The 139413-nt window shown below is 45.9% G+C and overlaps 11 protein-coding genes across 26 annotated transcripts in view; 8 read left to right on the top strand and 3 right to left on the bottom strand.

Moving 5' to 3' along the window:
• Window positions 1-4066, top strand: part of LOC137600262 (zinc finger protein 862-like) — a 7426-nt gene extending 3360 nt beyond the window's left edge. For 3 of the 4 annotated variants that reach the window (XM_068321793.1, XM_068321796.1, XM_068321795.1), the window contains exons 4-11: window positions 1-197; window positions 362-567; window positions 696-890; window positions 1041-1271; window positions 1820-2057; window positions 2264-2446; window positions 2602-2809; window positions 3003-4066. The exon at window positions 1-197 is cut by the window's left edge and continues 103 nt beyond it. In XM_068321793.1, the coding sequence (XP_068177894.1) occupies window positions 1-197; window positions 362-567; window positions 696-890; window positions 1041-1271; window positions 1820-2057; window positions 2264-2446; window positions 2602-2809; window positions 3003-3229 (1685 nt within the window). In that variant the 3' untranslated portion in view covers window positions 3230-4066. The remainder of the gene's footprint in view (window positions 198-361; window positions 568-695; window positions 891-1040; window positions 1272-1819; window positions 2058-2263; window positions 2447-2601; window positions 2810-3002) is intronic. The other variant, XM_068321794.1, reaches the window with a different exon arrangement.
• Window positions 4067-4322: 256 nt separating this feature from the next.
• LOC137600278 (dnaJ homolog subfamily A member 3, mitochondrial-like) lies at window positions 4323-8507 on the top strand. 2 transcript variants are annotated; one of them, XR_011036916.1, is made up of 12 exons: window positions 4323-4546; window positions 4652-4776; window positions 4860-4943; window positions 5042-5236; window positions 5320-5472; window positions 5579-5720; window positions 5831-5895; window positions 6020-6151; window positions 6232-6341; window positions 6446-6625; window positions 7499-7607; window positions 7729-8507. XR_011036916.1 is itself a non-coding variant. In XM_068321834.1 (12 exons), exons 1-11 carry the CDS (start codon window positions 4336-4338, stop codon window positions 7591-7593), a joined length of 1407 nt encoding a protein of 468 aa, XP_068177935.1. In that variant the 5' UTR covers window positions 4323-4335; the 3' UTR covers window positions 7594-7607; window positions 7729-8474. The 2 variants fall into 2 exon arrangements, 1 of the variants encoding a protein (XP_068177935.1); XM_068321834.1 differs by having other exon boundaries at window positions 6446-6540; window positions 7729-8474.
• Window positions 8508-32233: 23726 nt separating this feature from the next.
• LOC137600268 (vasorin-like) lies at window positions 32234-49922 on the bottom strand. 5 transcript variants are annotated; one of them, XM_068321809.1, is made up of 4 exons: window positions 49713-49922; window positions 40540-40684; window positions 38424-40506; window positions 32234-36565 (listed from the first exon to the last, which is right to left on the bottom strand). In XM_068321809.1, exon 4 carries the CDS (start codon window positions 36542-36544, stop codon window positions 34415-34417), a length of 2130 nt encoding a protein of 709 aa, XP_068177910.1. In that variant the 5' UTR covers window positions 36545-36565; window positions 38424-40506; window positions 40540-40684; window positions 49713-49922; the 3' UTR covers window positions 32234-34414. The 5 variants fall into 5 exon arrangements, with proteins under 5 accessions (XP_068177910.1, XP_068177908.1, XP_068177912.1 ...); XM_068321807.1 differs by lacking the exons at window positions 38424-40506; window positions 40540-40684; XM_068321811.1 differs by lacking the exons at window positions 38424-40506; window positions 40540-40684; window positions 49713-49922 and adding an exon at window positions 49321-49638.
• Window positions 49923-59415: 9493 nt separating this feature from the next.
• LOC137600292 (beta-1,3-galactosyltransferase 5-like) lies at window positions 59416-60810 on the bottom strand (the record flags this gene model as incomplete). Its single annotated transcript, XM_068321851.1, has 1 exon — window positions 59416-60810. A coding segment is annotated over one exon (1185 nt), but the record flags the coding sequence as incomplete, so codon positions are not given.
• A 1140-nt stretch (window positions 60811-61950) lies between these two features.
• LOC137600280 (beta-1,3-galactosyltransferase 1-like) lies at window positions 61951-68703 on the bottom strand. Of its 2 annotated transcripts, none has more exons than XM_068321836.1 (2): window positions 68569-68703; window positions 61951-63156 (listed from the first exon to the last, which is right to left on the bottom strand). In XM_068321836.1, exons 1-2 carry the CDS (start codon window positions 68610-68612, stop codon window positions 62031-62033), a joined length of 1170 nt encoding a protein of 389 aa, XP_068177937.1. In that variant the 5' UTR covers window positions 68613-68703; the 3' UTR covers window positions 61951-62030. The 2 variants fall into 2 exon arrangements, with proteins under 2 accessions (XP_068177937.1, XP_068177936.1); XM_068321835.1 differs by lacking the exon at window positions 61951-63156 and adding an exon at window positions 65402-67045.
• Window positions 68704-70779: 2076 nt separating this feature from the next.
• LOC137600277 (zinc finger protein GLIS2-like) lies at window positions 70780-86663 on the top strand. Of its 2 annotated transcripts, XM_068321833.1 has the most exons (9): window positions 70780-70911; window positions 71175-71709; window positions 75692-75805; window positions 80433-80624; window positions 81398-81591; window positions 81671-81856; window positions 82504-82637; window positions 82953-83071; window positions 84717-86663. In XM_068321833.1, exons 4-9 carry the CDS (start codon window positions 80459-80461, stop codon window positions 85352-85354), a joined length of 1437 nt encoding a protein of 478 aa, XP_068177934.1. In that variant the 5' UTR covers window positions 70780-70911; window positions 71175-71709; window positions 75692-75805; window positions 80433-80458; the 3' UTR covers window positions 85355-86663. The 2 variants fall into 2 exon arrangements, with proteins under 2 accessions (XP_068177934.1, XP_068177933.1); XM_068321832.1 differs by lacking the exon at window positions 75692-75805 and having other exon boundaries at window positions 70782-70911.
• A 2138-nt stretch (window positions 86664-88801) lies between these two features.
• On the top strand, window positions 88802-93902 carry LOC137600521 (beta-1,3-galactosyltransferase 5-like). Of its 2 annotated transcripts, none has more exons than XM_068322193.1 (2): window positions 88802-89069; window positions 92187-93902. In XM_068322193.1, exons 1-2 carry the CDS (start codon window positions 88987-88989, stop codon window positions 93295-93297), a joined length of 1194 nt encoding a protein of 397 aa, XP_068178294.1. In that variant the 5' UTR covers window positions 88802-88986; the 3' UTR covers window positions 93298-93902. The 2 variants fall into 2 exon arrangements, with proteins under 2 accessions (XP_068178294.1, XP_068178292.1); XM_068322191.1 differs by lacking the exon at window positions 88802-89069 and adding an exon at window positions 89774-89934.
• Window positions 93903-96472: 2570 nt separating this feature from the next.
• Window positions 96473-97486, top strand: LOC137600723 (beta-1,3-galactosyltransferase 2-like). Its single transcript, XM_068322494.1, has one exon. The coding sequence runs from the start codon at window positions 96518-96520 to the stop codon at window positions 97484-97486; it is 969 nt and encodes a 322-aa protein (XP_068178595.1). The 5' UTR covers window positions 96473-96517.
• A 1265-nt stretch (window positions 97487-98751) lies between these two features.
• Window positions 98752-106436, top strand: akap8l (A kinase (PRKA) anchor protein 8-like). Its single transcript, XM_068322276.1, has 14 exons — window positions 98752-98878; window positions 99653-99685; window positions 100633-100849; window positions 101960-102551; window positions 102973-103108; window positions 103181-103230; window positions 103321-103351; window positions 103440-103545; window positions 103657-103798; window positions 104147-104252; window positions 104331-104461; window positions 104582-104677; window positions 104810-104977; window positions 105149-106436. Exons 1-14 carry the CDS (start codon window positions 98854-98856, stop codon window positions 105407-105409), a joined length of 2094 nt encoding a protein of 697 aa, XP_068178377.1. The 5' UTR covers window positions 98752-98853; the 3' UTR covers window positions 105410-106436.
• Window positions 106437-107035: 599 nt separating this feature from the next.
• LOC137599833 (bromodomain-containing protein 4-like) lies at window positions 107036-121784 on the top strand. 3 transcript variants are annotated; one of them, XM_068321019.1, is made up of 23 exons: window positions 107036-107116; window positions 108845-108978; window positions 109566-109622; window positions 110619-110856; window positions 110968-111060; window positions 111146-111283; window positions 111378-111510; window positions 111606-111916; window positions 112878-113288; window positions 114301-114429; window positions 114513-114737; window positions 114924-115153; window positions 115775-115875; window positions 115975-116232; window positions 117339-117434; window positions 117514-117900; window positions 117979-118563; window positions 118824-118924; window positions 119012-119132; window positions 119212-119351; window positions 119442-119617; window positions 119704-119950; window positions 120048-121784. In XM_068321019.1, exons 4-23 carry the CDS (start codon window positions 110728-110730, stop codon window positions 120114-120116), a joined length of 4080 nt encoding a protein of 1359 aa, XP_068177120.1. In that variant the 5' UTR covers window positions 107036-107116; window positions 108845-108978; window positions 109566-109622; window positions 110619-110727; the 3' UTR covers window positions 120117-121784. The 3 variants fall into 3 exon arrangements, with proteins under 3 accessions (XP_068177120.1, XP_068177118.1, XP_068177119.1); XM_068321017.1 differs by having other exon boundaries at window positions 112875-113288; XM_068321018.1 differs by lacking the exon at window positions 109566-109622 and having other exon boundaries at window positions 112875-113288.
• Window positions 121785-124546: 2762 nt separating this feature from the next.
• LOC137600788 (lysophosphatidic acid receptor 2-like) lies at window positions 124547-135506 on the top strand. Of its 3 annotated transcripts, none has more exons than XM_068322595.1 (5): window positions 124547-124661; window positions 128742-129196; window positions 129354-129848; window positions 131576-131835; window positions 133732-135506. In XM_068322595.1, exons 2-5 carry the CDS (start codon window positions 128941-128943, stop codon window positions 133822-133824), a joined length of 1104 nt encoding a protein of 367 aa, XP_068178696.1. In that variant the 5' UTR covers window positions 124547-124661; window positions 128742-128940; the 3' UTR covers window positions 133825-135506. The 3 variants fall into 3 exon arrangements, with proteins under 3 accessions (XP_068178696.1, XP_068178697.1, XP_068178698.1); XM_068322596.1 differs by having other exon boundaries at window positions 124572-124961; XM_068322597.1 differs by lacking the exon at window positions 124547-124661 and adding an exon at window positions 126238-128477.
• The last annotated feature ends 3907 nt before the right edge of the window (window positions 135507-139413 follow it).

Below are 139413 nucleotides of genomic sequence, written 5' to 3'. Positions count from 1 at the left end.
CCATGAGAGCTGACCATAAAATGGCAGCTGGTGCAAAGCAGGGCAGCAGACAGATGTCGAAGGCCAGAGCAAAGGCAGATGACCGGGCAAGGGAGAGTATGACAGCTGCGTTTGAGACGGTTCAATGGATGGAAGACATGCCAAATGTAACATTCAGCGGCCCTGTTGATCTCCAGTTAGAGGATGTAAGTTTCATGGTAAATTTCAATACATTTATTATACTGCTATGTTAGTAACTTACTCATTGGCTGTGGATGCAAGTATACAAGTACCGGTAATATTTAAAAATAATCTAAATTTAGTTAAGAATATTGAATATATGATAAATGAAATGATTTTTATTTGCGTTATGTATTTGCAGGGTGCCCAGAGTCTCCGTGTCCTTGGGAAGGACGATGGTTCCATTCACGACAGCCACCAGACATCAGTGAATGACTTGAGAGAGTGTGTGGCCACTGAAGAGGAGGAAGAGATCCTGAAGGAGGTTGATGAGGCACGATACTTCTCTCTAGAAGCAGATGAGGCCACCGACGGCTCCAACAAGACCGTTTTGAGGGTGTACATCAGGTTTGCATGTTTTCTTTCAGATAAAGGAACAATTTAGTGTCATTTTAGAACTACTGAAGACAAGTAACATTAATAAACATTTAAATTGTCTATTTTTTTAATCAAATGTCGTTGTTTTTTTGTTCCAGGTACGTTGGCCCTGATGCCCGTCCCAGAGTAAGGTTCTTAGGAGTCAGGGAAATGAGGGCGACAACTTCTGATGCCATCACAGCCGCCCTGCAACAGTTTCTAGAGGCCAAGGGCTTAAACAAAGACAACATGGTGGGCTTGGCCACAGATGGGGCCTCCGTCATGACGGGAGTGAAAGTTGACCTCACTACACAGTGAGTGCATTATTCAACATCAACAAAGTGTGATTCATTGGAAAGTCCATCTGTTAAGTTATTTCCAAAATTAATATCCATGTTTGTACAACAGTATTTCAATTTATTTTGAAGCACAGCTAATATTTTGACATCACACTTTCATTGCAGGTTCAAGAAAGAAGTCCCATTTCTAGTTGCAAACCACTGTATGGCCCACAGGTTACAACAGGCAGCAGAGAAGGCAGCTACCAGGGTACCCTTGATCTCTAAATATATTGGGACCCTGAATTGTTTCGCAAGAGTCGTTCAATTCTCTGCGAAATTCACCAGAACTCTGGAGGTCAGCCGGAGGATCCATAGTGGGCAAACAAAGAAGATCAAGGAGGCTTTCCTCACAAGGTATGTTTTCATGTTTAACAACTGAAATAATTAACCCAATATTACTCAAAATGTGCATGATAATACACTTGAAAAACTTTTGTGTGAATCTATAAAAAAAAAAAAAAAAAAAATTACGTATAAGAATTAGCAACAAGAAGGCATTCTCAGTGAAACTTTGTTTAGTAAAATTTTTAATTTAATAAAATTTGTAATTTAAATTATTTTTTTAATTGAATTGAATTTTTTAATTTGTTTTAGATGATTTCCAAATTTTGTTTCTTTTTTTTTTTTTGTGGTTAAAATCTGCCACAACTGTTGCCAATTCTTGGTAGGTGCTTTACATGTGGAAACCTGGCGGTGGGACTTACATAGGTTACGTGGGGACCTGTTTGTGACATCAGCATGCGACACACCAAAGTTTGTAGCTGCACGGAAAATAAAATTCAAATAATAAAATTTGTGTAATTCTGCTACAAAGAAGAAAAAAAAACAAGGCAAGGAAAAAGGCTAATCTGATAGCTAAATAACACTCTTTGATATCTTTGCGTGGAATTCTATTGTTTCAGGGTGCTGAGCTTATGTGATGGTACTCAGGCCATGGCCGGCTGCGTCCCTGCAGTGCTGAGCGCCCTTGAGCAGGCAGCCACAGAAAAGAGCACAGCAGAGGGCAAAGCCCAACTGAAAGGACTGGCGGCTGATATGGGTTCATATAAATTTATTTATTTGACCCATTTCCTGGCGGATACTGTTGGGCTTCTGGGCATTTTGTCCAAGTTGATGCAGGTCACAACACCCACATACCAGGTATGTAAAGGTTCATAAACTTCATTCTTATCTGCAACGGAGAAAAAAAAAGCAAAACCATGAAACTTATTGTGAAAACAAATATAAATTCATGATTAAATAATTGTTAAACAAAAAAAATGTCTCTTAAAGTAAAAATCTGGTTGTGCAAACTATTTTGGGGCCCCGCATATTTTTAACTGTTTTAATTATTTTTCCTTCTGTAGGACCTGAAAGATGCCATTGACAACACCGTGTGCTCCCTGTTGGCCCTGGTACAAGTGAAAGGCACTGGTGGCTTTCTAGAGAAACTGGAAGGAGCCTTTCCTGCCACCCCCCCAGCCGGTGGCAAGACTCTGTGGGAAGACCACAATGTGAAGGACACCCAAAAGCAGCGGGATGAAGTTAAGGTACAAATAAAACGGTGCTAAACTTTATCACATGGAGACACAGACTTTTCATTATCTGTATTTTTGATGGTAAACTTTTTATTTGGTGATATAACATTTGATAAGAATTTTAGGCTGAATGGAGACTTTTTATTTTTATTTTTTTGTACTTTCAGAAAGCAGTTGACTTGTTCATGGATAACATCGTCACACAGCTGCAGTGCACCTTCCCGGATCATGATACCATGTCTGCCTTTGACATTTTCTGCCCCTCTGCCAAGCTGACGAGAGACGACTCCAGCGACAAACTGGACAAGCTTCTGGAGCTGTATGGCGCCGACAAGGAGAAGAAAGGTGTGACCCACACTAAAGTTGTGGATCCAGGTAAGTCTGTACATTTATGAATTAATAATCTGGTTAGATATCACTTTCCGGTCTCCATGAATTATCTCCAAAAATTCATTGAATACAGAAACAAATACTGTCTTCCTATATTAAAAGGTTTTTACATATTTTTATTTTATTGCAAAATACCTATACTTTCTGTGACTTAACAAAACTCTTTTTATATTTGCAGATGCAGCCAAAACGGAGTGGAAGATCCTGGGCCCAATGGTACCCAAATACAGCAGTATGGAGGACCTGTACTGTAGATACGTATCAAAGAACAAGGATGCCTACCCAAATATGGAAAGGCTAGTCAAGATTGGCGTCACGATCACAGTGACTTCTGTCAACTGTGAACGTGGCGTCAGTAGGTCCAACGCCATCAAGACGTCCAGCAGAAATGGCCCCCCCCTTTAAGGAGTTACAGGCGGATGTTGAAGAGTGCAGAAGATCTCATCAAAGCGGATGAAAACAACAATAACATGAGGAGGTGAGCTGACACCTCCCCACGTCAGCTCACACGCTGAAGTGACAGGGCGGGAGCGGGAATCGAACCCCCGATGTTGAGAAGTTGGACGACTCGCTCTACCGCTGAGCCACTGCCGCCGCAATCAGATAAATCGTTTGTCGCTGTATCGCGGAATTGGTGATTGGCGTAATGGAACACATTAACCATAAAGAACGGGGGCGCGCTGTGTATATGCATATATAAGTGCCTTAAAGTATTGCCCCCCTCCCAAGAACTTTTTGACATTTTGCCACATTTCAGGTTTCAAACTTAAAGATAATAAGCTGAAAATATTTTTAAGAACAACATGTGAGACAATCGTGAAGAGGAACTGAATTTATTCAACATTTCATATTGAGTTTAAAAATAAAACACTGAAAAGTAGGACGTGCAAAATTATTTGCCCCCTTTGAGTTAATAATTTGTACAACCGCCTTTTGCTTTTTGGGTATGTCTATAGGTTCAGTTGTGCAAATAACAGGTCCTGCTATTCATTTTTATTTAAGCTTTTGTTTCATTCTATGAAATATTTCATTTCCAAGGTGACAACTTCCTGTGCTTTGATCTACTGACCTTATGCTTTGATTCTTTCATTTGTTCGAATGTATATGTCGTTTCTCATTTCAACGGAAAAGCTTCTGCCTTCACTGAACTCCACTGGCTGCAAGGCATTCTGAATATGTAATATGTATGACAGATAAATAGACAGGTAGATAGATGGATACTTTATTAAATTGCACCTAAATAGTAACCTAAATATTTTTATTTTATTTTTAATAAAATAGTAACCTTTATATTTATTTATTTTATTTATTTTCATAAATTTAAAAAATAGTAACTTTTATATTTATATTCAGTAGAGAAGCCCAGAGGAATTTACTGTATTACTTACTTTTATCTGTTGTTCCACTTCCGTTTTTTGTCTTTATCAACCAATAAGAGGCAGAGTAGGGCGGGGATATGGGCGGGCTCAAGATCTAAATTAGCCTATCGCTAGCGAGTGATACCGGAAGTGATGTTAAACATGCTGACCTCCGCTAGCCGCCTGGCTCCACGCTGCTTGTCTACAAACGCTTCTTCCAGATATGACGGCGCTCGTTTTGTGAACTTCTCGCTGAGACATGCGGCAGGTTGTCGGTCGAAAACTCCGCAGACGGCCCGGTGGAGGAAAGCGGACATCCGGAGCTCCGGGACAAACCGAAATGTGACATTGGGCGGGTTAGCAGGTGAGCTAGCTAGCCGGCGGCTAACGTAACAACCTTAAGGTTTCTTTTTCTCTCCAGTTGAGTGTTTGTAGGTGAATCGTCCCTTTTGGATGCTTTTCCCTGCAGGCTTCGGACATCCCAGCCAGTCTTTTCACACCAGCAGCAGGTTTGCGAAGAAGAAGGACTTGTATGAAGTCCTGGAGGTGTCCAGTAAAGCCTCCCAGAAGGACATCAAGAAGGCCTACTACAGGGTCAGACACGTTCACCTGTGAAAATACAGGCAGGTGTTATGAACGTTTGCCTTCTCATGCTGTGTGACCGTCCGTCTCCGCAGCTGGCCAAGCTATTCCACCCAGACGTCAATCCAAACGACCCAGTAGCCAAAGAGAAGTTTTCCCAGGTCGCTGAAGCCTATGAGGTGAGGAGATGGTTTCGTTCCCCTTGAAACCTGCAGGAGGTTGGAGGTTCCTCTGAATCTCTTCCGTCCCAAACATTCTCCGCTCCGTTTCGTTCCAGGTGCTGAGCGATGACGTGAAGAAGAATGAATATGACCTCTATGGATTCTGCGGCTCCGACTCGAACCACGGCCGGCCGAACGAGCAGCGGTACTACAAGGAGGAAGACGTGGATCCAGAATACCTCTTCAGGAAGATCTTTGAAGAGTTTTCTGCAGGGAGGGGTGTTGGAGACATGTTCGAGCAAAGGCTGGAGGTCAGCGTGGCGTCGGTGTGGTTTTGCGTCCGACATGAAAACCGTCAGCGCTCCCCGTGCGTCAACATCTCCTCTGGTTTCAGTTTGTGATGGAGGTGTCGTTTACCGAGGCAGCCAAGGGGGCAAAGAAGTTGCTGAGGGTGAAAATCGACGACACCTGCCCCCGGTGTAACGGAGGGGGCTCCGAGCCGGGTACCAAGGTGTCTCGCTGTCAGTATTGCAACGGAACGGGCGTGGTGAGTCTCAGGAGGAACGTTGGGGATATCTATCATCCAGCCCCCGCCCCCAACCAGATACAAGTGTTTCATGTTACTGCCCCCCCCCCCCACCACTTACCTGCAGGAGGCAGTCGGCTCGGATCACTTCAAGACCTCCTGCCGGCGCTGCAGTGGGAAGGGCTTCATCGTCATCACGTCCTGCGCGCTGTGTCGTGGTTCAGGCCAGAACGAGACGAAGAAGACCATCACCGTACCGGTTCCCGCTGGTAGGTGCTGTCCCCCCGAGGTCCGGGTCACACGGGGGTCGCCTCCCCCTTCGCCCCACATGAGCTGAGGGGAATCAAAGGAGGAAGAAACAAAAAAATTTCCCTTGCAGGAGTTGAAAGTGGCCAGACGGTGGGCGTGGTGGTGGGGAAGACGACGGTTCTCATCACATTCAGGGTGAGAAGTCATTCATTCATTCATTCATTTTCCTGCACCGCTTATTCTGCTTTCATGGGTCACGGGGGTTGCTGGAGCCGATCCCAGCGGGTTGGTCGTGTGTAACGCCTCAATGTTTGCTCAGGTCCAGGACAGCCCCTTGTTCCGGCGGGACGGAGTCCACATCCACTCAGACTTGTACATCTCTGTAGCGCAGGCCATCCTGGGGGGCACCGCCTCCACACAGGGCCTCCATGAGAAGAGCATCAGCATACCGGTGGGTGTCAGACGTTTTCTTTTCTAGAGATGAGGTAAAAAGAGTCGTGTTTCCTCTGTCTGAGTGGCGTCTGTGTTCAGATCCCTCGGGGCTGCCAGGCCGATCAGGTGCTCCGGCTGCAGGGGAAAGGCATCCGGAGCCGGAACACCTACGGGGATCACTACCTCCACGTCAAGATCAAAGTGCCAACGTAATTCTGTCACGACTTCATGAACGAACCAAAAACCAACACCAGGATTCATTCAAAATGATTTGCTTGAGTCAGTTTCGTTTCCTGTTCTTTCGCTCCTGCAGGAAGTTGACTTCTAGCCAGCACTCTCTGATGCTGAAGCTCGCCCTAGAGGAGACGGACGTCAAGGGCACTGTTAACGGCGTCACCCGCCCCGAAGGTCAGAAATAAGAGTTGAGGGGTCGCTGTTCAGTTAGAACAGGGGTCGGCAACCTCGACCAGTCAGTTGGACCCGTTTCCCCACGGTAAAGAAAACGCTGGAGCCACACACCATTAAAGTAACCACACGAAATGGTTTATATTTTCTTTACCTGTTAGAATAGAATAGCCTTTAGGTAGTATTTGATATATTATCAATATCGATTTACAAAAAATAAAGACATAATTACACATGAATAGACTCCAAAGAAAACAGTAGCGACGAAACAACAGCCAGCCAACAGCCAGTGAATGCGCAAAATGTACAACATCCATTCATTTTCCGCACTGTGTATTCCGCGTTCGTGGGTCGCGGGGGTTCCAGAAGGAAGCGTCCACGCTATAGAGTGTTGCTGGTGCAAACGGAACCCGTTTTTTATGTTAGTTTAGTTGTTGGACATCAGGTTTGTATTTGCAGTTACTGTACATGAGATAAATGTAGCATTTTTTTCACATGCTTGATATTGCTGCCATATTTTTGATATATTTTACAGTATTTTCCGCACTATTAAGGCGCATCTAAAAGCTTTTAATTTCTCAAACTGACAGTGTACCTTATAATCCAGTGCGCCTTATGTACGAAAAAGATTTGAAATGGGACATTCATTGAAGGTGTGCCTTATAGTACAGTCTAATTGTTCTCTTCTGTGCTTTTTTATTTTGCTTTGGGGAAGAAAATCCCTAAATCTGGTGGTCGCCAATAATCTTCAAATTTAGAATGACATTAAAATAGTCACCAAATCGAATGAGATCCATTTTAATTAGCAGTTAATTATTTTCAAAAGCCACAGGGAGCCACGCTGCAGGGGTTAAAGAGCCACGGGTTGCCGACCCCAGAGTTAGAACGTCGCTCCACCTTGTTGTGTAGAGAGATGTTGTGTGGTAAACACACTGCTAATGCAATGTGTGCTCATGTCCAGGAGGGGGCAGCAAATCAAGTAACACAGAGGACAATCGGGAGAAAGGAGAGCAAGAAGACGACTTCTTCTCCAAACTGAAGAAGTTCTTCACCTGAGAGTCGGGCAGCAGGTGGGAGTCACTGAATTTATGTTTCTCTGGCATTTTAAGCTTGGATCAAATGTTTTTTTGGGTGTCATTCCATTTATTCAGCACATCTAGAGCGTGATATTCTGCCCTCTTCCCTGTGCAGGTAGAAGAAGTCCACTGACCCGGTTCTCCTGCGAGGACGTGGCGAGGAGGACAGCCGAAGCGTAGAGGTGGGATTTTTACTCTGCGTTGTTGAAGCTCAGCTTGCCAACGACGTCCTTTACCCGTTACCGCGGACGACTGGTGATGCGAGAAACCGCTGGATTAAGGACGAAATGGAGACGACTGGATTGGATGCTGCGAGGACCAACGCAGCACTTCTAGTGTTCAATCACAAAAAGTGACGCGTTTGACTTGTACATTTAAACCTGGGTTGCTCGGATCTATTTGTCATGTTTGGGACCAAAAACCGAACGAGACAAAAGGTTTTTATGGTTATTTCAGATGCATTTTTATTTGTTGCAACGCTACAAGCTAGCAGCAGGGGGCGATGTGAGTTCACAGCTCAGTCGCTCAGGCTGATTCCCCCGAGAACCGGTTTTTGAACGGCATTTCCAGTTTTAACCTTTCCAAAGCCAGTGGATGCATCGTCACACAATTAAAAAATGTCTTCATATGATAATTTATTCGGACTGTGTTTTTCTCAGATGTGTAGGAACAAGTTCACCAAAATGATCCAACAAAAAGCATCCAGGAGGGAAACTTTTTCCTACCTCATCATGTCCTTGTCTTGATATTTTTTGTCCTATTTCTGTATAAAAAATATCCATAAAGAAAAATTGTAAACCAGAAATGAGTTTGATGTGTTGTTATCAAGAGTTCCCGTCTTCTCCGCTCCGGCGAACTCAACTTGGCAGACGCCATCCTGAGAAACCTTTTGATTGCTCAAACCCACAACTCATCTAAATTCATCAGGTGCCCCCAGACTTTATTACACAGTTCTACTAATTGAAACAAAAACTAGCTGTTTTCGACGGAAACTCTGTCAAATGCGACCCTGGCTAGCAGGTGACACTCGTCCGCTGAATGGACTCTAAAGCTATACATCGCAATGAAGGATGAATGGGAACAGACAGACGACAAAAACCTTTACAAGACGATGAAGTGACATTTTGACCCAGGCAGCCAGACTTCAACCAGTCAATAAAAGGCAATTAAACGTTGGTCGGTTCGGCCAGACAAGGTCAAAATAAAGGCGGAAACCCCTTTGGACCCTCGGATATACAAACGGATAAAAGCTCCCAGCTGCCAATCACAGGTGACTGACAGGGTGTTGCTGGGAGTAACTGGGAAAAGTATGGAAGCATTATGAGCAGTCATAATAGAGGTTTCCCTCTATAAAGAGGGAGACCTCTATTAGAGAGGCATTGGAGTCCAAGCAGCCTTACATGTTCTCACGGGGGGGCAGCACAAAAAGGTCAGTGGTAATTGGCCTGGGGTGGGTGGTTGGATGCTACAAATACAGGCTGATGGGTAATTACATTTTGATCTAAAGAAAATTGACTGACAGAAACCCTAAAAGAACACCAAAGTGGAATGAAAGCATGGAGGTCTGGTGAGGGTTAGTACCCCTCCACTCCATCCCCCATGCCTGGAAGGAACCCACCCTAGTTTACCAGGACTTCACATGTGCTGCTGGTCCGTCCATCGGGAACACAGGAGTGTTTGCTATGGAGAGGATTTATCCTCTGTGGTCTCCACGAGGATCCCTGAAGTCCATGGCTGCCTGATGCTCCATGTTCATCCAGAGACCCAGGTCCACCCAGAGACCCGGGTCCATCCAGAGAACTGGGTCTATCTAGAGACCTGGGTCCATCTAGAGACCCGGGTCCATCCAGAGACCTGTTTAGGAAACATCCAAGACCTCCAAGCCTCGATTGGCAGTTGGTGAAGACTTCTGAAGTAGCTTCTTAGCTAATCTCAAGTCAAAGTGTGAGACGTTCCACATTTTTACAAATGTTTTGGTCAAACACACACAAATCTAGCTGTAGTTTAGATTTGACATCATTGGTCAAATGATCATCCAGCTTCCCTTTGTGCTTAAAGTACATCTATAATGTGAAATATATGGATGTTCTTTAGAGATCTTGTTGGTCTGATCGCTACATCTTTATCAAATATAAAGTGTCAAGAATCTGATTTAGACGATCTGGAGACGAAAAGGCAGGAGTGACTAATCAAAGTCAGATTATTCCGTGATTCATTCACAGCCTCAAACGGATCTGGACCAACGGACAGATCGACACACACACACACACACTCACACACACACTCACACTGTGAGTGTGTGTGTGCAGTTGAAGGCTAACATCAGTTCCTGCCTGTTTCCCATTTCCCCTCAATCAGAGGAACCCCTCGTCCAATTTCACCCCCTCTTTCCCCCCACCTCCATGCTAAACCTAATTAGGGTTCCAGATCACTGCCACATGCTTGCGGCCCAACAGCGGTGTGATTGAGTGCATGTATTTATGTCCATCTCCAGGGGTCAAGGAGATGTTTCTTGGCTGGCGACTATTAAAAGGCTGACCCCAGATTTGGGATCAGATTGCGTGATGTTTTCCATATGGGCTTTCAGGATCAATCCGGAGCTCATTGGCAGAGGTTCTGGCCTCGCCCCAGTCATCCCGCTCACGTCCAACTGCAGAAACACAACCACGTAAAGGACACCAGTGGATGACATCATCCCCTCTAATGCTTTTCAGGCCCGTTTCCTCTGATTTGCAGCGCTGCCTGAGCAGCCGATCAGAACCCGGCGTTAATGAGAGCTGAGGTGTCGGTCCGCCTCGACCAGCATCCAAAATAATCCCAGCTTAATGTTTATTCCTGCTGCCAGACTTTGCAATCACAGGTTTCTGTGTCTGCCAAAACAAAAGGGAAGACCATCAAGAAACGTTAAAGCGCCTGCGAGGGAGGGGAGCGTTTGATTTATCACCTCTGGAATACGCCAGAACTGTTCTGCCGGGGTCAGGAACGCAAACCAAGCCCTTTCTGATTTCTCCCATGCTGCAGAAATGGCTCTGGACACATTTTTATTTTATTAGACCTGTTTAACGTCCATTCAACAAAGATATTCTTTTAAAAATGAGCTATTGGTTCCCAGACAAACTGGGCTTTAATGCCTACAGTGAGTCTATCGACCGATGAAGGAGTCGGTCGATAGACTCACTGTTTCTGGGCACAGTTTGGATTTCTTACTTTATTTGAAGGATGAAACTAAACTCCTTAACAGAAATGGGATGTCGATCACGCATGATTTTCCTGACAAAAATACGTTTTTCAGGAAAATCCCACATTTTAGAGGAACAATGGTTAAAAAGATAAACATGTTTTTCAGAGAAAGAGTTGTTTCTAGTCTAGTCTGGTAACCAACCTTCTACTTTAGGCCTCCCTCCACTTTCTAGTGATAATTACTGGACTGGCCCGGTCTAACCAATGCCTCACATTTGGAGCAGATGGAAGTCTTATTCGTTTTGGCCATTTTGCCTTTAATTAAAGGAGAGGCGCGAGGCTCTATAATTACTCAGAATGGAAATAGAGTGACTTTGTCTTTAAAATAATCCACTTAGAAAAACAGAACCAGGTCAGAATGCCAAATAAAAATACCCCTCTGTCATTGTGGAGCTGAACTGGCTGCGGTCAGGCTTGTGTAAATGTTGAAGTTGCTGACGGGGTTGAAAGGGAAGTACCGTCTTGTTTGTTTGGGTCTTAAATCAGATCCAGATTTTTTTTCTTCCTAGAGGTCATCTTTAGTTTAACGTGGTCTAGACCTCAGATAAAGTCCAAAGCTTGTGTCGCGTGAAGAACCGTCATCGTCCTGGAGAAGGTTGTGTTGATGTGTTCGATTTATTGGCCGTGTTTTTGGGTCATTCGGACTAAACACACACTCCTCTAGATGCGTGGGAACAACCTTGTAACCCTCAAACGACCTTTTGCCCCTGACTTTCTGTGTTGTCGTACGTCAACGGGGTAAAACTGACTGGGAAAAGTGAAAGTTACCAACAAACATGAGGCATCGCCACCTCTCAAGGACATTCAAATTAATTAAATTAATGCCTAAAACTGACGGGTTGGGTTCGCGTCTCATTAACAAGGTATACTCTGAGTTGTTTTGAAGCTTGCATCTTTTGAATCTACCACCTTCTCCTCTTCTTCTTTATCTAGTTGAGACTGTGTTACGAGTTGTCGAACTCATCCAGGAAAATTCCGGGAAATGGGACGCCGCCCGCGACGCCATCAGCGGATCGGTTCGGTTCCGGTTCAGATAAATATCACAGAACGTTCTACAGCTGGTTTCTTTTCTTGCTGGAAAAGGGATGAGACTCGTGGTCTGCTCAGGCGTCCCTTGAAAACATGGATGTATTGTGGTTGTTCTATTTAAACCGGCTGCTACCGGTAGTTATTGATTAGCTGTTACTAACGAATGGCAAATCTGACCTCATTGACAGGATAGAACAAAAGGAGGGGATAAAATAAGTCAAACTGAAGGTAACAGTAGGGTCAAGACTTCTTGACTTCTTGACTTTCCAAGAACATCGCCGACGGTGACATCAAGGGATTTCAGTAACGGGAAAAACTCCAACAATGACTTCCTCCAAAGTTAAATTCCCGTCTATAGACATTTCTCTTCTTCCATCCGTCCGTAACATTTGTCTTTAATCATCTTTCATGTTCCTCTTCCATAGTGTCTGATTATAATCTCATGCGTTTCTGTCTTTTTCTATAAGGCTCTTGGGTTAAATGTTTGCCTTCGGGGAAACACACACACACACACACACACACACACACACACACACACACACACACACACACACACACACACACACACACACACACACACACACACACACACACACACACACACACACACACACACACACACACACACACACAGCCGCGAATGTTTGTACAACATCCAGCAGTCAGTGGGTCCCTCATTGAGACCAGGCCCTGCTATTCCACTCAGTTTCACGGTGATCCATCAAGGGGTCTAAGTAGAACCGACAGGAACGATCCACAGAATCTTATCCTGTAATGTTCAAAAGTGTAAAAAAGAAAAAAAAAAATCCTGAATCCGCCCCAGAAAATGTTCCGGGCTTTTCCAACTGGTTGTCATGGTTCTGGCTCGCCGTCGGTCGGACACACCTGTTCCCCGTTAGGAGGGATATGACTGACGTCTGTGCGCCCGTTGACCTCCAGCTTTTGTTTGGCGTCTGATTGTGTAACTGCTCCTGTTGCTGCGTGGAGAAAAAAAAAAAAATCTGATCTCATTCTCAATAAACTGGAAAAGATTCTGTTTCATTTCGTGCTCAATCGCCGCATCGGGATCCGAGCGCGGAAAACGGATTTCTTTACATCTGTTTTGATCGTAACCATGCACGGTGACGCCCCCTTCCCCGTCCTGTACGCAGTGCCTTAATGAAGTCGCCGATGACGACGAACAACCATTCAGAAGAGATTCCGATCTGGCGTTTCTGAATATCGGCATCTGATTTTGGGGCGATACGTAGGCGTGGTCTCTCCCTGGGCTTTGGTTGGTCTGTCGTTATTTCATCCTTTATTGTCTAGTGCACCATATATACATGACATACAGCACGGATGAAATTACAGTCCTCTCTGACCCACGGTAAACAGGCAGTACAACAGGCAGTACAACACAGACAGTACAACAGGCAGTACAACACAGGCAGTACAACACAGACAGTACAACAGGCAGTACAACACAGGCAGTACAACACAGACAGTAGAAACAGGCAGGACAACAGGCAGTACAACAGGCAGTACAACACAGGCAGTACAACTGGCAGTACAACAGGCAGTACAACAGGCAGTACAACAGGCAGTACAACAGGCAGTACAACACAGACAGTACAACACAGGCAGTACAATAGGCAGTACAACAGGCAGTACAACAGGCAGTACAACAGGCAGTACAACACAGGCAGTACAACACAGACAGTACAAGTCAGGTGCTGGGGGGGGGCAGGGCAGGGTGAGGGTAGAGTTCAAAGGGGTAGAAATTTGTCGACGTGTGGAATCACAAACGTGATGGCCGTCACGCCGTTACGACCCCGTTAGCTGCGGCGTTGGCGTGATGCCTTTAAATGACTTGGGATCTGGCTGCAAACGCTGCTGTTGGCAGGAAAGATGGAGGCCTGGGGGAGGAAGGCGGCGCCCCAGGAATGAGCGCCGACGCCCGGTCCAACATGTCGATATTTCTCGCCCGGCTTCAGCTTCTCTGCGACGACGACGGGACAGAAGTCTCACTGAGGAAACCTGACCTCCTCTGGTGGAGGAAATGAGTGTGTGTGAAAACGCTGCGCAGGTGAGTGTGTGTGTGTGTGTGTGTTCCGAGGCGATACACACACACTCGCATGGCAGTAAATAACGTGGCGATGAAAAGATGAACGGGACGAGAGACGAGGAAAGTGTTGTAACAGCTGTGGGTGAGCAGAGAGATGTCATCCTGTACGAATCGCCAGAACGGAGCCTTTATGGGATAGAGGCGTTGATTATCCTGACACACACACACACACACACACGTTGTGTAACCACATATTTATATAATACACATTCCACCACTTCCCAGCGGTGGGTGATTTGGTTCTGTAAACATTTGCAAAGAGAACGAATTAATTATTCACCAGGATCCTAAAAAAAACATGTCAGGAAGTGAAGAAAGACATTCCAACAGATTCTGTTCCCTTGGATCCGAAATGGGGTTTGAGTTTGACTTCTTTATCACGTCTCGGGCCGTGTTAAAGGTATTTCCAGAATATTTAACCAAAGTTCACCTTTACCTCACAATCAGGCCGTCAACAGGAAATGAACGGAACGGGTTTGACTCATTGGCTGCCAGCGTTTGGCAGCCATTGATCTCCTTCGGTGGACTTTCTCCGACGCTCTGGACGTTTTCGTTCTCTTCTTGACCGATGTCGAGATGCTTCGCTCGGAGGAGAGCGCTGACATGCGATAACGTACGTCTGTTCTAGATCACTAGATCAAGTCATCATGACGCTAAATTCTGTGATTAGAAGCCTGATTTTCACTGATAAACTCCGCCCAGACCTTCCCGTCGAAAAAAGCAACTGACGTCAAAAACGTTGGGTTATATTTCTGGTTCTTATTCCCTAAAAACGAAGGAGCAGCCGCTGACAGGTGAAGGCAGACAACAGGTGTACAGACGGAATTCTTTTACCTGTGATGGAAAAACACCTGCGACAAAGCTATCGGGAATAAAAGGCGTTCCGACGTGGCTGAAGGTTTGGTGAAGAGACGCCAGGCGTGAGCGTTCGATGGACTTCGGTTCAGAACACGGATGTTTGGCCAGAAAGCGTGTTTCCACTTTGGGAAACCAGCGGGAGACTTGAAGAAGAACTCGACTGAATTCAAGCCGATGCTAACCTCCTGCTGCATCATGCATCATTCTGCTGCCGAGACCGGGTTCGTCCCTAACCACAAACATTTGTGTGTCCTAGAGGTGAAGAAACAGTCCCCGTTTGAACAAAACCCATAATTCTACTTGGACAGAACCGCCACTGAGGTTCTGGACTCTTTTTAAAATACGTTTTTGTGGCATCAGAACGAATCCCGGAGCGACCGGACCGAAGTCCAACTCCGCTCCCCAACCGAAGCTGCAAACGATTCAGCCTTTCACAACTGAAAAGTTGAATAATTGTTGGGGTCCTAAATGTGTGCATCTCATAATCGGTTTCTTCAAGGTAGTTCATTCTACAATCTGTTAGGTGTTTTCTGAACGTAAAAGTTTTTTTGATGTCGTTCTTTTGTTATTCTGCTATGATGAAGGGATGATAGGTGAGTGAAAGCCTTACCAAGGAGCAAGTTGTGGTTCATGGGTAGGAAGATCTGCCCGGTTCAACGTCCTGGAGGTGAGAATATTACAGCCGGCTTTCGGAATTAGTTCTGGAGTCTGGAAGTTTTCATGGTTTCATACAAATTGACTTGGCTTTATGATAAGACAAGTGTGTGTGTGTGTGTGTGTGTGTGTGTGTGTGTGTGTGTGGGACCTCCTGTCGATCCATTCCCTTCTCCAACACTAACCCTGACCAGATGTGACCCCTGACCTTCACCGCTGTTCGTCTCCGTCTTCCTTTCTCTCCGTCTTTCTTCCCTTCTTTGGATAAACCGTCTCCGACCGTCGCTCTCGCCACCTTCAAACACACTCACACACACACACACACACACACACACACACACACACACACACACACACTGTTCAGTGAGTCATAATGAATGTTGTGTGCCTGTGATTGTGTGTGTGTGTGTGTGTGTGTGTGTGTTTACTGGACGTTAGCGTAGCAACAGTTGCTACCACTAATCCAGCTCATTTCCTCTAGAAAGACTCATCAACTGGTGGGCGGAGCCTATGTGGGCTTATCCTGTGCATCTACTGTAAACATGTGGTTTGTGCGTCCATGTCTACACACACACACACACACACACACACACACACACACACACACACACACACACACACACACACACACACACACACACACACACACACACATGTGACTGTGGAGCCATGTCATGACTGCCCACATCAACGCCCATTTCCCATGATGCTCTCTGGTTTAAATTCATGGCGCCCCAGTGACTTGTTGATCGTCCTGCTCGCGGTGCGACTGGTCTGGTCTGGATCTGGAATGACCGGAGGAGCGGGGCATAAATAATTCCTCCAGGGATTTTGGTGCAGCTCCCAGGAGTGTAACCGTAGCAACCGCGTATGAACCGCTGGGAAAGTTTGTGCTGCCTCAGCACCATACACACAAAGAAACCCCGCCCCCCCATACACACACATCTACGTGATGAATTCAGGTTCCGTGCGTCACGTGACCGAATGACGGTGCATCGTCACGCGTCCAGTGACTCAGCAGGATGAGGCCGGTTGTCATGCCAACGGCTGAAAGGCAACACCGGTGAGAAAGCAGCTCTGGCAACGGCCGCCGTATCGCCAGAGAAGACCACCCCCCCTCCTGGGACGTCCCGCTCCCACACCAACAGGTATTTGTAGCAGCTTGGGAGGAAACGATTGCTCGATTGCTCCGAGACGCCCCCCCCCCCACCTTCCACAGATATTTACCTTTGAACTTCTTACCACCTCAAATAATAATAATGACAATAATGAGTTAGTGGTGGGGGGCCGCTGATCTTGGGGTAACAGGGGACAGTGGAGGTTGGAATGGAAGCAGGATTAAGATACTTTTTGGGCGATCTCAGGATAATCTGCCTTGACTGTAATCCAGATCGCTGGGGCAGTTGTGGGCGCTTCATTTAGGGGTAAAACAAACGTAATGTCAGTTATTTATTCTTCCCTTGCGGCCGGTTGGGTACCGACTTGTTTCGGTCGGTTTCTAGCTAGTTGCTGGGCTAAACTAGCCAACGACTTGGGACTTTTCTTTTCCGACAATCCCCCCCCCCCTTCATTTCATCAACACCGTCCTGGTTTTGTGATGGATCTCCTCTCTTCTCTCCTCCCACGTCTTCCCTCCACCCTCTCCGTTATTCATCCCCTCGCAGGACGTCCAGTTGGGCTACAGCTATAAATAATACCAACAGATGTGTCCGTCCTCAAAGAGCACATCGGTGATGAAGTGTCTCGCTCCACCGACGCCACACAACGACCATGATAATACAAACACTTGGTTTTAATTCCCAGTTTGGACGAGAGAGCGATCGGCGTCAGTCTTTGGCAGGAATAAGTCGGGTTTAGTGACTTTTGGATCAAACTGAACTACTAAGTATTGGTCGTTAACTTTATCGTCCATTCCTGAAGCAGAACGTCGTGGGAAACGTGGAGTCAGTTCTCATCCCGTTCCTCGTCAGCTAGCGGACGGCGAGAAGATTCTCACCGGTCCTCCTCAGAGTAATCAGAGTATTTCCTCTGTGGAATCCAGCCCAAAAAACAGGAAGCTGAAAATCATGATGTACGCGTAAAGGCAACACACTTCACCTGGACGCCAGGAGACGGACGGTGTCAGAGACACATGGCTTTATCAGGAAATCACACATTAAAGTGGATTACATGTTATCAATTATTAACGTTAATCTAATCTGGCCTAATTTAATAAATCTAACCTTATCTAACCTAATTTGAACTAAACTAATCTGATCTAAATTAATCAAAACTAATCTAGTCTGAACTAACCTAATTTAGTTTAATCCAACTAATCTCATCTAATCTAAACGAATCTGAACTAATCTAATTGAAACTAATCTAATCTGAACTAATCAAATTTAATCTGATTTAATTATTAATCATCATTGATTTGGTTTTAAAGCGGATTCAAACTATTTTACTGTTAAAACATCAGAACTGAAGCCTTACTGTCAGCGTCGGATTTTACAAGTGTTTCAGTGTGTGTGTGTGTGTGTGTGTGTGTGTGTGTGTGTGTGTGTGTGGGGTCAGAGGTGAAGGCCGACACTCGTACTGCGTCTCGTTTTCCCTCTAACAGATGTCGGGATCGTGGGAAGACGGGCTGACCTGACCTCACCGACCCCAACGCCGCCTCACAACAAAAACAAACAGATAAACAAAAAAACGGACTCTAATCTGAGCGGGAGAATCCCTCCAATCAGGACGGACTTTAAATTTAGCTGCTGATGCTACAGGAAATGCTAACCCTCTAAACGCACTCAGCGTCGGTGAGGATCCTTGAATACGAACGGCGTTCCACGAGTCCGGTGTCCGATGTCGACTCGAGCGTCTCAGGGCGAACCGTTGTCACCCGAGTCGCCCGAGTCAGAGTTATGTGTGGAACGGAGAGCGGAGACGCTGAATCCGCTGCCGTGGCGATCGGGCGTGGAGCTGAGCGTCCTGAATTTCACGTCGGTATGAGTCGACTTCTAACGCGCGATCATGACACCCCCGCTGGGAATACTGTCCAGCTGGACGCGCCGCAGGAGGGGCAATAAATCATATTTATATACAGTAATCCCTCGCTTATTCGCGCCTCGGTTTCCGATCACAATTCGTTCCTGAAGGCTGTTCCAATAGCGATTTGTTCGAATTCCAAATACATTTTTCCCGTTACAAATAATGTAAATGGTCTGAATCCGTTCCAAGACGCTAGAAAACTACCTTTTTAAACGTAATGTTATTTCATGATGTCATTTATATATCAAATTGTATAGTAATGAAACTATCAAAGACAGAAGCAAACACCAGAAAGAATGAAAGAAAAACAAACAACGTAATCGGGTTAGCCTAAGGTACGAGTTAGCGTCGTCTTTAGGACAGAAGTTTACGGTACCGTAACTCGTACTGTAGGCAATGGGACGCAGATTAAGTGAAAAATTATTGATTAAAATAAAATAAAAAGCACATTACCGTCACGTTTTCTCTCAACTTTTCTCGTGTTTTTCTCGCCGCCAAGCACGAGAAAAAGGCGTTTGTTTCGCGTTTGACTTCCGATTTTTATTCGACTTCTAAGACAAAAAAAAAATCCGATTTTTTTTGGTCTGATTTGTTCGATGTCCAAAGCGTTCGGAAACCAAGGTTTGTTTGTATAAGATGCACTGGATTATAAATTGTATCTGATTATGAGGCGCAACTCCAATGAATGTCCCATCTTTAAAAAAAAAAGTTTTATATAAGACGCACTTTTCGCATCTTCCCATTTTTGAGAAAATTACTTTTTTTTAGGTGAGCTCACAATTTGGCAGTGAAGATAGATGGAATTTGTGTGGATTTGAAAGATGTGCATGAACGTCCAGCTCCACCCCCACTCACAGGGAGGAAGAGGAGGAGGAGGAGGAGGAGGAAGAGGAGGAGGAGGAAGAGGAGGAGGAAATGCTCCAACTGGAGACAAACGGCGTGGACACGTTTCCGTGTGAACGCGCCGTGGGGAAAGTGTGGGCGTCGCATCTCCAGGGCGGCTTTCCACGGAGGAACAGGAGGATGTGGTGAGGGTTGGGTAGTGGGGGGGGGGGGTGAGGAAGAGGACTGGATCAACGAGACGAAGAGGAGTGGGTGTGGGGGGGGGGGCGACGAGGAAGAGGAGAGGAGGGAGGGAAGGCAGGAAGCTGAAAAGGAAAGTCAGGAAAGTTTGTTACGCAAACACACCTCACTCACTTTTCAGTTCAAACACACACACACACACACACACACACACACACACACACACACACACACACACACACACACACACCACATGCCGGGATTGAGATACACAAACACACAAAATAAAACACTCGCACACACCTCAGCCACGAAAAAGCAGCACCTAAATACACACACTGGCAGCCAAGCTCAACACACACACACACACACACACACACACACACACACACACACACACACACACACACACACACACACACACACACACACACACACACACACACGCTGAGGCCCCGGGGCCGAGGCTGAGGGGATTTCCAGCCTGATGCTCCACAGCTGTGGGACGTCACCCAGCGCACCGCCAACCTGATGCGGTGCGATGACCTCATCAAGTGGGAGGGGCTATGAAAACAAACCACACACGATCAGAAGCAGGGCCTCGCTCTTTATTCTAGGAAGAAGCCGTCCAACGCCACGTTCGCCCCCGCGGCGTCCCGTTTCTTCAGGGGGCCCCTCAGGGGTCGAGATTTCACAAGCAGACGCCAAAATCCCAGAATGCTTTGCAAGCAGGAGCAGCGGCTGTCGTGTGTGTGTGTGTGTGTGTTCATTTTTCCCCTGACGACAATGACTCTAAATTTCAGGGCGGGGCTAACATCTCACTGGACCCCGCCCACAACACGCCTCCCCAACCGGTTTGGGTTTTAGCATCAACGGCCGTCGAAGGTCGAAGCTGAACTCTGAACTCTGAACTCTGAACTCGTCTGTTCTAACCCCCCCTTTTCATCCCTCATCTTTCACAACCCGGTGCTCTTTGGGCTGACTCAGCACTTCTCCGCTCGCCGGCTTCGCCGTTGTGTTTTCAGTCGGAGCACCGCCAGAACCAATCACTCCCCGGCGTCCGGTTCTGGCTGCACGGCTCCACCTTCATGGCTGCACGACTGCAGCCTGAGGTCCGTCTGCGCCGCTTCAGCTGGACGTATCCAACCCCCCCCCGATGAACGGTCTCCGGTCAGCTGGACGTATCCAACCCCCCCCCGATGAACGAGTCTCTGGTCAGCTGGACGTATCCAACCCCCCCCCGATGAACGAGTCTGTCTCTGGTCAGCTGGATGTATCCAACCCCCCCCCGATGAACGGTCTCCGGTCAGCTGGACGTATCCAAACCCCCCCCCACCGATGAACGAGTCTCTGGTCAGCTGGACGTATCCAACCCCCCCCCCCGATGAACGGTCTCCGGTCAGCTGGACGTATCCAACCCCCCCCCCGATGAACGGTCTCCGGTCAGCTGGACGTATCCAACCCCCCCCCGATGAACGAGTCTCTGGTTAGCTGGATGTATCCAACCCCCCCCCGATGAACGGTCTCCGGTCAGCTGGACGTATCCAACCCCCCCCGATGAACGAGTCTCTGGTCAGCTGGATGTATCCAAACCCCCCCCTGATGAACGAGTCTCCGGTCAGCTGGAGGTAGACAAATAAAAAACAGATTATTTCTCATTGATAGCACAACATGTTGGCTATTTTTAAAAGCCTCACCGATAGGGTTAGGGGTCAGGGTTAGGGTTAGGGGGTTAAGGTTAGGGGTTAGGGTTAGGGGTCAGGGTTAGGGGTTAGGGGTTAGAGGTTTAGGGTTAGGGGTCAGGGTTAGGGGGTTAGGGTTAGGGGTCAGGGTTAGGGGGTTAAGGTTAGGGGGTTAGGGTCAGAGGTTTAGGGTTTGGGGTTAGGGTTAGGGGGTTAGGGGGTTAAGGTTAGTGGGTTAGGGTTAGGGGGTTAAGGTTAGGGGATTAGGGTTAGGGGGTTAGGGTCAGGGGGTTAGGGTTAAGGCGGTTAGGGTTAGGGGGTCAGGGTTAGGGGGTTAGGGTTAGGGGTCAGGGTTAAGGTCTTTAGTTTCACCAAAAAAAAGACAGCCACAAGAGATTTAACTTGAGATGTTGGTCGATCTGTGAGTCCAACAAGTTCTCATCTGGAAGACGGAGGAAATCACCACTGTTGGAGAAAAGATGACGCATTTTGGACAAAGGCCGAATCAGAAAGGTTAATTACGTCAAGTTTTCCAAATATTTTCCCCCAAAGCAGCCATTAGGATTAATGATATATGATGCCGACTGAGTTCACTGGTGAAGTGAACTTCCTGTTACTCAAGAGTTTCTCCAGAAACTCGTAAGTGTTACTGAAGGGCTAAAATAAGCCCTTTGACTGAAGTAGCGTCGCGATACGGACAGATTGATCCTCCTCGTCAGCAAAGATAAACCTGGTGCCAAACTTTTCCACATTCGGACCAGATGATCGGATTTAGAATCTGGGACGCTTTGGGGTCCGTTGTTGACTTTGACCGGCGGTCACACCACACATTGAGAGAGAAGCTCAGTCTGCAGAAACCATTAGCAGTCAGCACCTAGAACCTGAGGACGAAACGAATGATAGTGGAAGGTTTACTGATCGAGGCGAATGTGAAGTTAAAGAAGAAAACAGGAAAAAGACTAAAACAGTAAGAACACTAGGCTAGTCTCTTTAGTATAAAGTGGTTTAAACCAGGTGAGACTGACGTCACGCGTGTTCTTCAGGTGTTTTATGTACCTGGTAACTGGATTCATGCAGTTTGAGGTTCACTATTTGAATAATTATACACAATTATACACAATCTAGTTCAACGTGTTCTTGACACAAACTGTTCAGACCGATCTGGAAACCACATCAAGAGATGTTTCCCAGAGAAAAATGTCTTTTGAGCAACGGTTGACGTCTGGCTGTCAGTGTGAGGAGAGAAACCATTTATTTACTCCCCAAACCCAACCCCCCCTGGGGCCGAAGGGCACGAAGGTGACAAAGGATTCATCGCGGAAGAGCATCCTGTTCTTTATTCTCATCTGAATCTCAGGCCATTTTTTTAGCCTCTGATGCTCAAAGCTTTCCAGCGGTGAGGAAAAAGAGTGAACAACGTTGAAAAACGTGCCAATAAAATATTTAAAATGATTACTTTCATTATAATTGTTATTATCATTATAATTATAATTATAATTATTATTATTATTATTATTATTATTATTATTATTATTAGTATCTAATATTATTATTTTTACTACTATTTAATATTATTTAGTATTATTATCATTACTATTTAATATTATTATTGTTATAATTACTATTTATTATAATTATTATAATTATTATAAGATATTTTTTATTATTGTTTTTATTATTTATTATTATTATTATTACTATTATTTTTTTACATTATTTTTATTATTACTATTATTATTATTATTATTATTATTATTTATTTATTTAAATGATTATTATGCCATTTAGTAAAACATTTAAAAATGAACCTGGGGCTCACAAAAACAAGATGTCAAAGCAAAGCTGTTTAAACACCGACGGCTTGTCGGTTGTTGTTGGTGTAATTTTATCCCTGACTTTTCCACAAATTGTCCAAGTTTTGCTGTCGGTAACGTCGCCAAATTTAGGGGCCGTGTTGTTTTATTTTTTGCACCAGTGAGATCAGACGGAGGTCAGGGAGCAGGGAGGATAACGGGATCCTTACAGGGACCAATCAGCTTTCAGCAGCGGTCGCCCCCGGATCCGCCCCCTCTATTGCTCTCTTGCTTGTTTTGGGTCGTCCATGGAGTCTAGTGTGTGTGTGTGGCTGACCTTTGACCTCTGGGTGTGTGACGGCCCCGCTGCAGACGAGGCGTGACCGAACTGACAGCAGCGACCCCCCAGGATTAACAGGAGCCAATAAAATTAGTCAGAGTCGATGTTTCTGTCGTCGCGCCGACAGGGCGTTTGTTTCCAGCCCCGCCCCTCGCATTAAAGACGGATCGCTTCCAAATCGTAGGACAAACACAAAGTGGGGGGGTTGACAGATGATTCCATTTCCACATGATTTATCTGCCTAGCAAAGCCTAGCTAATAGATGCCATCCCATAATCTGGGGTTAGCTGCAGCTAGCATCTTCAGAGCTCCGCCCACATGGCCCACGGCGCGCGTGGGTTCAGTCTTTTATAGTGTGTGACCCCCCCTGTGTCAGAAATAGCACGGAGGTGCTGCTGGAGGTGATTCAGGATTGTCTGGGTCGTGTGATGGCTCCGCCCCCCCCTGGCTGATGACTGACACTTGACTCCGCCTCCAGCTTGAAATCAATCCACAATGCCGCAATCAGTGCCACACACACACACACACACACACACACTCACACTCACACACACACACACACACACACAGACACACACACACACACACACACACACACACACACACACAGACACACACACACACACACACACACACACAGACACACAGACACACACACACACACACACACACACACACACACACACACACACACACACACACACACACACACACACACACACACACACACACACACACACTCACACTCACACACACACACACACACACAGACACACACACACACACACACACACACACACACACACACACAGACACACACACACACACACACACACACACAGACACACAGACACACACACACACACACACACACACACACACACACACACACACACACACACACACACACACACACACACACACACACACACACACACACACACACACACACACACACACACACACACCGTCACTCAGTTTCTATCAGGCTGTTTTAGGATAACTCAAACCTGAATTATGGGAACGTGAACGTTTGCTTCAGGATACTGGAGGGAAAAATATGGCAAAAATCCCACAGGGAAAAGTTTCCAACCCTGTAAAGCAGCTTATGGGTATGAACTTGAGCCTGGACCGTGTGTGTGTGTGTGTGTGTGTGTGTGTGTGTGTGTGTGTGTGTGTGTCTGCCCCGGTTTGGGTCGATTCTGTTCTCAAGTCGGGTTTTCCGGTTTCTGATTTTTTGCTGACGGTCTCAGGACCCCGGTTTGGATCCAACGGGACTCGTCCCACAAACGTGACCCTGATGTCGTCGTTAGAGGGATTACTCCACTGTTAAGGACCTTAATCTAAAGGCTGCTGTTGTTTTCCTCTACCTGACCTTTGACCTCCCAGGAGGAGGAGGAATCTTAGCGACGTTGTGACGTTCAATGTTCTGTATTACGAGCAGAATATTAGCTAGAATATTACCTGTTCCACCTTTATTTGGCCGTTGTTGTTACACACTTCTCTAATGCCCCCCCCCCAGCCCCTCCCCTCACTGTTACCCCCCCCCCCCCGTGTTAATTAAGACCTGCATTAACGTCTGACGCCCACAGAATGACGACTGATCCTTTCCTGGAGGTTTGGAAAGCTGGACTGATTTGACGGAGCTCAGAGGAGATGGGGGGGGGGCTTATAATGTAATTTTCAAAGAGGGGGGGGGTTGATTTCATCTTGCAGGTATTTATAAAGGCGGGACAGAGAGAGAGAGACGGGGATAAAGGCTCTGTTTTATGTAAACTTTCCACTGTATGAAAAAACGGCAGCGAGGGAGGGGTCGTTGGAGGGGTTGGGGGGGGGGGTCAGAGGAGGTGCTGAGCCTGGTTCTGATTAGGCGTGATGAGGTACTGCAGGGAGGGCTTCTGGGACGTTTGCACATTCTTACTTCTGCCGATGAGGAAACCAGACGAACAGGAAGTCAGGCTGTCGGCTCAAACTGGGAAATTTTCTCAAAAGACCAAAAGTGTGCCTTAAAGTACAGAAAATACTGCATTTGTTGTTTACCTTTGGATCAAAATGTCTTATTTTATCCTTCATCATTACAAAAACATCATCAGAAATGAATCAAACCCGGTTTGCATCGTTTAAACCAGGGGGGTCAAACTCATTTTCACAGCATAAAGCTGTCCTCAAAGGGCCAGATGTAACTAATAAATGTAACTAAATGTAACTCAATATTATGTAAAATAAATTTAACTACTCCTTCATGTTAAATAACTCTGAATTTATTGCTTATTCAAGTTACAAACATTACCGTTTGTAACTTGAATAAGTACAAACTGTAATGTTTGTTTGTGTTTCTGTTCTAACATAAATCCTTTTAATTTGTCAGGTTATTAAACCCACAGAACTCCATCAATCAAGGATCAAACTATCAATCAATAAAGAAAAATAGTAGTTAGGATATTAATTTTGTTCAAAATGTGTTTGTAAATGTTAAAATGGTCTGAATTACCCCCGTCTCATTTTAAATCTCTTCTTTTCTGTCGCGTTTGACACCCTTTGGCGTGTTTTGTACATCATTTTCGCATTATTTCAATTGTTTTTATCTGATTTTATTTCCGCTTTTAACCCATTTTAAATTATTTTATTGGATTTTTTAATTGATATTTAATTTAACTGCATCGTGTTCATAATTTTATGGCGCGTCTGTTGTGTTTTTTTCTAATCACCGTGCAACACGTTGGAAATTATTTAAATTGTGCTATATAAATAAAGTGGATTGGATTGTGGGAAATGTAGTTTCTGGTCAAAGCACACTTTTGACCTATTTATTTTTAGGCATTCTGACCTTTTATGCTCTCGTGGGCCACATAAAATGATGTGGAGGGCCACATTTGGCCCCCGGGCCTTGAGTTTCACACGTGTGGTTTACAACCGTGGAACCGATGCGTCGAAATGATTAAAGTGAACTCTTTGTAAACGTAAAGGACCCTCAGATCGGGTTTGTTGGTGCCGCTCCGGTTCACTCCTCCGTCTTTCTGCTCGTCTGGTTTGACGGCTTCGGTTTGTTCCCGTCTGTCAGAGCTGGATTACGTTCATCTAATCCCTCCAAACAGGAGATTGTGTGTTTTTATTCGGTGCTTTGTTTGATTACACAAAACCACTTGATGGATTTGGATGAAACTTCACGGGAGGTCCCGGGGAAACGCTATCGAGCGTGTTCCATCGCCGGATCTCGCCGCTGGTTCGCCCAGAAGCTCCCAACTCATCTCCCCAGTGAGGATGGAGGAACAGAACATTAAGAGTTGCCCAGAATTATCATTTTGAAGAAAAACAAATCCTCTATCCACCCTGAAATGAGTCCAACTTCAACAAGAACATTCCTGAAGCGCTCCACCCTCGGCGGCGTTTAAATATATGGGACATTTTCCACAAACGACTGAAAACAAGACGTGTAAATTCCTTCCAAATGCAAGTTTCATCGTTGAAATGGGACTAAAATAACTTCTTTCATTCCATATACTTTTAATAAACCTTTAAGCCTGGAAACTAGTAATAGCACTTTAGCCTGGGTGGAAACCCAACTACTGTACTCTTTGTTTGCGTTTCAACACAGTCACAAAGACGAACACGAGTGCATCCGTGTGCATTCATTGTGTCCACATTCTCGTCTTTATTCGGTGTGTTTTCTCTCACAATGGGAGCATAGTTGCTGTTGTCCGTCCGGTCTCCGAGGTGAAACCGGCGCGACGGCCGCAGCTTGCACCTGCTGGCGGGGGTCGCCCCAGATTGAACATGTCATCGCTTCCACTAGAGACGGACACGGCCTCCTTTGTGAGGAGCAAAAAAAAAAAACCTCATAACCTCCTGGAGAATCATCTGCCTGGAAGATAATGAGATGCTTTGTCGCTAGGAGCTCAAAGCGGACCAATATGACTCGAGTCTAAATTTAAAAAAAAACGATGAATATCGGGACGAATCAGACATCCTGAATTTAGCGGATTTTTCAACGTGCATTTCGACGTTACATGGAGGAAAACGTCTTCTTCTCAGCAAAGAAATTAAAATCTATTTTTAAATTTAATGTGGAAGACTACAAGAGCGCGCTATACCCATAAAAGACCCCGGAATAATATGGATGACATGATTCAAAAGTCACTGGAAAAATCCAAAGTACATTAAAAAAACAACCCTGAGTTCAACGAGTTACTGATCTCCTCGTCTTCCCCTCTTCTCTAACTACATCAGTGTGTTCAATCAAAGCAAAACTTAATACGTTTACTTAAGTTTTCTTTTTAAAAAAAATCTCTTTGGCTCGCTTTTGTCCGAGCGGAGGAACGTCCAAAAGTCGCTGGTGTCTGGCAACGTCAAGGGGAAAAGTTTCTGCACCCACCCAAGAAAAAAGTTGGGAATAAAAAGGAATTTTAAAAGCCTGATGGGTTTGGATTTAGTTTCGGATTCAAATAAGAGAATTGAGGGCAGTTGTTAGTAAGGCACTGGTTTGGGGACCAGTTAGAAATGATTTTATTTTTAATCAATCAATCAATCAATCAAGTTTTATTTATATAGCGCTTAATCAGACAAAAAAACCCAACTGAACCCTCCATAGGCGACAGTGGTGAGGAAAAACTCCCTCGTTGAGGAAGAAACTCCGCACAGGACCCAGACTCTTTTGGGCGGCCGTCAACCTTGATCAGTTGGGTGGAAAAGAAATAAAAGAAGATAAGGACAGGGTAAGAGAAAGAGACAGAGAGAGAGTGGCAGATAGACCAGATGGAGTCAGTGTCAATAAGGTTAATGCACTTAGAAATGTAGGTAAGAATCTAAAACTCAAATTTTTAATTGAAAAAACTAAAAGTTTTACCCTCCGTTACCCCAGAAAGACCATAAACGTGTCTCAACTCTGTTTGGAAACGTGAACCTCAAATGCTTTACATTTTAGAACCAGTATGTTTAGATAGACCGTCTCCTTATAGGCGATAACTACCGACTAAACTCATCTGTTATAAATATAAGAACATGCCAAATGAAAAACGAACATATCCGATCCTCGTCCTACCAGGTCGTGTCAGAACTTGTTTGCGCCAATAAAACCAATAATCCTGTGTTGGGATTAGCGCCTCCATTACTGAATTGACCTGAGCTTGACGGGGGGAGCCAGAGGCTTACCAGACATTTACAGAGGCAGGAAGTGACCGAGGAAGGGAGGGGGGTAAATCAAAGGTAGGAACTCTGGAAGTCTTGATCTATAGAACGGCTCAAACAACGAGTTTGGAATTTTAAAAAATGCAGACACCAGACGGAAAGAAAAGCAGGTAATTAAAGTAAAACACTCCAAACACACCCTTATTGTTTCTATAAGTGGACATAAAGAGGTTCGCCATTGCATTTTCCATGCCAAGGGTCAAAGGTCAACTCCAGGGAGGTGAAAGGTCAAGGGGAACAAGCCCTGCAGCTTTGTGTCAGAAAGACGACGTGAACTTACTGGGATGTCTCCAGAACATCAAAAGAAGTTCTGAGTGCAGAAGTTTGACACCGAGTTCAAAAATAAAAGGAAGCAAAGAATAAGTCAGTTTGGCTCCGCCCACCTCCAACCACAGGACGCCATTAGATTTTCAGTGGTTTAAATCAGTCACAGGGTTTATTTTAAATGTTAGGGATGCATTAGATAAAGTTTACATACCCTGTCAGCACTCAGATAGATCTGCACACATGAATGTACCCCCCCCTCGCACCCCCTCCACATTACTCATGCATGATTTAAGCCTCCTGCACATTCTATGCACGTTTGCAGCACAGTCATTCGCTGCAGTACGAGTCTGTTCTGTTATGCTTTGCGGTGAAGGCCTAAAATAAAAAGGGGGTGAGGGGGTGTGTGTGTGTGTGTGTGTGTGGGGGGGGGGGGGCGAGTCCCTCGTAATCCCTCGCTCTGCTCTTTGCAATCACAACATGACCCCACCCGGCCCCCGAGCGTCCATGGTTGTTCCACAAAAATACCGGAGCTCCAAAATTTTCTCCGCTGCTGCTTCAAGGCCAAAGCAAAAGTTAGCTCTGATGCTAACAGGATTGGTCTCATGGGTGTCATTCTAGTGTATTCTAATAGTTTTATTTATTATTTATTATTATTATTTAATATATTATATATCAAATATAATATATAGTGTGATATATACGTATATATATATACATACATACATATATATATATGATATTTTATATATTTTATATTATTATTTATTTTATCATTTTTTTATCTTTTTATTTATTATTATTTCATCATTGGACAAGAAAAGGACAAAACACTGAAATAATTAAATTTGTGTTTTTTTGTTTTTTTGGAAAATGATCAACGTTTCTAATCAGTAGTAAATTCAGGTGGTTCTTTGTTGTTGTTTTTTAGTAGTAGGGTAAGAAGACACGTCCACGGAGCAAATGAATAGCAATTAAAGCTAATTCAATCAAACCATGTATTGCATTTCAAAGAGGAAAAGAGTCTGCAGCGTTTTCCAGCCAGATTCTCTTATGAGAATCAGGAACATGAGCTCCCGACCCAGACGGGGTGGGAAGAGAACAAAGTCCGGCTGCATTGTGTCTCCATCCCATCGCCTCTTTCGGGGATTAATTCTGTGTAGGAGCAGTGATGTAAACACTTTGGTGACATACGCGTTCAGCCTGTTCCTGTTCAGACATTAAAGCTTTACATCAGTCGGAAATGGATCAGGCTTTAGCCCGTTTCCCATTTCTCACTCATTCTCAGCAGGGAAACAAACAACATCTGGTGGTGGCGGAGGTGGATGGATTGTTTTTAATTTTTCCGACAACATCGCACGTCGTGAAGCTGAAACAGTGATTTCTGTGGTGAGGATGCTTCCTGCTGATGGTGACGTCATTCCGGACGGTGTGGACTAATAATACAGTTTATTTGCTTTGGATGTCTTTGTACAGAGACATGAGTCACATAAACTTAAAGAGTCTCTGCCAAAAAAGTAGAAGTGCCTTTCAGAAAAGGATGCATGTTTTGAATTAGCTCTAAAATGTGATTCTGCATTATTTTAAACTCTGTCAAGCGTCTGTTTAAACTATTTGTGCCAGGATTTACCCTTTAAAACGCGTCTTCATGCTTTTAGCGTGCAGCAGCTCTGGTCTCTATCTTGTATACAACACAGATGTGTCCCCATTGATAGTAAGACAAATGGGTTGCATGTGGAATTTATGGATGTAATATGATGAGTTAGGTACAGCACACACAGAACGCAGAATGCATGCACACACACACACACACACACACACACACACACACTGATCTGGGCCGGTAAGTGTATTGCAGAGTCCGTTTAAGCCATTATGGAGTCCAACAATCTGTCTGCAGCTGGATTCATTCTTTCCTTCCTCCTCTTTTCTGCTCTCACTTCATCCATCCACCTCCAGCGTGTCCTGGATGCGTTCATTACAACCAGATTGGAGAAATAAATCAAACTCCTCGCCCGGGTCGTCTTTTTCCTTCCTCCAACTCTTTTCTCTCGGCACCCGAGCAGCAGCAGTCGCTGGAGAAAGATCTCCGAATGAGAAGCACATTTCTGGGCTAATGAGGGCGATGGGCTGTGAAACCGGGGTTAGATTCTGGGTTAGTTTCATGCATTGGTTGATTGGGTTTGTTGGATTAATCCAGTATAAAACATAAATTGAAGAAGATTAAAGCAGCTTTCAAATGGTTCTACTGGACGACCCAAACGATTGGTAGATCAGGAACCGTGAATGTCCTGCATCTGGAAGGACTTCATGAAGCTAATGTTGCACAATAAAAATAGAACGCAATAAAAACAGCTGATGTAAGAAGTTTTGCGCTTAAACTACATGAAATGTTTACTTTAGTACTTTAATGAAATAAAGAAATGGGATGGAAAGATCTCATTTGGAGCAGAATGCATGTTTCTCCTGATTCAGAACTGTTCATCAAATGGAATGGATGGTAAAAACCAGATCAAATGAGTGTACAGAAAAAGATCGATCAAATATTTTTAAAAAAAGCACAAGTGCAGGCAGTCCTCAACCTACGAACGTTTAATCTACGAGTATTCAGTGATATGAACAAACGCGCTATTGTCCTGCAGTTCCGCTTTCTGCCACAACCTCCGTCAGCGCCGGAGGGCGAAGGCAGGTATTTGGAGTGGAGGCTGATCAGGTGAGTGGCTGCAGGTGAGTGGGGAAAGGCAGGTGAAGGGAATGAAGTGATGACATGCAGGAGAGGGTCTGAAACGACAGGAGATGTTGGACGGTGGCGAGAAAGAAGAAGAAACGGACGGAATAACTGAATCGTCAGATATAAAACAAAGTGTCATCGGCGTATCGTTCACGTCAGTGTGGTGGAACACCTCTGTGGATTAAAGCTGGGCTTCACCTGTACACCCCCCCCCAGGAGAAAATTCATTCATTCAGAGGTAGAGATGTTTAAGTTACATTACGGTACTACAAGATTTTATTAATTCTGTGTTTTTTTAATGTCCTGGACACTTAAAAACGCATTTAAAGCTGAGTCTTAACTTGAATCGTTTTGCTTTGTTTTCATTGCGCTTTACGTGGGTAAAACTCACGTCATCTGCCCAGGAAACAGTACGCTCCCTAACATTTTCCAACGGCGTCTTTAGTTGGCGATTAGCAGAAAATGCAGAAAATTACCTCCATCCACAAAACCACCATAACGTCACAGTCATCATGCTGTGGTTGGGTTTAGATGAGGGTGATGAGGTTTGCAGACTCTTTGCAATCAGGTTCTGTTGTTGTTGGAAATCCTTTGATTTGACTCAGAAATGACATAACGGCATCAAATTCCTCAGATCCACAGAAAAAGTGAGCAGGGTAAACTCCACACCGAGCGTCATGAGACATGAAATCAGACATTTTTAACATTTAGTCCTTTTTAATACTAGTCTTTTTTGCCTCGGCATTGCTTTTCAGGGTAAAAACATACACAGAAACATCACCGATGAAACAAAAAGCAACAAGAAAAAGAAAAGTTCCACAACTGAAGAGGGGAGGGGCTCCTCGACGAGCGTGTTCGAAGTATTTCAAACATTTCCTGCCTCACTTTCGTCTTCAGACATACGAGCATCTGTCTCTGTGTTTGTACTGGAACGTGGAGACAGCAGAGAAGCCAAAGAATGATGAGTTGATTTTGGATGGCGGATGGATTGTAGCGCATGGGTTCAGTTGTAAAGCAGACACGAGCGCCGACGAACGGGAAGGGAAAGGCACACACGGACACCTGAACAAACACGCGGTTATATAACCAGGACCCGACTACATTGAATACATCACATTTCATCTTTCTTCATCTTTTTTCACTTTGCAATGGAATATAGAGTGCATGTCATGACTGATATTATTGTATTAAGGCTCTAATGCTGCTAAGGCACGTCTGTAAACCTATTCATACGTGACAAGTTAAGGTTCTTTCTAATGAAAGGAAAAGACAAAAAAAACACACAAAAGGCATAAAAGGTGGACAAGAAAAAAGACTCAAACTAGATCTGAATGTGCATCACCTTGTACATTTTCCATCTAGCTAGAACTTATAAACGAATACCCTTGCTGACCTAAAAACACCAGAGTGGCGTCACATGGAGTTAGAATGAGAAGACATTGTCTAGACCGTATCTCAGAGACGATGCGCTCTGAGAGGCCAACCGGAGACTCGTGTCTAAAAGTCTGACTCAAGGCAAATTGTCTTCAAGTTATTTGAATGTTCTCTTCTCAGCATGTGTTTGTTGTTTCGTGTGGCAAAAGACCTTTAAAAGTAGATTTTTGAGAATTACTATTAGTCAGATTGGCTGAAATGACACCAAGAATCACACGCTACAGTTCAGATATATTTTTAGTAACCCTTGTACAGACAGATTTCATTTTTTAAATTTAATCTTCTTCTTTTTTTTTATTGGACATTTGATTACTGTTGTTTGCTTTTAGAGCTGAGAATTCCGGCCGAGCTTATAAATAGGAAATAAACCGTGATGACTTAAACAGACCGTCTTAAGGGAGCACGATTAATGTTTCGTCTACCAACAAGAACAGCAATATTAAACGGACATAAACATCAAAAAGCACAATAAAAAAATACCCAAAAACACATGACAAAAACATTATAACAAAGGCTTAACATAACAGTCTTCCTGTCACAGCAAAGAACAATGCAAGCAAAGTCCATTCTAAATGGCTCTTCACTCAGTCCATTTATCTTTTCACAGCAAATTTATCTCCCACAGAGTCAAAAGCTCCGGGATGTGTGGAGAGAATTATGGTTGATCTGTTGACTTAAGAACCCAAATCTGCACGACAAGAAAGTTGAAGTTGAGGTTCCACAGAAACATCTAAAATTTAGGCAGGTTTTATGATCATCAACCCATTCTAATCATCTCATAATGTCTTTTCAAAGTCATCTGTTATTGCATGTCCTTATATGACCCTTAGTCTTGGGGCAGTTTGTGACGGGGACAAAATCAAGACAAAGAAATATTTCCTTTCAGTGCAAGTTCTGTTTAAAATTCCCATGGAGCGGTTGGAGTTGGTCAGGACTCCACTTTCTATCACACATCTCCATGACTGTTGACACCGTTTGAGGCAATGTCTCTTCCTCCAGCTCTGCAGCCCAAATGTTGGGACACCTTTGTCCAAACTCTACCTCCCAAATCCAGCAACAGGATTACAGCTCATTCACATAGTTTCTTTGATATAAACAAAGATACTTTAAAAAAAAAGTCATCGGTTACAGTCGTGTCAATGCAAAAAGGCACTTCCGTTTTCAGTCTGAGACCCTTCTAGTTAATTGCACTTAGTTTAAGCAGTTAAGTTTCACCGTTGTCAGCATCAGCTGGATGACTTTATGCCACAGTCTTTGTCGTTGCCCCACAGTGGTGCAAAACATTCCCTACATTCTCATCATTTGGGCAGAAACATACGTTTTTTGCCAGGTTGTTATGTGAAATTGGAATGAAAATGATATTTTGAGCTGTAGCAGGACCTCTCAAGTCCAAGCTGGCAAACCTTTCTACAAACCTTTCAAAGTTTTTGTGAGTTACTGCATCTCAGAAATATGACGGCTTTAGGGAGGATAAATTGTTATTTGATGGGTAATGTCCTTGCATTAAGGAGACTTCATAGTCCAACCCCCCATTTTGATGCAAGGATGCAGGTGGATGAGGATTGTGGCAGCGGTCAATCTCAGGCTGTTTGTCAGGCAATGCACCGTTTTCCCCGTTATCCAGGCAGACCTTTATCCCGTCCAGTTCCATAGGATCGGGATCAGCTGGGCCAAGCTCAAGCTCCATTCCTGCATTGGCCTGTCTCCTTTTACGGATACAGATGACGGCCCCAGCTACAACTGCCAGCCCGAGCACCAGTGCCAGGGCAGCCAGGGTTGGAATTAGGGTGTACGTCATTGTGCTTTGGGTCTCCACCCTGGACTCTGAGGACGTCAATGAAAGCCCTTCAGTGCGAGCCTCTGTACACGACCCAGGTTCTACGGTGCCGTTGGCCCTAGAGTTGATTTTCTCACCCAGGGGGCTGGCACAGACTGAGTAGGTACAGTTGGGTCTTAAACCACGCAAAGTGTACTCTGGGTATGATGCCGGTACGCTCAGGATAATGGGGCGGCGGTCAGGCCCTGAGAGGTTACGGTAGGTCAACCTGATGCCACGGATGTGTGGTCGTGTCTCAATGAAGCGATGCAAGTCGAGAAGGATAGATGTGGATGTTACCTCTCGTGAGCTGATTGCATTGAGGTCAGTGGGTATTAAAGGGGCAACTACTGAAACTTCTGTCGCTGAGTGTTTCGGTGTCTCAGCGACCTCTTCCACATTTTCACAGTAGAGGCCAGAGGTTCCAGAAGGACAAACACAGCTGAGTTGACCCAGTGGGTCAAAATTACAAGTACCACCATTTAGGCAGATGTTTGGCGGGCATATGTGTGGCTCAAATCGCTCACTGGTGGAGCTGGGGGTTACTGGAGGTTCTGCAGGGAGAGGGTAAGATGTTTTTGGGTAGATGGTTTCTTCACTTGGTTGAGGATGAAGAGGAGGAGGAATAGCATTGGTATAGGGGGTGTCTGGAGATGTCGTGGGAATCTGGGGAACAAGAGTACTTCCAATGGGTGAGCCAATCAGCAGTGTTGTGGTATAAGGACACCCAAAGTCTTTGTGATCCAAAGCTGAAAGTTTCTTGCCAGCGTTAACTAAAGGAAAGTGACATCTGGTTTCCTCAGGTCTCCCAAGAGTCACGTCCTTCTCTTTAAGCCAGGTGGGGAACCAGGCTAACGGACACAAGCAGTTGAAAGGATTCTCAGCTGCTGTCAGGTGCACCAACCGAGGGAACGTCTGGAAGAAGTTCTGGGGAAAGCCCTGGAGATTAAGTCCACTGAGATCCAGTTCTTGAAGTCCAGTCAGTTTCTGGAAGTCCTCAACTTTGAGCTCAGCCAATGGGTTGGCAGCTAAGCTTAGTTTGATCAGCCCCTTAAGGGAGTCCTGCTTTAGAGCTAGAGGTACTTCAGTTAACTGGTTTGTTGAGATGTCAAGCTCATGGAGGTTCCCCAAGGAGGCTATGAGATCCTCATCTATAGATGTCAGCCCCAGAGATGCCACCTTAAGGGCCTCCAGGTGGGGAGTCTGGAGGTCTAAGGTTTTCAGGATGGGGATGTTGTTGAAACTAAGGTCTAAAAGCAGAAGGCTAGGGAAATGAAGTGGAGGCAAAGAGGTGAGCTGGTTCCCTTGGAGTTTGAGTTCCAGTAGCATCTCTAGACCTTCAAAAGCTTCTGAATGGATGCTCTGGATGCGGTTTGAATGGAGATACAGCCTCTCTAGCTGGACCAACCCAGAAAAGCTGTCTCTAGTAATATGGGTAATATGGTTTGAGGACAGGTCTAAGTTCTTCAGCTTCGACAGCATCTCAAACACACCATCTGGAATCTCTGACAGGTCGTTCTGGCTCAGATCTAACAACTCCAGATCTCCCAAGCCTTTAAAATCCTCCTGGGACAAGGTGTTGATACCATTCTGGAAGATGTAGAGATTTTGCGTTGTGATGGGGACATGGGGAACGGTGCTGGAGAGTCGATGGATGCAAAATATGGAATCCTGGACCGTGCAGGTACAGTCAGCCGGGCAGTCAGAGGATAAGGCCAGACCAAGGGACAGGAAGAGGAGCAGGATGTAGAGCATCATGGTTTGGTCAGGACCAGAACTCTGAAAAACAGGAAGAAGTTTGAGTTAATTACCACTGAAGATTCAGGAGACGAAGTGAAGACTGTCTAGTAGGTTTATGAAGCATGTAAGACGTCATGTTCTCAATCTAATTTCTGAAGCACTGGCGGCTGCATCAAAGGCGATTTACTGGTTTTTGTCTTTCACATCCAGACACCCCAGGGACCAGGACCCACAGGCCGAGGCGACAGGTTCACACAGCCCACCCAGGCTGACCCTTCTGGGGTAAGTGAGAAACCCACTCAGCCTCTTCCAAGTGTTTATGACACGGTCCTTCGCCCGTGAAACCCCATCTGCAGTAATTCAGCTGCAGAACACAGCTACCACATATAAACACACGTTTATTTTTGAAAAGACACAGGCATCACATGTGTATGTTATATATATTACTCAGTCAGCCCAACAGCCTCCTTCAATTCAATCCAAAATCAGATTCACCCTCTATCGGTTTCCACGGTGCAAACAACACACTAAGAAAAATAAAGTTCCATCTGGTGGGTCTGGATTTTTATTTGTTTTGGAACATGAAGACCAATTCTGAAAACATTTCCGATATTTCATGAATGATTCCCTTAGAAATTAAAGAAAAGGTAAAAATGTCTGGATCTGCCCAGGATTCCTTTAATTTCCTTTATCATCCTGTTCAACAGTTTTCTCATAACGGAGGTGAGGTCGGTGTTTCCCTCCATCATGTTGTAGAAATAGAACACTATCCCATTCCTGTCCAGCGGACTGGAAGCGTCACACTGAATGGAACACACCCCAAAACGATATAGAGATGAGTGCAGCTGTGCGGTCCACAAAAATGATTCCAAAGTATCACAGGATTGAGTCTGGAGAACGAGACCTTTAACTCTGGACCAGATGGAGTCCCATGACCCATGATGGAGTGGCCATGACAACAGTCAAACAATAACAAGTGAAGCACAAACTCTGAAGGAATAAATTAATGACATAATAAAAGGTGGATCACATTGGTTTGTTGAACATCTCTACCATGGGATGGGATGTCCATACATGTTTCTAGTTTATGCTCAATGTTCAGGCTCAATCTTCGTCACCAGTGTTGGTCTTACTCACCATCTCCTCTTCCTTCTGATCTGTTTTGTGTTGGTTAACTTTTACTCTCTTGCCCTTTTCAAAACTCCGTTTAGGAGAAAGCCAAGTTATTAAAGTCAGGAGCTCGCCTTCTTTCCCTTTCTGCCCTCCGTCTCCTCATAACATATGCGGTCAGAGCTTGTCGGCTCGGGAGGAATTTGCAATATTCCCTCAAAGTCTCTCTTTATTTAGTACGAAGGGAGGTGAGGGAAAGGAATGAAAGCAGGGACAGAAAGAGAGCTGACATTCTGATGGCAAACAGAAGATTTAACCATGTTTGGTCTTTAAACACCAGCTAATGTAAAACAGATACTATCAAAACAGGCAATCCTACTCCCTCAATCAAATGACAGACCAGACAATAAGCTGAAAGACCGCAGTTTAATTAACGGGTTTGTTTTCAGCATGTTTCCGATGCTTTCCTTTGTCATTTTGAACGCAACTACAAATGGGAACAAATAGGTTGTAAAAAAGAGGCAAAACAATGACGGGAAGCACGCCGATTGTTTGTTTCTGGTTGGTTTTTTAAGTTTCCAGAGAGACTCTGGAACACAACATGGAACAAGAACTTAGAAAACCAAACCCTAAAACACTAATCGCTGTGACGAAGGAGGTTCATGCGTCAGTCGGAGTCTCCTGCATCATTTAGTTCCCGTTTATAGAACAACACAGTTTAAATAAGCGTTGCCCTTTATTGCTTTAAAGGTGTTTAAATGACAGATAGCGTCGACCCAAAGCTAACCTGTTTAAATTGATTTCTCCACGCTCCAGGGCCGCCGCTCCGCACCTGACCTCCGACCTCCTCCCATAAAAGATGCTCATTTCACAGCGGTTTAGTTTTGTGTTGCTCATAAGACTGTCAGTGAAGCATTTCTCAACCTGAAACGCGTCTCCTTCTTCAGATGCTGTTAACCCTTTGCTCCCCAAAAAGTTCTCATCAATTACAAGTGCAGCAGAAATGCATGTAATTCCATTGCTAATTTTCTAATTAACCAATGACCCGTTTTGCTGTTTTGTGGTTAACTATATATAGATATCAGTTTCATTTGATGGTTGATGTTTTTGTATGAAATGAGTATTGACAATCATCGTTCCGAGAAATAAGAGCAGACACGTATACAGCAGATTTTTGGACTTCACACGTTCGCCGTTGGCGTCCTGCATTGAATTTTGACTTCCTGTCAAAACAGTTGAGTTAAAGGAAAACACTTGGATGAAAAGTCAAAACACAAGCGAGAGAAGTAACTTTAAGTTCAATCTGCTTGAGCTTCCTTTGCGTCCTGGCCTCTCTTTGAACGTTTTTGCCCTCATCTGGAGTTCCGTACGAACGTATCAGGAAGCCAAGAATCTGCCACGCACCATGTTAACCTCAGCAGTCAAAACACGAGCAGATTCACATTAGTGGGATTACAAAACCAGCTGTCTTTACCGTTTTAGAATTTCACCATCAAATGGGACGACGTGACGGCGCTCTGCCGGCGAGTCTTCGCTGTACATCCTCAGCTTCGAGCGCCGATACGTTGTCAAAATGACGCGAAACAGGCCAACAGGAACCCGAGACCTGCAGACCGACCCGACACACACATTCCTGCACATGTTCACACCAGCAGACACGCACACATAGACGCTACGTTGACGAAACAGCTGGATTAGGTTACCCACAACATGCTGCAGCCATCCTTCACAGTGAGGCCAAATAAAAGACTCACGTAAACCTCTGTCCTCCCTCTGACAAGACGAAGGTAGAGAAAGGGGGAGAGATGGACTGACTGGACGGTAGGAGAGGTAAACTGAGAGGGACGAACAGAAATTTGGTGGTTTAACAGGTGGTAGCCCAAGATTGAATCCATTTATGCACAATTTGACTTGTGACCAGAGATACGAAGAGATTCGTACTCCAGTAATATCCATCTATGCCACTTTTGGCACCTCACTTAGTATCGTATGCAGATCCGGATAGGATGCACCTCCAAATGAAAGACCTTGAAATGAAATTGGGTTCAAATGAGCAAGATCTCGAACAAACTGGGCGATCTTGTCCTAAACTTGACGCCCCACCCCCCTCGTGGGTCGTCCTCTTCGACCGAATGTGACAAAGTTAGAGGAATCACCACATAATGGAGCCTTGATCTCCGCAAACCAACCAGTACAGATTTCCAGGATTACTACTTTAGGGAAAAAGGGGGTGAGGGAGGATTTGGAGGGCTTGTGTGGGGGAGGTGGAGGAGCAAGGAGGGACAGTAAAGAAGGAGGAGAGAGTAGGCTCGTAAATCGAGTTAGAGAGTCGGTCTATGGGGGGATGACTTCATTCTCATGTAGGAAAAAGAAAAGCAAAATGAGTTTGGGGTAAAAACTTTACCTCAACGTCCACACCCCCAGATCTCCCTGAAGTGGGATATCTTGGTTACCTTCCCAATAGGAGCAGCTAAACAACTCTCTAAAGCAGTGTGTATGTGTGTGTGTGTGTGTGAGTGAGTGTGTTTGTGTGCACAAGAATGTACAAGAAAGTCCGTTAATCCTAAGCGCACAAAAATGTCTTTACTTTACAACTCCCGTCAAACTTGGACAACTTTCCCATCCACCGGTTCATTCCTGAACAAACTCTAGCCTGAAGCCGGACGTCCTGCAGCTTCGCCCAACTCCCCAGCAGTTAACACCTGGGTGGTGACAACTGTTGTCTAGACTGGGAGGTGACAACTGTGTCCAAAGTCTATATGAGGATGAGGAGGCTGGATGGTCGGGTTCTCCATCTCAGTTGTCCCTGTGATTCCTTGTATTCCTTGTCTAATGAGAGTCGGTCATTGTTTCCAGCTGATTGGCTCCTCCTCCATGTTCCACTTGTCTCTGATTGGCTCCGCCTCCATGTTCCACCTGTCTCTGATTGTCTCGTACTCCACCCTTGCGTCGTCTCGTCTCTCTCTGGATCTCCACTTTTGGGTCCGCGTTGGTCTTTCTCTTTGCTTTGACTCTGATCCGTTTCTTCTGTTGCATCATCAAGAATACCTTTGCCCAAATGGAAGCCAGAGGTCAGAGGTCACAGCACATGCAGATCCAGTGTCGGTGTGGAGATCATTAAAAACAATACCGTGTGCTCTTCTGCCTTCAACACCAAACATTGCAAAGGCTTTCTTCGCGGCATACAGGAAGTGATTCTTGGACTTCCTGTCTGCATCATCGGCATTTGTTTCTTAGATTGTCTGCATCATGTGACCAATACAATCAAACAAAAACTTCAAATCTACCATTTTCCACTCATATTTATTGAACCGTGAGTTCCAGGCGTCGAGCCGTTGGCCAGTCTGGGCTGGTAGGCGCTCACATGTGGTTTCACGAGTTTTGGTGACACCGGTTGATCCAGCCGTCTCCTTAAAAAGACGTGAAGGGTGCGTGAGTTTGAACCATTCCTTTGACGCTGAGCTCATCCCGTCTGTCAACAGTTGGGAATAAGGCTGTCACCTGAACGCCGCTCCACACAGGTGTGCCAGCGGGCAGCAGAAACACGCCACGTTTCCCCATCCTTCCCCGTCAGAGCGCTTGAGTAAATATGTGTAATCCTCCCTGTGAAGTTCCGTGTCCTCCAGTGGTTCTAACGTCTTTTCTGCGTGGATCTTTAAGGCTTAGACGTCGTTTGACTACCAGGATTAAGCGTGAAAAAAAAGGAGGACTTGTTTTCGTTTGTCATTTTCATAAAAGCTTTTAAAAAGAAAGCCTGAGTTGAAGTTAAAATTACTCCAACTTTCCACTTTGAAGCGTCTGACTTCATTGTTGGTTTCCCCCCCTCCCTCTGGGATCTGCTTCCACTTCTTAATTTACCTGAAACACCTGAAGCTGACGGGCCCCAGAGGCAGAATGTTCCAGGCTTTAACTGGCTTTGTTCGCCCTAAACTTCAATCTGCTGGTCTTCCTGCCATCAGCGTTATCTCTCCAGTCAAGCACACTTCACTTGTCACTGCTTGTCATCCCTTATCTCTGCCCCCCCCCCGGGGGCCTGATTACTGACTGATGATCACCTGCGGGATCCCGAGCCCCACCGGGGGCCTCCTGGCGCTCATTAAGCACAGCTGTCAGTTAGCAAAGCGTGGCCCCCGGCCGGACGGCAGTGAATTCCCCCGTCGGTTCGTGCAAGTCCAGACAGACAGACAACGGGTTCAGCTCATCTGGACGTAAACAGACGTCACATCCAGTTCTGGTTCTGGTTCTGACTGATATCTAACAATCCTACGTCGTACCCCCAAAGCAGCAACGCCATTTTTAACAAATTCCCTTTTGTTTTGAAAGAACTTGTTTTTCTACAAGACGCACTGGACTACAAGACGCACTGGACTACAAGACGCACTGGACTACAAGACGCACTGGACTACAAGACGCACCGGAGTACAAGACGCACCGGAGTACAAGACGCACTGGACTACAAGACGCACTGGACTACAAGAAACACTGGACTACAAGACGCACTGGACTACAAGACGCACTGGACTACAAGACGCACTGGACTACAAGACGCACCGGAGTACAAGACGCACTGTTGGTTTTTCAGAAAATGAAAGGCTTTTAGGTGTGCCTTATAGTGCGGAAAATACAGTATGGGGAGGGTTCATAAACGTTTAAATTACCATAAATAATAAAATAGTTTGTCGTTATTGCGGAATTTGATATTTGCGGGTGCTCCTGGGATGCATTAACCACGAGTAACGACGGCGCACCGTACTGCACTTTGGCTTCGTACTGCAGTCCAGTGCGAACATACTAAGCTGATATGTAGGCGACAACACGCTTCTTCCGTGACGAGTGTCATCATGAGACTTTACCAAAACCAATTAAATCATTAGTGTTGGAAATTTACAGGGAAGTCCGCCCATAAAATCAGCAACAACCTGTGTCCTTCTTTACTTCAAGATGTTTATCTGGAGCGCAAACGCATCATCACACCGTGAAAATGCCTCTGCAACGACACACACACACACACACACACACACACACACACACACACACACACACACACACACACACACACACACACACACAACCAGGACCTAAGACCTCCTCCTACCATCCCCTGCTGCTGGATCACCTCATTAACCGAGTGTTAGGGGGGACGGATTTGTGTGTGTGTGTGTGTGTGTGTGTGTGTGTGTGTGTGTGTGTGTGTGTGTGTGTGTGTGTGTGGAATGCGTGTTTACTTTGTCACTTTTGTATTTACTTAAACTCCTAACAGATCGTTTAAAGTAAACACACACACACACACACACACACACACACACACACACACACACACACACTCGTCTCTGCTGAAAGAGGAATCAATTAGTGCGAACTGAAACGTGTGTGTGTGTGTGTGTGTGTGTGTGTGTGTGTGTGTGTGTGTGTTGCGGTTAAAGCCGCTGACCTCGACTCCTTCGTGACCCAGAAACAAAGGCTTCGTTTTTACGCGGCGGCACAGAATCCGATCTTTTAACTCTTTGCGGTGTCGTTCGGAGCCGAAGCCTCGCCGTCGGATTTACAAGACCAGACCTGATGCGTGTCGTTATTTCCAGCGTGAGCTACTGACACACACACACATACACACACACACACACACACACACACACACACACACACACACACACACACACACACACTGTTTATCTCCTCAACGCTCCATTACTCCAGACACAAGCCAGGCTCTGCTTCAACAGCAAACTGGTGAACATTCATCTCCAACTCATTCAGACGGACCTGCAGGAAGAAGACGCTCAAATTACTCCACCGGTGATTTAGGGGGAAACAGAGGTCAAAGGTCGTGTTAACGCCGTCTCACGCCTTACGTTTGTTTTCTTTTTCGATCTTTACGCCTGGATTTCCTCCTCCTCTGGTTTCAACGCTTTTTTTGTTTTATTTCGTTTGAAACTGAAGTTTGGATTTCTATACAGAACAAAACAAACTAACAAAAGTGTGTGTGTGTGTGTGTGTGTGTGTGTGTGTGTGTGTGTGTGTGTGTGTGTGTGTGTAGGTCTGCATGCCAACAATTTGTTGTGAAAGCCACGTTGCGACAGCCTGCAACATGTTTGGAACGCTGCCCCCCAGAAGAATCCAGGAAGCAGCTTCCAGATCGTCTGCTGACAGTAAAACGCATCCGAGCCTCACGTTCTTCACGTTCTCCACGTTCTTCACGTTCTCCACGTTCTTCACGTTCTCCACGTTCTTCATGTTCTCCACGTTCTTCATGTTCTTCACGTTCTTCATGTTCTTCATGTTCTCCATGTTCTTCATGTTCTACACGTCCTTCACGTCCTTCACGTTCTACATGCTCTTCACGTTCTACACGTTCTTCATGTCCTTCATGTTCTTCATGTGCTCCACGTTCTTGATGTTCCGACACTGTTTTCCGGACGTAAACGGCGACGGCGTTCTGCAGCGTAAGCGGCCTCTGAGGGGGACGAACGAGACAGGATGGAGACGACACGCTCCGGCGCAAACCGGGTCGCTGACACACAACCCCGGGGTAAAAGGCTCGAGGCCCGCGGGGGGGGTTTGAAGAGAGCCTTGAAAGCACACGTACGTACGTACGTATAAGAACCCCCATATATATACAGTATATACCCCATGCCCTCCCCAGTTAAATATTGACACGTTTGTGTAAAACCCATCCTGTCGCTTCACGTCTTCTTCATCTGCGCGTCGTCTCGGGGGAATAGCTGAGTCAGCAATTTTTGCAAACTATTTCGGGCCTCCTTCCGAGGGGGGGTGGCGGGGGCGGGGTTCAGCCCCAACCCGACAAGATGGATCGGCTTCATTTTCTCCTGCCAGGTTCCGTAACGGCTCCATCAATCTTTGCAGTTTGTTTAATGCGCCCCCGTCCCTAATGCACTGCTAGGTTGCAGACAACAGGCACCAATGAAACCTTAACAGAAACCAGCAGCAACCAGAACCAGAACCAGAACCAGAACCATCACGTGTTCCTCCATCATTACGGCTTCAATCTACAATCACAAACTCATGTGCTAAATGCTAATGCTAACTGACCAGACCACCAACAAGCAGAGCGTTTCGTCCTGAAGGCGCAAAACGATCCGAAACGTCACCACACCCCTGGCTGGGCACGCGTGTTGACTTGTGTGTCTTTGTCCGTGCTTAACTACTTTATTAAATGAAACACACACACACACACACACACACACACACACACACACACACACACACACACACACCACTTTTGATCCACTTGCCAATCTCTCTGAAGTGGTTTTCTCGTCTCATCTGTGAACAAGATGTGAGCATTAAAAACACCACACGACCGCCCACCGTCACGGCTCGCCGCGATGCGTTCAATGACCAGAAGACGTGTTGTGTTTGAGACTTCAGACCGACTCTTCCTCCTCTCTGCTTTTCACAGAAACATGAGAAAAAAAAAGTCAGACTCTGATTCGCTGGCTTGGCGTTTATATCTCGATTCTTCATCCCTTTTATTAACTTTTAATCATCGTTGGCTTGTTTTAACGACAGAATCTGATTCTGGGACACAATCACATCAGTTACCTTTGGTTTTCCTTTCTTTACGGTTGTGAAAGAAACACAATATCATGTGACGAAAGGAAATATTTACTCGGGGAGGTTTTTCCAAATGCCACAAGCCTGAAAAGACGGATGACCTGAGCCTGCCCTGGCGGTGAAACGCGGCGCCGCTCGAACACAAGCCTCGACGTGCCGTTTTGACGTGTTTGTCTTCCCGTGGCGTCTCCGGCGTCATCAGACGGTCGCACGGGCGCCAAAAAGGAGTACGATGGAGTTACCGTGGAACCGCGCTCGCGTGTGTGGCGCGTTTCTTCCTGATGAGTGATTCGGTTTGTAAATCTGAGAGAGAATCTCTCTCTCCCTATTGGTCCCCCCTAACACCCCTCAACTCCTGACCCCTTAATCCTCTACCAGCTGCACCGAGGCCTCCAAGGAGGACTGTGTGTGTGTGTGTGTGTGTGTGTGTGTGTGTCTGCATTCTGTGCTTAAAGCAATGGCTAACAGCTTTTAGCTGAATGTGTGCTTTACTTTGCAGGAAAACGATGCCCCGCTGACTTCGGGTCAGATTTATTACCCTTCAATCTACAATAACACACACTTATTGCCCTCATGGGGAAATTCTGTCTCTGCGGCGTCCAACAAACCAACCAGCGCCCGTCATTCTGGACCACAAGGGGCTCGAACCCTCACCTGTCCAGTGGGTCCGCAGGTGGATTCAAGTAAATAGTTCTGCTGAGGTTCCAGAGTTGGGAGATTTTCTCTGCAGCCTCGGGGTCCTGAGAAACGAAGCCTGACCGAGACGAGGCCAGGTTTCCTGCCTCATTAATTCTCCTTGGAATAAACAAACTTTTTCAAAGATTGAAAACCAAAACGAGTCGTCCAAGCCAGGATATTGAGGAAATGGAAATCAATTCTCTGACATTCTGGAAGTCTGCAACGTTTCTGCAAAATGAGGAATCTAAAAAAGAAAAAACACAAAGAAGCAGGAGGACCAGGTTTCGAGGCACGTCCCTCGTCCTCCTCAGATTTCTTCTTCTTCACTAAGTTCATTCGGGGCCATGATCCGATCATCTCGCTCCAACGTGCTCAGACCAGTTGAGTTTTCCTAAAAATCCAAATCAAACTTCTGGATTTTCTGTGATTGTTTGACAAAAATGACCGATGGGCAAACACAAACTTGTCGCAGGAGAACCGACACCGGGACAGGAAACGGAATACGTGTGCACCTTAATCCCCTCGCGTGTCCCGACACATACCTGCGTCGTGTTGCACACGAGCGCAGACGCCGGTGGTAAAAACGTCGGTTAACTTAACTGTCAAACGGTGTTGAGAACAACTTCGATCCAGACCCCCGTCCTTTGAAGTGCTCTAGGAGGCCCTGCAGCCCCCCAGGCTACTGTCTACACAGTGTGTGTGTGTGTGTGTGTGTGTGTGTGTGTGTGTGTGTGTGTGTGTGTGTGTGTGTGTGTGTGTGTGTGTGTGTGTGTGTGTGTGTGTGTGTGTGTGTATAGAACCACACTATGTGGCCTCAGGAAATGGAGGGCCTCAGAAAAAGGGAGCTGTGAGGTTAGCCTTCATCTAGCGTACAACACTTCCACACACACCTCCGCCCTCGGGTCGTGGCGTGGCTTCTGTCGGGGGGTGGTGCTATCCTAGGGGGGTTCACAAGGCAACCATTTCACCTTAAAAATAGTAAACTTTTATTGGCCTCGTTGACACGGCGATGTCGTTTTCAGGGCTAATCGTTTGAAGACGCCACCGGAGCGCAGTGCTGTAAAGTATTAATGACCTGGATAAAGTTCTCCAGCTAAACTGCTTCCCTATTGGCTTAAAAGTTCATTCTTTGTGACAAAAACTGGAATTTTAAAGTTAAGTTCGGGTAGGGTTAGGGTTATGGTTGGGTGTAGGGTTCGGTCAAGGTTAGGATTGAGTTAGGATCAGGCTAGTGTTGGGTTTAGGGTTAGGATTAGGGATGGACTTGCGTAGGGGGTGGTTATGGGTAGGGTTAGAGTTCAGTTTGGGTTAGGGTTGGGGTTAGGGTTGGGTTGGGGTTTAGGGTTAAAGTTGGGGTGGGGGTTGGGTTAGGGTTAGGGTTAAAGTTAGGGTTGGGTTGGGTTTAGGATTGGAGTTAGGGTTAAAGTTGGGGTTGGGTTTTGGTTGGGTTGGGTTAGGTTAGGTTAGGTTAGGGTTAAAGTTGGGGATAGGTTTGGGTTGGATTGGGGTTAGGGTTAGGGTTACAGTTGGGGCTCATGAGGTAAAGGGACCATAGCCCCACTGGAGGCTTCTTTCCGTCCCGGTGCCTCCTGGCACCACGGAGGAATGTCTGACAGAATCTACACGTGTCACGCTCTTTACCTTCCTGCTAAACCACCATGTTTATACAACACACCATGAGGATGGATGGGGGGGGGGTGTTTAGAGACATGCATCATAGGTTATTAAGGGAGTGAGCTCCCTCTAAACCCTCCCTGGGGGGTTCCCCTTTGGAGAGCATGTTCAGTCTCATCCCGTTGGAATGACGTGACAACCGGCAAACGACGCATCGACGGTGGCGAACGTCCAAACGGCGTTTCGTCGGGAGTGTTCTGGGAACGTCAGCAGGGCTCGGGTTACGCCTGATCGCCGGGAGGAAGTCAGAATGACTGAACTGGAACCGGTGATTTATCAGCAGGCGGGGGCTCGACGCCGAACGTCCGCTCCATCTGTGTGGGCCTCGCTTCGCTAAACGTTCCCAAATGGGGCGACGAGACGTTCGGTCCAAACCATCTATACGTCGTTTCCGATGCGTGGAGGTGTCCCGAGCGTTTCAACATCATGAATACGGATGAAGGTGGAGCAACGCCGGCAGGAAACGGGTGGAGGTAGCGCGGCGAGACAAACGAGGCAAAGAAGGAAACACGAAGTAGAAAACGGCAACGAAAACGAGATGGAAACCAGATGAACGGGACGGGAGGAGGGCGAGGCCGGACCCGAGACTCTACAGCGGTGAAGCCGTCACATGTCGAACATGATGGAGGCGGAGTCCGGCGGTGGAGACAGAAAAGCGCCATCAGGCCGTTTCAGGATTTAAAATAGCTGCAGAGTTTCAGGAAACGAGGTTTGACTCACCGCAGGAACATTTTTACATCAGCCAGTCGACTCACGGATTTTATTTCCCTGTAAAAATCCAACCCGGGCTGCGACACAGTGACCGAAGTCTGACCCCGGAGGGTGTGTGTGTGTGTGTGTGTGTGTGTGTTTGTGTGTGTGTGTGTGTGTGTGTGTGTGTGTTATCAGATCACCTCAGGGCTCACTTAAACCCCTTTAGGAGGAGGGCCTTTAAGTCGGTGTGGCTGATAACTGTCTCCACACACACACACACACACACACACACACACACACACACACACACACACACACACACACACACACACACACACACACACACACACACACACTCCATCTTCTTCACCTTGTTCCTCTTAACTTCCTTCACGGGGTTATTACCTCCTGATTGGGGGGGCTTTCCTTCCTTCGGGTTAGTTGTCATGGTGGCATGACCCCCCAACACTTATTGGCTGACCTTTGGGATTAGTCCAAGCTGGAAACAAGGGGGTGTGGGGGTGGGGTGGGGGGGTACGCCTCCACCTCGCAGCATCTCACACAAACCTTAATTAAATTGCTGAGACACGGCGTCAGGAATGTTTGCCCGACTCCGGCTTCTCCCGTCCGGACTCCGGTCCATCCCCTCCTACGGGAGCTTTCTTTGCTTTTCCCATACTTACACCCCCCCTTACCCCCGCTGGGCTCGCGTCCCACCAAACCGGGTGTCCATCTGCACCCTAACCCCTTCAAGGAGCCCACAAAATACCACGGCCGGCCCGGCGGCACGCGATCCCATGTCACAGTCCGGATTTAGATTTCTCCAAGTGGCTCAGGCATGAATTAAGAAACATATTGACCCCCCCTGGAAGGTTTGATTTCCCCACCAGAACAGCGTGAGCACAAGCAAGACAGGAATCAAACCGGCAACCCGTTCCCCTCTGAAAGGGTTTGTTTAATTAACGATGGATCGATTTGATAGTCCCTGAATTAAATTGATCACCTGTAATAAAAGTATAATAAACCCCAATTAAAATTCCCAGTGTGTGTGTGTGTGGGGGGGTCACCTCTGATCCGACACATCGGATTCAAACAGTTTTGACGGTAGAAACGCGACAGGAGTTGATCCGGTTCCCCTCCGGGTCTCCGCTCCGAGCGCGTCTGGCCGCCAGGTCCTGACCCGGGACTGACCCGTGCGCCCCGGGGAGGAACGCGAGGATCTCCCGGCAGAGTCACCGGTCCGGACGGGAGTTTTCACGCGTGGAGTCGGATCGATTATCAGAGCCAGAAAGCTTTAAAAAAAATGTTTTTAAACCCGTGGATTTAACGGATTCCTCTCTGAAAACGGGATTAATCTCAATCTGAGAGCCACGCTGGGGGTTTTTATTCCATTCATTCGTGCGTGGGGTGAAAACACGAGTTCCACGGTCGTGATTTAAATCACCACGGAGACTCTTACCTGGTGTAGTAATCCAACCTCCGCGGCTCCTTCCTCACCAACTTTCTTATCCACTCCTGTCGGCGCGTAAACCTCCCGACCGTCCCAAACGCGTCTCGTCACGCAGCGCGTTTCGCGTCCCGCACGGTGCGTCACCGCAGCGCGTCCGCTCCGCTCCGTGTGTGACCGTCGGACCCGCTCCGTGTGCGTTCAGGGGCGGCACGGACTTCTCCACAATAGCGCTCATTGAAGTGGAGGAGGCGAGCGCTTAAACAAGCTTGGGGGGGTGGGGGGGTGGGAGGTACGCATGAGGCGCAGTGAACGCGCGGTGGTGCGCGCCGCCGAGGCGGGCTGCACCTGCAAAAAGTATTTCAGCAGGAAAGATGGGGCCCCCGGCCCCGCAAAGGGGCGTGAGAGAGGTATGCGGGGGTCCACGCGGTTATGGGTTGACGGATGCGGTGACGCGTTCAAGGACAGTGATGGAGTTTCGTTTTACGGAAGTTGTGAAACTGAAATCCTGGAAGCAGCTTTGATTTTTTTAGTTTCGGCAGCAAAGTTAAATTTTTAAATCATCAATATTAAAAGTAAAGCAATAAAAAAACGAGCTGAAATTATTCTCCAATAATCAATATCACATGTCTGCTTGTAATGTATTCATTATTTATCAGATAATTCGATCCAAGCAGCTTAAATAGACTCGAATTTATTTTTTGTTGTTGTTCATGTTAAAACCCACAAAGATTTCAATAGTGAGAATGTAATCAATAATCCATGACCGGAAATGACCTCATATCACAAGAGTGAACGGTTTAACGAGAGCAATCCACTCTGATCTGATCCTAGAGGTTTAGTTGATACTGAATAAAATTTAGTTAACCGCAGGTTTGATCCATTAAAGAGCTATTAATTAATTAATTAATTCATTAATTCATTCATTCATTCATTCATTCATTCATTCATTCTTTTATCCTGCAGGTGCGTAATCCGGACCGTGCGTCATGACGCGCAGCGGCCGGCGGCTCTGCGCTCCGTTCCGAAGGCCCGTTCCGTTTCCTCTTTATTTACGGTTCGGTCTCCGGGTTCGCGGCTCCACTTTCAGCCCGTGTATTTATACTCACGTCCTGGGAACAGATCCGCGGACGCGCCGCTCATCGAATACTTCCGCCGGCTGCCAACGAGCCGCGCACGGAGGCTCCGGAGTCAGACGTGCTGATGGGAGGAAACACGAAACTCTAATCGTTTTCACACAAACACACACACACACACACACACACACACACACACACACACACACACACACACACACACACACACACACACACACATAAAATGAGGTGATCATACAAGTCAGAACCTGCTCGAGTGTGTTGACGTCACAACACAGTAAAACGGTTTTAGAGGAAATGCTTTTAAATGAACCAGTAACATCTAACAACATGTTCAAGAAACAACAATACAGACATATAAATATATGAAACAACAGTTCAGTTAGTTCACAACTTTATTATTATTATTATTTATTGAAAATTAGAGAAGAATTAAAAAAGAAACACAGTAGAACCAAAAAAATGGACAAATTTCAAATTTCATGTGTGTGTGTCTTTGGTTATGTTTCCTTGACAGGTTTAATTTGTCTAATTTCTTTTTGCTCATTGCCGTTGTCAAGGTTACCGATGCTGTAAAATCGATGAAGGCCCGAGTCGTCATGTGACGAGGACTCCATCTTCACCTTCCTGTCTGCGATCAGAGGTTTAATCAGGGACAAGGTCAGCCCCATTAAAGAGCTGCATTGTGTCCTGTATGTTTGCATGTGTGTGTGTGTGTGTGTGTGTGTGTGTGTGTGTGTGTGTGTGTGTGTGTGTGTGTGTGTGTGTGTGAGAGTTACAAGGTTGAGAAAGAGGAAGAGCTTTTTGACAGCAGGGCGACAGAACAAACAGAACGGCGGCCGGCTCCTCGCTCTTTGTTTGAGCCGCTGTTTTACGACCAAACACTGAAGAGGGATTTTCTCATGGGAAGAAATCGATGGGTGAAAGTGATTGATCAGACATCCATCGAGGGGGGGCGGGGGGGTCAACCGCTGTCATCACACCTACAGGAGGTTTATGGTGTAACTATCACACACTGGACGGTAAATTGAACTTTATTTATCGAGGAATGTTCCAAATAAAAGCAGAATTCTTTTTCAAAATGAGGCCCATTTTTGGGGGGGTTTTGTTGCACCCCGAGTTTGGATTGGACACCCCCAGCATCGTCTTCCTGTGTGGGAAAGAAAAAACTAGCCAGGCTCGTACAACGTGAGCAGGAGGAGGCCTGCAGCAGCCGGTGTCAGGGCGGGAGCGCTTCTGGGGGTGTTTATGTGATTCACACAGCCGGTGCTGGGAAGACTTGACCCTTTGCACACCCCCCCCCATCCACTCCCCAACCCCCCAACAACAACGGAAATGACACCAGCGTTTCTCCTTCCCTCCTAAACTTCAAAAATCTCCTCTACTTAAAAAATAAAAACGTGCTCGGATGATGGATCAAGGGTCCGTCGTCACGGCAACGGTGAGACGTGTCTGTTTTCTTAGTTTCTTTGCAAGGTAGTACTCGTGATGTTTGTTTTCAGGCCCCCAAAAACAAACAAACAAACAAACAAACAAACAACAACACAGGCTCCTCCTGAAGAACCTGGATCCTCGTTTGCTTCTGAAGTTCACAAAAACGCTGCGTGTTTTACAAGTTTCTTTATTTACGGAGGAAAACATGAAATAACACAAAGGAATTCAAGCCTGGAATTCTCCTCCCTGGGGAGGGCAGTCAGAGGCTTCTTGGTCCCGATCCAGGAACAAGATTCAAGTCTTTTTTTAAGTTCTGGTCTCTGGTTTTTAAAACTGCTCTCCGTCTGCCTGCAGGGGAATTCCACAAAACCAGTCTTAATATAAAAACAGTCATTATTTTTCTTTTCTTTCTCCATATCTCTGTGTAATATGTCCTCATTTTGTGTGTGTGTGTGTGTGTGTGTGTGTGTGTGTGTGTGTGTGTGTGTGTGTGTGTGTGTGTGTGTGTGTGTGTGTGTGTGTGTGTGTGTTGGCACTCTGTTAACTCCAGTTTATTAATAGAATCTTCCTCCTCTGAAGATGAAGTTGCCACCTGCACCCGCTTACAATACACACACTCACACACACACACACACACACACACACACACACACACACACACACACACACAAACGCGCGTGCAGGATTGTGGTGAAGGCCTGATCTAATGGAGTCATCCTTCATTTGGTTGTAAAGCTTATGGAATGTTAAAAAAAATTTAAAAAAATACATTTTTTATTTTATTTTTATTTATTTCTTTTTATTTTTATATTTTTGTTAATCTATTTTTTTTATTTTTTTAATCTTTATTTTTATTTATTTTTATTTTATTTATTTTATTTATTTATTCCAAAATCAAGCGCTCTTACTGCTTTCCTGCTACTTGCGATCCATCTGCAGGTGGAGGTCGGGATGCAGGATGGAGGAGAACACGTCTGCAAAAAAAAAAAAAGAAAAGAAAATCCATGAAGGAAAAATTCCCATCATGCAAATGGAAACACGTGTGATGTCACAGGTTCGGGTTAGTTGGATATTTGATTGTTTGGAATTAAAACCGGGTGTGAGCTCGTGACCGCTGATGGAAACCACTCCATCGTCGCTCCTCTTATCTCTGAACAAGGGAGATGGGGGGGTGAGAGATGGGGGGTGAGAGATGGGGGGGTGAGAGATGGGGGGGTGAGGATGTGGAGGTGGGGGGGGGGGGTACAGCCCTGGGAACCCATGTTTGGTCACCGCTCCAGACTCTGCGGTCGTTAGCCTCGCCGCTGCTGTTGTTGTGTTTTCACATGGCCTTCAACCCCCCCGTGGCGCGGACCACAAACAGATGTCCGTGACGTTTTTTTACGCGACGCGTCGCCGCCGCCGCCGCTGATGAGCTGCGTCGAGATGTTTGGTGAAGATGGGCGCCGTGGAAACGAGGAGGAGGAGGGCGTGACGTCCACCCGGCTCTTCTGAAACAACAACCTCATAAACACTTTGGATTCGTTTGTTTACCACTTTCACAATCTGACGTAAACAAATCCTCGCTGCAGCCAATCACATCCTTTCCAAGATGTGCAGCAGATGCTTGGAGCGCCGTTTAGCATTTAGCATTTAGCATATAGCACGGGCAACTGTTTGTGTTTAAAGATAGGAGGTGGAGGAGGCGTGGCTGTTGGATTCTGTGTGTATACAGAGTGTGTTGTGTGTGTCTTTGTTTGCGTGTGTGCACGTACGTCAGGGGGAAAGGGCCGCCACACTGGGCCCCCGGGGGGCCGGGGCCGCCGGTGGTTCTCTCACACCCACAGAGTGACTCTCCGACTGGGATCGTGAGAATCGAGTCAAAGCGCGAGGACGACGGGTCGAGATTACTATCAAAGGTCTGGTTTAAAACGGATAACATCGCCATCCATCACCACTGTCTCTAACCCATCACCACTGTCTCTAATCCATCACCACTGTCTCTAATCCATCACCACTGTCTCTAATCCATCCATCACCACTGTCTCTAACCTATCACCACTGTCTCTAACCCATCACCACTGTCTCTAATCCATCCATCACCACTGTCTCTAACCCATCACCACTGTCTCTAATCCATCCATCACCACTGTCTCTAATCCATCCATCACCACTGTCTCTAACCCATCACCACTGTCTCTAATCCATCCATCACCACTGTCTCTAACCTATCACCACTGTCTCTAACCCATCACCACTGTCTCTAATCCACCCATCACCACTGTCTCTAACCCATCACCACTGTCTCTAATCCATCCATCACCACTGTCTCTAACCTATCACCACTGTCTCTAACCCATCACCACTGTCTCTAATCCATCCATCACCACTGTCTCTAACCCATCACCACTGTCTCTAACCCATCACCACTGTCTCTAATCCATCACCACTGTCTCTAATCCATCCATCACCACTGTCTCTAACCCATCACCACTGTCTGTAATCCATCCATCACCACTGTCTCTAACCCATCACCACTGTCTCTAACCCATCACCACTGTCTGTAATCCATCACCACTGTCTCTAATCCATCCATCACCACTGTCTCTAACCCATCACCACTGTCTCTAATCCACCCATCACCACTGTCTCTAACCCATCACCACTGTCTCTAATCCATCCATCACCAATGTCTCTAATCCATCACCACTGTCTCTAATCCATCATCACTGTCTCTAATCCATCACCACTGTCTCTAATCCATCCATCACCACTGTCTCTAATCCATCACCACTGTCTCTAATCCATCACCACTGTCTCTAATCCATCCATCACCACTGTCTCTAATCCATCACCACTGTCTCTAATCCATCCATCACCACTGTCTCTAACCTATCACCACTGTCTCTAATCCATCCATCACCACTGTCTCTAACCCATCACCACTGTCTCTAATCCATCCATCACCACTGTCTCTAACCCATCACCACTGTCTCTAATCCATCCATCACCACTGTCTCTAACCCATCACCACTGTCTCTAACCCATCACCACTGTCTCTAATCCATCCATCACCACTGTCTCTAACCCATCACCACTGTCTCTAATACATCCATCACCACTGTCTCTAATCCATCCATCACCAATGTCTCTAATCCATCACCACTGTCTCTAATCCATCATCACTGTCTCTAATCCATCACCACTGTCTCTAATCCATCACCACTGTCTCTAATCCATCCATCACCACTGTCTCTAATCCATCACCACTGTCTCTAATCCATCACCATTCTCTCTAATCCATCACAACTGTCTCTAATCCATCACCACGGTCTCTAATCCATCACAACTGTCTCTAATCCATCACCACTGTCTCTAATCCATCACAACTGTCTCTAATCCATCACCACTGTCTCTAATCCATCCATCACCACTGTCTCTAATCCATCCATCACCACTGTCTCTAATCCATCCATCACCACTGTCTCTAATCCATCCATCACTACTGTCTCTAACCTGTCCATCACCACTGTCTCTAATCCATTATGGCTGCCCTCACCACTGTCTCTAATCCATCACCACTGTCTCTAATCCATCCATCACCACTGTCTCTAATCCGTCCATCACCACTGTCTCTAATCCATCACCACTGTCTCTAATCCATCATCCATCACCACTGTCTCTAATCCGTCCATCACCACTGTCTCTAATCCATCCATCACCACTGTCTCTAATCCATCCATCACCACTGTCTCTAATCCATCCATCACCACTGTCTCTAATCCGTCCATCACCACTGTCTCTAATCCATCCATCACCACTGTCTCTAATCCATCCATCACCACTGTCTCTAATCCATCACCACTGTCTCTAATCCGTCCATCACCACTGTCTCTAATCCATCCATCACCACTGTCTCTAATCCATCCATCACCACTGTCTCTAATCCATAATGATTGCCCTCACCACTGTCTTCTAAACTTTATCCTTCGTTCTAGCAGAGACTCCTCTGTCCCATCAGACACCTGACACTTTCCTCCACCTGTTCCAGCCTACGTAGATCCACTTCTCCACCTCCTTACCACGCTGACCGTTGCTCTGGACTCTAGACCCCGAGTATTTAAAGTCGTCCTCCTTCACTGTTTCTTCTCCATGTTGCTTCACGCTTCATTCTACTCTTATTTACGCACAAATATTCATTTTTCCTTTGGGTAATCTTCATTCCTTTCCTCTCCAACGAATACCGCCACCTTTCCAAATGCCCTTCTCTTCCATCTGCTCCCTGATTTCACTGTAGATCACAGTGTCATCTGCAAACATCTTGGTTCTGTGGGGATTCTGGACTGAAATGCCAGTTTAAATGAAAAATTCATTTGCAACCCAAATACTCACCAACCATCATAACTAAATAAAACTATCATGATGTCAAAAATCAAATCCATCAAAAATTACTTAGAAGTGTAATTCTCAACTGTTGAAGGTTAAAGTTGTCTATGTCTATGTTTAGTTTAGAGAATGTCTTCTATTCTCTACAACTCTTCTACTTTTATATTTTTCATTAGCCATCTAGCTACTAATTAAATTTTCTTGGAGCCATGTTTAAATCTAAAATGAAGTCTTTTACAAGCTCTAAAGACTTTGTCCCGATCCAACCAGAATCGGCGGGATGTCAGCGTATCCTTCCATCACCTTCCTTCATTCTCTCCTCCTTCATATTTACTGCTTCTCTCAGTTCATCAAGTGAAACCATGTCTCTCTCTCTCTCTCTGTCTCTCTCTCTCTGTCCGTCTCATAGCGAAGCTTCCCTTGTGTCGCCGCTGGGTTATTTATGGGCTGGTGAATGAAGGGAGATAGAGCAAGACCCGGAGTTTGGCCTCTACCCCTCCACTGTCTGCTATCCTTAAATCACCACCAGAGTCTGGCTGACGTTCACAGTAATGGTTTGTTCATGTGTTTGTGTGACAAGGAGAGAAAACAGGGAAATAAAAGAGGATCTATTGCTCGAAACTGATGGACGTTTTCCCTCTGGACGTGATGCAACATCCACAGAATGTGGACAGACCTGATTATAGGAAAGCCAGGTGGCAGGCGTCATTTTTAATGAGCGGGGTAATGGTTAATGTTTTCTTGTTTTAGGTTAATCATCTTCAAGGAATTCTTTTAAGCAGAAATTGTTTTTCAGGTTGAAGATGTAACCCTGAAATAACGCCGACCCATGAAGCTGTTTTGGCGTCCTCCCACATCCTCGCCCTCCTCCGGGTTGGTTTAGGTGCTGAGGTTCTTCGGCTGCTCTCCGTCCGTCCGTCACGTGGGGGCTGTAAAGTGGGTTTATCAGAGATGTTCACTGAAAACAGCTGCCCGCTGAGATTGGAACAAAGTTGACGGGGAGCAGTGAAAGTGAACCAAAACAGTCCGGTTGTGGAATGCAAAACAAGTATCAGCAGAAAAAAGCAGAGAAATGTTTAAAAGCTACAAAATCCTGCTGGGTTGAGCGGAACACTCAGTGGATTGATTGCTCCACATTAGTCATCATGATTATACCACTGTTAGGATAGAAAATATGATACAATGACATGCAACACGATATGAGATACGATATGATACGATACTGAATATGTGTGTTGTTGGGGTTAGTCTTCTCTGCCTATGCCAGTCAGCTCTGTAAGGTGATGTTTGGGCAAACCTTCAATCCTGCCATCTGTGTGGACGTTGTGTAGACCTGTACAACCTACCAGGACATTGTTGCATTCATGGAAATCACAGTTTTCCCAAGGTGACAAATAGTCTTCTTCTTCTTTATTCAATTATTTTGAACTTTTTGCATATTTAGGACTGCTGGTTCGTTTGTTCTCCTAGTAGTCATGTTCTTTTATGACGGTAGTGTTGGACAGGAGATAAAGTCAGAGAGGCCAGACTGAGATGGTTTGGACATGTCCAGAGGAGAGATAGTGAATATATTGGTAGAAGGATGCTGAGTTTTGAACTGCCAGGCAGGAGGCCTAGAGGAAGACCAAAGAGGAGGTTTATGGATGTAATGAGGGAAGACATGAAGGTAGTTGGTGTGAGAGAAGAGGATGCAGAAGACAGGGTTAGATGGAGGACACTGATTGGCTGTGGAGACCCCAGAAGGGAAAAGCCGAAAGAAGAAGAAGTAGTGTTGGACAAGTCGGTGATTATGGTGTAACCTGATGAACCTCTGAGGGGAGGGGAACCCTGACACCGCCTCCACCTGACTGTAGGAGGCGCTGATCCAGAAAGACAAAGATAAGGAACATAAGTAATGTATTCATTTACAAAGCAGACACACACCCAAACAGACTGTCTGTTGGGCACAGACAGGAAGCAGAGGAGGACCTATAGGGGTTCATGTACCTCTGAGTTGGCCCAGAGCCTCAGAACCAGGACTAGTGCCTTAAATTCAAACTGTTCATAAAACATAAACCATACGTCAAAATCACAGTATTTCTCTGACGTTTGTTTTACACATTGGACATCACCACCAGTGATTTTGCCCTGAATGCCAGAGTGACGGTCTCGAATGTCCGATAGCAATGAATCTCATGTGGATCCAGGCTTTGAGTTTTCAGCAGCGACTTGATCGATTCAGGCCACAATCATCAGGAAAAGGGAGAGCAGAGGCTTTGTCTGAACAGATCCTCCCAAATTGGACGGGGGTGGTGTTGGGTAGTTGGGGGGGGACCAGATTGAGGGCAGTCGAGGAGGACGAGATGTTGAGCCAGAGGTACGTTCACCTTTCTGTACTCCTCAAAGTAAAGCCAATGTCCTTCATGTTATCTGCTTTTCAGTTTCATTCACTGACATGTTGTCATCCATAAATCAAATACAAAAGAAAGCTATGCTAAAAATAAGCTTTTATGATCAATTCATTTTTGTTTTATTTAATGCAGCTTCGCCCTGACAATTAGACTCGATTCTATCAAAACTGTTCAGGTTTACATGATATATGAATGTTTTTCATGTCTAAAGCACAGGAGTCAACTCAAACATTCTTCATAGTGACTCTAAAACATAAACGTCATTTATTTAAATAGACAAAATATTCACTGAAGTCATTACTTCACATGAATAACTTCAGCGCCAGTAGATTATATCTGACCTGAGCCCGCCCTCTGCTGAACATAATCAGAAACTACAACTATACAGAGTCTGGAATAAGAATTTAATTTAATGACAAACTAGATTTACCAAACAAATTACATAATTTAGATTTATATTTGATTTTAATGGATGGGTCAGTGCCCTATTAAAGAAGATGAGTAAGGGGAAAATGAAGCAATTTTCCTGAGCTGGAAAGTATTTAACAATTCCTTTATGAAAATGTATTCGTAACGGAATTTGTTGGGGTCAAAATTAGAATAATCCTAATGAATTAATCCCTCCGAATAAAATAAACGTTAAGTGTTCTCCGACTTTTCATTAGAAGCATCCTCTGGTTTCTTCTCTGGACACGGAGGTTCAGGTCTTCTCAAGTCTGTCCAGAATTTCTCCAACTCGTCTGGAGATCTCACATTGTAAGTGATGAACTTGGAAAATTGACAGCGATTATATTTAAAATGAAACTTTGTGAACAGAGAGGGACCTGGTGGTGGTGAAAACGTAAGATCAAACTTTTTCATACACATTCCAATGTAAGCGTCCTCGACGGTACAGTAATTGACTGATTTTGAGATCTCTACAAATTTTGCAGGAAGGTCATTTGAGAGGAGGTACGCTGTTCCCAGAGGGTAGGGTGGGTACCTGTTTTGTGGGTACATCTCCTCAGAGACGTACCATTTGGAGTTCATGGAACGCACAACTGGAATATTCGTCAAAAGACACCCTGTCAGGTAGTTTGCCTTGGGAATCTTGGGTCTTTGCAGCATGGTCAGAAGGTTTTCAACACTCAGCAACATGTCAGAGTCAATCTTCATAACGTACGCTGCTTTAGGACAGCGTGTGGCCAACCAGTGCATGAGCACCATGGTTTTGATGGTCAGGTTACGGTAGGTGTCTACGAAATTACTCTGGATCAGATCTTGGTGCTGCAGATTCTCCTCGTTGAGACTTTTCTGGACCTCCTCAGCATCAGATCCTCCAGGTAAGCCCAGCACGAACAAGTGAACCACCACCTTGTCCTGAACCAGCGTCTCATTGCCCCATGTCCTCCGGATGGCATTCCGAGCTCTCACATTTTTGGGTGCCACAGGAGTCATCAGGACCAAGAAAGGATTGTTTGTCTTGCACACGTCTTTATGATCGATAAGAAAGCGGTAGTTCGTTGGATAGCCTTCATGGTACTGAATACCTTCAGGTGGTGCAGACGCTGGTACGATGGGGATGACTGTGGTTTTCAAATTTTCCTCTGTTTCTTCTCCATGTTCAGGATTTTCTTGACCAATTTGATAGTTCCATCTGAGAGACCAATGGCCTTGATGATGGAGTGGAAGGCTCTGCCATATGGAGCTGCTGATCAGAGAGTAGCCCAAGATGCCAAAAAAGAGACTCAGCAGAAGCAGGAGCTGAAACAAGGAGTAAAACAAAGGCTTCTTCTGTTGGGACGAGGGGTCAACACATCTAAACAGGATCAAGGGAGACAAAGATTAGACAGGTGAGAATAATGGTGGACGTTAAAAGGAAGTACATTCTGAAGATTTTTTCAAACTGCTCAGATCGTGAATGTAATGTGATGACATGCATGACACGACACAACACAATGAAACACCATACCATATACCATACCATTACAAGGTGGGACAATACAAAAGGATACGATACAAAGAGATACAAAACCATGCCATACCATATCATAGCATACCACACCATACCATACAATGACATATGACATACAGTAATAAGACATGACATATGATACGATAAAATACAATGAAATACAATTCAATATGAAACAACACTACAAGAAACAATATGACACGTTACGATACAATATGATATGATGCGATATAACAAGACACAATATGAGCGACCATACCATAGCATATCATATAGAGATACAATATGAAAGGATATGATACGACACACTGAGATACCATACAATACAATACAACATGACATGATACAAGACAATACATACAATAACATACCACACGATGAGATACCGTACGATATGAAACTGTAAAATGTGAAACGATCAAATATGATACGAAACGACATGACGTGATACAATAACATATGATATAATGCAGTACAGTACAGTAAGATACGATCCGGTACGATATGATGAGATACGATACGATAAGATACAAGATCCTCCCCAATCAGACAGTGGAAGACCAAATCATGGCAACAAGGGATTAATGATGGCACATGGAGGAAGGATTAGACATCAAGCCAGAGGTATGTTTACCTTGCGTTACTCCTCAAAGTAATGTCAATGATCACCCATAAATCAGACACAAAAACAAGCTATGATGACAATGTGTTAGGAATTCATTTTTGTTTTATTTGACACATTTTTTTACAGAGAGATTTTGCAACCTTGATGTGTTCTCCTAAAAATGAACTCATATCTATCAAAGCACTTCAGGTTTATATGATATATGAGAGTTTCTCACGTCTAAAGCACAGAAGTTAATTCCAATCTTCTCCATAGTGACTTTGGAACATGAATGTCATTTTGTTCAAAAAGATGGAATATTTACAAAAGAAATTCCTTCAGCAGATATAATCTCTTGGCTCTAAAAAAACTTCAGATTATATCTGACCTCAGCCTGCCATCTGCTGCACCGAATCAGAAACTACTGTACACAGAGGCTGAAATAGGATTTAAGTTTTTATGATAAATTAGATTTACAAAAAAAAATCACACTGGTTTGTTCTCTGGACACGGAGGTTCAGGTCTTTTCAAGTCTGTCCAAAACTCTTTCAACTCATCTGAAGATCCCACATTGTAACTGATGAACTTGGAAAACTTACAACGATCATAATTGGAATAATCAATCCTAAACAGGGAGGGATCTGGTGGTGTTGATAGATCAAGTTCAAGCTTTTCCATACACATTCCAATGTAAGCGTCCTCCATTTCACAGTAATTGACTGATTTTGAGATCTCCACCAATTTTGCAGGAAGGTCACTTGAGAATAAGTACACCCAGCCCAGAGGGTAGGGTGGGTACTCGGGTTTTGGGTACATCTCCTCAGAGACATACCACTTAGAGGTCTTGGAACGCACAACTGGTCTATTCCTCCTAATGCTCCCTGTCAGGTAGTTTGTCTTCGGAATGTTGGGTCTCTTCAGCATGGACAGGAGGTTTTCAACACTCAGCAGCATATCCGAGTCAACCTTCACGGCGTACGCTGCTTCCGGACAGCGTGTGACCAACCAATGCATGATCACCATGGTTTTGATGGTCAGGTTACGGTAGGTGTCCATGAAATTACTCTGGATCAGGTCTTGGTACTGCAGATTCTCCTCATTGAGACTTTGCTGGACCTCCTCAGAATCAGATCCTCCAGGTAAGCCCAGCATGAACAAGTGAACCACCACCTTGTCCTGAACCAGCGTCTCATTTCCCCATGTCTGCCGGATAACATTCCGAGCTCTCACATTTTTGGGTGCCACAGGAGTCATCAGGACCAAGAAAGGATTTTTTGTCTTGCACACATCTTTATGATCGATAAGAAAGTGGTAGTTCATTGGGTAGCCTTGATGGTACTGAATACCTTCAGGTGGTGCAAGTACAATGGGTTTTACTCTGATTTTCAAAATGTCTTTTATTTTCTCATCTTCGGGTTCAGGATTGTCTTGATCAACTCGACTGTTCCATTGGAAAAACTTCTGGTCTGGATGATAGAGTGGAACTCTCAAACTCACGGATCTTCTGATCATAGAGTAGCCCAAGATGCCAAAAAGGAGACACAGCAGAAGCAGGAACTGAAACAAGGAGTAAAACAAAGACTTCCTCTGATGGTACCTTGGATCAACACATCTAAACAGGATCAAGGGAGACAAAGATTAGACAGATGAGAACATATTGGTGGATGTTAAGAGGAAGTATAATAGCAAAAAAATTCATAAGTATAATCTTTATTCCTCATAGTCAAAAGACAATGGCTGAATTCTGAACATTGGGTCTAATTGCAAGTACAGATCCACCACTCTTCCAGTGGTGACCTTTGAAGTATGAGTCACAAGAAACTGGACCTGTTCAGTAACTCCTGAGAGGTTGTTAGCAGATTAGTCTTCTTCACGATGACACGTTCACTGTCGACCCAGCCAGCGCTACAACAATTATATGCTTTCTATGTTTTTTGTCTTTGTTGTTGTATTTTTTCACAGGCAATAGTGGGGCGGGCACCAGTAGCTCAGTCTACAAGGACATGGTTTGGGGACTGGAGGGTGGTTGGTTCAAGACCAGCGTGAACCAAAGTCTAGAGTGAGAACTGGTAGCTAGAAAGGAGTAAGTTCACAGCTGAGATGTCTTGAGCAAGACACCAAACGTGTGTGTGTGTTCGTGCGTGTGTGGTTGTGTGTGTGTGTGTGTGTGTGTGTTCGTGCGTGTGTATGATAAAATCAGAACATTTTTATTCTATTAAAATCCACATATCAGCGTCATAAGTGTTTTGGGGTTGAGGCTGGTGGACGGTAACGTCTGTGTCAGTTGCCGCCTTAAGCAGATTTACAACTTTAAACACTTGATAGGACACACAGCAAAGGTTCAACTAAACGAGTGTCAATCAACCTGGAGCTTCATCATCAGTCATGATCCACTTCAGTTCTCACTTCAGCAGCAAATTGGAGAGAATTTCCTGTCCATCTAGAGCTGTTTACGGCAATCCACTGGACTCGAAGAAAGTTTCTTGTAGACGTTTTGCTTCTCGTCCAAGAAGCTTCTTCAGGTCTCGTGGTGGCTGGTATTTTCCCAGTTTATTATCCCTGTGGGTTGTGGTCAGTGCTATTCATATTTCAATGACCGTAGTTGAAACCCGTCTGGCTCCTCAACAATGGTTGATGGGGGTGTCAGGGGGTGTCAAAGGGGGTGGCTGTGAAGGTGCCATCTCTGGACAGGGAGGGTGGTCTTCAACACCAGCTTCTGCCTATTTACAATAAGGCCTTTTTGAAACTCCCTAAAAGAATGACTCAGCAGATTAACCCAGGTGATGTCTCATGCTAATGACCCTCATTAGTATGCAAAGGCTCGATGAAACTCACATTTCAACGACCCCCTTTGACACCCCCATCAACAATTGTTGAGGAGCAAGACGGGTTTCAACTGTGGTTGTTGGAATGTGAATAGCACTGACCACACCCCACAGGGTTAATAAACTGGGACAACACCAGCCACCTTCAGAACTGAAGAAGCCTCTTGGATGAGAGGCAAAAAAGTCCAGTGGATTGATTTAAACTGCTCTGGATATCTGAGAACCTATACAGACAATTCCCTTTCTTAAAAAAAATCCTTATAATCACTTTGATTGATCTCTAGGGCTCTCCTGGTAGGTTTACAACACTAAACACTTTTGACACACTGTCGTGTCACCAAAGTCACATGTATGTGTTCCTGGTTGTTACGTGGGTAAGTGGGATGGTAGGAAGGTAGGTCGGTCTTTAGGTAGGTAGGTACTTAATAATCCCGGAGGAAATTATACTTTACTGGTATCCCCTGTCCCTTCAAACCTGCTCAAATAAATCCTATTATTGTATGATTTTTATCAATAGCTGATAATTTTACAGAACAACTTTTACTCTGACATTCTACTTTGACTTTGTCAATAACACACAGGACAAATCAAAATGACGAACGACAAACAAGACACCCCTGGAGTTCATTTAATGAAGATATGATACCATACTGGACAGTACGGTGGCGCAGTGGGAAAAGCTGTGGCCTCACAGTTAGAAGGTTCTGGGTTACAGACCTTTCTGTGTGGCGTTCGTATGCCCCACCTGCGTCTTTGTGGGTTCTCTCCGGGTTATCTGGCTTCCTCCCACCTCCAATGATCAGATCATTGGCAGTTGGGGAGGGATGAGGGCACATGGGGGTAGGATATGACAATCAACCAGGGGTAGGTTCACCTTCCTTTACCCCTCAAAGTCAATGTCTTTCATGTTATCTGCTCTACTGACATGTTGTCATCCATGAATCAACTACAAAAGAAAGCTATGATGTTAGGAATTAATTTTTGTTTTATTAGATGCAGTGTAGACAGAATGGTTTTGCAACCCTCCTAAAATTCCACTCATGTCTATCAAAGCTGTTCAGGTTTACATGATTTCTGAATGATTCTCACATCTAAACACAAGAGTTTATTCAAACCACCTTCATAATGACTTTTTAAACACAAATATGATTTTATTTAAATAGACAGAATATTTACAAAAGAAATTCCTTCACATGAATAACTTCGGAGCCAGTAGATTATATCTGACCTGAGCCCGCCCTCTGCTGCACCAAATTAGAAACTACAATATTCAAAGAAGAATTTAATATTTACGACAAATTAGATTTGTTGATATAGTCGATCTTAAAATATGCTCCCTTTCTCATCCCCCTTTTATAGGGGGATGAGAAAGGGAGCAATGAAGCACTTTTCCAGAGCAGGAAAGATTTTAAAAACTGTTTTGAAAAAAATACTTATTGAGGAATATGTACTCAAAATGAGAGTACTTCTAATGTCTTCAGTTCTGAGGATGTGGACTGAAGAAATGAACATAGAGATTAATCTTTATTATTCTTTTCATTAGAAGCATCCTCCGGTTTCTTCTCTGGACACGGAGGTTCAGGTCTTTTCAAGTCTGTCCAGAATTTCTCCAACTCGTCTGGAGATATCACATTGTAAGTGATGAACTTCGAAAATTGACAGCGATTATATTTAAAATGGTAGACCCTGAACTGGGAGGGATCTGGTGGTTGTAATATACTAAGTTCAAGCTTTTTCATGCACATTCCAATGTAAGCGTCCTCGACGGTACAGTAATTCACTGATTTTGAGATCTCCACAAATTTTGCAGGAAGGTCATTTGAGAGGAGGTACGCCGTCCCCAGAGGGTAGGGTGGGTACGTGTTTTCTGGGTACATCTCCTCAGAGACGTACCATTTAGAGTTCATGGAACGCACAACTGGAATATTCCTCATAATGTACCCTGTCAGGTAGTTTGTCTTGGGAATGTTGGGTCTTTGCAGCATGGTCAGAAGATTTTCAACACTCAGCAACATGTCGGTGTCAATCTTCATAACGTACGCTGCTTTAGGACAGCGTGTGGCCAACCAGTGCATGAGCACCATGGTTTTGATGGTCAGGTTATGGTAGGTGTCTACGAAATTACTCTGGATCAGGTCTTGGTGCTGCAGATTCTCCTCGTTGAGACTTTTCTGGACCTCCTCAGCATCAGATCCTCCAGGTAAGCCCAGCACGAACAAGTGAACCACCACCTTGTCCTGAACCAGTGTCTCATTGCCCCATGTCTGCCGGATAACATTCCGAGCTCTCACATTTTTGGGTGCCGCAGGAGTAATCAGGACCAAGAAAGGATTGTTTGTCTTGCACACGTCTTTATGATCGATAAGAAAGCGGTAGTTCGTTGGATAGCCTTCATGGTACTGAATACCTTCAGGTGGTGCAGACGCTGGTACGATGGGTTTTGCTGTGGTTTTCAAAAATTTCTTTGTTTCTTCTTCGAGTTCAGGATTGTCTTGACCAACTTGACTGATCCATTGGAAAGACCTCTGGCTCTGATGATGGAGTGGAATGCTCTGCCATATGGAGCTGCTGATCATAGAGTAGCCCAAGATGCCAAAAAAGAGACACAGCAGAAGCAGGAGCTGAAACAAGGAGTAAAACAAAGGCTTCTTCTGTTGGGACGAGGGGTCAACACATCTAAACAGGATCAAGGGAGACAAAGATTAGACAGGTGAGAACATATTGGTGGATGCTAAGAGGAAGTAAAATAATAGCCAATAGATTCATAAGCATGATCATAACTGAATTCTGAACATTGGCTCAAATTGGTACAGATCCTCCATCTTCCAGTGCTGACCTTTGAAGGATGAATCGTAGGGGACTGGACCTCTTCAGGAACTCCTGTGAGGTTGTTAGCACAGCAGTCATCTTCACAATGACGCGTTGACTGTTGACCTAGCCAGCGCTACAACAAGCATCAGGTTTCTAGGTTGTTTGTTCTGTTATAATTTGTCATGGAACTGGCAGGGTGCCAGTCGCTCAGTCCTGAAGGACTTGGTTTGGGGACTGGAGGGTGGCTGGTTCCAGACCAGTGTGGACCAAAGGAGTGACAACTGGTAGCTAGGGAGGAGTCAGTTCACAACCGAGGTGCCCTTGAGCAAGACACCAAACCCTACAAGCTAGCTCTAGGGCACTGCCACGTGGCAGCCCATCACTCCACTATGTCTCCCAATGTGTGTGTGTGTGTGTGTGTGTGTGATACACTGTATATTAAGCGAAAAAAAGAATTTCCCCACTGAGGTATGAATAACGGAGCCTTCTAAGGGGATTGCTGCCTCTTAAATGAGAAAAAGGGATTAGTTCCAGACAAAACAGTTTTTCCAAGAGCACCGGTTTCAAATGACACAGAAATACACACAAACACTCTCTCATGCAAAGAGAAAACATCTGCAGCAAGAATAAAATGTATTTAGACACAGGTTAAACAAATGCCAGCTTGACTTTTAAGAATACAGTCAGACAGGTTAAAGAAAGAAGGATCACACCCAGTGACTGAGCTACACTGATCACACAGCGCTAGTCCAAACATCAGTGATTAATGTGAAGACAGAAATCAATCATGCATGATGCCATTTGCTATTTGTTCAGAAAAGAGATGAAGAAGAAGGCTGTAATCGTGTATGTCACAAAGATGTTGATCTTTAGTATTTTGGGGGTGAGGCTGTGTCAGATGCCGCTTTAAGCATATTTACAACTTTAAACGCTTGATAGGAAAACACAGCAAAGGTTCAACTAAACGAGTGTCGATTCATCATCAGTCATGATCCACTCCACTTCAGTCCTCACTTCAGCAGCAAATCATAGAAAATTTCTTGACTTTCATTGATCTCTAGAGGTCTCCTGGTAGATTTACAACACTACAACAACACTTTTTGACACACTTGTCGTGTCACCAAAGTCACATGTATGTGTTCCTGGTATCATTTGTCTCTCCAAACCTGCTCATATAAATCTTGTTATTAGATGCTTTTTTATCAATAGCTGATAATTCCACTAGGAACAACTTTTTTCAGATATTCTACTTTGACTTTGTCAGTAACACCCGAGGACAAATCAAAATGACAAAGGACAAACAAGAGGAACAGATATGATACCATACCGTACAATGAGATATGATACATCTGAACCTCATTTAATGAAGAGTTGTTTTATATCCTTACTTGTTCAGGACCTGTCCACACAAACCGGCCTCTTCGTCACCCATCGCTCTTCTTCACTCGTCCCTGTTCTTTGCCTTGTTTTCTGGTTAATCAAAACTGTCGGCGCTCCAACAACATTCCTTGAAAGCAGGAAGATGCTGCTGGAACGGGTTGAGTTGAGAGCGCCAATAACTTCTGCTCAAGGGAAGGTCAAAGAGACGGTGGGACGGGACGGGACAGGGTGGGTGGAGGGAGAATGATTGTTTCACACCTTTAGTCAACTTCACTCATTCATTAAAACATCCGGGGTGACGTTAATAGACGTCTGGGGTGCAGACAGACGAGTGTGTACAGATGACATGTTGATTTTGATGTGTTTAGTTTTGTTTGAAGGGGGGGGGGATACTGTGCATGGAAAAGGAAGTATTTTGATGCGTAAAGACAATGCTCCTTTGTTTGACAGGGTTAAACCGTTGATTATACCTACCGCTGGGTGATTTTCACCCGGACAAACGCATACACAGGATTTTCAATATGTTTTGTGTGATTCTGGATGACTTCAGTATTGGCTTTGATGTCTAGGAAGGTGTGGCTCTTGTCCTACCCAAAAACCCACTTTCTCCTACAGACTGTGTTTTCACCAGGAAAGTCTCAAATGTCCCAGGAATCAGGAATGGATGAACCAAAGACCAAGTTTACAGTATCTTTTTTATTATAAGAATTTTTTTCCCTCAAATTATTGTTTATAATTGTTGTGTAGTTTGTTATATATGTTGTCATATTTCTATATATTTTAATGACAAGTACTTTCTTGGGGTATACCAGGTAAAAATCACCCGGCGTTAGTGATGGTGACGCTATTTTAAGCGATAGTGCTCCAGGGTTAATCATTAGTAATAATGATGTGACACAAGCAGAGCAGCCCTGGGGGGTGGAGGTGGGGTTTGAACAGATGGGCAAAGAAGAATTAAAGGCCATTACATGCGCATTATTTGACCTTTTAAAAACCGTAGATGGATGACATGTTGATGATACATGTTTGCAGACGACTTGGGTTTTTATTTGCGTTCTGGAGTGTCCTATCAGCAACACCCATCATCTCATACAGTGTAAATACCACTGAAACTGTCCCGAGAGGGAAACTAAATCTCCGTACGAAGGTGGTGCCGGAGATCCCTGTTAGCAGATATCTGTTCCTCCGGAGTAAATACAGCATGAAACAACATGTGCTCAGCGACTGTTTCTGAAGCAGTCGGAAAATCAACAGTAGAACTTCCCGTAAACTCCAAATATACAAAAAAATCGATATTTCTACTAGATTAATGAGAGTATTGAATATTCTTCATTATTATCGGTCATTTGTCTGTAACAGTTGTTGTCTTTATAAACAACCCTATAAAATGTAATATGTTAGTTTTATATAATATCACATTCTAAATTTACTAAATCAGGCCACTAGGTGGTGCTGAAAACACGATCAGTGGGAGTGGAAAATGACCCAAAAGACAGAGCAGCTGTTTGTCCAGTCGTCTAAGGTTAGATGTGGCCGTGATGTGTTCTCCCTTGAAAAACCACAAAAAGACTTTTCATTCGCACTGATGACCCTTCCTCTGGCAGAGCGTTCCTATGGCAACACTGCCGTCTGCTGGCTCGGAGGTGAATGACAACCGGGGAGTGTTGTAAACCAGACTGACTGTTTCCTCCCAGGGGATCAGCTGGTGAATCCAGAGCTCTGCCTCACAGCTCCGACTTCATGAGGAATAATCATCTTAATAAACCATTAGATGTGTTCTGGAGGTCAGAAAACCCATCTCTACAAGGCCACCTTTTAAAACCATCACAGAGGTTTTCAGTGGTAATATTTATAATTTGAATTTCTGGGAGTTAAATTCTCACCTATAGTTTACTCGACACAAACGCTGGTAATTCTTTGCGTAAAAACGTGCGCATTTCCACAGACGCGTTCACCACCAGTGCGTGGAGCTCTGAAAAAGTGTTTCAGACACGGGAATCAGCGACACCCGAAGGTTCAATCACAAAATATAATCCACGGCGGTGAAAACAGATGGAACGCCGATGACGCATCGGTGCGTATTTCCTGAACGCCTCCTCTTACATTTTAATTGGATGGCGTGACGCTGAGGGAAGTGGGGGGAGGTGGGGGGGGGGTTGTTTTTGAAAGACTAAACACCCACAAACAGGTAGAAGAAGAATATGTGGTTGGATAGAAAGTTTGTGATAAGTTTTAACCTCAACTACAGCTCACGGAGCTGATCCAGGTTCAGAGTAGAGAAGGACTTTATTCATCCCTTCAGGAGGTTCCATCAGGGAAATGAATTCACTTTCAGCACCAGCTCACCGCAGGTGAGTTTTTACCAGCACAGGTGTGCGACGATTATTTATTTGGGTGAATAATTTCACTGTTTGACCTCCTTACTACAAACTATGTTTGAACCTAAAGTTCAGACAAGAGAATTTTTGTCAGAAAAATGTTCATATCGCGCGTAATTCTGTCTCTACTCCCCTTTGGGGAAGGACGGAACGCACTTTTGGGGGGGAAGGTGGGGTGTAAGGATGAAGAGGGAGGTGGGTAAGGAAGGCTGACCTGTCATCTCTCTCTCCCCCAGACACTTCCAGAGTCTCTCCTCCCTCCTTCCCTCCCTCCCCGATCCAGCCTCTTCCCTCTCCGACGCCGCTGGAAAGCTCAGTTGACCAGCGTCGCAACTGGGCGATGCGCCTCCCGGAGAAGCCCCCCACCCTCACATCTGAGTGACATTTACTTTACTTTTTCTTTTTAAATCCCTCGCCAGTGATAAATAAGTTTTTCTAGCTTCATCAGTCTGATGAAAACTATTTACAAGACAAGGTTTTCGGTTGTTGTTTTTCCTGAAAACTGATCGCGCGTAATTGGAGAGTTTTTTCTTTCTTCCTTTCCTTCTTCAACGACCCCCCCACCCCCTGAGCGGGAGGAATTGATTTCCACATATTCTCAGACAGGCGACTGACGCGGGAAGCGGAGATGTTGCGGGAAGAGGCGGACAAAGTCGCGTCTTTTTAATTTGCGCCCTTCGGTTTTGCGCGCTTTTGCTGCCTGGAAAAGGATCGTCGGACCAACGCCAGGGAGCGGAGGGGGCTGTTTCTCTCTGGACGGGCTGCTGGCAGGTAAATATCCCCGGTTCCTCCCTGAAATGACTCCTGTCACTGGTTTCAGATGACTCAAATGACGTCACTTCGATGTCACGTGTCCATCCGGTGTGACGTCACCGAGTGTTTTGTCGTAGCATGTTTTTTTTGAGGGTATAATTTGAACCTGTATCGTTTATCATCGATAGCATCGATTTGTATATAAAAAAAAGTATTAATTATTTATTGATTCTCTTATATTTTAGTCTATTTCTCAATAGATTTCTGTTATCCTAAAAATCCTCATAGATTTTCTTGTGACATTTCAAGCCCCTAAAAAGAATGAATATTCCCATCCTTAGTTGGTAAGTGATGTGGAGTTCCTCAGGGGTCTATCCTGGGCCCGGTTTTTATTCAAAACCTGCAGAAAGATCTTTAATTGGTCAAAAAAACAAAAAAAACAACAACACTATTTGACTGATTCATGTCTATGTAAGCAGTTCTTTCCTTCACAACTTCCCAGAAGTTTTGGTTTGTTAAATCCCACAAGTCCTCCACCCCATGACACCACAAGCGGAACACCAGCCATGACTCCTCGTCGTCTGTTGCTCCTCATTAGAAGAAAAATGTCCCGGCTCCAGCTGCACTGATTTATGGGTTTAAATTGAAACCCTACTGGGTCCCTAGAGGCGAAGCAGAGCCGTGGGTGTGCCAACTCCTTTCTAGCCCCTTCCATAGTCGTCTCAGAAGCTGATGGTGGTCAGGGCGAAGGGGTTTTTTTTGCGTGATGGCAGCGTTGTGCAGGTTGCAGTCTCGTTGCATCATTCAGTTCTCTAAAGCTTGGACCGACTCTGGTGGATGAAAAACGTCTTTCCTGTTGTCGGTGGGTGCGTCTGCCTTACACCCACAGCATCCCGCTGCAGGATGTGTGTGTCTAGGAAGGAAAGGAAGCAAGTAATGATAGAAAGGTAAAGGAAATGAGGAGTTATTAACGCAGTTGGGAGATAGTCCAGTTTGGCAGAAGACGAGGATTGAAATGGAGAAGAAGGAGCGAAAGGAAACAGGTGAAGGCGGCCAAAGAAACCAAAATGAAACAGAAAGAGAATGATGGAAGGAACAGAATGCACTTTTCTTCCTTGTGGCAGAAGTATCCGACGGCCTGGGGAGGGCGGAGGGTCTCCTGCTTCTCGTCTTCCTGGCCGATCTCTCTGACTCTCCCCTCCGACCCGACTGTCTTGGCTCGCCGGCTGGTTGTGGTATCGTTTTTGGCCCAACCCTGAACCAGACATTCATTTTTCTCCTCTTAGTTTCTAACCGCTAACTAACCACTGGCTCCCTGCATCCCCCCCACCCCACCCCACTCTTCCTTCTCCTCCCTCTCCTCCCCTGTCCTCCCCCAACTTAGGAATGTCTTATTCACCTCCTCTCTCTGTCTTCTTTCTCTGATTCTTACTCGCATCTGTGCCAACATCTGCAAATAAACAGAGCATTGCGCACACATGCTTTGAGCATTTTAACACACACACACACACACACACACACACACACACACACACACACACGTTTTGACTCACAAAAGGCCTCCATCAGTGTGTGTGTTGACCACCTGTGAGGGTACACTCACATCCATAAACCTCCCTTTCTTCTCCCTCTCTTTTCCATTATCCTCCTGAGAGCCCGGGGCCTTTACGTCCAAACTAAACATAGAGCAAATTCCGCGAACCCCACCCCGACACCCCACCACCACCACCACCATCACTCCCCTTCTCCCTCTCTCCCTTGTTCTCCTCTCCCCTCCGTGCACTCGCTGCCCCTCGCCGTCTTTTCTTTATTCGGTCCACGTTGGAGGACGGAGGCGAACGAAACGCCGGCCTCCGTGAAACGAGGGAGTGAAGGCGAGGAAGAAAGTGATAAATGATGGAGATGCTGTGGGGAACGAGGGATTCATAATGGGCGTGGCAGATTGGGGGGGGGGGGTAGAGTTGGGAATGAAGTTCGGACGTCTAACGAAAGACTATTACCTCTTCTTCGTTTGGTGTCCGACTGAAGAAGCTAACGACGAGGCTGAAAGAGGAATGTCTTCTATCACTCCTGATTATTAGAAAAGTGTCATTACTCTTTATTTATTCAAGTGAGATAGGGACACTATTGAATTTTTATGGACACCCCAAGAAGAATTTCTGGATTCCATCCATTGACTGTTGTTGTGTTGTGGAGTCTAGAGCTTTCGTCAGATCTCTGAAACACTCCCGATATGCAGAATAAACTACAATTTTCAGTAACATTCCACAGATTGTTGATGTGGTCAGTATTGAGGCGATAGTGTGACCAACAAACGTCAGGCGTGTTTGTAGCCGATGCTCCATCGCCTGAGTTGATTCAGCACTGGATTTGGCTAAATGTCGTCATTTCATCACAAGATTGCTAAGTCAAATGGTGTCTTGGTGGGGGTGTAGTGGGCAGTGGGTGGATTCAAAGCCACCTGAGGTCCTGGGACGTTTCCATGAGGGGACTGTATGTTCTGCCCCAGTCTGAAATGGTTCCCTCCAGGTTCTCCTGCTTCCCCCACTAAAAACATTCAAGCCTGGGGAAGTGATGACTCTGAATTGCCCGTTGGCTGTAATGTCAGTGTGAATGGGTGTTTGTCTCTCTATGTGTTGACTCTGTGACAAACTGGTGACTTGTACAGGGTGTACTCCGCCTCTAGATTGACATCAGATGGGATTGGTTCCATCCCCATTTTGACCCTACACAAGATAAGCAGCTATAGATGCATTTAAGTCACTTCAACTATTCTTTTTCTCTGTAGATTCTCTGTTCACCTAGCATGACCTCTATCGTTCTTCATAAACTCTTATTTCCACTCAATTAGATTCTACAGACTTCAACCAGAGATTGTTTTGAAGGAATTTTGGAAGCGACTGTGGAGTTTTCTCACCTTTACAGCAGCTTTCATGCCCTATAAAAAGTTGCCGGCAGAACGGAAAAGCATTAACCTGGACATTAACATTGACAAAGACTTTTTAACTGCCCACATCGAGACTGTTGTCTGTAAATTACACTGGATCCATTTAAACAATATCGAGCTGATGGCTCAGAGCGTGTCCAACTTACTTGTGGTCGTTAAAAGGTGCCCAATGAGGTTGTAAAGTGTCTTAATTAATAATCTTCTATTCATAAGTTGCATTTAATCAATGTTGTCCATTTACTTTAGATGTCAGGTACACCTGTACCTGTCACAATGCTATTTAAGCTGTGGCTCTTATAATGTCAGAAAGGTTTTTGGGTTTTTTTTGTCTCTCTGTATGTAATATCCTCCATTCTGGTCATCAAAGTTATCATTCTGATTCTTTGCAGATGACATGCATCTGTGTGAAATAAATCATGCGTAATGAGGACAACGGTAATGGCTTTGTTTCTAGGGATTCTCCAGTAGGAGAAATGAAAAATGCATCTCTGCCTTTTACGCACAAGGTACTGGGGCATAACCTTTGAGCTTGTACAGAGTCTGCCACGTTTTGTCAAAGTGATGCATGGAGAGAAAGCGCTTCTTTAAATCATTTAAATAGCAGGAAGTATGCTGCTCTGTTGAATGTAGACCATCATTGTTATTGTTGCTTTCTGTTCACATTTTGCTGCCTCAAAGTGGAAATGATCCACCGGCGGGTCTGATCAGGAGTTATTTATGGACCAACACGCCCATCGGTGCCCCTACGGCGGGCACATCCGTGTCCGTCGGACCGCTCGCTGTGACGCGGTGCGTTCACTGCCTCAGTCTCTGCTGACGTTTCTCCTGCTCTTACTTGAAGGAACTTTTTCCTTTTGCTCCATCTTTGTTTTGTCAGTGGAGAATGAGAGAAATGGCCTGAAGTACAGCTGGAATGGGTTATTATTTACTGGCTTGGCACACACACACACACACACACACACACACACACACACACACACACACAGTGGAAACAAATTGGGTGAATCTGCAGTGCACGTAGGAATGTGAGGCACATGCGTTTGTGTGTTTTAGGTCTGGACGACAGAGCTGAAGGAATGAAGGCAGGATGGAGTGAAAGAAAAAAGACGTGAACGAGAACGAACAACAGAAACACAGAAAGAGAAGAAGAACTGATCTGACTACATGGTTAAAAACATTCTCTACCTCCTTCCTCTGTCTTTGATTTCCTGATATTTCTTCCCTTCTCCTCAGCACCTCCCCAATGGTCGTCCTCATCATCCCCAGACTTTGTCCCTCTCTTTTCAGTGCATTCGTTCCTTAAAAAGTGGAGGATAGGATCGATTTGTAGTGTTGCTCTTCTGATGCAAAGAATTAGAAGGAGAGGAGAGCAGAGAGACGTGAAGAAGGGTTTGCTTTGGGTTTGTCTGGTTACCAAACGGTTGAACGGTAGAAGAAATGTTGACCTGGTACTGTCCTCCAGAACGGTACCGGGTCAGAGTTTGTATACTATGACTATAAATGGCTGAGTTCATCGTCGGGCTCCTGAGGGATAAAGTAGGATGAGGTCGGGTTCTTCTTTATCGCTGCCCTGCTGCATATCTTCATCAACCGACTGATCCTTTTCATGTGACTGAATATCTGTCTTCTGTCTCCTGAAGAACGAACCCCTGAGATTCCCTCCTTTGTTTCGGGCCCAGTACCTCCCAACAGTTAAAAGAAATTCAACGAAAAGAGTATTTAATTTGATCCAATGCACAATTTCTAGAATATAGTTTTAACAAACCAACAAACAAATGCTTTAACTGGAGAGAACAAAGTTCGGTCACCACTTTGCATCACAACGTTCTCGTTTGAACTTTGGGATCCATTTGGATGTTCTGTGAAATGCTTCTTAATGCAACTTGAAGCCACACCCTCCTTTTCTAAACAAATGTTGTAATGGAGCCTTCCTCCAAAGGGAACCTGTTGCCTTTTTCCCTCATGAACACCTTGTGCATTGCTGGTCTACAACAACCCGGATTGTTCCTTGGTCTGTCCTTTACCTGTCAAAAAAAATGTTCTGAAAATCAGCTCAGTTTCTTCTTATTGATAGGGAGCTCGAGGACAGGAAATACGAGATGGATAAACCCCCGGCGAGACCCGAAAAGTGGACTGAAACCCACGCACACCATAGAGAATTATTCCCGCTGTACCATCAGAAGCTATATCGCGCCCCCAAACTTTTTTTGGCGGTGGCAATGCGTGACAGTAACCCCATCCATTTCACGTCGACACGTCACAACGCAATCCCGCCGCTCCGATGTGTCGCATTCCTGCCGGTTGTGGTCTTCCTAGACCATGACTGTAATTCCACCAGACGCACCACAGTTCATTCAAGAAGCAGCTTGGCTCGGCCTGGAATAGTTCTGGACAAGCCAAAGCCGACGAAGACGCCTGACTGCACATGAAACAAGCATGCGAAACGGTTTACCATCATGTGAGCATGACAAATGGAATCAGGCGACGGACGTAGTCTTGTATAATGTTCTACGTGGGGTGGGAGGACTATGTAGGACAATATAGCTTACAGTCATGATGCTAATGAGACCAATACGTTCATTCCTCACTACTTTACCAATTCTTTTTTTGATAGAAGAAGAAATTCTTTTCATTTCTAGAGCGGTTACTGCAAACAAAGCAAACCACTCAGAATAATGACTCTCCGATTTTGTCGTGGCTTAAATCAAATCTTCTTGCTTTAGGAATTCAGAATGAAGTTTAGGAATGTACAGAAAGCCGTAGAGAGAGAACTTTTTATTTTTTTAAAGGAAAGAAAAATCCCTGGCTCCTCCTCCTCGTTCTGACGGCCGCCACCGCTCCCCTTCCTAAATGGCGAAGACGCCAGTGTCAGGGCGAGAGACACTGCAGACTCGTCTGGTGGCTGTTGCAGAATTGCTCTGCGGAGTTACATCACTTCAAGGAGGAGGAAGACGAAGGAGGAAGAAAGAGAGGAGGGAGGCAATCCTCAGTCAACTAATGGGAAAAGTGTGAGGAGAGGAACAGGGTGGGAGCCCACGTCTGAGTCCTCCCCTCCGTCCTTTCCTTTCTCCCAGTTGTTCTTTTCTTCCACCCCCACCCCCCTAGCTTGCCGTCTCTCTATACATTGGCGTTTAGCTCATCCGGAGAGAAAACGACCGGCTGCCGGAGGCGGATACCGGGAACACACGCAAGCTGACATAACACCAACAGCGGTTCAACACGTCCACCAGCTGTGGACGCCGACAGAGTTTCTGTTTCCTCTGCTCTGACACACACGAGACGACAAACCACCAACCAATGCGACGGTTTTGTCTACTGTGGCTTGAGTTGCGAGATAAGTTTCAGACGAGATGTTGCAGACGCAAACCCCTGGATGTTCAATCAGAAAAGGCAAACATCACGTTTGCCTCCTCGTTCTCATCCCTCCTTTGCCTCCTCGTTCTTAACCCTCGTTTGCCTCCTCTTTCCTAACCCTCGTTTGCCTCTTCGTTTTTAACCCTCGTTTACCTCTTCATTCTTAACCCTTGTTTGCCTCCTCGTTCTTAACCCTCGTTTGCCTCTTCGTTCTTAACCCTCGTTTGCCTCTTCATTCTTAACCCTCGTTTGCCTCTTCGTTCTTAACCCTCGTTTGCCTCTTCATTCTTAACCCTCGTTTACCTCTTCGTTCTTAACCCTCGTTTGCCTCTTCATTCTTAACCCTCGTTTGCCTCCTCGTTCTTAACCCTCGTTTGCCTCCTCGTTCTTAACCCTTACCCATCTGTTCGCTGTTGGAACAGGTGTCCAGCTGCATCCAAATGGCTCCAGTTTCCACGTTTGCATCTCAGCTTTTAAAGCCAGTCTCTCTCCCCCGTCCCCTGATGCCTCCAAGTTACTAAAACAAAGCCCCCTGTCATCCTTGCTGTTGCGGGAGCGTTGCATAATACCTTATAAGGTTGCGGGACAGAAAGATCAAACGATGCAACCTCTAAAGAACATGGGCTGACATATAGTTGTGTCCCTGCCCCCCCCTGTGGAATATATTCCTCTTATTCAAAGACCAACTTTCTTTTTATTTCAGCATCAGAATATAAAAGTAGTTCTTTGTATGACTCCTTATACAGAACATTCTGAAGTCATGTGTTGGAAAAGTGAGGAAGGGAGTTCAAAACTGCCCCAAAGAATAAAAAATGGGAGAGAAGAAAACGGAGTGGGAGGTTGAGAGGGGAGGAGAACGGGGGAGAGGTATGCTCTGCTGGAGGACTGGGAGAGGAAAACCACAGGAAGGGGTAAGAGGGAGGGAGGTGAAAAAAGAAATGGGGAGGGAGAGGCCAGATCAGGGCGTCGAGGAGGCAAAGGTTTCCTGTGGGAGGGGGGGGCTGGAGTGTGTTAATGTGCTTTACACCCAATTGGGGTGGAGTAGGGGGGCGATTTTGGTCACGTTTTAAAGGTGCAGATCAAAGACGGGGCTGGAGCCCACACCATGCTTGATGTGTGTGTGTGTGTGTGTGTGTGTGTGTGTGTGTGTGTGTGTGTGTGTGTGTGTGTGTGTGTGTGTGTGTGTGTGTGTGTGTGTGTGTGTGTGTGTGTGTGTGTGTGTGTGTGTGTGTGTGTGTGTGTTTTGCTAGGCAGTAGGGGATCCATAAGAGGGTCTGGGCTCGCTGCCCAAACACAGGTCATTGAGGGAAAACAAGGGGTGGAGCTGCTGGAGGTTGTGTGTGTGTGTGTGTGTGTGTGTGTATGTGTGTGTGTTGGGGGAGGGGGGGGGTCACGTGTGGTTGGGAGTTTTGTGCATGATGTGACTTCAGTTTGCGTGCGTGCCGGGATGCATATGGTTCTGTGTGTGTGTGTGTGTGTGTGTGTGTGTGTGTGTGTGTGTGTGTGTATGTGTGTGTGTGTGTGTGTGTGTGTGTGTTTGGAATGTAAAACCAGTGTGGTGAAGACGCGGGCCAGCAGGACGACCTAAACACTGACTTCATTGTGGCTTAGCCTCGGCCTCATATTATGTCGGGGGGGCGGGGCTGTTGGGGATGGCGGAGGAATCTATTGTGACAGCGAGTCGAAGACGTTGTTAGGTCGAATCCCTGCTAGCTGTCGTTGGAGAGTGTGTGTTGTGTTGATGCTGGTTAGCATCGGTTAGCTTAGCTTGGTTCAACTGGATTTGGCGTGGAAAAAAAAAAAAAAAAAGGGCGGGAAAAGGTTTTCACACCTGTCGCTCACTCTGATTGGACACTTTCTGAGAACTCCCGCTTATTTCCTCCCGTGATGCGTTGAGTGACGACTGACACACACATGTAATGGATCAATAATCATTAATATTCATCTGTTAACGATCACGATTGGCCGCCAGCAGCCTCTGCCGATGCACGCGTGACCCAAACGTGTCAGCCTCCGTGTTGTTTCCGTCCACCTCTGCTGCAGCTGTCGCACATTCGCGTGAAGGTTTTGGTTCGTTTCCCCCGCGGATTTTTTTTTTTTTCCTCCGTAGTTTCCACCGAAAAATATTTCCTGTTTCCCTTTGAAGTGTGTGTGAGGGTCTTGAGTCATTTGGTCTCACGAGAAGTAATGAGTTGAGTCACGGTCAAGGGGTTGCTTTTTTGTCTCATGCTACGCCCAGAAGTGTCACGCAGCGCGTCTACGGGTGGAAAAGTACTGTCAAAAAAAAAAAAAAAAGTTCTTAAAGACGAACAGAACGAGCCCCTCGGCGAAGCCGGACCACAGAAATCCAGAGGATCGCTAAACAAACCCACATGATCACAAGACTCCTGTCAGGAATAAGGAGTGAACTGATGTTTTGTGTGTTCTTTCACCTCCTCAGGTGTGGGGGCGGAGCTACCGTCAGCCATGCTGTCATTGGACGAGCCGTTGGACTTGAAGCTTCCCTCGGGACGGTCGGATGGTCGGGCGAGGTTGGGAAAGAGGGCGTGTCCCTCGTCTATCTGCGCCCCCCTCGCCGCCACGCGACCACGCCTCTTATGCGCCACCTTTCCTTCCCCGCCCTCCTCGCCAGGTGAGGGTCACCGGGGTTACCGTTGCCACGGCAGTGATTCGGACCGATCGTTCCCGATGCTGCTGCTGTCTGAGTGGATTCTCTGTTCTCTCCTTAATTTAATTTTGTAAATCCAGTCAGCGGGTTTGTGCGCCTTCGTAACCAGAAGAGCGTGACGCCGGCGTGACGCCGACCCGACACGGTTAACCACACAACACGGCGTCTGTGTCAGTGGGAACGTCCAGGGCACGGGTGTCAAACTCATTTTCACCAAGGGCCACATCAGCATAATGGCTGTCCTCTAAGGGCCAGATGTATAATATATATATAAATTATATATATATATATATATATATATATATATATATATATATATATATATATATATATATATATATATATAATATTCAACTTAAAAACATTGCAGTTAGACAAAACTATGTTTGTTTGTTTCTCTGTTCTAACATAAATCCTTTTAATTTGTCAGGTTATTAAACCCACAGAACTCCATCAATCAAGGATCAAACTATCAATCAATCAATAAAAATAACATCAGACACGAGTTAGGACGTTAACTTTGTTCACAACGTTTCAGTCAAAGTTAAAATGCATTGTGGGAAATGTCGTTTTTGTTCAAAGCACGTTTTTGACCTATGTATTTTTACACACTCTGACCGTTTATTGTCTTGGGGGCCGCATAAAATGATGTGGCGGGCCACATTTGGCCCCCGGGCCATGAGTTGGACACATGTGGAGAGAGACGTGACATTGTCGTCTTTTTACCCCCGGTACAGATCCCCAGTCTCCCTGTCAGGAGCGACCCGGGTCCTGCTTCAGCCCCCCAGCGATGGACCTCAGCCTGTCACCCTCATCCCGGCACGCGTCCTCCCTCTCCCCGTCTCCTTCCTCCCCCTCCTCCCTCTCCCCTTCCTCCCCGCTGGAGTCCCCCCACAGCAGCCGGAGTCCTCAGCCACACCTCTTCTCCCAGGTGAGTCCAGGTGGAGACGACGGCCTCCAGCCGCGCAAACCCCACTCTCCTTGACTCCCTTCGTCTTCCTCGCTTTCAGGAAGCGGTTCGTCACCGAAGCGTGGAGGGCGGAGCTTCTCCTCACGGGTACCCGTTCTACCTGCCACTCAGAAGTCCACCCAGGACCTACAGCTTTCCCTCCTCGATGTTCATTGGTCCAAACAGGGACAGGCAGATTTCGCCGGAGCCGTCGTTCGACGGTCAGCTGACCTGCCGCTGGATGAAGGTGCGTTCAAGCGAATCACGTTCACAACAGTGTCACACGAATCGTCTTCCAATCAGATGCGTTGAACTTCTGTGGCGTGGCAGAGGGCTGACGATATACCTGTGACCACTAGGTGGTGCTGAGAACACACATTATAACCTGCAGTCGGGAAAAGACAAGAGATGGAGTGACTTTTGTGAACAAAATTCAACACTAGAATTATTTGTTGGCTTCATTTATCACTGCTGTCATTTATTTAAAAGTAATTACAGATAAATTGCGGTTGTGTTATCACTGGAAAATCCAAACCCCACTGGGTGTGGATTATTGTTTGTCCTGAAAGTTTCACCTTGACCTCTTGGAACATGTGCTTCTAGGGTATATCATGAGGTAAGATCAGATAAGATGAACCATAAGTGTGATAAAAGATAATTGTTTAAATGGTGTTTTACACGATTTCTGCAACAAAAGGAGATAATTTAACACACGTTAGTGTGAAAGTAGGCGAGATAAGTTTGAAATATGACAGAAAAATAATGTAAACGTTTTTATTATCGCTAAATAAATGCTGCTGGATCCGACGCTACATTTTAGTGTTTCGGACGTTACCGGCGCCTCCTTGACCCCCCAGTTTTTTCTCGTCCTCCTCCTCCTCCTCCCCCCTCCAGTGCCGCCTGCTTTTCGACTCGCTGCAGGATCTGGTGGATCACATCAACGACTTCCACGTCAAGCCTGAAAAGGATTCTGGGTACTGCTGCCAGTGGGAGGGCTGCGCCCGAAACGGGCGAGGCTTCAATGCCAGGTATAGAAACACCCTTTCTAAACACTTTTACACCCTCTGATGGATAATAATAATTATGTCTGGAAATGAATGATATATATTATATATGTTTTATTTAGCGTTACACATTCTGGACATTTAGACTTCCCTGATAATAAAAGGTCAGAACCTTTTGAGTCATCGTTAAACGGAAACACCTAACAGGTTCAAGTTCCTCGGAGAACCGAGGTTGATAAGGAGACGGTTTCAGAGGGACGCGATGCAAACAAAAAGTTCAAATATGTTCAAAAATCCAAGATGACCGTGTTCCATCGATGCTTCTTGTGTGTTCTCCAGGTATAAAATGTTGATCCACATCCGGACACACACCAACGAGAAGCCGCACCACTGCCCCACCTGTAGCAAGAGCTTCTCCCGGCTGGAGAACCTGAAGATACACACCCGCTCACACACAGGTGGGTTCCCTGAACGCACCGCATCCAGATCCGCAAACCCCTTTTCACCTGGTGTGAACGGGGATTACGACACGGATTTGGGATTAACGTCTGAAAACGAGATGATTTTTAGGGATTATCTAGTGTTTAAGGAGAAGAATGGATGAATAAAGTTTTAGTGGTTTATTTTGGGGACAGTGAAAAAAAAAAAAACAGATCAAAATTAGAAATAATTTGCCCTTTACATCCGCGTTACCCTTACAGTTCATGACCGGGGTGGGGGGTGTTGGTTTAAGCATTCTCCTTTACTGGATGGTCACAGAAGGTAAACCAGGTGAGATGAGGAAACCATAAGCCTGAAAGCGCCATAAAAACATAAAAATTATGACTTCACACAGGCAGAAGTCACGACACACACACGTGATTGTCAAACTCAAACTTTATTTAAATACATCTTGAACAGGCAGCAAAGCGTGCATATACAATTATTTTACAACTGAATTTACTTCATTATATTAATTATATAGTTTAAACAAGTTTGGCGGGGCGGATTACGAAGCCTAACAGCCCCTGGGGAGGGGGAGGGGGGGTAGTTTTCCATCCACGGTCCCTGTTGCTTTACAGGTCTTTCTGCACCCACTCCTGAGCACCGTCACACCGACGGAGCCAATTCAAACACACACATGTGAAAAAGCCGTGACGTCCCACAGCTTGTGATTATTGTTTGCTTTGTCACGTCCTTGTTTGTTTAAATCCTTCTTCTGGGTCCTGGTCCTCCTTTGTAAACCCTTCACTCCTTCAGCACACAAGGAAGTGTCCCCTCAGGCGGGAGCGTTGGAACGCTCGTACTTTTTTTTTGTGTGTGTTGGATTCAATATAAAACAACAAAGGAAAATACTTACCCGTGGTGAAGTGAACCCTCGGTGTCAAACTGAAGGCCCGGGGGCCAAATGTGGCCCGCCAAATCATTTGATCTGGCCTGCGAGAGCATCATTGAAAAATTTTCAATGAAAGATTGAAAAAAAGTGTGCTCTAAACAAAAACTACATTTCCCACAATGCAGTAGTTCAGCCCATTTTAAAAAACACGTTTCGAACAAAGTTAACGTCCTAACTTGTGTTTGATGTTATTTTTCTTTATTCATTGATAGTTTGATCCTTGATTGATGGAGTTCTATGGGTTTAATAACCTGATAAATTAAAAGGTTATATTATTAATTATATTATTAATTTATATAGTATTACTTCATATCGGAGAAACAAACATTTTTCTGTGTAACTGTAACGTTTGTAACTTTAATAAGTAATAAATTCAGAGTTATTTGACATAAAGTAGTTACAGTATTTTCCGCACTATAAGGCGCACCTTAAAGCCTTTAATTTTCTCAATTTCTTATAATTCAATGTGACTTATATATGAAAAAAGTTTTAAAATAGACCATTCAATGAAGATCAGTTCTCAGATGTGTTTTATAATCCAGTGCGCCTTATGTACGAAAACCTTTTTTTAAAAATAGACCACTCATTGGAGGTGCACCATACAATCCAGTGTGCCTTTATTTCACGGAAAATACTGTAGTTACATTTTTGTTACGTTACATTGAGTTACATTTATAAGTTACATCTATTTCCGATGCTAACTGTTGACGCCATCTTCTCGTCTCCAGGAGAGAAACCCTACATTTGTCCGTACGAAGGCTGCAGCAAACGCTACTCCAACTCCAGCGACCGCTTCAAACACACGCGCACGCACTACGTGGACAAGCCCTACTGCTGCAAGATGGCGGGCTGCCTGAAGCGCTACACGGACCCCAGCTCGCTGCGCAAGCACATCAAGGCGCACGGCCACTTTGTAGCCCAGGAGCCAGGCAAACTGCCCCACCCGGGGCACCGGAGCGCCGCCGAGCTGCACGCCGCGGGTGGGGCCCGCATCGTCATCCCCAGGCCCGCTGCGGCACTCCTTGGGGGCCTGGGGTCTTCGTTTCCTCTCTCTGCGTTCTGCCAAGCCGGGGCCCTGGGTCACCACAGGGGGGCGCTGTTCCCCATGGGCGGAGGGGGAGGCGGCATCGGGCCGCTCGGACTCTCCGATTCCGCTCTGCTGCACTTTGGAGCGGCGTCCATGTTCGGGCTGGGGGCGCTGAGGAGTCTGGGACAGATGATGGGGGTGGAGAGCAGAAGCGAAGAGGAGGAAGGGGAGGAAGAGGAGGAGGTGCTGAACCTGGCGACGCCCAGAAGGACTGACGCTTTGTCCTGGTTGGTCGTCCCCCAGAGGGCCCTGCTCCTCAAGCCGGCTGTCGTTAGCTAGCATGGGTACCCCAGCATAGAACCAGTGTGTGTGTGTGTGTGTGTGTGTGTGTGTGTGTGTGTGTGTGTGTGTGTGTGTGTGTGTGTGTGTGTCAGATTGAAAGTCTTTGCGTAAAAACTCGACAAACTTTTTGTGTTGCATCACAAAAACGCCGGAGTTTCCAGATGTCCTGACGCGTTGAACTCATCACTAAAGGACAGCTTTCAAGCGTCGCCACGACAACAGTTTAACGCCTTTCAAAATAAAAGTCCATGTATATGGAGGTGACAACAGATGTCTCACAGACATCTTATTTTCCAGTCGTATCTTTTTGCAGTGGACAATCACTAAAGCGGATCGTGCTTGACAATTCCCACTGACTGCTTATACACACACACACACACACACACACACACACACACACACACACACACACATCCTTTTTGAAATAAAAGCACGATTACGGGGAGCAATGTGGAAGTAAATCCGCAAGCAATAACTTAACGAAACATCAGTTAGATATCCTGAAAATGTCAATGTGAAGCAGGTTAAGGGGCGGAACACGTGTCACTTCCACTCGTCACCTACAATGTCCGTGTCACTGATTTACTTCTCGTAAACGGCCAGGCTGACAGCTGCTCTCTTATTTGCTTTGAAACTTATCGCACCAAAGTGTGTGATCAGAGCATCACGTCCACTCACACCCGAGTGTTTGACTGTTTGGTTTTCTCAACCTGTAAGCTGTAAGTTTTTCGCTCCGGCCAACGGAGCGGATTACCTTAATCCACTTGCTATCAATCATTCCAAGACAACGATCTGCACAAGATCAGCCGTGCTTATTAAACAAGACATCGGATTTGATTAAGATGACGTTCAAAAACGAAATACGGTCGACAAAAGTGTGTACCGAGTGTCAACGAGTACGCATTTGCTTCAGATTAAAGCTAAAAAGGTACAGAAGAAGGAAAAAAAAATGCAGATTTTTGAAAAGTGAATGTTTGACAATGGCCAAATGAGGCCAGTATCCGTGTTGATGCAATCTTGTATTTTTTTTTTTTTTTGCACATTGATTTATAATAATTGTAATAATAATCAGTATGTCAAAACGTGTCCGAGTGCCGAAAAATATATCATGCAATATATATTAAAAAAAATATTTACACAGATATTAAAGAGTATGAATGTACGTTCCATTACATGTTAGAACAGTGAACTTTAATAACTCGACAACGGATGTGGTTTTAACATCGGGGCCGCTGTAACCTTTTTCACCAGTGTTGATGGAAACAACGAATGACCAAGTCAATAAACACAAAGAAGTGAAACTAAACGTTTGTGTTGTGATGTCTGGCCTCGGCTTTGAGCGACGTTACTGACATTTTATCATGTCTGTGCAACGAGGAACCACACGAAAGACGAACACAGCATAACATAACTACCATAGTGCTTTTGGGCTATTAGCTGCCCAACTCCTAAAACAGTGTTGGGGCTCACCATGAGTTATCCAGGTTATAGCTATCCAAAGCTTTTAAATCAATCCACTGGACTTTAAGACAGTTTCTTGAAGACTTTTCACCTCTCATCCAAGAGGCTTCTTCAGTTCTAGTGAAGTAGAACTAGAACTGAAGAAGATGAGAGGTGAAACATCTTCAAGAAGTTGTCTTAAAGTCCAGTGGATTGAATTAACAAATCTGGACAGTCTCTGGACAGAAAATCTGGACAGAAAATGTCAGATTTAGCCCCTATATTTCCTGATTTACCCCACATAAAGGTAACTTCGCTCATCCATCCAACCGTTTTCCAAATTGTACCACTTTTCCACCACAAGGACCACAACTGTTGCTAGGGCCTATTCCAGCTGAAAAGAATCGAACCCACAACCTTCTGGCTGGGAGGTGACTGCGTTACCCACTGCGCCAACATCCTGCCCATGAATGTGAATGATTAACTTCAAACGACTGTCCGTTCCTCTCCGTCTTCAGACTGGACCAATCAGTGCCAGCTGTAAACCTTTAAACTTTCTCAGTTTGGATTAACTTTGGTAAAATAACTTGTAAGCTAGTCTAGATTTATTAAATTCAATTTCAAAAGTTAACTTTTGTTTGCGGTTGGTGAAGGGTTCTGTGGGAATGACAAACAGACGTTATTCTGTTTGACAGGAACCTGTAAACATGAATCATTCCCTACATAAACTCAACATCAAGAGATATCAGTTCACCTTGATTGTCACTACGTAGCCCTGGTCCCAAATATGAGGTAAGATCTCTGGATGCAATAAAACTGGGTGTGCTTTGATGAAGAACTCACTGAGTATTTCAGCCCAAGTAAAATGTCTGGTTACAATATAATGATCAACAATTTCTCTTCAGTCCAGGCAGAAAGCTGAATTTTCTGAGCGCTCTTTTCTCGTTTGAAACCTATGGAAAGAAACGTTTTGTGGTGTCCCACAGGGGTCAGTCCTCGAGATACTGATGCTTAATCTGTACCTGTTTCCGTTTGGTATAATACTGTAACGGGATATTTCTCTCTTCATACGCTGATGACACACGTGTTTGAACATACTCCAGTATTACAGTGGCCCTGAAGGGATCAGATCTAGACTATCTCAGACCCCAGAGTCTTAGGATCAGAGACCACAGCTCTTCCACTCTTATCCTTAATATCGGTACACCGCAAGGGTGTGTCCTCCCTCTTCACACAGCACTGCTCCCCCCCTCCACACCAGCATCACACCCCCTTTATAGGACTGATTAAGGGTAACAAGGAGTCAGCCAAAAGGCAGGAGGTCCAGTGTCTTCGGGACGGATTGTAAATTTCCCAGTTTGGGATCAATAGAGCATATCCATATATCTAAGTTAATGGTTGCCAAACCAACTGAGCAGCATACCCTCACCTCACCCCACCCCTACACACACACACACACACACACACACACACACACACACACACACACACACACACACACACACACACCAGAACAAATAGAAAAGAGATCCAACACCATATTCTACCCACCAGACGGTAAATGATGCCTTTAATTGTTCTTGTAACAATAAATACGTCAAATTCTGAACTATCTACAGTTCTGACATCATCACAACTACTTCCTCTAAAAGGCGTGTGTGTGTGTGTGTGTCTATGTGTGTGTGTGTGTATGTGAGACTTCGTGGTCTAACCTTCATTCCTGTTTTTCATGTCATCATGCCAAGATAAGCGTTGACGTCTTTTGTACTGAACTGCTTTGATAAAATGAAAAGAATCCCGCATTGATTTGGTTTTCCTGAACTTATCACTCTGTGACAGACCAATCAGAACGTCTTCTTTATCGGGACTTGTTCCTTAGTGGAGGGGGGCTTCGAGGAAAAGAATACATGCTTCTGACGTCGGGAAACACATGTCAGTGTCATAGAAGCAGATAAGACAGCCATAAATATTTTGTAATGTCACAGACATGACCAGCATCAGCTCTGTTTGAGCTGGAAGGTGTGAAACCACGAAACACAACCCTCACCTGCCGCTCACCCCTCCCTCCGGCCCTCACATAAATCTATGGGGCAGGAGAGGTAAACGCCGCGTTGACGTCATGTGACTTCCAGTCCACGAATCATCACCTCAACGCTCGGAGCTCGGTCGGACACCACAGAGAGAGACTGATGGACTGGAAAGAGTCAAGGAAACCAGGAAGGAACAGTCACCTCATGGGCGACCCAGAGACCGGCTCAGGTGGGCTGAAAAGGTGAGGATTAGTGATTTTGTGTGTGTCAGCCAATTAAAAGCAGATTAAAACATTTCCAGGTACAAATAAGATTGTTTCAGGAAGGACGTTTGGGTACAGAATCAGGGTTGAAGGTTGGTCAGTGATGTTTGAACCCACCACCCCACCTGAAGTGACCCTTGACTGAGCAGGAGAGCAGCTCACCTCAGGGGCCTGGATGTGTGTTCACGGACATCCTGGAAATCACAAAACCCAAGTTAAACTACAACCTCTCAGACAAACACAAATCTCGCCTCTGCAAACGACACCTCCTCCAAAACACACACACTTCCACACGTCTGAGGAATTAAAGTGGATGTGTTACTAAAGCTAAGAAAAGAGTCACATTAGAACGTAAGTGTGTGTGTGGCTAGAATCAAAATAATAGAGGACAAACCAGCGCAAATCGATCAAGTCTGATCGATTCAATCCTGCAGGCAAAATTATTTAAAAGTAATTTGTGTGGAGATAATTAAGAAACTGTTCTCCAGTTGGACCCCCGGTGGTCCAGCCCTGACGCTCAAACATGCGCACACCCAACGCACGTCATTTAACGCAACGTGCGTCCCCCCCCCCCCTCTACTTCCCGGTCCCGGTGCTGTTAGACCTCATGTAAACGCCTCTAAACGCCCCAGGAAGGCTCCGTGGAGCTTGCGGACCCCCCCGCCGCACCTGTCGCTGCGCTGCGCCGCGGGCGTTTCCTCCTGCCGGCTCCGCGCCTCCGACGCGCACTCATGGCGCAGGTCGGCGTGCTGCGGTCCCTGCTGTCCGCGTCTCCTCTGGGGTCAGGGCGGCTCTCTGTTGGGCCCCTGACCGCGGACATGAACGGAATCACGGCGACTCACCAGTAAGTCCCGCGGCGGCTCCTCAGGTGGTCGTTTGGGGGGGTTTGTTCATGTTGGGGGTTCGAGTTCGCATATCTGTCAACCTCCAAGGCTCCATGGCCTGACAAACCGTTGTATGTTTCCTTAAAAAATACAAAATAATCTTTCATATATATATATTTTTTGGAAATGCGTTTATTCATGTACATAGTTGGACATTATTAATTATGATAGTTTAACTTTTGATATTTTACACTTGTCTCGTTATATTCTTCTATACACATGAAGTACATGCTTAATAGATAAACAGGTGTTGCTTTAACCACTACTGTGCTCTCTGTTGTATGCTACTGTTTCTTTCTTTGCTGAAACCAGCATATCTTTATGGGTAAGGTCACAGCATTTACCAGTATAGTTCATCTTTACTTGCAGATATACAACAACTGTATCTTCGGCCATGCTCTTTCTGTACTCTGTCTAGATTTTTCTCACAAGTGACAACACGTGGGAGGCGCTGTAAAATGGAAAAGAGCTTCCACATTTCAGGAAATCTCTGCTCCCCCAGTGATGTGGTCTGCTTTAGAATTCCTGTCCAGTAGCTGTCAGCTTGTATGCCTTCTGGGGTATTTGATTTGGGCATGAGCTGTAGATCATCCCATTCCTCTTTCAGTTGTTCAAAATCAACATTACATTCAAAGTTTTCTGATAACATGAGTATAATCCAATGAATCAGTCTTTTTTTTTTTTTTTTGGATCCACTACTAAATCCTGTAGCACTTTATCTTCTAACTGTTGCTTCATAGAATTCTCTTACACAATTGAACAATTTCCTTGTACAGCAGGTGTGATGTCATGTTCTTCACAGTCAGCTAGGAGGGACCTGACAGCCATTCCCACTGCAAGTCTGTCATCTGAATGCTGTATATCTCTGTTTGTGAAGTCCACATCTGTCAACTTTGTGCAGCCCGTGGGGCATTTGCACAAACTTGACCAAGAAAACACGGAGGAGTCTGTCCATTTCTGTCATTCAATCTCCTATCGCACACTTCTCTGCCTGGAAAATTACATTGAATTTGTTAATTTGGGGAAGGACAAAGGACAGGAAGTGCAGCACCAAATCTGTCATTGGGTCTTGCAGCCTCTCATTGATGGTCTTTACTTTTCCTGCTTTCTCAACATCCTTGTGGCTGGCAAAGTAGCTTTTCAGGTCAGGCAGTTGGTTTATAGTCCTGGCAACCACTTTTTCAAGGGAGAGCCATCAAGTAGGACAATGTTTTAGAATTTTTTTCCACATCAACCTCTGCAAGTTGTTGAAATTCCTTGAATTCTTCGATTGGTTTAGAACTACGATGGAAAAAATAATAAATGTCTACCAACAAGTCGTCCACCTTAAATGGTAGCTGCTTAACGCCATCTTTTACACACAAGCTTGCTAGATGGCAAACACAGCCAATACTAAATACATTTGGATTTTTCTGCTTCAGTCTTGTTAAGGAAGAATCCCTTGAGCCCACCATGACTATCATGGTGGTCTTGGTTCTCTTGAAGGCAAATTCCTGAAACATTTTTTTTTTTAAAAACATGAATTAGTACAAATTTCAAGCAGGGACAGAAAAATACAAACCTTTGCAGCCTTGTGATTGGGAAACATGTTTTTCACAAGCAATGTGAAGTGATCGGCAACTGTTGGAGGTACATTGTGCTCTGCGATGAAGTGGCAAAACGTCACTTCTGCAGCTGTTGAGGAATCTTCTGGTTCTTTTTTAGGAGCAAAATGAACATCCATTGATCGATAGGTTTTCGAGACGTCCACGTTTTTGGCGTGGATCTTTGTACCAAAATGCATCTTTAAATCATAGAAACCGGAGGCAGCTATTTTCACGTCTTTTGTGCAAGCAACACAATACGAATATTCCGCACCTTTCTTCGAAGCTTGTATCAGTCCCTCGTACCGTCCTGACATTTGCTCCCACTCTTTGTGATGTTTGCCTCTTCCATTTAACTTACGGCGTTTTAATCCCTTCTTTGCGGAGTTTTGGTTGTTCTCCTTGGGTTCTCTCCAGGTTCTCTGGCTTCCTCTCACCAAATTGTTCAAAAGTGTGTGTGTTAGTGTTAGTGCCTTACCTGGGGTGTACCCCAGCTGGGTAAGGGCTTCACCTGCGACCAGTGAGGCATCTAATCAGCGAGAAGTTAGAAGGATTTTATATCCATGCGTGTTTTTGGAACATTATGCTTCCATCGACCAACCTGTTCTATCTCTGTTGATGTTTTTCAGACATGCTGACCCCCCCTCCCACCAGAAGAAGCCTTGGGGTCACTCCTTGTTTCAGTTCCTGCTCCTGGTTTGTCTCCTTTTTGGCATCTTGTGCTACGCTCTGTTCAACAGCGCCCTGTGGGAGCGCTTCCCCATCAGGCACCACCGTCACAGGGTCTTCAACCTGACCACCGGGTTCTGGGGCAGCCCAGAACACAGACTGGCACCGAGTGAACCACCAGAAACACCAACGACAACGACGACAATGACAACGACAACGACAACACCTCCTGTGGGATTTCAGTACCACCACGCCTACCCACGCAACTACCTCTTCATTCTGGATAACAAAGACGTCTGCAAGACCAAGAATCCCTTCCTGGTCTTGATGGTTCCGGTGAGACCTTCCAATGTGGAGGCTCGGAATGCCATCCGGCAGACATGGGGCAAAGAGATGCTGGTTCAGGACAAGGTGGTGGTGACCATGTTCATGCTGGGTGATTCTGGAGGAAATGAGGAGGACCAAAAGAAACTCCAACAGGAGAACCTGCAGCACCGAGACCTGATCCAGAGCAACTTCATTGACAGCTACGCCAACCTGACTATCAAAACCATGGTGATCATGAACTGGTTGGCCACGCGCTGCCCGGAAGCGGCGTACGGCATGAAGATCGACGCCGACATGTTCCTGAATATTGACAACCTGGTGGAGATGCTGAAGCAGCCGGACATCCCCAAGACGGAGTACCTGACGGGGTACCTGATGTGGAACAGGCCCGTGGTGCGTTCACGGAACTCCAAGTGGTATGTCTCCGAGGAGCTCTACCCAGAACCCACCTACCCAACCTACACTCTGGGCATGGGATACGTCTTCTCCAACGACCTTCCTTTTAAATTCGTGGAGATCTCCAAATCGGTCAAATTCTTCAACATCGAGGACGCTTACATTGGAATGTGCATGAAAATGCTCGGACTCGCGCCGCGTTCTCCGCCGGTTCCCTCCCGGTTCAAGGCCTACAACTCGCAATACAACCGCTGTGACTTCTCCAAAGTCATCACATACATTCTAGGGTCTTCAAAAGAACTGTTGGACTACTGGACAGACTTGAAGAAGCCTGGACCGCCCTGTTAGGACCAGGTGGACCAGGAGGGTTATTATAGAGGACCTTGTTCTGGATGGTTTCTGGGTATCTGTTTCTATTTATGTGTTAAGTTAATATTGTATGAAGGGAATGTTTCTTTTTCCTGAAATGTGAGCTTTAGCAGCTAGTAGCACTGCATGCTAGGGTGATCGGTTTATTTATTTATTTGTATCTTTGTTGTTGTTGATGGGTTTTTTCGAGCACCGGGATGCCAGAACACAGGAAGTGACATTAAAGAGTAAAAAAGAAGATGGCTTGACCGTTCTGATGAAGGTTCCATTCCATTCTGGTGAAACAGGATTTTGCTATTTTCCACATGAACTTAGTGGAAAGGATAAATTGCACTAAACTGACAAGTTAAACTTGTTTACCTTCTCATTTATGCCATTAAAAATGTATAATTTAAATAAAGAGACACTGACCTCTGGCATGAGGTAGAACAGTCACTAACATTGAGTTTATTTTGCATTGAATGTACATAAAGTACATTCAATGCAATGAATGTACTTTATGTACACCATTCATGAATGTACTTTATGTACATTCATTGTACTTTATGTACATTCAATGCAAAATCCAAAGAAATTTGGATAAGTCTATGTCACAATGAAAGTTTACCATTTATATATATATATATGTATATATATATACCATATGCACTTTTATTTAATATTTTGCATATTTGTTTAATTGTCTGTAACCATTTCCTTTGAGGGTAAAAAAATGATTCTAATATTCTTTTGACTCTTTTTCAAGCCTTTCAGGGTTTATTCACATGTTTCAGTTTATCCTTAATAAACACCAATTCATTAACTGGATGGGAGTCAATCTGCACACTGACTGACACAAACCTTTGCAGGCCTCTCCAGCCTGCATGCTAATGCTATACGCTACACACACTTCAGCGTGTTTTGTAATGATGGTGGATTCGTGTTTGCGTTTATCGGTGGCGTCTAGAACATCAGGAAGGTCTACCAGAAGGACGCAGACGGAAACCGTCTCCACACAGTCTGTGACGGGTGAAGGACTCTCAGGCTTCTATCAGAACACGGATGGAGTCAAAGCAAAGCGTGACATGAGTTTATTATTAATTTAAATGAAAGCCTTGAGTAAAGATTGGTTGATTTTACAGAGGGTACGATTTGTCATGAGAATATACAGGGGATTTTTTTAAATTATGAAAATATAATCAACAGGCCTCATTCTTTTTGAGGTTAATATTGGACCCTATGAGCCTTAATTCCAAACATTTGTACATTCATATTTAACAAACTTAAAAAAGACTTGCAACATTTAATTATCTGTGCAGGACATCATGTGGAAGATGAAGATGATGATAATGATCAAATTAGACTTCAGGACCAATTATGTTTTACAGACCGTTAGCTTTAGGCTAATTCCTCTTACCATTTTTAGCGTGATCGGCCCTCATAACATAGATTCAGATTTTATGTGTTAAAACTATCACAACCTGCTGTTAGTTCATATTTTAAAATTATTGATGACGTTGACCTCAGAGGATGAAATTCATTCATTCTGATTTTACACTGTTATGAGAGCAATTTAATTTAATGAATACATTCCAAACCACCCATTTTTCATTCAGAAGGTAAACATCTATCCATCTTCCAGAGTCCTGTCGAACCACCTGCCGCCATCTTTACTTGACGGGGGGGTCGAGGCGGAGCTGACACCTCATGACAGACACAGGATGAAGAGTCCATGTGAAGAGCGTCACGAATGACTTCCAGCTTTTAAGGCAGAAAAATTAAAATAAATCACAAATGAAAGCAGCGCCAGCGGAGCCGACACCTCCTGAAAACATGAAGTTGGTGACACTTTGCTTTCATTGCTTCAGAAAAAGTAAGTTATGTCTAATAATAATCCTCAGGTAGGGAAAGATGTGTTAAAATATGATTGTGGATATTTAATTAGTTCAGATTCATTCAGATTATGTCCAGAACTATTTCTTATTGGGTCTCTAGATTAACTTGGTCCCCGCAGTATTATTTTTTTCATGAATACAGTTTAAAACGCTCGTTCAAGACTCACCTGTTGTACCTGAAGTAATTATAGTAGTTGCAGTACCCGTTTCTGCCAGAGGGTGTCAGTATTGAGCTGCATTCTGTTGTACAAGTGAGCAAAGTTTATTCTGAAGTTGTGGCGCTTTATTTATTTATTTATTTATTTATTTATTTAGGTTTAATTTTTTTTTTTTACATTTGTTTGACAGCTTCTGCATCAACATACTTATTAATCCTTTTTATCTATACATTTTTATGTTATTCTATTTATTTTCTGACAACAGTTTGGTGTTGGGGGCGCGGCTCGTCTTTCAACCAGTGTTTTCTTCCTCTTAATACTTTTCTTCACGTGTTTTCATCACTATTTGATGCTTATTTCTTGCGAAATTAGCAGAGCAGAGACCAGCCATTGTCTGGCAGAGGTTTTTCCGGTTTGGTCCGGCGTGGAGTTCACTGACCTGTTCAGGTGAAGTGCGTGAACTCAGCAGGACCCCATTAATCACAGCTGAGCCCAACCTTCGGTAAACGCTGTTGCGTGGGGTAAAATGTAAGATGGATGTGAGACGTCGTAAGTTAATGCATGATTGATGAGCTCAGGCGTTGCTAAGCAACCGCTGGACTCAGTGCTGTACTCAGTGGACAGGTGATGGATGAGAGGCCTGCGTCTGCTTTGTCCTACAGTAGTCATACATGTAGGCCGTTACGGCAGACTGAACACATTCACACACACGTATCACACACAACCACATGTCATGTGGACAAGATGTTCATTGTTTGACTGACAGGCAGCCACAAATTTATTTTTAAAAATTTCTTAAATCAAATTTGTTGAAATAACCCAAGATTCAAACTTTTTCAGATTTACAGCTAAAAAAATTATTCTGCAATTTGATTAAAATGGTGAAACTTTCATAAATTTTATAATTATTACAAATCAGCTGAAAATTTTCGAGCATTTTTTTTGCTTTAATTAGAATAATTACACCTTATAGAGCATAAAAATCAAAAATATATTAGCATATTTAATAAGATTAGTCAAAAAAGGTCTTAAAAATGCATGAAAAATTTAAATTTATGTCACAACAGTCGTTTCATCTGAATATTAATTTCTTTCTGTGCAGATTTGATGGTGAACAGCAGGAGACACCTCCAGCTCATCCTGGTATCGCTGGTGTTCTTCCTATACATGTGGTTTTCCAGGAAGTTGGACGTCCGTAACGTTCCACGTGTCGTGACAGCGCCGCCATCAGCATCAGCATCATCATCAGCATCAGCATCGGCATCGGTGGCGGAGCCTCTATGGGAGGAGCCCGGACCGTATCACGTTTCTTACCCACGAGGCTATAAGTTCATCATGGACGACACGCCGGCCTGTAGGAGCCGAACCCCTTTCCTGGTCCTGGTGGTCCCGGTTGCCCCTGGTAACAAAGAGGCTCGGGACGCCATTAGAAAGACTTGGGGGAGTGAGAAGCTGGTCCTGGGTCAGCCGGTGGAGACTGTCTTCATGCTGGGCCTCCCTGGAGGTCCTGACGCGGAGCAGCAGCAGGAGGACCTCCGACAGGAGAGCCGGCAGCATCAGGACCTGATCCAGAGCGACTTCCAGGACTCCTACCGCAACCTGACCATCAAGACCATGATGATGCTGGAGTGGCTGGACGCCCACTGCGCCGGCGTTTCCTACGTCGTGAAGATCGACTCGGACGTGTTGCTCCACGTCCCCAACTTGGTCCGTCTCCTGGGGGATCCCCAAACGGCCGAACGGAACTACATGTCCGGTTTGGTGTGGTGGCACAGCCCAGTTTTAAGAAACCCACTCAACAAGTTCTACATCCCAAAAGAAGTGTTTGCTGAGGACGAGTACCCCCCCTATCCTCTGGGCATGACCTACGTCATGTCCTCTGACCTCCCGGGGAAAATCCTGCGAGTCGCCCCTCAGATTAAAGCGTTGTACATCGAGGATGTCTACCTGGGGATGTGTCTGAAACGCCTGGGCATCCCCCCCACCGACCCCCCCGAGGAGACCATGTTCATCGTCACCCCTCAACATCCTCTCAGCGACTGCAGCCTTTCCAAAGTCATCACCGTGACGACAACAAGCATCCCGCAGATGATCGGCTACTGGGAGAGGAGCAGACAGCCGGAGGCGAAATGTTGAGCTGATGGAGCGTTTTTGAAAGATTTGATGTTTTACGTGTTTGGACGTTAATGAGGAACAAAGATGAGATTGTAAAGAAGTGATTTGTCAAAACTGTTTATTTTTAAATTCGGGCTGTGGTGTTTTTGTTCTGTGTTCTTCTCCTCCCAGGTTTGATCTGCTGCAGTTCCGCTCTTCTTCCAGCAGAGGGCAGCCTAACGTCAGGTTCAATCTGCCGGATCGACCGGATGTGGGTTCACTGCTCTCGTTAATTTTATTTTTTAAATATTTTTTAACACGATTTTGATAGAATTTATACAAAAAGTAGAATTTAGGTGTTTTTCCGGTTAATTTTATTTTTTGTATTTTTAAAGAAGATTTTGATAGAGTTTTAAATAAATGAAGACGGTTCAAGCGGTCGCAGTTCGGATGTGGGTTTACTCCACTAGTTCATTTTATTTTAAAAAAATATTTTTTAAATAAGATTTTGATAAAATTATGTGTAAATAGCGACAGTCCATGTGTTTTTTTTTTGGTTCATTTTATATATTTTAAGAAGATTTTGATATAGATTTTTAAATAAATAAAGACAGTTCGAGTGGTTTGCAGTTTGAATGTGGGTTTACTGCAGGAATTCATTCTATTTCTTATATTTTTTAATAAGATTTTGATAAACCTGGATGTGGGTTTACTTCACGAGCTTATTTTATTTTTCATTATAGATTTTAACAGATTTTTATATAAATAAGAACAGTTCCGGTGTTTTTCAATCTGGATGTGGGTTCACTGCACTAGATCATTTTATTTTTCATACTTTTAATAAGATTTTAATAGAATTTTAAATAAATAAGGACAGTTTAGGTGGTTTGCAGGTCAGATATGGGTTTAATGCACTCTTCATGTTAATGGATTCCACTGATGTTACATTAAAGACACAGCAACTAATGGTCAATATAAAATATTCATTAGTAGTTCATTAATGTATTCCAACTTTAGAATTTATGCTGTCTGCAGAAGTTGGCTGGTTATTTCTGGGTTTTATTCTGTAAATACCAGATAACAATGTCTGTTTGTATTTTCTCGCCTGTGGACGTTTTTCTTTTTTAATTTCCTAAAACCACAAATTTCTCACCTGGACACTTTATGTAATTTTACAACAAATAAATTCTGGATATTTGCTTTTATCTTCCTATTTTTAACTATGAACTTGCGTTCAACATCGTGTGGGCGTGGCTTCCGTTCCTTTGCGTCTGACGTCACGAGACCTGAGACGTCACGTGGTCTTTGAAGACCGGACCGAACTACCTCGCCTTGAAACAGCGTTTCTTTAGCTGCTACGCTGAAGACGTTTGTGTCGATCGGATTGTCTGAGCAGCGCAAAAAATATCATGGATAACAGAGGCTACGGTTCAGGTGAATGAGCAGTGAGCGCTGGGAATCAGATAATATTATAAATTACATCCCGTAGCGCAAAAAAAACGACATTTACCGCAGCTAATTCCGCCTAGCCGCTAGCTACGTTAGCTTGAAAACAAAGGCCCAGTCTATTAGCTGGTTAGCTAGTTGCTACTTGGCGGAGACGCATATCTGACTATTTTTGAAATAAAGGAGTTATGTCCACATAATTAATGATATTAAAATGTCGGTTTTGATTTTAAATGACTAATAATCTAATTTCAGAACCAGTGGGGGTTTAGCTACGACAGCTAACGTATCGCAGCTAGCATTAGAAGGTTTAGCATTTCGCTAACACTTGTGAAGACGTTAGCTAGCATCGGGCTCTACTCATTATTTCGGGGGGTTTATGGCGTTGCTTAAATTAACTCGTCAGTTCTGTTAAAATGGAGCCAGTGTCGGAAATATCCTGCTTTTTTAAATGGCCGCCCGTGTAGAAGAATTCCAGAACTGGCTTTAAACTGTTATCAATCATTAAACCATTAATAATTAATACAATTTCCTCCGGGATTAATAAAGTATCTATCTAACATTATAAAAATTAATTTCTCTCCTGCATGGAGTTAGTAAAATGGAAGCTCGGTGGTTTACTGTCGGGTTTGCAAAATATGGAAGGGATTTGATTATAAATGCTTTTAATAATGTGATCGTTTTGGGATCCAAATGTCATGTTTGAATGTTTATTACCTTTCAGTTTTGCTTGTTCTAATTATTAAATTTGTCACTTTGCAGGTTACTCCAACTGGGGAGGTGGGAACAACAGAGGTGAGGATATGAGTAGAAATACTTCTGCTGTGCTCAGCGATTCACCCAGAATTATTTTAGGCGCTAATTAACCCCCCCAAAAAACCTGGGCAGCAGGATGACAGAATGAGGCAGCAGATGGTGCAGCGGAGTTCAGTTTAAGGATAGTCAAGACAAGAAGCAAATAGATCACTTGATAATATGCATTTATGGAGCCAAAGAGACCAATTTATTTTTGCACCACATTAGCACCTAATGCATGCAGGGGGTGTATGCCAAGAAAAAAACTCTTGCAGTTATCCTTGTAGGGAAAGTTGACCCTCAAGGACTTCTGATGGACATCATCATGCAGCCTCTTCCTGAGGTTTGTTTCCAGCTGCTAGAACTGCAGATTTATGTTTAGTTGGTAACTTAAATTAAAGGATCCTTGTGGGTCGATTCCCTCAGATTCAGTTTTAAGTCATTCTTGTTCACCTTCCAGCGATTTGTGGAGAAGCTTTTTTCCTCTACAAGCCTTCACTTGTGCTGATTGTTGTTTTCCTGACCCGTCCTGTCATATTTTGTTAAATCATCTGACAAACAGTGGGGGTTAGCTGCCAGAATTGAGTTGCAAAGAGCAAAAATAAGTAAATCTACGTGAGCTAAACCATAAAGACTTGAATGCAGTTGTCAAACATTAAGGTTATGGTCAAGTGCCGAAATTACGGCCGTGGTTTGAACTCCAGATGCAAATAGTGTGAAGAAGGTTAGGACCAGAAGCTTGACACTTATGGAGGATATGTTTTTTTATTCATAAAGGCATAAAAATGAACACTATTCACATTAATATTTAATTAGCCACTGAAGTCGGTTATCTGCATAAATATCTGAATCTGTTGTATGATTTTCCTCCATCACATTTTAAAGGACTGCTGGTTTCTTCTACTTTAATAACAAGAGTTGATGTTTTTAATTGGTCACTCTATCAGGTTCTGGGGGCTTTGACCTTTCTGGGACAGGTTTTAAGGACTCCATGTCTATGCTGGGAGGCTACGGAGGCGGAGGCCCCGCGAAGAGAGGTTTCGGCGGAGGGTCACTGCTCTCGTCCCCAGACACCAACGCCGACGACGTGATCGCGAAGATAAACCAGCGCCTGGACATGCTGACTCAGCTGGAAGGGGGGTTGAAGGGGTCTCGGGGTGACAGGTAATAACTTGAGTTTGGTTTGTGCTTCATCTCGTCTTCACCACATCTATTCCACAGCAAGAATACATTCACAAGTATCTCCTTCACACGGCCAGAAACAGTAAATGTTCCCCATTCACTTGTGGGCTGTGGTATCAAAGCCTTCCGATGCTATTAACTCATAGAACACACAAGTTGTCTAGATTTCTGTAAACTGTGTAAAAAAGAAAGACCCTAACCCAGAAGAAGGAAAAGAAGGAATTGACTTTATTTATCTCACATGGAGAAATCATTTTTCTGGTCAGCCTTCGCCCGCCGTGGCGCTTACTTCCCCCGTTCACTCCAGGTCCTGTTAGACTAAAAAGGTTGTGTGTTGCTCAGTTTACATTTGAACGCCTCAACTCTCCAGGAGGCTTTGAATGCCCCCCCCCCCATTTGTCGTCATTTGTCCCGTTCCTGGGAGACAATGTTATTCCTCAAAACCTCGATGAGATTTCATTCCCACTCGTTTTGAGGTGCAGTTACAGCCCCCCCCTCACCTCCATCATCATTTCAACAGATCAACAGCCTTATAAATATAAAAACACCCCCCCCCCCACGCCCTGAACATTTCCTTTGTTTCCATTGGTTCTCACACTGTTTCTCTCGTCCCTCCTGACTTAACCCTGACTTAAATGTTCTGGCTTCAGGTGACGCAAAGAGAGAGAGATGAGTTAGTCTGATGTTACGTTTCAAGCCTGAAGCGCTAAAAACGATGTCCGTTTATGGGATGTATAAACTGGCTCAGTGACGAGATTCATTTGTGCTTCCATGTGGAGTATTTCTGACACCATCCACCCGTCTTAAGACGTCAGTGGTGTCCACGTCCTTTAATCTGTAGAATTCTGTTTGACCGACAGAACCTGGTTGGATGAGTTTCTACTGATCATGACTGTTATATAAACCCACATGTGGATCATTCACTCGATCATCAACCGCTGATCTGATCTGAAAAAACAAAGCGGAGAAAAGCAAAAAACGGTGGCGGAGAAGGAAAAAGCAGGTGGAGAAATCCAAACCTGACCTCCCTCTGCCCCCCCACCCCTCCTGCTCTCTGCTCTTCTCTACCAACCCTCTCCCTCCCTCCCGCAGGTTTGACCAGTACGAGTCATTCGACTCGCGCACCTCCTCCCGAGATCTCTACAGATCCGGCGGCGGTAGCTATGCTTATGGCGATGGCCGAGGGGACAACATGCTGCTGGGTCAGCGAGGCAGCGCGGGCTTCGGTGGGGGCATGGGGCTAGGAGGGGGGGGAGGCTTTGACAGCCCCTCCTCTTCCTATGGAGTCGCTAAGATGCGACAGAATGTCAGAGAGCCCTTCGGCAGTGGCCAGGGAGGAGGCCCCGGAGGCGGAGGATGGGCCGGAGCAGGCCGCCGCTCCCCCAGAAGGGGTGGAGGCGCCGGGGGTCGAGGACCTGGAGGAGGAGGAGGGTTTGGCAGCCGCAGGTCCGACCCCATCCCGTTAGGCGGAGGTGGGCGGGGCGGCGGTGGCCAGCCTCACCGCGGCCACTCTCCAGGAGGTGGTAGAGGCAAGCTCCCCTCCCTCCTGTCCAACCGCATGTACCCTGAGAGCGGGGGCTTCCATCAGGGTTCCATTCAAGGGCCTCACGACTTTCCTGGGAGGCATTTTGGAGGGGGCCCGAGGGCCGGCCGCCAGCGAGGCCGCAAGAGACCCCTCAACAAAGTAAGTACCTCCAGCCAAAAAAAAAAAAGAACAAGACCTCCTCCTTAGCAAGTCAGGCTAACTGCTAGCGCTTGCTGTTTGAAATGTAGAACAATCAAAAGGAGTCGGCCACACACACACCTGTCCTCTAGCTCCGCCCAGTCCTTATGTAAGGTGGTCAGAAGTACCTGAAGGACCCCCCCTCCCAGCCCCATATGTTTCTTTTTCTTCCAGTAAGGCTAATTCCCAAGAAGACATTTGGTTCAGCTAGTCGACACCGATCGGGTCAGTATTTACTGCACTAGAAGGCGCACTGGATTATAAGGTTCACCTTATAGTGTGGAAAATACTGTCATAAATCTTGAGGCGTGTTAAATTTATTTTTGTGTGTCAGACAATAATGACAAAGTCTCGCATCCAACTGACGTTGTGTCGGCTGCAGCAGGTGAAACCGCGTCCAGAGGTCCAGAAGAAGAGGAAGCAGACGTCGAGTGCGTCCGACGAGCCGGAGTCCAAGATGAACAGGACGGAGGACGACACGACGGACGACATCCCCGGTGTTTTTTTTTCTAAAACAGGTTCGTCTGGGACTCAAACGTAAAACAAAATAAAGGTTTTGAATTCAGTCTTGAAAGTGTTTTGTTCTTCAGAGGAGATGGACAAAAATGGTGACGACGGTGAACCCAAGCCCTCGTCTGAGGTGAGTAGACGACTGGATTGGAACCTGTGAATAGAGTCCAGTGTCGTTTTTCCCAAATGAAATTAAACAACACGCCTCCCCCTCCCACAGGAGAGCCAACCCCCAGCGGACAGAGACGCCGGTGAGCCCAGCTCCAGATGCTCCAGACGTTTCCCTCCCACCTTCTCCTCACGTCATTCTTCTGTTTTTTGTCCCTTTTTTTTTTGTAGCTGCACCCAAAAAGGAAGAGAAGAAAATCCAGCAGAACAAGCCGACCCCCCCTCAGGCTCAGGAGAAGCATCCGAAGATGAGGAAGAGGAGGGGCTTCCTGGAAAGGTTAGAAAACGTGCATCAGCCCATCGTTGCCTCTGTGTTCCTCAGTACGTCCGCTGAGCTCTGATTGGTCGGTCTCTATAAACAGACGGGGTTTCCTCCTCCTCCTTCCAGGGTCATGTTCGCCTGCTCCGCCTGCAGGTTCCGCTCCTACTACAAGGAGGACATGGAGACTCACCTGGAGAGCCGCTTCCACAAGGACCACTTCAAGTTCCTGGCCGGCCAGCTGTCCAAACCCACCACAGACTTCCTGCAGGTGGATTTTCACACGACACACACACACACACACACACACACACACACACACACACACACACACACACGTCTATAAAGTGAGACGCAGATGCCAGAGGTTTTTACATTTTTTTAAATTTAACCTCAATTTTTCCACAGAAGAAGAAAAGCTTTCATTTTTAACGACGGGTGTTTGATATCCATCTAAAATCTGTAGTGAAGTCAACCGTTATTAATCCACAACTGAAGATTCAATAAAACTAGAGCTGCTCTCTGATGTGTTCAGACATGTAGAAGTTATTTCTTTTGATAAAACTTTAAAAAAAAATTATTTTACAAATTAACAAACCTTGTGTGTTTTGTTTTGTAGGAGTATTTGCAGAATAAATTCAAGAAAACGGATCAGCGTGTCAGCCAGCTGGAGAACCACAGCGCTGCCATCTGCCAGATGTACAAAGAGCAGGACCTGACCAGAGGTGGGCAGCAGTACTATTAATGTGTGATAATAACACAGGAACTGATTATTGATCGTACGTATTATTGATTCTGTTTAGAACTCGGGATGGAGCATTTCATGAGGAAGGTGGAGGCGGCCCACTGTGCAGCGTGTGACCTGTTCATCCCCATGCAGCCCCACCTCATCCAGAAACACATCAAGACTCCCGACCACAACTACAACAGGAAGGTACGTCACCTACCACCCCCACCCCGATGGAAAAATACTCGACACGAGCCGACAATGTTGTTCCTAACACAAAAGAATAAAACATCCACCCCCAGAATAAATGTTGTTCTCTCCGTCCAGGGAATGATGGAGCAGTCCAAGAGGGCCAGTTTGTCGGTCGCTCGCAGCATCCTCAACCACAAACTCATCGGCAAGAAGCTGGAGAGCTACCTCAAGGTGTGTGCGTGTGTGTGTGTGTGTGTGTGTGTGTGTGTGTGTGTGTGTGTGTGTGTGTGTGTGTGTGGGCGCGCGCGCCGTTACTCATTTAGTCTGACAAAGATGTGCTTATAAATGTTCTGTCCTTGTCAGGGTGAGAACCCGTTCTCCGGTAACCAAGACGACCACGATCCCGAGGACTCCATGGCGATGGACGTGTCTGAGCTGGAGATGACCGGCGAGGCGGCGGGGAGCCGGGCCGACGAGGCGCCCGTCAAGGATGAGCCGGCGGCCGAAGGAGAGACGAGCCGAGAGGCGGCGGTGGAGGAAGGGGGGCAAGAGGAGGCAGCAGCGCAGGAGGGGGGAGAAGAGGAGGCAGCGGCGGTAGTGGAAGAGGAAGCGGCAGTGGCGGCGGTGCAGGGGGAAGAGGAGGCAGCGGAGGGGGAGGGGGAAGAGGAGGGGGAGGGGGAAGAGGAAGCAGCGGCGGTGGAGGGGGAGGAAGCTGCAGCAGTGGATGAGGATAAGATGGAGGAAGAGCTCGGAGTGGAGGGAGAGATGGCAGCGGAGGAAGAGGAGGAGGAGAGGAACCAGGAAGAGGAGCTGGGTTTTGAACTTGGGGAGGAGGAAGACATCGGATACGTGGTTCACGACGAGATCGACGACGAAGGATTACCGTGTGAGCAGGAGGAGGAGGAGGAGGAGGAAGGCCTGGAGGCCACGGAGGTCGGGGACGAAGACGGGAACGATGAATGACTTTTGCGCCGTCTGTGCGCCGTCTCGTCCTTAACATAAGTCAATACCCCCCCCCCATCCCCCAGTCCCAAGAAATGTACATACATCAACAGTTTATGGTCTCATGGTTCTGTTTCTGTATTTTTTTAAAGGAATAGTTCCACATTTTTGGAGACGGTCCCGTCAGCTCTCACATCAGTGATCAGAACAGAGTCGTGTTAGCTAGCTAGTTCCCGTATTTGAGTTCAACAGTCTGTCAAAGGCCTGATGAGATGAGTCGGTCAAACTAATCTGCTCCCCCCTCAACACAGTCGGGGGGTTGTTGTTGGATTATCTTCATAAACATGCAGAATTAAATGTCGTGAGAGGAGAGGTCTGGGACCAGAACGCACCCCCTTAAATTTGTGGTACAGTCCTGTTGGACCCCGGTGGAGGTACGTCAGCGTGGAGCAAATATCTTTTCCTCTCCAAATGTCAAACTATTCCTCCTGATGGCTGTTTTTGTGCCTTTTGTTCAAAATATTGTTTATTTATATTGTTTTGCATTCGGACGTAAAGTCGACAACTATTGTGTGCAGACTGTTCAGGCTGCTTGTCATTGTGTTGATGGGGAACGGATCTTTTTTGCAACTTTTCCGGATGAATGTTTGAACAGAGAGGAGCTTTATTTTTTCCTGAGCTGTGGTTGATTTAATGGAACGTCTGCGCGGCAGGTATTTAAACGTGTGACAGCGGGAAGAAGTCGGGCGAATTTTACCACAGATGTCCAGTTGTTCCTTCAACCGTGAACCAACACGTGCGATTTCTGAACGTCCTCTTACACCTTTGCGTTTCCTGTGGTGACGTCTCCAGATGCCAGTCGTGCAGCTGGTCTGTTGAGGGGACAGTTTATGGAGGATACATGTTCAGTATTCCTGTTAGTAATATAAGAAAGTAATCTTTCACTCAGTAAGAAATAAATCTGTTGAATAAATCTTTGTTGTGCTGTTTTGTATTAAGGATTTTAACATCAGTTAAAACTGCCTCTACTGCTCACGATGTCAACCCATTAGACATAATTGTTAGAATATAGAATAAAACATTTTTGATCTGTTAGAAATTAACTGTGTTGCAGCTTGTCTACATTTTATACTAACGGTGATACTTAAAACTTCTGTCGCTCTTGACAGTACCTAGTTATTACCGTACTTCACCACTAGGTGTCCCACTACCAACATAATGTAATACAATTCTGATTAATTTTACATCTAATGTTCCGTAGCAGAAATATAAACTCACAAATATGTCTTAAAGAAAAAAAATGAGAGCTTTAAAATCTCGATCATGTCCTGTTTTAAGGATTATGCGACGGTATTTTAGTCTGCCTCATATTTAGATTTATTTGTCCGTCACGTGCTCTCAAACAATTTATGTCGCAGGAAAAAAAAACATTTTTATGTAAATAATGTAAATAAATCGTATAATTGATCATCTCCGTAAAAACGTGTTAAATCGAAACAATTACAAGCTATTGCGTGATGTTATCCCGCGGGAGGTGGAGCGAGGGTGGGCGGAGTCACGTGTGTGAGTGTGTGTGTGTGTGTGTGTGTGGGGGGGAGTGGATGTCATTTCGTCTGACCGACTCGGTCCCGCCCCCTTTGCGTCTGACGTCATCAACGCTGAACGGGACTGTTTGTTCTTGCTTTGGGGCGAGGGACGTCCGCGAGCGCTGACAACCGACAGAAGAAGGTAAAAATAGCATTCCGTGTCGCTCCGTGGGTTACGTGGGGACACAAAACGAGAGCGTACACCCCCCCGCGACCCGGTAAAAAGTTTACGAGCGGCTATCAGGCGGTGAATCCCGGGAGCTGTCAATGTGCGCTACGGCGAGCGTAGCATGAGCTGTCTTCCCAGGCCTCGCACCGGTTTGAGACACACGCGCGAGATATTTTTTGTTCGTAAATAAGGTCTTTTCGGTGTTATTGCGTAAACTCTTGCGTGGAATCTTCCCCCTCGTGATACTTGCGTGGACGTCGTCCCGCAACGATCGACGCTCCGTGTTGACAGCGCGCACGTTAGCTGCTGGTCGCTATCATGCTAGCAGGTTAGCTGCTAGGCTGTTTGTTTGTAGCCCTGTAGGCCGTATTCGTGACATAAGTTACGCCCTCTCGGCAGCGTAGTTTACGCACGATGGCGCAGGAAGCTTCGTGTTGAAGCGCGACGTACGTCATTTTGGGGAATATCGGCGCCGTCTGGTTGTATTCTCAAAGGCGGGTTACGTGCGGAGTTGTCGGCGAACATGGCGATGTGCTGACCGGGTACGTCCGTAGGACGGAGTTAGCTTTGAATAAATGCTTGTTTTCATGTTAAATGGACGTTATTTATCGCATTTTGCGTCGTTAAAGTTCATTTCTATGAGACGAAAAGCGGTAATATTAATAACTTCGTTACTACGTGCTACGAAATTGTACCAAAATGGCTGATAAATTATATAAGAGTGTGTAGTTTGGCTCCTCAGTTGTACAGGAGTATTGTTAATTATATGTTCATTAATTCCATGCACTGACTCTTTAAGATATAATTCTAGATGTGTGAGTTTACTTATCTGGTTTTTATTGTTTATTCTAACAACATATGAACAACATATGAGTGACATATGAACCTATGGCATTAAAACCTTATTATATTTGCTGTGTGTGTGTGTGTGTGTGTGTGTGTGCGTGTGTGTGTGTGTGTGTTGGGGTGCATTTAATAAGGAGTTGGGATAAATTTCCAAGACTCAGTTGCAAAATGAATTCATGATCAGGTCATCAAGACTGAAACAATGTGAGTCTAGATAAGATAAATAAGCGTTTGACGACATCAGAGGAATTCCACCAGGCGACCTTTGAACCCCACGACACGGCGATCCAGTGTCATTTGGGACGTTTCAACGTGCTTATCCAAGAGTTGTGCTTATTGTGCTTTTTAAAAAAAATTTTTGCTAAACACGAGACATGATTGTGTTATTACAACATTTTTTTTTTGGCAAATGCATGAAGAAAAGTGCCAAATGAAATAGACTTTTGTGCAGCAACGTGAGGCTGGGGGTTAGGTGAGGTTTGGTTTAGTGTTCGTGAAACGTTCTTGCAGTTTTAGGAAGAGCGAGACATTTTCCAGGAAACGTTTCCTGGATGATTAATTTGGAATGTTTTTGAAGATAAACATCCAGACAGGTGCAGCCGCGTAGGAAGCGGTTAGAAGAAGAGGCACAGGTAATATCAAACGCTGTCAGAGTTCCAACATGTCACCAAGGAATGCTGTGATTGTTTTGTGCCGCTTCTGTTGTGTTGCAACGCCTTTTGGGTCTTAGTATTGTGGGCTGTACGCACAAAAGCTTTTTTGACTCAGCCTTTAATCTAGCAGGGTGTTTTCAATCACATAGAATATATTAACTTTAATTTTAACTAGGCATTCCTCTTTGTGTGCCTCTCTCAGGTGTGAGCGTCGGCCGTTTATCAGTGTGTTGTGGTTTCCTGAGCCCGGCGGCGTGTCTCTGACAAACCGCTGCCTCTACAGCTGAGATATGATCACACCGCTGGATTAGACCACAGCTGCACGACAACAAACACGTGAGTGACGATAAAATGACTGCTTTTCAGCGTTAAATAAAGAATAAAAATACATTTTTAGGAACAGTCTGAAACAACAGGCGCTGTTGTTAGCGTTAATCCCTCAGAGTTCTGCAAAGTTAGCATCCAGAAAACCCGCTGCCAGTGTCGCCGTGGTTACTTATCAAAAATAACTCCATCGTTGCTGCGTCAGAGTTAACTGTTTGGCGGTGGGTTCGGTCTGATTCTGCGTAGCTCGGTCCAGTCCGATGCGTCAGAGCACAACCGCTCAGCGTGGACAGCAACGGGCCATCAGCTCCGGTTGAAAGTCCAGCACCCCTCATGGAATCGTCCACAGTGGGCTGACCTTTCACCTCCTAAAAAAAACCTTGCGGTGGTAGATAACAAACCTATGTTTCTGTACATACTTGCAGTTTTGTTTCTGGTGCTTTAGGATTCTATAATATATCTTTAGGCTACAGAAAAAAAGAGATTTGTGGCCTCGACGGCATCGTTTGAACACAGGAAATCTCAGTTAATATCCGTGTAAACGGCCCAATGTGAGTGATCCTGAATGTTTGACAAGCGCTGTTTTTATCACGTTTCAGATAAGACCGCCTCCATGTTTCACGAGCACTGGAAGCTGGAAACGTTATCCCAAGAAGGTAAAATCACTGGAGTATCTAGAATAACGCTTAAAGTTGTTCATCCCATGTTTCTGAACAAACACACACGCTGTGTGTGTTTAGTTTCTGCAGTGGGACTTTGATCTAACGGGAGTCGTAAAAACTTTCTCTTGTGTGTCCCTGAGTGACTGGAGTTCTTTTGGAACACGTGACCCTCGTTCCTTTATGAATATCCACATCTTTATTATTCCATAGAACGCCTGGAGAACTATTTAACGGCATGATTGCGAGCAAATTGTGTGCGTTTCACCAGAGTAGGGATTCCTGCTCTGAGAACTGACATAGGAAATATAAATAATCTGGAATATTTCTTGTCCTCTGGCGGAGAGAGATCTTTGTGGAGACGCATGTTGGTCTGCTGCGTGTTTAAATGCTGTTACATGTATGTTACGTATATTTTCATACATGCATCGTGCTGCAGGTTGATGGTTTAATGCAGAGTCTGTTGGATATCTTTATAGTTTCACTATTTATACGGTCTTTGATATACATATTACATAAGTGTAAATATCTGTTTATTGTGTATTTTAGTGTTAGTGTTGTGCCTTCATTTGCCGCTTGGGGACAAATAAAGTTTTTTGAATTGAATTGAATAATACACAATTAAAAGCTTTTGAAAATAGTTTTGAGTTTTTACAGAAACTCTTCTTCTGCTTTTTGTTTTTTGTTCCCAAACTGAAGCGCTGCTCTGGATGTCGTGACGGTTCTGTTCTGATCAGGACTCGGCGTGCTCGTATCACACTGTGGTGTGTGTGTGTGTGTGTGTGTGTGTGTGTGTGTGTGTGTGTGTGTGCGCGTGTGCGTGTGTGTGTGTGTGTGTAGGACCAAGGCGTTCTTTCAGCGCGTCAGCTGAGGGTTTTTTTGTTGTTTTCTTTCCCGGACAGTTTCCTCACATATGAAGGAGTCGTCTCAGCTCTGAGGTGTCGTTAATGTCAGCACTGATGACCCTTCTGTCCCCCCCTCCCTCTCCACTAGAGAATCCAGGGAGTGTAATGGCCTGAGGGGGGCGCCGCCCCCACCTGCCACCGCCAGGTCCAACCTGCCTGAACTGCCGCTGCAAACCCCCCCCTCCACCCCCACCGCCATGGGAGACGGTCTGGAGGCAGGCAGCAGCCAGAACCCCCCCTCCGCCCCGCTGCCTCTCCCCTTCAACCCCCCACCCCCCGAAACATGGAACCCCTCCAAACCCAAACGACAGACCAACCAGCTGCAGGTAAGGGGGATGTGTGTGTGTGTGTGTGTGTGTGTGTGTGTGTGTGTGTGTGTGTGTGTGTGTGTGTGTGTGTGTGTGTGTGTTCATTGACGTTGGTCTGTTCTGTTTCAGTACCTGCTGAAGGAGGTGTTGAAGCCGTTATGGAAACACCAATTCGCTTGGCCCTTCCAGGCTCCCGTAGATGTCGTCAAATTGAATTTACCTGTGAGTACAGTGTGTGTGTGTGTGTGTGTGTGTCAGAGTTATTTGGAGAAGATCGTCTGAAACGAACTCTTCCCCTCTGAACCAGGACTACTATAAGATCATCAAGACCCCGATGGACATGGGAACCATCAAGAAGCGTCTGGAGAGCAACTACTACTGGAACGCCCAGGAGTGCATCCAGGACTTCAACACCATGTTCACCAACTGCTACATCTACAACAAGGTCTGCCTCCACCACCCCCCCACCCGATTCCCTCAGGCCACTTCCTGTTGAAGGAAGGCGTTCTAGGTGTGTGTGTGTGTGTGTGTGTGTCCAGCCATCGGACGACATCGTTCTGATGGCGAGGGCCTTGGAGAAGCTTTTCCTCCAGAAGATCACCAAGATGCCGCAGGAGGAGACGGAGATCGCCGTGGTGACCAAGGGCCACCGAGGAGTCAGACGGGAGTCAGGTAGGAGGGTCAGACGAGGTGAACGCGGCCCGTTGGACTTTAACTCTTCACGTGTTTCTAAACTGAACGCACCCCCTGCTGTTTCCCCCCTCCAGCCCTGATCACCATGTCGGATTCGGGCCAGGACTCGTCGTCGCCCTCCACCACCCCCAAGACCCAAGGCTTCCTGTCCCCGTCCACCACCCCCCACACCCACACCCCTCCCGCGCCTCCAGGACCCCCCGCGTTGGCTCTGGCCCAGCCTCCGCCCCCACGTGTTCCCCCCACGCCCGCCTCCCACGCGCCCCATCTGGGACCCCCGTACCCTTTGTCCACCCCCGACGTCCTGACCCAGAGCATCACCGCCGTTCTCCCCCCGGGCATCAGTCCCACCCCGATGCTGCAGAGCGCCCCCGCCCTCGTCAAGGTGAGACGCCGCCATTGATGAGTCACTGCTCTGATGTGATGTCATCAGTGTTTAAGTGAAAATAAAGACAGTTAGATGATAACTCATTAAACCTTTAATTACATACGTTCTTAGAGACAAACGGCTGTTGAACTGTGTAGCATGAAGAGCTAACAGCTGACTGGAATGAGGGAAGGGCACAAAAATAAATATTTCATGTTTATTTTTTAAGATTTTGTCTTTAGCATCAAACATAGCAACAACAACCTGTAAAGAATGAATAAAATAGTCCTCGCTAATGCTAAAGTTCACAGCTATAGGAGTAAGTAGTACGTTAGCTTTCTGGTTACACTAATATTAGCAGCTAACTAGCCGGTTAGCTGCACATGTGTGTCAATGACAGAAAGAAATTCACATTTGTTTTCAAATTCAGATTACAATCAGAGACCGCAACGGCTTCCTGAAAATGTTTGTGTTTCAGAGACGTGTACCTAAAAAGGTATAAAAGTGAAAATTTGACCTTGACCTAGTTTTCTCAAGGTCATCATCTCATTTTTATCCCCTTTGCTGCCTGAATAATGTGCTTTTTGTTTCATCTTTCTCTCTGCATGAACACTGACAATGACAATACATCACCGCTTTGAAGCGGGACACAAAAAAAACGTTATTAGACCCCGAGGGGCAATTGAAAGCACATAAAGCAGAACAGGGGTAAAACATCCAGATTAAACGTAAACCATAAACAAATCATAATTAAAAAATAACATGAATAAAAATACAATGTGTTAAATAATAATATGAAACCTAGTTAATTTAAAAACCTAGTTAAAAACTAGTTAGTTTAAAACATAATTAATTAGGAAGAAGCGGCATTGGAAAGAATTTTTAAAAAAAAGTCACTTGTTGACTATTAAACTCTTTGTCGACGACCGTCTGAGTTCTTCTTCTGTTTAAATTCATCGTCTCTGGGCTCCAACAGCAGAAGAAGAGCCAGAAGAGGAAAGCAGACACGACCACGCCAACTGCAAACGACCAGCTCAGCGAATCGTCGCCCGTCTCCGCCGACACCCGGCAGCGCCGAGAGAGCAGCCGTCCGTCGAAGCAACCCAAGAAAGAGTCGCTGCAGCCGGACTCCCAGCATCACCCGGGCGTCGTTCTGGTAGGCGGCGGCCTGGGGGGCGGTGGCGGCGGCGGCGGTTTGGAGACTGGCGGGACGGCGTCCCAGAAGCGACAGGAACAGCTGCGCTTCTGCTCTCGCCTGGTCAGAGAGATGCTGTCCAAGAAGCACGTGGCGTACGCCTGGCCCTTCCACAAGCCCGTCGACGCCAAAGGCCTCGGCCTGCACGACTACAACGACATCATCAAGCACCCCATCGACCTCAGCACCATCAAGGTGATCCTCCTCCTCGTGTGTGCTTCGTCTCGTGTGTCTCTGGTCATCCCATAATAGTTCTACCTTCAGGATACGAAACCTGTTGATAGAATTTACACTTCCTGTTGGTGTTTAAGAGTTAAGCAGAAGTAGTTCATGTCTTTGTGTGTCAAGGGTTTTAACGGGATGCTTAGCTCATTTTTCATCCGCCGTCGCTATGGCAACCGTATCTTATTTGATTTGAATATTCAAAGGGATCTGATATTTCTTTACATCCTTTCTTTGAGTCCTTGTCACAGCGCTCTTTATTCTATTTTTGTTAAAGCTGTAATCAATATTGTTGTTGAAGTTTCTTTTATTACATCACGGCTGTCATCAAAGGGACAGATGTAACTAATAAATGTACCTAATATAAGGTAACATAAATGTAAAATAAATGTATGTTAATGTTAAATAACTCTGAATTTATTACTTATTCAAGTTACAAACATTATTCAAGTTACAAACATTAGTTACACAAAAAAAAGTTTGTTTCTCTGTTCTAACATAAATCCTTTTAATTTGTCAGGTTATTAAACCCACAATAATCCATCAATCAAGGATCAAACTATCAATCAATAAAGAAAAATAACAACAGACACAAGTTAGGACATTAACTTTGTTCACGTTTTTATCAAAGTTCAAATGGGTTTAATTACTGCATTGTGGGTAATGTAATTTTTGCTCAAAGCACACTTTTGACCTATTCATTTTTAAACACTCTCGTGGGCCACATAACATGATGTGGAGGGCCACATTCGGCCCCCGGGCCTTGAGTTTGACACGAGTGCCTTAAAGGCTTTAAATGTCAATTATAATTTGATTTTGATCAGTTTTTCCCTGGGAATCTTCCCTGACGAAGGTGAGGAAACCTTCTGCACCGCTTTGCTCCACCTCTCTGGTGTAATAGAGGGTATTTAGGTTGAAGTATTGCCCTTTCTTTCCTTTTTTATTGTCTGGAACAAACATTTCTGGTCTTCATCTCTTCTTTCAGAAAAAGCTGGACAACCGTCAGTACAGAGACAGTCAAGGATTCGCCGCAGACGTTCGCTTGATGTTCTCCAACTGTTACAAGTACAACCCCCCCGATCACGACGTGGTCGGCATGGCGCACAAACTGCAGGTAACCCCCGCCTCCGTCTTGAGCGATCAGTTCTGGTGCTTCTGGTGGCGCTCACAGCGTCTCCTCCCTCCTCCGTCCACCAGGACGTGTTCGAGATGCGTTTCTCCAAAATCCCTGACGACCCGGAGGAGGCCGCCCCTGTTCCCACCCCGTCGTCGGCCATCCACCCTGCCCCCTCCACTCGACAAGCCCTGCCCCCGTCTGCCCACGTCTCTGAAGAGGACAGCTCCACCTCGTCGGAATCGGAATCCTCCGGCGGAGATTCAGACCAGGAAAGGCAACACCGATTGGCCGAGTTACAGGAACAGGTTAGAGGATGGAAAATGAAGGGGGAGGGAGGCAAATGAGACGCAACAGGTGGGTGGGACACGCAGAAAAGCGTCCGCCGAGAGCGGGCGATGGCTGATACACCGAGAAACCACGACAAACGCAGACGGTTTCCTGGTTTTTTTGTTTGTTTGTTTCTCCGTCTCACATCCGGGTGTTTGTTTCAGCTGAAGGCCGTCCACGAGCAGCTGGCGGCGCTGTCGCAGCCCCAAGTCGCCAAACCCAAGAAAAAAGAGAGGGAGAAGAAGGAGAAGAAGAAGGAGAAGCACAAGAAGAAGATGGGAGCGGAGGTGGAGCCGGTGGAGAGGACCCCCCCGACCGTCGGGCTGCAGACTTACAAGAAAAGCAAGAGCAGCAAGGAGCTGGTGATCGGGAAGAAGGAGAGGAAGAAGCCCGGGTGGGTGGGAACATGATGTGTGGCGTTATCGCGGTCGTGATGATTTTAGATCTACAAGCAAACCTTGGTTTTTGAACGTTTTGGACATCGAACAAATCGGAATTCGACCAAAAAATTCAGGATTTTTTTTTTGTCTTGGAAGTCGAACAAAATTTGGAAGTCGAACGCGAAACAAACGCCTTATTCTCGTCGCCAAGTGCGAGAAAAGTCGCGACAAAACGTGACGGTAATATGCTTTTTATTTTAGTTTATTTTATTCAATAATTTTTCGCTTAATCTGCGTTCCATTGCCTACGGTACGAGTTACGGTACCATAAACTTCTGTCCAAAGACGACGGTAACTCGTACCTTAGGCTAACCTGATTACATCGATTTTTTTTTTCTTCCTTTCTCGTGTTTGCTTCTTTTACATTTCATATATAACTTACATCATGAAATAACATATTATGTTGAAAAAAGGTAGTTTTCTAGCGTCTTGGAACGGATTCAGACCATTTACATTATTTGTAACGGGAAAAACGTATTTGGAATTCGAACAAATCGCTATTGGAACAGCCTTCAGGAACGAATCGTGGTCGTAAACCGAGGTGTACCTGTAATCGAATCGTCTGTCCGTCACAGGAGGAAGGAAGGAGATAAGAACAGCCGCCCAGCTGTGATGCCCCTCCCCGGGCCGACGCCCCTCGTCCCGTCTGCCTCCCTTGAAGCCGACAACGACTTGGGTACGTCTGTGAAAGCCTCCATCCTCACGTTTTTTTTGCCTTCTATGACGACCCAGCGTCAACCCCACTGTCCCCGTTTCACCCCCCCCCCTCCCCCAGACGTGTTCGGAGACGCGTCAGTCGACGGCTGCAAGCCGATGTCGTACGAGGAGAAGCGCCAGCTCAGCCTGGATATCAACAAGTTGCCCGGCGACAAGCTGGGCCGCGTGGTGCACATCATCCAGACGCGAGAGCCCTCGCTCAAGAACTCCAACCCGGACGAGATCGAGATCGACTTCGAGACGCTGAAGCCCTCCACGCTGAGGGAGCTGGAGAAATACGTCTTCACCTGTCTCAAGAAGAAGAAGAAGCCGTCAGGTAGGCCGGTTTTTGACGTCCCAACGCGTCGTGCGACGGTTTTTTGCATCCGACGGTTGGATGAATTACAGCGGCTCTGCAGGAAGGTCTGGTTCCACCGCTCGGATCAAATAAAGCGTCGGATTGTTGATCAGTGGAGGTGGAGTCAAACCTGTTTCCTGTCCTCTGGAATGAAAATCTTTAAGTTCATATTCAGGTCTTTGTCGTCAGGTCACAGGTGTGACTTTACGTGTTTCTTTAAGTCACTTCCTGTATTTAAAAGGATTTATTATAACAGAAAAACTAATGTTTTTTGTAATTGAATAAGTAACGATTCAAACAGACTGTAACACCCCTGACTTCCAAATTTTACCCTGACCTACTTTCATAATGGTCGCACGATGAATTTTATATTGTACCATTGAGTATGACCTTGACCAAGTTTTCCAAAGGTGAAGGTCATCATCACACTTTTGTGTCTCTGACTTCCTGAAAATGTTGCTTTTTGTTTTGTGATTATATCATCAGGTTTCAGAGACGTGTACCTAAAAAGGTATACAAGTAAAAATTTGACCTTGACTTAGTTTTTCAAGGTCAAGATTGTGATCTAATTTTCATCCCCTTGCATCCCTGAACATAATGCATTTTGTTTCGTCTTTCTATCTTACCCGGTTCCTGAGATATGTACAAAAAAAAAGTTGAAATTTGACCCTGACCTACTTTTCTCAAGGTCAAGGTCATCATCTCATTTTCATCCCCTTTGCTACCGAAGTAATGTGCTTTTCGTTTCATCTTTCTCTCTGGAATAGTTGTGAAGATATTTGAAGCGGGATGTAATAAATTCAGTTAATTAACATTAAAGATTAGTTTATGTTAAATTATATTGAGTTACATTTACTTACGTTTTTTAGTTACATCTGGCCTTTTGAGTACAGACGTTACGCTGATGATGTGGCCCTCAGTGAAAATGAGCTTGACCCCCCTGCTTAAGTTCTACATTTTTCAGAATGTTCTTGATTGCTTTATGACAGACTGAGAAATCTCATTTTTAATCGTAGCTTAGCAACATCAACAGGAAATTATGTCATTCTCTCTGTATTTCATCACTTCCTGTTCATCACTTGTAGAGAAATCTATAGAAGCGATGAACGTGACAAAGATGAAGACCGGATCCTCATCTTCAGACAGCAGCGACTCCTCTGACAGCGACGACTCTGAGAATGGTAACCCCCACCCCCCACCCCCTGTCAGCGCCTCTGATTGGCCGTCAGCTGTCCTCACACTTCCTGTTTCCTGTCTCAGGGCTGGTTCCCAAGCAGCAGAAGAAAACCTCGTCCAGCAAAGACGCCAAGCGAGTCCTCCAGGCCCCCGTCACCCCCCAGCCTCAGATCCCGCTTCAGGTGGTGGAGTCCAAACCGCCGTTCGTCCCCCCCCCTCTGCCGCCGCCGCCACCTCACCCGGTGCACGTCCCCCCCCCGCCACTGGACGCGTCGCAGCTGCTGAACTCCGCCTTCGATCCTCTGGCTCAGTTCCTGAACCCCCACCTGACGCAACCCAACGCCGTGTCCATGACGGGGGCGGTCGTCGCCGCGTCCGGTCTGCTCAACGCCAACGCCCCCCCCCCAGTACAGACGCCCGCGGAGACGACGCACCCGTTCCTGAACCAACACCCCATCGTCCCGTCTCCAGGTGGGAACGCGCCGGCGTGACGTCACCGAACGGAAACGGACGTTTTTTAACTCATTCTGTTTTCTCCCCCCCCCACAGCGCTCCACAACGCTCTCCCCCAGCAACCTTCGCGCCCTAGCAACCGAGCGGCGCCGCTTCCCCCGAAAATCTCCCAGCCTCCCCCGCCGGCGCTGCCCCCCATGCCTCCATCGTCCTCGCCGCAGCTGCAGCCGTCGCTCCCCCTCCCCCTCCCCCTCCCGCAGCCCCTCCACCGACCCCGCGTGCCCTCGCCGCCGTCGCACGGCATCCTGGGTACCCTCTCGGCGCAACCCCCCCAAGCCCTGCTGGAGGACGACGAGGAGCCGACGCCCCCCGGCGCCGACATCACGCCGTTCAGCCAGGTCCACACCTTCCTGCAGTCGCTGCAGACGCGGCCGGCCGCGCAGACGCTGCACGCGCAGTCGCCCGCGCAGCTGGCGCAGTCGATGCACGCGCAGGTTGTGGCCGCGCCCCCGACACAGAGACACGCCCACCACACGCGGCAGCCGTTCCCACACGCGCACGTCGTCGCCGTGGCGGCGGCGGCGATGCAGCCGCAGAAGGGGGCGCCGCCGCCGCTGCAGCAGAAGGTTCAGCAGCAGCATCAGCCGTCGCCGCAAAGCAGGGCGGAGCCTTTCCCCACAGGTGAGAGGTCACATGACACGACGCCGCGTTCAAGTCACGTCAGGTACGACGGGTTTCCCCTCCTCTGATGCGTTCACGTCACACACGGATCGCCGGCTCCCTCAGAACGCGAAGGAATCCGTTTCTCCCACGTGACTTGAACGCGGCGTCGCTATGGTTACGAGACGTTTGAGGCTCCACGACAAAAAACTCCTGTTGATCTGGTTTCTAACGTCTGACGTTTTCCTCGGGTTTCAAAGTGAGGTTTCCCCCCCTCCCAGGTTGCCTGCGTGACAGCCCCTCCCCCCCCATGATGCACTCTCCTCAGATGCCCCCGTTCCACGCCGTGGGACAGCCGTCGCCCCCCCCCACCAAGAAACACGTGAGGAATCCTGGGGATGGACGGGGGAACGATTGTTGTTTGGGTTTTTTGATTCTCGTTGGTTACGCTTCCTGCGTCTGCCTGCAGGAACAGAGGTCCAACCTGACGGGGGTCAAGGAAGAGAAGCCCCCCCAGTCGCCGCCGGTTCTGCCCCCCTCCCCTTTCAGTCCAGCCGTACGTCAGGAATCCCATAAACCCGACAAACACAGTGAGTAGAACACTCGTTAGCCTGTTCGATTGAAGACTTCTCAGCTAATTGCCCCCCCCCCCATTTACGTTCTTTACAGGATTAGATCTCAAACCAGTGGATGGCCCCCGCCCCACTCCTCGTCTCCCAGAATCCCTGGCGCCGCCCCCCCCCTGCTCGAAGCAAGACGGCAAAATCAAGCAAGAACCCAAAACTCCCGTCGCTCCCAAGAAGACGCAGGTGAGGAGCGTGACGCAACTTCCTGTTTGTCTGTTCCTCACCCCCCCTCACCTTTCTTCCTCTGCCCCCCCCCCCCTCGGTGGCATGAAGCTGAAGAACATGGGCTCGTGGGCCAGCCTGGCCCAGCGCTCCCAGTCCACGCCGGCCTCCTCGCTGCGCTCCTCCAGCGACAGCTTCGAGCAGTTCAAGCGCGCCGCCCGCGAGAAGGAGGAGCGCGAGCGGCAGCTGAAGGCGGAGCAAGCCCGCCGGGAGCAGGAGAAGCTGCGGTAGGTGGGCGGGGCCACTGGCTCCTCCAGTCGTTCCAGTTGTCGCTGCATCCTCACTTGTGTTTGTTTTTGTTTTTGCTCCGTAGCCGTGACGACGAGGACACCCTGGAGCAGGCTCGCCGGGCGCAGGAGGACGCCCGCCGTCGCCAGGAGCAACAGTCGCCGCTAGCCCCCACGCCCCCGGCTTCCACCCCGCCCACTCACTCCCCGCAGGCCCTGCCCCCTCAGCAACCACAGGCCCCGCCCACACCCACTTCCGCTGCACAGAACACTCCCGACCAGCAGAGGGAGATGGCGCGCCGCCGAGAGCAGGAGCGACGCAGGAGAGAGGCGGTGGGGAAAAAACAGTTTTTAAAACACATATAAATATATTTTAATTATTATTGTTAATCATTATTAATACTCTTGTTGTTCCCATTTCCTCCTGCAGATGGCAGACACCATCGACATCAACTTCCAGAGTGATCTGATGGCCATCTTTGAGGAGAATCTGTTCTGAGAGGAAACATCAGGGAGAGAAAGACGAACGTAGAGACACGCAAACGCTAAAACAAACAAAAACAGGCATTTAAATGCATGATTGATGTTCACACACACACACACACACACACAGTCCCTTTTTCCTCACTATTGAATCAGCTGTCATGTGAAAGAGAGGAAAGGGGAAGCAAAAACGACCTCGGATACGTTTTGGTGTCTGACTCATGAAACAGAGGAATAATAAAGAAAGACGGAACGGAAAAGGAAAGGGACGAGACTTTTACTTCAAGAAAATAATCACGTGAAGAGGATTTAATTTAAGAATTCAATGGAAGACCTTTATTCTCTAATGTCTTCAGCTGTGAGACGGAGGTTGGAACGGATCGTTTTGAGCAAATTACAAACAGACAAATTACTTTTGTTTTTGTTCTGATTTTTTTCTTTTTGTTATTATTTTAAGCTGGATTAGCTGGGATTGTCAGGTTCAGAGGTCGACTGTGGCCCCCCCGCCCCTCACACGGCCACATTCCCGCACTTTTCCGAGATGTCCTTCTTCCCTTTTTTCTGTTTTTCTCTCTTCAGTCACGTCGGAGGAGTGGAGGCACTTCCCTGTGCGACCACCGGAGGGCGATGATGAGGCATTTAGAAAGATTCAGAGTGTCGTTTGCCTTAGCGCTCTGGCCTGTAAACTAACAATCATACCCTACAAATTATACATAATAAATATATAAATATATATAAATAGATACATAAATATATATTATATACGATGAAAAGTCAACAAAAAAAAAAAGAACACGAGATTAGTTTGGATTTCAGGGGGGGCGAAGCTCATCTCTGTTCAGCTCTGAGCTCTGGTTTTGATTTTGTAGAATTTACTGTAAAGAAGAAAAAAACCAACCTTTTTTATGATTCAGTTGAGGGGATTCTGTCCATTTATTCTCTCACACCTTCTGTTTTTTGTTTCGTTCATTCTATGCCAAAACCAATCTGTCGAGTGCTGAAAGCTCATTGTTTTGTTTTTTACAAGTAAAATGCATCTTCTTTTCACTTTATATTAAAGGCTATGTTTTTATTGCTATTTAATATTCTTTAGCCCTTTTAAAAACAAACAAAAAAATCAAAAATTCACGCAGCAGTTTTGTAACAGAAGCGGTTTCCAGAATCAGTTTGTCTCGACTTAAACTCCCATCATGCTGTTGAAAACCTGCACTTAACTGTAAATCTTTTTTTTTTCTTTCTCGTCATCATGTTTGTGTGTTTTTAGGCTCGTCCACCACTATCTTTCTCGCAGCCTCTGCAGTTGGTGTAATAGTTTGTCATCTTGTCTTTTAATTTTTATTTTTTAGAATGGTTTCAGAATTGGATGTCACGTGCCATTGTGGGTTTTTTTAATTTTTATTTTTTTCTGGGAGCTCTTCCTGGTTCCCGTATAGGTCGGCCCCCGGAGATCTGAGTGTTTTCAGTTCTATAATCACTTTTTCTTAATGTTTCTTTCATTTTCATATTTGAGTTTGTTTTGTTTTCCCTTTTGCTATTTTTTTTTCTGATTTATTTTACCCAGAACAACTTGTTGGTATGTTGGAGGCGTTGAGGTCAATAGATTCTTCTTGTTGGAGTACATCTTTTTTAAGAAAAGTATTAAAATAATATTTAAAAAAAAATCTTTAAAAACCTTGTCTTGTGCTGTCATTGATGTTTCGCTGATGCTTTTTTTTACCACAAGGGGGCGCTATGAGGAATTCTTACTATTTTTGGAGCTTTTCTAAATATTATTTGGGTTGTTAAAAACCTACATTTTCATCTCTTTATCCATTCTTGTTTCAAATAAATACATCCATATAAAAATACATTTCCCAGAATGCACGGCGGCCCAGCCTGCAATGCTTTGCAATCCCTCCAGGCAGCTTCCTTTAGTCGGGTGAAAATCCTTCACAGGAAGGAACGGAAGCCGCTAAAAAGGCGAGTCGTGTTTAACCGTGAGACACAGGTGAAGGGTCAACATGTTGACCCCCCGACCCCTGACCTCACCCCCCCCATCACCTTTGACTTTCAAATGAGCACATTCATGGTTTCTCCTCAGCATTTAAATCAAAATTCAAATCCAGGGCGTGACTGAAACCTGTTGCGCGCACACACACACACACACACACACACACACAGACACACACACACACACAGATGAGACGTCACTGAAACTCAAGGTTATCAGGTGAGGATGAGAAGAGGCCGACGCGGCGATAAGAGATGCTGCTGCGTTCGTTATTTTTCTCCAGATAAGAGCGTCAGAAATCCACAGCGGCGAGCGCATTCCTCACATTCCTGGGACGTGAGAATTAAAAAAAAAACGTTTCTGCGACGACGGCCAGCTACCTAAAAATGTAACCGGGGAATCTGGGATCGCGCCTCAGAAATGAAGAACGGAGAAAAATAGAAGCAGAGAGTCTTGACAGGCTGTGGAATGATGGGACATGAATGAATAGCAGATAAGGAATGAAAAAAAACATCAGTTCCGTGTGGCAACAGAGGCCTGGATGAGTCAGCCGTCATGAGGCACAGGCGCAGTTTGTCCGCTCTCCTTACGGTCGTCTTGTGTTGCGTTAAACAAGACGCCCAGACATTTATTTGTTTATTCAATAAATAAATTCTAGTTTCATTCCTTATTTCCTCCTTGGATGTTTCTGGAGGAAGCTTCCTGTCATGTGATCCTAAAGCAAAGCTTTTTCCTTATTTGACCTGGATGTTGTCAGAGGGGAGGGGGGGGGGGTGTAACAGTTTGATTTATTTCAATAAGAATGGGTTGGATAGTGAGTGCATTCCCCAATTAAAGGATGTTCCTCCTTCTTCTTCTTCTTCTTCTCTTTCTTGTTCCTAAAGTCGGACTGACAACAATGAAAGTACGAAACAGGGAAGTTGTGGCCTGTCCAACCGAAACAAGGAGCTGAAAGATGCTAAAATGCAACATTCAAAAGACTGGAAACTCCCGATTTATTCCTGACCTCCTCAGTTTTCTCATAACACAAATGAGCGAGCATGACTTTTATTTTGAAAATCTGAATTTCTGCTGAAGCTGCTGAATGAAAAGGTTTGAACTACTTTAATTTAATTTGATCACATTCCAGAGCATTCATGTTGAATGCTGGATTTTTGGACATGATGGTTGCATCCGCTCGGGGTGGGGGTGGGGGGGGGTGCGCAGCCTTGAACCTGTGACGTCATCTTTCAAGAGAAAAATGTGTGTGTTTTCATGTGGGAAGTGGAGGGGCTTTCCAAACACACGGAACCAGCTGGTGATGAACATGTAAGACTTCCGGTCCAGACTCAGTCTTAGGAGCAGCTGGGGGGTGGGGGGGTGGTCCCCCCCCCCAAATCAGCTCCAGACTGCAGTAAACTGCTCCACATGTGATTGACGCGCACGCAAACACACAAAAACACGTTGCGTCAGACCCCAAACACACACACACACACACACACACACACACACACACACACACACACACACACACACACACACGCCTGTGCCGCGTGGCGCTGCTCTCACGCAACGCGCGCTCCCGCTCCAGGTCCTTGCACGTGGACGCGCCTCCTCCATCCATCGCTCCGACGCGCGTCTTGGGATCCACGCGTTTCCGTTTCCCGCCTTTCCTTTTCCTGCTTCCCGTCCTAAATTAGAACTTCCTCTCCACTTCCTGTTTTGACTTATTTGTCCACACACCTCTCTTTTGTACTCTTGACTTTCATTGTTGCTCCGTTGCTGCTTTCTGGGGCCTCCATGGCTGACCCCCCCCCCCCCAGAACAACCCCCCAGAGGAGGTTCAGGTGAAGTTCACAAAAATATTTATTTCTTCTTCTAAACTTTTGCCACGTTTGATCTCTGGATTTAAACTCCTCCATCCATTCATCCTCTATCCAAAACAGGTCAAACATCAGCATCCCCGTCGCCATGGTAACGTGACGCACCGCTGTCTGTGACGTGGTTAAGGAATGCAGAGAAATGGAGATGATGGGATGGAAACGAACGTCCCCCTGATCCGAGCCGAGGACGCGTCTGATTGGTGTTGCGCAAAACGCGGCTGTCACGCGCCCCCCGCGCGGGGAGTAAACAGGAAGTAACATCCGCTTTTCATCGCGGTTCACTTTCTGCGTTTCTTTCTTGTCTTTTTTTTTCATTGAGGCGATGAGGATAAAAATCAATCAATCAATCAATAAATCTGCGTTCTTCTAACCTGAGACAACCGCAGAGTGTTTGTGTGGCTTGTGACGTCACAAAGCATCTCTTTACCTGTCCGTGACGTCACACGTGTCAACACCAGCCTCACCTGGAGCGTCATTTATTCACCAGGAGGCTCCTGTCACTCACGTCTTTCCTCCGCTGTCATTGGCTCCTCCAGGGCCTCCCCGTCAGCCAATAGGGAGGCAGCTGGGGGCGGGTCCTGCGCGCACAGGTTGGGAGCAGCGGCACACACACACACACACACACACACACACACACACACACACACGCTCCTTCAGCTCCGTCCTGAGAGAGAGAGAGAGCAGCCCGCCGCCCTGAATCACCGCACAGGTAACAACCGCGCGAGCTTACCGGAAGTAAAAGGAACCGCGTCGAACTCAGGTGACGGAGGCAGTTTCACCAAGTTTAAGGGACTGGAATCCTGAAAGAACCCCCCCGAGTGGAGCCTCGATAAGGAGCAGAGACTTTACTTTTTTCGGGTTGCTCGTTTTTTGTCGCCTCTGCGCGCAGAGGTGACAGCGGCGCGGGGCGGTGACCTCATCCAGGTGCTCCCCTCCCATCTGGATTTACCTGACGAACTGGTTCACACACACGCACACACACACACACACACACACACACGACAAAAAGGTGAGTTTCCTCCATTTCTACCCACGATTTAAAAACCTTTTGTGAACGTCCTTCTGCTGTTTGAGCCCACTGGGGGGGGGTTTCTGGGTGTTCGAGGCTCCCATCTGCGCGCCGCGGTGCGTAAAGAGTCTGGAGTTGATTACGGCGCGAACATCCCAGCGTGTCAGGGTGACCGCGGCCCGTTCTTTTGAAATGATAACACAACTTTTAAGTGAATCGCTTCATCTTCCACTGGTGTGTGTGTGTGTGTGTGTGTGTGTGTGTGTGTGTGTGAGGAGCCGTGACGTCATCCGTGCGTCCTGCTTTCAAACCAGGAGAACAAACAAAGCGGCTGATTGCGGAGGTCCAGCCGCCGTTGACTCAGCTCGATGGCAGCTCTTGTGGTTGTGGATCAACTGTCACAGGTTCTAAAAGGTTCTTTCAGTTCCACTTGTGGTCACGTGGGTTTAGGAAGAGAAGAAATGACAACTAATGATTATTTCTGACTCATAAAATAAACGTTTTTCTTTAATTTGAGGCGTCAAAACCTTTTTTTTCTCTCCATCCAAGAAGGGAGGAGCTGACGTTTTTCCCGCCAGTTTTGTGGGGGTTTTGTTTTTGTTTTTTTGTAGTTTCTTTGCAGGATTAATCACAAAGGTGTGAAAAAGTTTTAGTTAAACTGATGTGAGATTTTGGCGCTGGATCTGGATCCAGACTCTGATCCGGATCAGGGTTTCAGTAGTAGTTCAGACGTGCATGGGGAGCGTGAGAACAGATTCCCGCTGATGTCATCAGTATTCCAGAGGAGGCGGGGTGGATTTTCCAGCTTCACCTGGACCCAGGGGTCACCAGTGACCCTCGTGCCCCCCCCCCACATGTGCTGTAGGTCCTTTGTGTTGCAGAGACGCGCCGGCTGAAGCTGCAGCTCTGCTTCCAGAGAGGAGGCTCGGGTGTGGCCGCTCTGGTAATGAGCAGTTTGAGCTCAGACTGGTGTTTACTGGTGCAGGCCGCTGCGTTCGCACACACAAACACGCACATGTGTTGCGGGAAAACACGGACATACGTGTGCGGCTCCTCCGAGCCGCAGGGAAGCAAAAAGTTAGTCGGTTTGTTTTGGAAGATGAGGTCAAGTTTAACGGTTGTAACAAATCACCGGGACTCCTCCCCCCATCCCAGCACATGTATATTTAAAGTGTTTGAGGAATGCAAACTCCAGCCTCACCCCCCCCCCCCCCCCAACGCTGTCGTTTGTTAGAGACCCAGAACCAGAGCTAGCTTTGAGCTAACGCCTCTAAATCTAAACCAACCGGCTGCTGGATGTAGATTCATGTTTGCGTGGGCGGTGTGAATCTTCCATGGGGGGGCGTTCATGTTCTGAACCTGTAAGTACAGGTTGGTATCATGCATCTAAGAACTTATTGAAAAAACACCCCCCGTTTGTTGCTTTGCAGCAGCTTCGATTATCTGGTTGCAAAATTTTGGCGGGAAAAGACGATCAATGGATGAGCGTTAGCCTCCAGCTACACCCTGAAACGCAACGACTGCAGTCAAGTCTTGACAAGTGGCTGAACGTACGTGTTGGAGAGTGAAAGGTAACGTCAAGAGAAGCTGGAAACACTCCGCTAACCCCCCCTCGGTCAGGGTTCGCTTCAGCATTGGCTCTCATTCCAGCCTCCAATCCCTCAAACTAGCGACTGCCTGCGCGTGACTTTTGAGTTGACGAGTGCGGGGTCAAAGGTTGACGGTGCTGCTAATGTTTGATTGATGGCTCGCGTCTCCGACCGGGACAAATGAGTGCAGGAAGACACAAGTCTCTCGTTTCCTGTCTGCACACAAGACCGATGAGAAGTCGTGGGCGATGTTTCACGACCGCATTAGCACCTCTGGTGAGGAGGTTGGGTTAGCGTTAGCTTCAGTTTGACTACACCAAACGAAACAGGTTGTTCTTAAACTTCCTGGGAGGGTCGGACCTCTGGAAATACCCCTCTTGGTTGAATCTATGACTAAGATATGGATTTTCAGGGAGTTCCCCTCAATGACGGACCTCTAGGTGATTGCAGTTTGGAGAGGATCCAGAACAGGAAGCAGGAACGATTTTAGATGGATGCGAACACGGTTGCGCCGTCACGTCTCGTTTTTTTTCCCGGCGTTTCCGCGGCCGAACCCCTCGACTCTCGGTTGGATCTCGTCTTTCAGTTCGCTCCTCAAATCCTTGAAGCGCTCTCACATTTTTCTGGTTTTGATTTGACATCTCCCTCCACAAAACCCTTTGCTACGTGTGTGTGTGTGTGTGTGTGTGTGTGTGTGTCGCTGAGGCTCCCACCCAGTGTGTGTTGTGCGTGTTTGGATTGAGATTGAGTTACATAGCTGGATTGTGTAATTGTGAGGTGTGTCCTGCTGCAGGGAGCAGCTCGGCTCTTTCCATTGTCGAGCTGAAACTCGGGAGTCTCAGGAAACCGGAGACTGTCCGACGGAGTGCTGCCGACTTGTGAAGTTTTTGCAAGTTTACCATAAACAGAGGATTAAAGCACATTGTTGTTGGCCTCAGACGGAGTGTGTGTGTCCTCAGGTGGAGGCTGAGTCCTCTCCCGAACTGTGGTTGGTTTTGATGACAGCGTTTCAGTCATAAAGCCTCTGACCAGCTTGTCCTGACTTGTCGGCCTGTGCAAACAGTCGATCTTTGAGCTCGGTAGTTTTACGACAGCTTGATTTATTTCACTCATGAGAGTGTGTGACTAAAACCTTCTTGACGACACGACAGACAGTGTCACTTTTGACAAACCGAACCACAAAAACTGTGAGTCTTCTTTTACAGATTGGCTTTTCTTAGTCTAAAGGCTTGACCTTTGCTTTTTCACGTCGGGCTTCAGTGATTTTGACCTGAAGGAATCTCGGCTATGAACTCCAGAAACACTCGAGACGCTCTTGGACCACACCGGAGTCTAGCTCTGACCATGCAGAGCCACGCCCAAGATGGATCGACCCCAGTGGGGGGGCAAACCAGGACAGGACCACACCCAGTTTTTGACAAATCAACCCCCCACCCCCCAAGTCAAGTTGCAAAACTCCTGTGCAGCAAAGCGGAGAGAAAGTTTCTCTCCTACGTCTCCGTTTGTTGGCTCTGAGCCTTAAGGGTTCAGGTTCTGCTGGACCTGACCATGTCGGGTTCACCTGACAGAGTTGCGCTGGTTTCTAGCGACAGCCTGATCAGGATGGGACCGGAAACGGCGTCTGGCAGGAGGCTGGAGCCCATCAGAGACAGAACTTCACACCACAACAAGAGGCTCTTTCCCCAGTTGCAGCTGCCTTAAACACTCAGGACTCCCCCTGACTCAGGCTTTCATACACCCCCCTACCAGCTGCACCGCTGATGGTCTACTGGCAGCCTCTGGGCCACATCCGGCCCTTGAAAGCCCCTCATCCAGACTGCAGAATACCAGTTCGGCAAATGTGCACATCTAAGGTTACTCTGCGATGGAAACTTCAGACGAAGACAATGAAACGTGTTACCCGTTTGTTTTGAGACGCTGAATGAAGGTTTGACTTCCTCATCGTCTGTTTGCCTGATTATACGAGATTATCGTGGGGAGAAACTAGTCATCAGGTTCGGAATCATGAATAATCTTAATTCGTCGACCAATCTGATTGCCTTTTTCTTCTACTGCAGACGTCATCAGTTCAAAGCTCTGTTCGTCGCGTGTTTTAATCCAAAGCTACAGTTGTTTCCTCCCTAAATTTGCGTGATGACGTTGTGCGGGGGGTTGTGTCTGTTTTCTTGAACATGTGTTTTGTTTCCTGCAGATTAACTCCAGAGTGAAGCCTTCAGACTTCCCATTGGGCCCCCGCCCTCCCGGTCCTCGCCTGTCCGGCTGATGGCATGCAGATCTCCAACCAGCTGGAGAGGGCGAGTCTGAATGGGGCCGTGAGTCTTCCCTTCTACTTCCTGTCCGCGACTCTGCCTCCTCTCTGATCCCATCAACCTCCGCCGGTCATCGCCAACATGGACATCCAGACGGACGACACGGAGGGATGCTACTACAACCGCAGCGTCAAGTTCTTCTACGAGGCGAGCGGGAAGAACATCAGCTCCCACTGGCGCCAACGCGACTACGTGATCGTCTCCCTGGGAATGTTGGTCTGCTTCATCGTCATCTTTTCCAACCTTTTGGTCATCGGTGCCATCTTAAAAAACAGGCGCTTCCACTTCCCCATCTACTACCTGTTGGGGAACCTGGCTCTGGCGGACCTCTTCTCAGGTACGGATGGTTCTCCGTCCAAAGCTGTTTAAATCAATCCGCTGGCCTTCCAGAAAGTTTCTTGAAGACGTATCGCCTCTCATCCAAGAGGCTTCTTCCGTTCTGAAGGTTGCTGGACAACATCAAGTGTGTTTTACCCCTGTTTTGCTCTTTGTAGGCATCTCCTACCTCCACCTGATGTTCCACACCGGTCCCTGGACCATCAAGCTGTCCAAACACCAGTGGTTCATGCGCCAGAGTCTGATCGACACCAGCCTGACGGCGTCGGTCCTCAACCTCCTGGCGGTGGCCGTGGAGCGCCACCAAACCATCTTCAACATGCAGCTGCACAGCAAGATGAGCACCCGGCGCGTCTTCGTCATCATCGTCTTCATCTGGCTGGTGGCCATCATCATGGGCCTGGTGCCCACCATGGGCTGGCACTGCCTGTGCGACCTGGAGAACTGCTCCACCATGGCGCCCATGTACAGCCGCTCCTACCTGGTGTTCTGGGCCATTCTCAACCTGCTGACCTTCTCCATCATGCTGGCCGTCTACACCAGGATCTTTGTCTACGTCCGGCGCAAGAGCAAGCAGATGTCGCAGCACACCACCCAGGTGAGGCACCGGGAGACGGTGTTCAACCTGATGAAGACGGTCTCCATGATTCTGGGTGAGGAAGCACCGGCAGTAAAACATTTTACCCTCTGACTTCATAGTTCTTGAGGTGTTAGCGATCTGTGCGCTAAACGTTAACCCTTTGAGGTTCCTTCTTTACTCTGTCTCTTTTTCTTACCCTGTCTTTCTCTTCATTTGTATTTCTTTTCCACCCAACCGGTCAAGGCGGATGACCCCCCCCAAAAGAATCTGGGTCCTGCTCGGGACTTTCTTCCTCAATGAGGGAGTTTTTTCCTGCGGTTGTCGCTTATGCTTGGGTGTTTCTGTCTGTTGACGTGCTTTGAAATGTCTGTTGATGTGATTAAGCGCTTTATAAATAAATAAACCTTATTGACTCATTTATAATGAGTCAGTTTAAAGTGATAAAACAAGATATTTGGAAGAAATTCAGGAAACGTCCTCAGGGCGCGTTACTCGCCGACGGCGTTTTGTCTCACCCGCTGTTATCCCGAAAAACTGGTTTTGTGTTTGGAGAGAGGCCGGCTGTGGACCTGCTCCCTGGTCCACTAGGAACCTGTGGCTTCTAGAAGATCCTGGAAGAACACACCTCCATCTGTGAGGAAGATGAATCTCTGGGAATAAAAGAAGGGACCTTTATTTTTTTTTCACGTAACATCTAGAAACTTTCCCGACCTAACGTCTTGAGCTGCACGGATGCGGTTTCATCCGGCGTTCCGCTTCAGTCTGAGCGACGTTCAGCGGAGAAACCACAGAAACGTTACTCTTCTCATCGCCACTCTTCATTCCTGACAGTGTTTTTACGCCGTTTCTCGTTGTTAAACCAACTGGCAGTGATCTTTCATGGTAATCCGACGTGCACTCTCCCCTCTGGGCGTGCTCGTACATGTCAAACCAGACCTCACCCCTCTCCCCCCTGATTCCTCCCTGTTTTTCGCCGATCCTTGCCCTTCCCCAGCCTCCCCTCGCGTTTCGATTAAATTCCTTGGAATTCTAAAAGGTCCTCTTCTTCTTTTTTTTTTTTGTCCCGTCTCCGGGATCCGGCGCCTCTGGCATGTGAGGAAGGAAAACCCTGAGCGTGTTCTGACAGGCGCTGCATAGCTCAGCTGGTGTGACAGAAAACAGCTTCTCTTCCACCCGTAGGACGCCGTTCAGAGAGGGTGGGGGGTGGGGGGTTGGCTAAAGGGAGTTCTTATTGTAGGGAGGGGGTACGGAGGGGATTCCTTGTAACCTCCAGGCCTGGTTTTAGGCTGAAGACCTGGATTTAGATGTCGGTGTAGGTATGAGGGTGTAGGTATGAGGGTGTAGGTATGAGGGTGTAGGTATGAGGGTGTAGGTATGAGGGTGTAGGTATGAGGGTGTAGGTATGAGGGTGTAGGTATGAGGGTGTAGGTATGAGGGTGTAGGTATGAGGGTGTAGGTATGAGGGTGAGGGTTTGTTTCCAGATGTAAACGCGTCAGAAATTCCTTCGCCATCCAATCGGGTGTTATGATAATGAAATGTGATAATGTGTTATAAACCCTGTCCACATGCCTGTGTGTGTGTGTGTGTGTGTGTGTGTGTGTGTGTGTGTGTGTGTGTGTGTGTGTGTGTGTGTGTGTGTGTGTGTGCGTTCACATCACACACACACACACACACACACACACAATGTAAACTCTTCACATTCCTCTCAGCTGTTGGTCTGTTGGTTTCCTTTCCCCCGTTCTCCGTGGTTCTCCTCCTAACTTCCTGCCCCGTCTCCCCCCTGTTGCCCCCCCCCCCAGGTTGCTTCGTGATCTGCTGGACCCCCGGTCTGGTGGTGCTGCTGCTGGACGGTCTGGGCTGTGACGAGTGTAAGGTCCTGCGCTACGAGAAGTACTGCCTGGTGCTGGCCGAGTGCAACTCGTTCGTCAACCCCATCATCTACTGCTTCAGGGACAAGGAGATGAGGAGGACCTTCAAGGAGCTGCTGTGCTGCCTGTGCCGGCGGGGGGGCGACCCCGGGGGCCACTCCGGCGTGCATTTTAACACCCTGGACCAAGAGGTACTGTCTGACAGTGCCAACGTCACCACCATCACGTTCAAATCAAGCGCTCCCTATGAGGACTTTTAGAGACCTTTTTGTTTTTTTTTTGCGGGGGGGTGGGAGGGGCTGAAATGGCATCGCCATGGCAACCTGGTGACAACAAAGTAGACAAAAGATGTAAAGAACATTTTCGGAGCCACTGGAAGCAGGGATTTAAAGTACGGCGACATCGAGTGTGTCCTCATTTTAATGCACATAGTCACGCATCCCAGAATGCATTGCGTCCTTTTTTTACCGCAACTTCCTGTTTATGGAAGCTGTTTATTTTCTAAAGCGGCGTTAAGATAGAATCTACACATTTCAACAATTAATTTCAAGAATATTAAAGGTCATTAAAGGTCGGATTGTAAAATAAATCACTAGAAAGACGGGCGGAGTCAGAACGAAGAGCCGCTTCGTCATGTTTAGTTTAGACGAGTCGACAGAAAGCAGACCCGTCCCGGACGAGCCGAGGGGCCGGTGTCGGAGTCGGAGTCGTCCTCCTCGTCTCCATCTGCGATCTTCATCCCGACGTTTTTCAGTTCAGCGTTTAAATCAAACGCTCCCTACAAATAGAAGTTGTTCACAACTTCCTGTCTAGAGGTGTTTATTTGCGTTCACCCTCGGAGGTGCGCTTCATTTCTCCAAAAATGTTCAGATGTATATGTGTGTGTGTGTGTGTGTGTGTGTGTGTGTGTGTGTGTGTGTTTAAACTGTCACGGGTCTGATTGCCATGACCTTATAAGGAGATCTTTAGATCGTGTGACCGCAGCGGTTCTTCTGATGCGTGTTAACAGTCGAGGAGAACGTTATCTGATGCTCTTCATCGGCTTCCTGTCTGTGGGTTTCCTGTGACTTCCTGTCTCACACTTTGAGCCAATCGGAACAAATCTGCACAGCAGGTGCAGCAAAAAATCTGCACACAAGACCTCAAGTCAAAAATATAGCTTCTTATTTAAGGAAGTCGAGACTTTTTCAGGCTAAAATGTAAAGAAACGGGTTCTTTAATAGACGTGGATTCCGTTTATCACCCCTAACCCAATAGATCTGATGGAAACCATCATGGAGTCTCACTGTAATGGTGGGAAACGGAGAGAAAAAACATTTTATTGCAATGTTGATAGAAGAAAAAAAACGTCGTTCATGTCCGTCGATCTCTGATCACGAACCCTCGCGGCCGTGTTACGTAATCCGTGTTTTGTATTGTTTATAAGGAGTTCAATTGTTCCGTGTGTGTGTGTGTGTGTGTGTGTGTGTGTGTGTGTGTGTGTTCGGCTGCGTGGTAACACCTTAACCCGGTCCAGATGCGTCCCTGCGGTCTCACTGGGTCACGTTCCCTTCCACATTTCTTCTGACTTGTTATTCTGGCATGTTGAGATGCACACACACACACACACGCACACACACACACAGCCTGTTAGCTAGCAGTGTGTGTGTGTGTGTGTGTGTGTGTGGTCTGGCGGGCGCGTGTGTCTGACTCAGACCGGTTTCATGAGAGGAACGTCGGCTGGACGACGATCTCGGCGGCAGGAAGTCGTCTCACAGGGAAGCAGGCGACAGGAGGCCATTAAAGGGTTAACAGATAATCGAACTGTATTAATCGTCTCCAGATTTGATCGAGCCGACGCTCGTGTTGGTTTTCTTTCCACGTCTGAATAAAGGTGTGAACAAACGGCGTCGCTTCTGATTTCTGTTCCTGTTCTGCTGGGGAAAAGGGAAACCCTTCGGCTGCTCTCTGGGTTCGGCACCACTAACCGTGTTTCTCTTCTTTCTTTTTTACTTCCTGTTTCTTCCTGCTGCATCTAATCCCCCTCTCCTTGTCCCTTCCTGCCCCCTCCTTCCTCCTCCTTCCTCTTCCTCTACTTCTGCCCGTAGACGTATAAATCTCGCTCCGCCGAGGCGACGGACGGGAGGAACGGGGCGCTACTCCATCATGGAACCTCAGAAGAGGCATCTGTCTCCTCGTGAAAACGGCGAGGATGAACACATGGGGGGGGGCTGTTTGCTCCAGACCTGGAGGGACGATCCAAGTCCCAAACTGTAAAAAAAAATGTACAAAAGAACTTTATCTTTGCGTCTGCTGCCAGGAGAGCTTCACTCATCTGTTAACCATCCGCATGGTTTCTCTCCGGGTTCCTCCTAAAACACGCCGCTTTGGTGGATTGATCGGGTCTAAACTTCCTGTAAAGAAAAACAGACGGATGAAGGGGTCACGTCTTTGACCTCTGACCTGAGCGGTGCCGTTAAAACATTAACAACCACCAGAGGGCGCACTTCCTGTCGGGTGTAAATGAAGACTCCGGTTGAAGGAGCGGCTGAACCATCACCTGTGATGTCATCACGCCTGTATCCAACGGCGACCTCATCGATATCAGTCGTCTGGCAGAACTATTGGTTATTGATTTGTTATCACAGACCCGAATCAGAGCTGTTGTGATTGGTTCTGTTCATTCCAATCATTCCAGGGGACGGAACCGGTTCCGGTGTGAACCGGATCCTCATCGACATCGACCTCCTGACCACCTGTGTGAACCGACTTTGACCAAACCCCGTCATTAACACACGTTTGTGATTAGTTTTTAAAAAAAAAACCCGACACGTTTGTAAATGAAACTTTATTTATAATCACGGTATTATTGTACAGACGATGTATAGCATGTAGCACGCAGCACACCTCCCACACATTAAAGGGAATCCAGCTTTTTTTGTTTATAGCTTGATGGCATCCAGAGTGTCGCCGTGGCGACCTGAAGCTGCAAACCAGATCTGGATCGGGGCGTCGGTGTGAACGCTCCCTATCTGGTTTGTGTTGATTCAGACCCAAACAAAGTTGTGTTGTCTTCTGTGACCTGACACATTAAACAGATGACCTCTGACCCCTCCTGCGTCCTGCTTTTGTCTCCGCTGGGATCTCACAGGTTCTGCTCGGATGCTCCGTTTCCGTCGGAAACCTTTCTTCCTGTCGGCTCCGGGGGCTTCTTCCTCTTCGTCTGTTCATCCTTTCTTTGCCAGGCGTTCCTTCTTTTATCCGACTCCTTCTTCATTTCACCCAGGAGGAACCTCAACACGGACGCCGGCTTATTCTTCTTCTTCCGCGGCAACGCCGATCTCTTTTTGGGACGCTTCCACGGGTTCCGTTTTCTGTTGGGCTTCAGTTTCTTCACGATGTTCCCCCCTCCTTTGCGTTTCTTGCGGGGCACCACCCTCTTCAGCTGCGTCAAGACTTTGTCCACCGACGGCAACTTGGAGGAGGAGCCACCCATCACCAGCTGATCTGACAGGAAGGAAAGCAGGTGGAACAGGAAGTGGAAGAATTTTCTCTCGGGGTGTATCAGCGATCGAAATCCATCCCCGCAGAAACGAAGTCAAACAAACCGGAATCCAGTTTTAATGTGAAATGAAGCTTCAGTTTGATGTTTTGGTCCAGATGTTGATCAAATCAAAAACAGGAAGTTAACATTTAAAACATCCAAAAGAAATTAAAATCCACCTAAATCCAGGGGGAGGGGGTCTTCAAAATAAATATTCCAATCCGATAAATTTAAAATCCATGAATTAATGCACACAAAATGACACAACGGCTGCATGAAATGCGACACCTGAGCGTTTTAACACCAGGATATAAATAAAAATAAAAGAATTTCATGTAAGAATTCAAAAATAATCAGTAAAGAAAGAAAAAAGTCCCAAAGTTCTCGTTTAGTTCTTCAAATGTTCGTCTTCACACCTCCCTCAGATTTCCTCACCGGTTTTTGGGGTTTGTTGTTGAGACAGAAGCTCAAGTTTCTTTGTTTGTTTTTCCTCCTGGGGGAGAAAACCAGGAGAACGTCGTTACCTTTCCGATCACGGACGACCTCCAGCGACACGACGACACACTCCCCCCCCCGAAACATGGAAATACAGGAGAAAAAACAGCGTTCAGGACGGTGAGTTCATTTCCCATCATGCAGCTGGTGTCACAGGAAACTGGTTCCGTCACATTCTGCTGGCTGAAAGCTGCTTCTCCCTCTGGCACCCTGAAAATATGTGTCTTTAAATGTTCATAGTGTGTTATGTAGCCTACATAGAGACTCAGGTTCGTGTTCCCACAGCAGAAAGAATAAATTAAAGGTTTTATTTGCTGCTGAAACACAAATGAACCAATTTGTTTTCTGATTCCACTCGTCTTCCTCATCTTCAACCTCTAAAATAAAAACAGGAACATCCTGAATTTGTTCCTCTTTTAATCAGATTGATCTCTGCCCCTTCCTTCATCTCCTTCTTGCCTCAAAAATCAAATTTATTCAAGCTCATGACATCAATCAAGGAGAATTTCACAGCTTGTGGTTTGCGTGCGTGAGCAAAGCCTTCATGCAGACCAGATGGCGAAGATTAAAAATAGATTCTTTAGTAAATAACATCTGTGTCTGTATAATAAAAAATAGTGATGAGATTGTTTTTCTCCAGCTTTGTCTTCATGTGTTTAAATATTTTTTTGTGGTTTAAACATGGACATGAGCTCCAATAACCCTGAATGGAGGCCTGCTGATCAGATCAGAAGCCAAACATCCCATCAAATATTTAAACTTGAACGAGTTGATTGAAGGTTTGACCAACAAGACGAATCGGCTCCTTTGACAATTAAAATAAAACTTGTTTCTAAATAAGAACGCATCTGAACGCCCAGTGGATCCAACAGTATGAACACATAAACGTTTACAAAACATAACCAAACCAATAATGGTGGCAAACAAGTCAGTTGTCAGATTTATATTACATAGACATGCATTAACATGTAATCTATGTCTCTTATTACTTTATTAGTATTAAAAAATCACAGCCCGCTCAACCTAACTCCATACTGTGGTGCTCTGCTGCCACCTGCTGGTTGTCATACAACATAGCAGGTACCATCCAACACAAATGATGAACTAACAACAAATCCAATCACAATGGTTGACATATTCTACATTCAAGGTGAGCTGAAATGTTATATCAAACACAAAATCGTGAAATAATCATGAAATATCAAGATGCTGTGTTTTGACATGGGGGGAGGGAGGCAAACACTAATTTGTTCCGTCGATTAAACATTATTTTCATAGTCACACCCGGAAGCGATTGACAATCTAACAACGTGGTTGTAGTTCCTCACTTTGACCACTGGAGGGACGTATTTATTATCAAGAGCCTTCTGAATATTTTATTAGAAATGGAATTTAACATTAGTTTATTAGTTTAGTGTAGTTTACTGTATCTTACTATTTTGAAATGCAAATAATCGTAAACCTGCTTGAAATGCTAACTAGCATTAGCCCCAATCTCCCTTCTCGTTAGAGTTTCCTAAAGGTAAAGTAGATGATGGTTCGTCTGGGTTCGGACAGGAAGACTGAGTAAAACTAAAATGTGTAATACTACCATTGACCACAGGGGGGCAGTGTACATAGATAACATAGATAAAGTTGGATGTTTTCGCCGATATAAGTAATTTCCGGTCATCTATCAAAATAAAAGCATTAAACCAACGATGTACGTACTGTATATATGTTTTTTTTTAATGTAATGAGAAAGATACGAGAAAATTCGGGTGACGAGTTTTTAATGTTTTTACATCGGTTTTGAACGAATTCCACGACTGAACATATAAACTATTTTTCTTATAGAAAGAGTCGGCCGGTGAAGAAGCCTGCTAGCGCTAAAGCTACTGCTAGCTCTGTCGGGGACATCAGTGCGGTCTCTGCTACAAACCTCCACGTTAGAGGAGCTTCAGTAATGCAAGCTACTGATTTAGAAGTTTGCATTGTTTACGAAATTGTGGTCGCTTTTAGCGGGGAGCGGGGGTGTACAGACGCAATGGTTTGGTCGATTAAATTTATTTTGATAGTCAAAGCCGGAAGCTGTTGACAATCTAACATCCTCTAACTTTGTGTCAATGTTTTTGTAGTTACCCACTATGTCCACCAGAGGGCATTACAATTAGAGAGCATTCAAGGACGTGGAAAAACATGATTGACACGTCTTCCGACATAACTTTTATTGTGTAGTTTAACAGATATAAAGCTAGGAAATTAAGACATTAACATTATGTCTGTCTTACAGCTTTTGAATCCGATAAATACAAGTTCCAAACCACATCACAGCAGCTGAAGGGTTAGCTCAGAGAGATGAGAGGAAGAACTCAGAAAACTGAGGTTGTGAGTTCAAATCCCAGCTTCTACATTTACAGTTTCCCCAGAGTGATAATAATATTTGTATTTTCTTTCTTTTAGAGTTTTTTTTGTCTGTCTTTGTCTTTTTGTGTTATTTTTGGTTTTTGAGTCCACTTCAGGAGTCGCATCCTTTAATTGTTGTTTTTAACTTACCCAGCAATCAAGAATGTTGCGCGTTGAAATGATAACTCTCCATTTCCATTGATCAAAAAGCAACCCAATGCACTCCAGCTTTGAAGGAAATATTTCAATTCGTTTCGTTTGTCTTAACAAAAGTTTGCCTTCTATCAAGAAAAAAAAACAACATAGTGATATATGATTTGTTAGGATATGTAAATTCACATTAAATGATATTCTGAAGTTTTATTTAGAATATTTCATCCAGACGCGCTGGGATCGTGTTACATCTGATATCAAATAAAAATGAAGCATTTGTAGTTCTTCACTTTTACCACAAGAGGGTATCAAACGCTTTTACCACCAAGAGCCTTCTGAATATTTTATCAGCAATGAAGTTTAACATGTCTTGTTATTTGAAACATATACAACCGTAAAACTGCTAGAAATGCTAACTAGCATTAGCCCCCCCTCTTCCTTTTCGTTAGAGTTTCCTAAAGGTAAAGTAGATGATTGTTCCTCTGGGTTCGGACAGGAAGACTGAGTAAAACTAAAATGTGTAATACTACTATTGACCACAGGGGGGCAGTGTCACCAATATGTGTTCATGTCCGGTGGTCTATCAAAATAAAAGCATCAAGCGAACAGGGAATATATTTGATTCACTTTCACGAGAAAAGTACGACCAAAAACTGGTGACGAGTTTTTAATGTTTTCACATCATTTTTGAACGATTGTTAACGTCCAATTAAAGACGTGCAGGAAGTTTTAAGTTAAGAGATTCACAAAGTGTCAAAATCTTGTTAGATTCTTGAATAAAAGTGTGAAAGTTGTGGTTTAAATCTGCTGGTCAAAAGCAAGAAGATTCAAAAATTTTCAAATAAAGTAGAAGTTAGTACAGTCAGATAGTGCAGATAGTAAAAAGAAGGTTTTTGGAAGTGTGAATTGTTCTTGAGGTTCTCCTCGTCCTCTCATCAGAGCAGCACGGTGTCGCAGCGGTAACACTGTCCCCTCACAGCCAGCAGGTCTCGGGTTCAAATCCCACTGAGGGCCCCTCTGTGAGGAGTTTTCTCCACGTTTCTGGTGGGTCTAAAAACATGCACAGAGCTGAGCTAAATATATCATAGGCATGAAGGAGGATGAGAGGACCACCCATGTGGGCATTGGTTCTCAACCTGGATACCTCAATGTTTTAGTCATGTTTCCTCCACCTGTGGTAACTTTGGGACACGATCAATTTCTTCCTCCACAG

The sequence above is a fragment of the Antennarius striatus genome, chromosome 8 (assembly GCF_040054535.1).
Source record: "Antennarius striatus isolate MH-2024 chromosome 8, ASM4005453v1, whole genome shotgun sequence".
Taxonomy (NCBI): Eukaryota; Metazoa; Chordata; class Actinopteri; order Lophiiformes; family Antennariidae; genus Antennarius; species Antennarius striatus.
The sequence above is the reverse complement of the archived record's forward strand: the minus strand, read 5'-3'. Positions and strand labels throughout refer to the sequence as shown.

What these genes read in the sequence shown, in the direction of transcription:
- LOC137600723 (XM_068322494.1), top strand. Translation starts at nt 96,518, where the DNA reads ATGTGGTTTTCCAGGAAGTTGGACGTCCGTAACGTTCCACGTGTCGTG.
- LOC137599833 (XM_068321018.1), top strand. Translation starts at nt 110,728, where the DNA reads ATGGGAGACGGTCTGGAGGCAGGCAGCAGCCAGAACCCCCCCTCCGCC. An exon ending in GCGCCCCCGCCCTCGTCAAG is followed by an intron (nt 111,917 to 112,874) that starts GTGAGACGCCGC and finishes GGGCTCCAACAG; the next exon opens with CAGAAGAAGAGCCAGAAGAG. An exon ending in TCGCTCCCAAGAAGACGCAG is followed by an intron (nt 119,352 to 119,441) that starts GTGAGGAGCGTG and finishes GGTGGCATGAAG; the next exon opens with CTGAAGAACATGGGCTCGTG.
- LOC137600521 (XM_068322191.1), top strand. Translation starts at nt 89,822, where the DNA reads ATGGCGCAGGTCGGCGTGCTGCGGTCCCTGCTGTCCGCGTCTCCTCTG. An exon ending in GGAATCACGGCGACTCACCA is followed by an intron (nt 89,935 to 92,186) that starts GTAAGTCCCGCG and finishes GATGTTTTTCAG; the next exon opens with ACATGCTGACCCCCCCTCCC.
- LOC137600280 (XM_068321835.1), bottom strand. Translation starts at nt 68,612, where the DNA reads ATGGGTGACGAAGAGGCCGGTTTGTGTGGACAGGTCCTGAACAA. An exon ending in TGTGGACAGGTCCTGAACAA is followed by an intron (nt 67,046 to 68,568) that starts GTAAGGATATAA and finishes GATCCTGTTTAG; the next exon opens with ATGTGTTGACCCCTCGTCCC.
- LOC137600277 (XM_068321833.1), top strand. Translation starts at nt 80,459, where the DNA reads ATGCTGTCATTGGACGAGCCGTTGGACTTGAAGCTTCCCTCGGGACGG. An exon ending in TTCCCCGCCCTCCTCGCCAG is followed by an intron (nt 80,625 to 81,397) that starts GTGAGGGTCACC and finishes CCCCCGGTACAG; the next exon opens with ATCCCCAGTCTCCCTGTCAG. An exon ending in TGACCTGCCGCTGGATGAAG is followed by an intron (nt 81,857 to 82,503) that starts GTGCGTTCAAGC and finishes TCCCCCCTCCAG; the next exon opens with TGCCGCCTGCTTTTCGACTC.
- akap8l (XM_068322276.1), top strand. Translation starts at nt 98,854, where the DNA reads ATGGATAACAGAGGCTACGGTTCAG. An exon ending in AACCCAAGCCCTCGTCTGAG is followed by an intron (nt 103,231 to 103,320) that starts GTGAGTAGACGA and finishes CCCCTCCCACAG; the next exon opens with GAGAGCCAACCCCCAGCGGA. An exon ending in AGAGCAGGACCTGACCAGAG is followed by an intron (nt 104,253 to 104,330) that starts GTGGGCAGCAGT and finishes GATTCTGTTTAG; the next exon opens with AACTCGGGATGGAGCATTTC.
- LOC137600278 (XM_068321834.1), top strand. Translation starts at nt 4,336, where the DNA reads ATGTTAAACATGCTGACCTCCGCTAGCCGCCTGGCTCCACGCTGCTTG. An exon ending in AGAAGAGCATCAGCATACCG is followed by an intron (nt 6,152 to 6,231) that starts GTGGGTGTCAGA and finishes GTCTGTGTTCAG; the next exon opens with ATCCCTCGGGGCTGCCAGGC. An exon ending in CGGCGTCACCCGCCCCGAAG is followed by an intron (nt 6,541 to 7,498) that starts GTCAGAAATAAG and finishes GCTCATGTCCAG; the next exon opens with GAGGGGGCAGCAAATCAAGT.
- LOC137600788 (XM_068322595.1), top strand. Translation starts at nt 128,941, where the DNA reads ATGGACATCCAGACGGACGACACGGAGGGATGCTACTACAACCGCAGC. An exon ending in TCTGGCGGACCTCTTCTCAG is followed by an intron (nt 129,197 to 129,353) that starts GTACGGATGGTT and finishes TGCTCTTTGTAG; the next exon opens with GCATCTCCTACCTCCACCTG. An exon ending in TTAACACCCTGGACCAAGAG is followed by an intron (nt 131,836 to 133,731) that starts GTACTGTCTGAC and finishes TTCTGCCCGTAG; the next exon opens with ACGTATAAATCTCGCTCCGC.